Source organism: Furipterus horrens, unplaced genomic scaffold (assembly GCF_987537825.1).
Source record: "Furipterus horrens unplaced genomic scaffold, mFurHor1.1.pri manual_scaffold_3, whole genome shotgun sequence".
NCBI lineage: Eukaryota > Metazoa > Chordata > Mammalia > Chiroptera > Furipteridae > Furipterus > Furipterus horrens.
This window is the reverse complement of record NW_028327173.1, coordinates 121,555,223-121,669,207: the sequence shown is the minus strand read 5'-3', so window position 1 is coordinate 121,669,207 and position 113,985 is coordinate 121,555,223. Positions and strand designations below refer to the sequence as shown.

Genomic DNA, 113,985 nt, shown 5'->3' with positions numbered 1-113,985 from the left:
AGGCCTGGGTTGTGGGTCAGGTTCCTAGTTGGGTGCTTGCGGTAACCACTAGATGTTTCCCCCTAACACTTAAAGGTGATAACAACCGGGTTTTTTAAAGTCCTTATTTTAAGAATCTAAGTTTTGTTCATTCATTTTTATCTGGAAAATTTGAGCAATAATGGTTAAAGGAAACACTAGTTTTGGCATTAAGTGCAGTTCGTAGTGCTGGTGATGGTATAATGCATGGGGAGAAAAAGTCTTTGGAATATGGAGCTATTAAGTTTTGCTGATGTATATAGAAATAATTTAATTCTATTTAGTGATGTGCATTTATAAATTGGAAGGTTCCATTTTTTAATATTTCCAGTTAGTGCTTTATCTTCAAAATGAAATTTTATGAATTTCAGAGAACCATGTAATTGATGACTTGGAAAGATCAGATATAAGGAATGTTAGGATGTACAAGTAGGAACAGTTTCAGGGGGGACATTCTTGGGGTTACAACTTGGTGTTAGAAGCCAAAGAGGGACAGGTATAGTGACTAAGGACAAATTAGTTTATAGAGCTGTTAATTATCAAAGGCATCTGAAGGGGAGTTTAGAAAACATCTTATTTGCATATTCAAGGTTTGCACAACCACAGAAATTAGAACATTGGTCTTCAGTGGGCTGTATCCAGTCCAGGGCTCATCTGTGTACTATTCCCAGAACTGTTAACTACACATGTATACTCAAGTAATTTGGGCTAAGCAAACCCAACAAAATAAGTTGAACAAGTTTGTAAGTTAATTGACAAATTGAAAAGGAAAGGTACTATTGATAATATGATATAGTAATGGGCCAGTGCTGTCAGAATAAACCATTCAATGTTTTGGGGTTCAATCACTCAATATTTTTTTTTAAGTATTGAAATCATTGAAGGAAGTCGGTCCAGTTTCCCTCAAGATAATGCCATTAAAGTGCTTATCCCAGGAAAAAATGTCAGCTATTTCTAAACCTGGTTGAACTTTCCTGCTCTAATCTAATAAATCAATGAGGAGGATTGGTTAAAAGTCTTAAATTTCTTACACTTTCCTTTGTCACACCTAGCACAATCTTTTCCAAAATATGTATATGAGGTCTGTCCAGAAGGTAGCCAGCCATGTCATATGAAAAAGGCATTTATTGAAAATACAAATATTGCATATAAGACAGTGACACATCAGTCCCCTTCCAGGTAGGCACCTTGGGACCTCACGCAGCTCTCCCAATCGCCATCAGCTCCCCTGTCATAGTTTTCTGAATCTTGACGGTCTGAAACCTTCCCGTTTCAAAGAGAATTTTAGTTTGGGGAAAAGCTAGAAGTCCCACGGCGCCAAATCAGGGCTTTAGTGGGGCTGAGTCACCTGGGTGATGTGCTGTTTCACCAAAGAACTGTACAAGACGTAACACATGAGCAGGTTAGTTATAATGAAGCTGCCAATCACCAGTTGCTCATAGTGGGGGCCTTCTGAATCATCGGAATAGTTTCTGCTGAGAAATGTTCAAGCTTAATGCAAAATTTGATGCAGATTCATTGCACTACTCATTTTGAATGCAACAGCCACACAGTACACATGCTCACTTAGTGGCCTCTACTGCCCCCACTGACTACTAGTACAGTGAAGTCGTCATTGTTCATGTGCTTTCCAGTCCACTCTCCTTGGCTGCCAGGTTACATCAATGTCACACAAACTGTTCTCATATAAACCATGGCTGGAGTTTTTCCAGAGAGGCATCCTATATGTGATGTTCAAACACAATTTTGTTTGCCACAGCCATTTGAGTAACCTGTTTAAAAATTTTCTATTCTCACCTGAGGACATTCTTCTAGAAGGGAGGGGTTAGTGATGGGGAGAGGAACACTGATCAGTTGCCTCTCACATTCTCTGAGGCTGTTGGGGACAGGCCATGCAACCCAGGCACCTGCCTTGAGAATTAAACCTGTGACCTTTTGGTTTATGGGGTGACACTTATGAGTCATCAGTTTGTGTTAACCACTACTTGGCCTTCACTGTCCCCTTTTCTTGCTTTATTTTCATCCATAACATTTAGCATTATACCATAGTTAATCATACTTTTCTTTATTTTCTACTTCCCATTAGAATGCAAGCTCCAGAAGAGCAAGATTTTTTTTTAACACCATTGCTCTATTCCAGATACCTGGACTAGGGCCTTGTCAAATATAGGCAATACTATCATGAATGAATTATGACAGGCTTATGTGGTTCCATCTCTGCTTGTATTTAGTTGCCTTCCTTCCATTGTTTGAAACAAAGAATAGAGATACATCAAGGAAACAGCTGGAGCAAAGTAAGCACGTGAGAAAAATATAGCCCAGAGACATATTAGGGGGCATTTAAGACCTTTATCTTTTATCTATGGGAAGTTATTAAAGCGTTTGAACTGAGGGCTAAAGTGATAGAGTTTATGTAGTAACAATTACTCTGGTTGCTGTACCAAGGAAGACTAAAAGGGACCAAAGGCAGGAACAAAAATGGGATAGTGCAATAATTAACCAATATATAGTTAGCTTGAGCCAGGGTGGTAGCAGTGGAAGTGGCGATCAGATTCTGGATGTACTTGGAAGATAGTCCCCAAGCAATCTGCTGGTGGAATGTACATGATGTGAGAAGTCAAGATGCAAGATTTTACCTGAGCAACTAGAAATGAATTGCCATTAGCTGAGATGGGATTGCGGGGAGACTAGAATTAACAGTTTGGGGGATAGTGGACATCAGTGGGTCAGGAGCTTAGTTTGAAATTCCTGTTAGACATTCAAGTGAAGATGTGAAGTAAAGGAAGTTAGACATATCATTTGGGTTCAGGAGACAGTGCTGTACTAGAAATAACAAATTTGAGAGTTTTGAGCATGTCAGTGGCAAGATCACCAAGGACTGAGTGTAGATAGGGAAGAGGTCAAATGACAGCCCTGGGCACTCCAGCTTTAGAGAGAACAGGGAGGTGAAGAGGAACAGCAAAAGAGAAGGAGCATCTAGAGAAATAGAAAAACAGAAGACAGGTGGTTATGAAGGGAAGGGAAGTAGTAATCATGTACTCAAGTGGTGCTGGTAGGTTAATGAGACAACAAATAAGAACCATTGGCTTTAGCAACAGAGATCATTAGTGACCTTCAAAAGAGCGATTTTAGAGAGTGATGGGGGTGAGAGACTGATGAGTCCTCGAGATGGAGATAAGTATAACTTACAGTTATGGTAATTAAATCAGACCAATCATCCCACTGAGAAGAACTAGAAAAATTGGAGATGTATACATATACTTCAGGGGACCATTAAGGTACTAAAGAATTATAGAGCCAACATCTGAGAAGGAAACCCAGAGAGGTGCCTGGCTTTTTTCTTTTTTCTTTTGGCCAGTACTGCCTTTATCCCCAATTAAGTTCTTCCAAAAGGAAACATCTCAGAATTATTTTCCCCAAATTGCCCAGCAAACAATATTTCTTATTGTAGGTACTTATTAAATGAACACTGTTATCACCTCATTGGAAACTGATTCCATGATGTAACCATTAGAATCTTAGTTTTGATGAATATTATTGTTGTGGGAAAATTGTAAAAAATCCGTAGATGCTAAAACCACAATGCATTATGAACATTTGAATCTTGACTATTCTCTACAAAGCAGTGAGGTCTATGTGATCATTTGGAAGGTGTATAATTCAGTAGGGGGTAACCTTTTTTAGCTTAACATAGGAAATTATTTCATCTTTACCTCTGAAATATTAAAATTAATGGCTCTCTTTTAATCACCACATAATTTCCAGCTCCTATTTATGCACTTGGCATATTGTAGATGCTTGATAAATATTTGTAGGATGAAAGACTATGATCAATCCTTAAGAAAGTAAAAGAAATCAGCTTAATGTTTTTCAGTAGAACTTATTCAATCTCTTATGCCTAAAAGGTCTTCTGTTTACTTCGTAGATTGGCTTTCCATAAATGTTTTCTAAATTAATTCAAAAGATAAACCGGGATTGTTAACATTGTTTTAAAGACTAGTTTCTTTAGGTTGATTTAGAAATAATAATAATCTATAAGCATGGTTGAGATTGCCTTTAAGTATAGCAAAGTTACAGAAAAGTGCACAAGTCATAGGTATAAAACTTAGTGAATTTGCAGAGTAATTGTTACCCAGGTTGTTCAGCTGAGCCACACACAGAGTTATACACCTCATAGCTACTACTGACAATGTCATGGTCTTCTGTCATGTTGGTTCTAATAATGCACATGCTTAAAAGTTCAAGAAGACTAATCACAAGGTCCTTTAATGCTGAAAGGTGCAGTTTATGCACTAAGGTCTTTGATAATAGATATAAGAGGACCTAGGTATGAGAACTTGAAAACATATTAGAAATTATAATAGAGTCAAGTTTAGTCATAGCACCTAATGGCTACGATGTGACTTTTTACTTATGTGGTTATTTGCAGGAAACTTAAAATTCCAGCCAAATTTCTCTTGCCCCCAAGATTTACTTTCAAGATTTTTTAAAAAGTTTATTTTATTGATTATGATGTTACAGTAGTCCAAATTTTTTTCAAGATGGTTCTTTTTGCCATCAGTTCACATATATGCAGAGAAATATAACTTCATTTTAATATGTTTAACAAAAATGTTACTAGAAAAGTAATGAGAGGTGGCTCTCTCTATGGAGCCCAAGTCTTTCCCTACTCCCTCCCTTCCTCAGAACTCTCCCTCTCTCCCCTCTCCCTTCTTCTTCTCTGTCCTTCCTCTCCTGTCCCTCCTCTCTGCTCTCTCTCCTAAGCTTCAAGGGCCCTTCTTTTGCTGGAACATTTTTCCTGAGCCCATTTCTTCTATGGTGCACTTCCTCTACCTCTCTGACTTTCTAAATTAACTTCCTCTTATAATTTGAGTCTTGGCTCTGAATTCTTCTCTTAGCCAGAATTCAAGAACTAAGTTTGCTGAACTGAGGTTAACACCTGGTGCTGGTTTTCTGCTGCTAACAAATGGAGTCACAGATTATACTTTGGAACCAGAATGGGACAGTGGCTAGCTATGGAGGAGTCACTGAGAGGCTGCTTATCTCTCAGCCTTGTGTTGAAGTGTCCCGCCTAGAAAAACCTTGGCCCAGCCCCTGGAAATGGGCAAGAAGACACCTGATTGGTGGTGTTACTCTTATATCAGTCAAAGGGAAGGGAGAGGTTGGGAAATAACTAAATCCCAGTGTCTCAATGTGTTTCAAATCCAAATTACTACTCAATTATACTCATTGTTAATGAAATTAACTGAGAGTTGATATCATATGTTCCTCCATTTAGAGAAGATTGCTTACTGCTTAGTCCAGAGAGTAACAAGAAGTTGATGTAATAGTGGAGACCCTTTGGAGTGTCCATCAGAGGTATCACAATCTTCCTTGTTAAAGTGAACAGAAACATCATTAACATGCTTTTAAAATGTATTAATTGAAAGGGAATTTGTTCTTTCTAAGCCAACCTTAATAATCACAATGTTCAGATAAATATAGAAACTTCCAAAATAGTATGGCTGTGAAGATGAATAGCCCATATTTGTATCTCCTTCATCACATTGTAGGAGATAAAGAAATAAACAGAACAATCCCACAGGAAAAATCATAAGTTGTTAGCGTCTCAGACTGACTAGCCAGGATGACACCCTCCACATATTTCTGGGATCTCAATTAGCAACCTACAGCTTGCCGTATAAAAGCTTTATCAGTCAGTAAAAATTGCCCTGGATACTACTGATTTGATGTAAAGTAAAATATTACTTGATGTAGGAAGCACATACTTACAAAGGAGTTTCTGTGAAATCTTGTTGTAATGAAAAATGTAGACTCATATACATCATAAATGGTAAATAGTGTTTGAAGATACTTCCTTGAAGAAATTTAAATTGAACTCCTAAGGTGATAGAAATACAAAATGCTTGAGGCATTTGTTATATGATTGCCTTCTATGAAGCTTTGGTGAGCCCAAGTCAATAGTTACTCCTGAGGCTAAAATTATGGGTGTATTAGTAATATAATTTTAGTGAATTTAATGGATTAATTCATGTTGGTGGGCGAAGCCTTGGGAAGCACCTTCTCAAATGATTTCTTGTTGTCTTCATCAGCAACAGTACATTGTTAATAGATTTTGATGGACTATTTTTGAGGATAGTCAGACTATATTTTTTGGGGGGGTGTGTGTTTGTGTGTGTGTGTTTAAGCTAAATAGTAGACATGTGTGTGGTGAGTCATTTAGTGTCATCCTGTAGATAGAGGCTTAGGAGAAGAATAAACATGTGCTTGAGTTTCATCTTTAGTCCCTTCTGCTCCATGAGGCTGCCCAGGAAGGACAGGCCAGTGGCCAATATTCCTGGCCTAGAGCCAGGCTGCACTCACTTCACCTCATTCAGCTCTCACCTGAGGTTGCAGACTGAGGTTTCTGCTTTTCTCCCCTTCCTAACCTTCCAGTTGCTTCTCTCTTCCTTCCCACTGCCACCTTCTGCCACCATTTCATTAGGAGCCAAGCCTAGTTGAAGGACATTTATATAAAAGCAAGTCAAGTTTCCTGGCAGTGTATTGGGACCAGAATAGATCATGGAAATTAATTTCTGTGAGAAACAGCCCTTTCAAAATCAGTCACTTTGTTTCCAAATGTATTTTAATTAAATTTGATGAGTCTTATAATTTTTTCATTTCTTTTTTTCAAGCTTTATTTTTTAAAATTGTTGTTCTATTGCAGTTGTTCTAATCTTTCCCCCATTGCTCTCCACTGCCCCGCCCATGCCCCGTTTCCACAGTCAATTCCGCCCTGTTGTCCATGTCCATGGGTCGTTTATACTAGTTCCTTGACTAGGCCCTCCCCCTCCCCCCTCTCCTCTGGTCAATGTCAGTCAGTTCCTTGTTTCCTTGCCTCTGGTTCTATTTTGCTGGTTTGTTTGTTTTTTTCATTAGGTTCCTATTATAGGTGAGATCATATGGTATTTGTCTTTCACCGCCTGGCTTATTTTATTAAGCATAATACTCTCCAGTTCCATCCATGCTGTAGCAAAAAGATAGGAGCTACTTCTTTCTTTCTGCTGCATAGTATTCCATTGTGTAAATGTACCACACGTTTTTGAGTCACTCATTTACTGATGGGCACTCAGGCTGTTTCCAGCACTTGGATAATGTAAATAACACTGCTATGAACATAGGGGTGCATAGGTTCTTTTGAATTGGTGTTTCTTCGGGTATAATCCCAGCAGTGGAATTGCTTGATCAAAAGGCAGTTCCATTTTTAGTTTTTTTAAGGAAATTTCATACTGTTTTCCATAGTGGCTGTCTCAGTCTGCATTCCCACCAACAGTGCACTAGGGTTCCCTTTTCTCCACATCCTCGCCAGCACTTGTTGTTTGTTGATTCGTTAATGATGGCCATTCTGACTGGTGTAAAATGGTATCTCATTGTGGTTTTATTTGCATCTCTCTGATGGCTAGTGATGTTGAGCATCTTTTCATATGTCTATGGGCCCTCTGTATGTCCTCCTTGGAGAAGTGTCTGTTCAGGTCCTTTGCCCATTTTTTAATTGGATTGTTTGTCTTTTTGGTGTTGAGTCATATGAGTTCTTTAAGTATTTTGGAGATCAACCCCTTACCCAATGTATCATTGGCAAATACGTTTTCCCATATGGTTGGTTCCCTTCTCATTTTGTATTTTTTCATTTCCTTTTGTATACTCAATGTCAGATTTGTGTGCCTGATCTAATCCTTAAATAATCGGGGGTGGGGAGTCACAAGATATACATCTCTTTGTTTAAGCATTCTCAACTTTTGACTGGTAGAAGTCTCAAAGGTAACCATTATTGGAGTTTTGTCTTACAAAAGTTAAAAGATATATTAATTTTTCTTTCAATTATCTAATATATTATCTTTTTATCCACATGAATAGAACTGAAGAATTCCCTACATATTTCAGATAAAGTAAGCGTTGGTTTAAATGTTAACTTTAAAATGACTTTGTACCGTCCTATTTGGGACAGTGGTAGTGGATACACTACTATACATTTGTAGAACCCATAGAACTGTATGGCTTAAAGATTTAATATTATTGACTGCAAATTTTTAAAAATTAACTTGGATAGCAGGGGAGCCCAAGATGGAATGTGGGCTGTGGCAAGTCTAACTGTATTACAAATGTGTGACGTAGCGCACTGAAGGTGGGGAAGAAAGGAGCTGCACTCAATAACTTTGTAAAAAAGTGTTTTGATTAGATACTATAAAGCTATCAGCAAAAAGAGTTACACACAAACATTTAATTCTGACTGGTCAATTTGTTTATCACAGGGTATGGACTATCAATTTTGAAACTATAACACATGTGTACTGGGGTTGAGCAAATAAATAAATATATTGTAGATAACAAGCCAGGTTTCTAACTGTTGGAGAACTTACTGTTGAGTTCTTTACTACTCCTCCCTCCAGGTGGTGGAGCTAAATTCTCCTCTCTTGAAAGTGGGTGGATTTGATAACTTTCTTCAAAAGAATAGAGTATGGAAGAGAAAAATAGGTACTTGATATTAAAGAAACCTGGTAGACATCACCCTAACCATGTAACGAAGGTAACAATATCAGTAATTAGACATATTGATATCATGTGTATCCACTGATAGGCTTTGATGAGAAGGGCACACCATTCTTAAAATATACTTTCTCCCCAATCTACAACCTTGATCGCATTGTGAGAAAGTATCAGACAAACCCAAACTTAAGTACATTCAAAAGCATCAAGGTCATGAAAGACAAGGAAAGGATAAAAGATTGTCAGAGAAAAATGTAGGAGATTGAGGAGGTATGACAATGTAGTACACTGGATTTGATCCTTCAATCAGAAAAAGGACATTAGTTGGAAAACTAGAGAAATCACAATTGTTCTGATTGCAAAAATTAGTAAAATTTCAGAGAATCACAGAATATTTGAGCTGGAAGGACTTGTGCAGGTCATTTAGCGCAAGCCTCTCATTCTATGAACAAAGCCATTGAAGCTCCAAGGGCCTGAGTAGTTTGACAACTCCTAGCATGAGTTCATTGACTGAGGGGCCATTTATTTCTATGTCCTCCATAGGAAGAAAGGGGAGAAAGAAAATCAGGAAGTTAATAATAGCAGATCCATTATTCTATACATTTTTGAAAGAAGTGGATCAAATAAGTACTAATCATGAGGAATTTGTTCATTTTAATGCAGAAATTGTATTCTATAAACTTTAAAATTTTTTTGATTATTTGGGAGAGGCATAAACATTATGCTGGTTTTGTGTGTGTGTGTGTTAATACTTTTTCTTAAAGAAGCTTGGGGCATGAGGTACTTAGGGTCATGAACACCAAAAGAAGCTAGAGGAACAGATACATAAATAGGAAGAGGCCAGCAGTGGGGAGTGAAGGAAGAGGGTTTTGGAGAGGATTATGTAAGAGTATATAAAATTGACTAATATGGTGTCTTAAAAGACATTCAGGCTGTTGATGATTGAAGATTAGTGGGAATACTAAATACTTCTATACTTTTGCTCATTATCTTACTCATATATAGCAACTTTTCAAGCATCCCCTGTGGTATTTGGGAATCCAAAGGCTTTTTATAGTTTTGTTTGCTGGGTACATAAAGTTTTAACTTATTGCTGCTACTAATATCAACCCAATAACAAAGATAAATATGGGATCCAATTATTTTTGTCAGAATTTTTTACCGAAGAGAAAATTTAATCAAAACTATTTCTTTCTGAAATGAGAAAGCAGTTGAGCTACACAGCTGAATACAGAATTTCATTTAGTCATGAAGCATGAAGAGTCTTGCTCTTGAAAAGAAATCAGTTCATCTACTTATTCATTTATTCACGCATTCTTTTTCATTCAATAAAGTGATTGAATGATGCACTTATTAAGTGATTTAACCTAAGAGATTTGAAAAATAAGTAGGAGTTAGCAAGCAAAAAAAGTGAAGTTATATGATAAAAACTCAAATAATGTCATCCCCTTATTTAAAACTTTCTATGGTTTTCCATTGCACTTAGAATAAAACTTACATTTCATTTCCACAGCCAAAAGTCCCTGCATGATTGGACCTCTGTCTTCATCTTCTATTTTATGTCCTACAACTCTCCACCTGCCTCTATGTTTCTTGATTATATCTGCCAAGTTAGCTTCTCTTTAAAAAAAAATTTAATTTTTAAAAATTTAGGTGGGGGGGCATTAATTTGTTGTTCCACTTATTTATGCATTCATCGGTTGTTTTTTTAAATTGATTTTTGACACTATTACAGATGTTCCCTATTCCCACCCTCTCCCCTCTCCACCCCACCCTTGTCCCCTACCCCCAGCCTTCACCACATTGTTGTCTGTGTCCATGGGCTATGCATATGTTACTGGTTGTTTCTTTTCTTATATATGCCCTGACCTGGGATAGAACCCACAACCTTGGCATATCAAGACAACACTAACCAACTGAGCTACACAGCCAGGGCTCCCAAGTTAGTTTCTACCTTAAGCCCTTGTTTCTGACATCTTGGAATGCATCCAATATGCCTCCTTTGTTTTTTCTTTATATCTTTGTAAATCAAACTTCAGACAATGAAGCGTGACCTCATTATTCTTCTTTCTGTACAGAATGTTCTGCCTTTTTAATCCCTTATATTAAGTCTAATGTCATTCTCCAGAGATACCTTCCCTGACAAGTTTATCTAAATAGACACTTATCTCCATAATAATTTATGGCTATCTGTAGTTATTTTGTTCATTTATTTGTTTGCTTGTTCTTATCAGTCTCCCTTCATTAGCATGCATGGTCCATGAGAGCAAGGACTTTGTCCTGTTCATTCCTGTATCTTCAGTCCCTAGAATAGTGTCTGACACATCATGCATGGTCAGTCAATAAATAATACCTATCCTGAAAGATGAGATTTGTATGTGAAATACTAAGCTCACTGGTTCAAAATTGGTACTCAGCAAACATTAAATTCCTTTTCTTCCCATTGATGAGACTAATCTATTCAGTCCCTTGTTCAGCAAATACCATGTATGTGTCATCTTGGATGTAGAGAATGTTAGGTACTATTACTCAAAAACATTTAGTAAAGAAGTAATGACAGTGTGGGGGGTATTTTTGTTCCTCCTAATCAACTCTCCACCCTTTGCCACCCTGGTGTGTCCCCAGAACCCAGACTTTTAACATTGATTCAAAATATTCCCTATTCTCTGGCATCTGGGTTGATTTGATCAATGGGAGGTACCATCAGGACATCAGAAAGTAGAAGGGTGAAGTTCTCTTGACTGGGGTCCATTACTGAAGCCTTTTCTGTTCCTGTTGGGCAGCTCCCTCCTACAGTTCTGTGTAGGCAGTAGTCACCATTCGTTCTGTCATGCCTGTTGGTTTCCCTTAACACTGTCCACACCTTTGTGAATGAATGGTCCCTTCTTAAAATCTCAAGCAGTCCTGACCTGCGTGACTCAATTGGTTGTGTGTCGTCCTGCAAAGTGAAGGGTCACTGGTTCGATTCCCCATCAGGACACATGCCTAGGTTGTGGATTTGGTCTCCAGGTGGCGTGCAATCAAGTCAACCAATTGATATTTTTTTCCCTCCCTTACCCTCTTAAAAAAAACTCCTCAATCACTGAGAAGTGTCATCCCCCAAGATGGAATACCCAATTGTTTCCTGGTAGACCTCTGACTCATATAGACAGTATAAGAAAAAGTGGGCAAAATTAAAATGTGGCCTTTAGTAGCACAAAAACAACAAAGGAGAGAGGAACCATGCAGTGACCACAAATGATGGGCCAAACGGTCACATTTTGTCATCTCCTCTTTTTGCATCTTTGAATCACTAGCTTCTGAGGTTGGGTCCTCTAGAAGCAGATGCTGACCTGGAGTTAAGATTCAAGGGATTAATACCTATGAAAGGAAGGGGGAGAAACCAGGATTGGGCAGAAGGAAAGTTGAACTGCAATGTAGGTTCCGTAAAGCTGATTCAGTCAACCCAACAAGGAACTCCAGAGTGAGGAGTGCCTGTCAAGTGTCCCAAATTTGGCTGAAATGACTCTGCCTTTGTACTCCATTGTCATTTACTTACTCACTAGATTCACTAGATTACCCAGGAAGGGATGATCTTGGGTAAGGAGGCTTCCTGTAGCTGAGATAGACCTTCAAATAGTTGCCAGCTGGAGGTTGTCTGCTAATTGCATTTCCTGAAGCTGAACAGAAAGTCTTACCTTGAAGAGGGGATGTTGAGGGCCATTCTCTATGTCTTTCAAACCAGTTTGAATCTCACTCTCTCCTGGGCCTTATCTCTTACTATGCGCATGTCTGATGTCTACCATGGGAACTATTTCCAAGGGCTCTGTTCTAGTGCCCTCCCTAGCTTACAAAAAATAAAAAAACAAAAACAAAAAACAATCCTTGCTTAATCAGTTCAGTTTATCCCAAGTATTTTCTAATTAAATTTCTCTATTTGATAAGTTGCCAGCTGGTTGAAGGAAATATGTTTCCACTATAGGAGACCTGAGGTATTAAGAGAGAAGATAGTAATATATAGTAGTAATATACAGAATCAGAAATAACTTCACCAGGCAGAAGAGAAGTATTCATGATTATGGTCTTTATATTCTTGTGGAAAGCATTGCTCCGTGATATTATCTCTAAGGTACTGAATATGTCTGTGGCTCTGATGATTCCTTCTTTAGCTTTATGTAGTAGGTAGTCTTATCTCCTGTATAGTTTCTGAAGAATGCCATAGGCCTTCCAAACCAGTATTTCTGACTGTTACCATGAAATCTTCCTCAGCAGCAATATTACATTTTAACATTGACACAACACTTGATCTGCAAAATTCAGCAGCAGTTAGATAATATCTGGTTAAGTGGGTATGACTATTTTTATAGTGAAAATTGATGCTTTTATTTTTTTTTAAGTAAATGCTCTTATCCCTTTCAGGTACTACCTTTTCATCTGTGTCTGCTAGAGATAGTTAACATTGCATTACCACATTTTAAGATATGTTGCTAAATTATATTTAAATAGTGATCTGAACATAAAATGGGATTATCTGAGTGTATTGGTAGCAAGAAAATGGGAGCATTTCTACTAGGAGCAAATCTTTCCAGACTGATATCTCAGGCAACGATTTTTCTTTTCTTTTTCTTGACTCAAATCTTTAGGGCTGTCAACAGAGCAATTTAAATTTGTCTGTATTCTTTTCTCTCTTAAACTTAGACTATAATTATATTAATTAGTCCAGAATTTAGCTGTAACAGCTTTCATATTGAATACAGAAATGGTAAAATATATTATTAGATATTCCCAATTTGAGATTATAAATTGTGCAAATAATTCTGTGCCAAATTTTGTAGCTGAATTGCTAATCTTTTTGTAAATGTTGGTGACATAGTTTATAGATTTTCAAATGTAGTTTATAGATTTTCAAATGCTTTCAAGAAACCACCCTACACTTTTTAGAGTGTGCATGTGTACAGCTATGCAGTGCTCTGATTACAAGCCAAACAATCCTCACATTAATGCTCTATTAGAGTATTTCTAAGGACATAATATCTTTGATCTGAGAGAGCAGGTTTCCTTGTAATTACTGATTTTGGAAAACAAACAAACAAAACACATTCCTTTCTTTAGGACTTTGAAAGCAAAACTCCTTCACTTCAGCTTGCTCATTTGCTGGATATTTGTCTTAGATCAGGCACTAGAGGGGAGTGTGGTGTCATACAAATGCTGCATTCTGCAAACCACACACACCCTGGCATGCCCAAATGTAGGGGAAGGTACAGAAAAGACAGGCTTAGAAAAATTTTCTCAAGATTGAAGTAGGAAACTGTGGTTTCCGAAAACCTACTGAGATCTAGTGTTTTATGTGAAAAATTCTCAAAATAGGACTTTGAATCTTTTAAAGTAACAATAACAGTCAAATAACTTGATTTTCATAGCTTTATTGGTATTGTAAAAGGATCTATGCTTACTGATAGTTTTAAAAGTAAAAAACATATACAGAAAAATACAAAGAAGAAAGTGAATACAACCTGAATCACATTATATACTCCCATTGCATGAGGGCAGATTCTTTCAGACATCTCTCTCATTCTCTTTTCACAAGTATAAATATGCATACAGTTTTAAATGCATGGACTAACACTATACCTGTTGTTTCTGGAATAGTACTATTGCAGATGCAGTGGACATCTTTCTGTGGCAGATGACTTGATTCTTGCTAGGAAAGCCCAGTGGTTATGAGTAGGGGGAGTCATAGTTCCTAGGTTTAAATTTCTTCTCTATATGATATTGGGCAAGTGATTTAACCCTTCTTTATGTATCTAAGTTTCTTCATTACAAAAATGGAGATGATAATATTACCTTAGAGAGTTGGTGTGAGGGATAAATCAGATCATATGTTTAAGTGTTTAAGACAGTACCTGGAACATAATAAGTACTTACTAAATTTTAACTATTATTCTTAACTGAAAACAAATTTCAACTTCATGACAGCACTAACTTTTTAAAAAAATATGAGTGAAATAGTTTTTAAAAAACTTTCATCATGATTTTTCAAAACCATTTTTAACATCAATTATTACTGCTTTTACATGTAATGTATGCTTTTCTCCTTGATGCTGATATTAGCATGCAGCAAATACTGCTTGTACTTACTTATTGATTTACCTGAGACTTTAATAGAAAGAAGTTAATTATCTTTTTGTGGAGGTCTGTTTAAGAAATGGCGAATGCAAGGTGCCTTTAAGATAGACAGTTTGACATGGGCCACCTTTGTAAGACATGAGTCCAACAAAAAATCCCTGTTAATTATTAAACCCCTACGTATTATCTAGATAACTGACACTGCAGATTGAGAACAGAGAGTGACCATCTCTCAAGTTAAGCCTAAACATGGACAGGAAAATGTAGTTATTAACAGATCAACAAACCTAAACCTTTCTTCTCTGGTATTTAGTAAAGAGAGTGGGGTACCTCCTGTTTTGGCTGGCATATCAACAGCCTAAACAATCGGTTTAAACCTCATTTGAGATCCCTGCTTGTTTTAGCATGGCGGAGATTGGAGTTCACAGAATCTTCCTTTTGGTTATTTCTCTGACAAAGTTTTTGGAAGGCACAAAACTGCTGGCAGACTTTAAGAAATGTGCTGACTTGGAATGTGAAAGTAAGTTTGTTTTCTTTTTTTCCTTCTCTTCCTCTTAAACTGGGGCTCTGAAATGACATAAAATGTTATTGTGGAATGAATGATAAAAGTGAGCCTTAATACTACTGAAAAATATTTGCAGTTATATAGTCCAGTATCAAAAGGAAATGCTAAAGAAAAAGTATTTTGTGATAGCTTTTATTGTAAATATACAAAGGAGCAAAGATCAGCCTGATATATAAGTATTTCAGAAATTATAAAGATATTAATCTGGATCTCAAAAACAAACTCATCAGCCGATTTACTATTTTTAAGGTAAATGTAGTTGATTTTTATTTAAAAAGATATCAAGCCATTTGATGAATAGATAGTCTTGATTTAAGAAGTCCTTATTTTTTAAAATTTTTATTTATTTTAGATAGAGGAAGAGGGGGAGAAAGAGGGGGAATGAGGGAGAGAGAGAGAGAGATTGATTGATTGATTTATTGTTCCACTTATTTATGCATTCATTGGCTGATTTTTGTATGTGCCCTGACCAGGATTAAACCCACAACCTTGGCGTATTGGGATGAGGCTCTAGCCAACTGAGCTACCTGGCCAGGAAGCCCTTATGATTTTAGTTTCTACTTCACAATCAGAAGTTTCTGAGTCTTCTGAGTTTTACTTTTTTATTATATTTTACTGATTATGATATTACTCTTGTCCCATTTTTCTCCTTTGCCCCCCTGCACCCAACACTCCCATTTGCTCAGGCAATCACCACACTGTTGTTCATGTCCATGGGTCATGTTCTTTGGCTACTCCATTTCCTATACTGTACTTTATATCCCCATGGCTATTCTGTAACTACCTATTTGTACTTCTTAATCCCCTCACCTCCTCACCCATTCCCCTACACTCCCCTCCCACCTGGCAACCATCAAAACACTCTGTATCCATGATTCTGTCTCTGTTCTTCTTGTTTGCTTAGTTTGTTTTTTAGATTCAATTGTTGATACATATGTATTTATTAGCATTGAATTGTTCATAGTTTGATCTTATTCTTTTTCTTAAATAAACCCCTTTAACATTTCATATAATAGTGGTTTGGAAATGATGAACTATTTTAGTTTTTTCTTATTTGGAAAGTTCTTTATCTGCCCTTTGATTCTAAATGATAGCTTTGCTGGGTAGAGCAATCTTGGCTGTAGGTACCTGCTTTTCATGACTTTGAATATTTCCTGCCAATCCCTTCTAGCCTCAAAGTTTCATTTAAAAATCAGCTGACAGTATTATGGGAACTCCCCTGTAGGTAACTAACTGCTTTTCTCTTGCTGCTTTTAAGGTTCTCTCTTTATCTTTAACCTTCGGCATTTTAATTATGATGTGTCTTGGAGTGGGCCTCTCTGCATTCATATTGTTTGTGACTCTCTGTGCTTCCTGGACTTGTGTGTCTATTTCCTTCACCAAATTAGGGAAGTTTTCTTTTATTACTTTTTCAAATAGATTTCTTCTCTTTCTCTTCTCCTTTTGGCGCCCTCATGATGAGAATATTGGAATGCTTGACATTGTCTTAGAGGCTGCTTGCACTGTCCTCGTTTGTTTTGGATTCTTTTTCCTTCATGCTGTACTGAGGGGATGTCTTTTGCTTCCTTATGTTCCAAATCACTGATGATTCTCAGCTTTGTTCACGCTACTGTCATTTCCCTGTGAATTGTTATTTATTTCAATTAGTGTATCTTTCATTTCTGACTGGATCTTTTTTTATGCTGTTGAGGTCCTCACTAAGTTTCTTGAGCATCCTCATAACCAGTGTTTTCAACTTTGCATCTGATAAATTGCTTATCTCCATTTTGTTAAGTAATTTTTGGGAGTTTCTATCTGTTCTTTCATTTGGGCCATGTTTCTTTGTCTCTTCATTTAGGCAGCCTCCCTGTATCTGTTTCTATGTATTAGGTAAAACTGCTATGACTCCCTGTCTTGGTATCATGGTCTAATGAAGCAGGTGTCCTGTACGGTCCAGTGGCACAGCCTCCCCTATTACCCAAGCTGGGTACTCGAGGTGTGCTCTTCATGTGGTCTGAGTACTCCCTCCTGTAGTTGAGATGTGATTGCTATTCGCAGGTCAATGGAAGGGATTTCCCCAGGCTGTGACCACTGACCACCAACCTCCATCCTCAGAGGAGGATTAGGTGTGCAGGGGCAGGGTGGTGGTGCTATGATGTAGTCTGTAGCTGTCCATTGGGTGCGCAGGCTCTGGAGTTTCCTGAGTAGTGCAGGCCAAGGTCAGCCCTCACCAGTGTTTTGCCTGAGCTGTAAAGCAAGCTGTAGATGGCTGCTACTTGTGCTGGGCTTGGAAATTCCCAGGTGAACCCAAGTTGTGAATCTAGGCTGATTACTGCTAGTTCTGGGCCTGCAGCCATTTAGCAAGAGGTACTGGTACTGGGGACTCTCTAAGGCTGGCTGTTGCTTGTTTGAGAGGATTTAGGAAGTTGTGAAGCATGAACCAAGACCAATAATTCATATGGAAAAGCAGGTTGGGTGAGCCCATAAGTTGGGTGGAATGGAGTCTCTGGGGATCTCCAGGTGGCAAAAACAGTGTTACTCAGATATGGCACCAGTCTGCTTACTTTGTAGCTCTGTGGGGGGAGGGCTCAGAAAAGGGATAATGGCCTTTGCCTGCCTTTCTGTCCCTCTGGTCTTGCCTCAATTCCAGACACTTCAGTTTCTCCCTATATGCCACTGATGCCTTCTGAGCTGCTACTCCAGTGCTAGAGTTCAGAGGGAGTGAGTCTGAATAAGTGCAGTGGCACCTTATCTGAGTCTCCATCAACCTGGCTCACATGGTAAACCCCACCCTGATGATTACCTGAAGATCTGTCCCATTCAACTTATGGGCCCACCCAAGCTTTTCCATATGAAAGGCTGGGCTATGCACAGGCTTCAGACTTTCCTAAATCCACTCAAATAAGCAACAGAAGAGCCAAGCCCCTGTACCTGTCACTGAGTGGCTCTAGGCCTGGCACTAGCAACAGCCGTCTTCAGATCACTCTATAGCTTACACCAAGGTGTCCTGGATGGAATAGAGATAGAGGCTGACCTTGGCCTGCACCATCTGGGAGACCCTAGACCCTGTGCATCTAGTGTACAGTTATAGTCTACACTGGTGCACCACCACTTAACCACCTCCACAAGCTACAAAGGGAGGTGGTTGCTGCCAGTCCTATCAGCTGTCTGGACTGGGTAAATACCTCCCATACTACTTCTGACAGCAACCAAGACTCATTTACAAGAGGAGGAAGTATTAGCCCACACAAAGGGTGCACCTTGAGTACCCAGCTTGGGTGATAGGGGAGGCTGTGCCACTGGACTCTGCAGGACACCTACTACATTAGGCCTTGATACCAAGACACAGAGTCAAAGCAGCTCTACCTAATACATAGAAACAAACACAGGGAGACTGTCAAAATAAGGAGACAAAGAAACATAACCCAAAAGAAAGAGTGGAACAAAACTCCAGAAAAAGAACTAAACAAAACAGAGATAAGCAGTCTATCAGATACAGAGTTCAAAACACTGGTTATAAAGATGCTCAAGGAACTCAATGGGTACTTCAACAGCATAAAAATGATCCAATCAGAAATGAAGGATACACTAATAAGGACAATTTCCAGGGAAACGACAGTAAAGGGGATGAAGCCAAGAATCAAACCAATGATTTAGAACATAAGGAAGCAAAAGACACCCAATCAGTACAGCATGAAGAAAAAAGAACTTAAAAAATATAAGCAGCCTTTGGGACAACTTTAAGCATGCCAACTTTTGATCATAGGGGTGCCAGAAGGAGAAGAGAAAGAGCAAGAAATTAGAAACATATTTGAAAAAATAATAAAAGAAAACCCCCTAATTTGGTGAAGGAAATAAACATACAAATCCAGGAAGCACAGGGAGTTCGAAACAAGGTGAATGCAAAGAGGCGCAGTCCAAGACACATCATAATTAAAATGACAATGTTTAAAGATAAAGAGAGAATCTTAAAAGCAGCAAGGGAAAAGTAGAAAATTGCCTACAAAGGAGTTCCCATAAGACTGTCAGCTGATTTCTCAAAAGAAACTTTGCAGGCTAGAGGGGCTGACAAGAAGTATTCAAAGTGATGAAAAGCAAGGAATTAAAACCTAGATTACTCTATCCAGCAAAGCTATAATTTAGAATGGAAAGGGAGATAAAGTGCTTCCCAGACAAGGTAAAACTAAGGAAGTTCATCCTTATCAAACCATTATAATATGAAATGTTAAAGGGACTTACTTAAGAAAAAGAAGTAGATTGAAACTATAAACATTAAATTAACTTTAAAAAACAAACTAAGTAAACAAACAGAACAGAAACAGAGTCATAGATATTGAGATCATTGGGATGGTGACCAGTTGGGAGGGGGATTTGGGGGAATGGAGAAAAGGTGAAGGGATTAAGAAGTACAAATTGGTAGTTAAAGAATAGGCAGGGGTTGTTAAGAGCAAGTATAGGGAAATGGAGTAGCCAAAGAACTTACATGCATGATACAGGGACATGAACAAAGTAGGTGGGATTGCCAGAGGGAGTGGGGAATGCTTGGTGGAGGGGGACAGGGGAGGAAAAATTGGGACAACTGTAATAGCATAATAAAGAAAAAAAACAAGTTACTATTAAACAGTAAATACTGATACAACATAAGGATAATAGATTAATATTTAAGTTCAGAGAAGGGCCAGAGTAAGCGAGATCAATTAAGGATGTCTCATAGAGGAAGTAGTTATGAGTTTATCATGAAGGAAAACCTGAAGGGTTTTTAGGCATAGGAAATAGAAGAAAGTAAAGCTCAGAAAATGAAAGTGGATGTTACAGTGAATAGAACTTTCGTGCAAATCTAGCTCCACCATTTATCAGGTGTGTGACCAACTTTCTGAGACTTAAATAAAGTTTCATTTATTAGACTGAGATGAAATTATTTACCTCATAAGTCTGTTTGGAGGATTTAATAAAATAAAGAAATTCAAAAGCTTATTCAAAATGCCTGGAATATAATATATAGGTACCAAGAAAAACACTAATTATCTTTTTTTTCCATTCCCTATTCAGTGGAGAATGGCAATGACAAATTCCAGGCACAATGTACAGAGGAGACTGACAGTAAAGGAATAAAAGGAAGTCATTTTAAATAAGGAAGGAAGATCATGTTATGGACAGCCTTTGATACCAAACCAGAGAGTTTTTAATTGATTCTGCGTGCAATAGGAAATCTATCTTTGTTTTTGAGGCCATAAGTGATATGAGGAAATTAACATTTGGAAATACATAGGATGGATTAGAGGAGGGCAAGATGGGAGAGAAAGAAACAACATTTTAATTTAAATTGTGTTTTTCTTTTTTTTTTTTTAACATATCTGCATAGCTTTAATAAGCAGAGTCTTAGCCATGAGAGATTACAGAGGACCTGACTGCCTATACCTAAACTTCAATAAAGGAGAAGAAATATCTGTTTATGTTAAACTTGCAGGAGAAAGGGAAGATTTGTGGGGAGGAAGCGTAAGTATCTAATCTTAAAAACTAAATGCAGAATAAATGGCCAGCTTACACAAGGATGCCTGCTTTTCATGTCTAAAGGAATACACACACACACACACACACACACACATATTTATTTGAACCTTAATATATTTAAACAAACAAAAAATGGTCATGTTTATTGTTGGTCCCAGAATTTCATAAAGTAGCTTTGGGAAGTCAGTTTGGCTAGGATGGGAGTCTAAGAGTGCCTTGAAATTATTTTTACATAGTATGCATAGTTTTTAAATTTAAATTTAATATTTGCTTGGGGAAACTTCAGAGGTGTTAATGGAGATTATGGGATGACTAAATAACACCAGACATCCCTTGGTACTGCCAATGGCCATGTTTAAGAGAGACTGGGAAGTTATAGTCAATCAGATTAAAAGACACATCTTTCTGGGCAAATAAATGACTGAGTTTTGATCAAAATGACTCTCAGATAGCTCAGAGAAGACTTTTCATGGAAAAAAAGAACTGGGAGAGCCTTTTATTTGGCCCAAAGTGTTATTACACTGAAATTCCTAGAAGCCAGAATCATCTCTTTGAATATATAACATAAAAAAGTTAATGATTAATGTTTTCAGTTGAAAATAGGTTTGTATCTTTGATGATATTATTATGCTTTATAATGAAAGGGTGCTCGACCCTGGCTGGGTAGATCAGTTGATTAGAGTGCCGTCCTGGTATGCCAAGGTTGCAGGTTCAATCTCTGGTCAAGGCACATACAAGAATCAACCAATTAATGTATAACTAAGTGGAACAGCAAATCACTTTCTCAAGTTAAATAAATAAATAAATAAATAAATTCATTAATATGAAAGGATGCTATGATAAGCAATTTTACTCCCAAGCTGAACAGTCATGACCCACCTGGTACATACATCATTTCCATATTGTATATGCATTAGATCTCTCCCTTGTACGGTTTCTGTCATCACTACTTGAAGGAGCAAATTCTATTTGGATCTGCCCTGCTTTTTAGCATCAGGGGCTGTATGACTGAAACCCTAAATGTTGCTAGTCAGAATTATTTACCTAGAGTCTGCAGCTCCCAAGATTCCTTACTGTTTATGGTGCCTTAACATGCCAGTCTATGTTTGGAAAGTATTGGAGGCACCCAATACAGCTATAAGAAAAACAACACAATAAGATATCATAAGAACATAAGAAAGCAGTCTTTCTTATTTACCATATATGAAAATGATAGTTCCACACAAAAGCAGTGTGTGATGTGTGGAGCCAGAGTGAAGTTTCTAGTACACTTAAGTTTTGTGCATTTGGTGTTTAAGGAGCCACACTGTAGCATTCATCACAGGCCATCAGTTTCCAAATAGATGCAGTAACTGCCAAGTGGAAGGATCACAATGGAGGTGTGATGGTGCTGGATCAAATGACCAAAAAAATATGGTCTTTACACCTTGATAGGGATAGGAAATGGCTGTGTGATGCCTTCACTCTCAGAGGACATCCAACATGTACTTAAACTGGATTAAGAGGATCTCTGTTACCAAGGTAGCCCCAAAAGAGTTAAATGGAACCAAATCCTCCCTTGAGGACTCACGGATATTCACTATCTTGATGAATCTCTCTTGGCCCTTCAGAGTTTAAACCTTTTACCTGATTTCGAAATTTTGAAAATGCTGAATATGTCGTAGCTCTATTTACATTGGCTACTCCTACCATTCCCTTGCCTTTTGATATCCCCAGTTTGCTAGTGTAAATCCTGGGCACCTGGGCAGGGAAGGTCATTAAAGAAAACAAAAAAGAAGAAAATGAGTTTATGGGTTGGTTTTCCCTCTGAAGTTTGGAAAATATGGCATGTATGGCTTGGCTCTTTGTTCCCTCAATTTAATGCTGTTGTTTTGAATAACAAAAGGAATATGATTTCACTCACTTTTAGATGGCAAATGAAAGCCAATGAATATTTGTGATTTGAAATACATGAGAGCCAAAGACATGGAGCAAAATTAGGTTCAATAGTTATTATTGCTTTGATTGCTGTTTCTTGCTAACCTTTGCTCTTCATTTTGACAGAAAGGGAAGGATTTTGGATATTTTCCCAGAGATGCAGTCCAGATTGAAGAGGTGTTTATATCTGAGGAAATTCAAATACCAACTAAAGTGAGTACAATTCATTATGCTTAGTAATGAATTTAAAATTTCTTGGCTAAAATAGTTTTCTGTAGATTAAGTGCCCATTGGTTATGTATTTTGTGTAGTGAATACATAACATAGTTGGTCTGAGAACTTGCTTTAGAAATAGTTTGATTATGTGAATAAAATTAGGTAAAACAAAGTTGATGACAGGTAAAGGTTTTTCTTTCTGAAAAGTTAATAGGCAAGGATAAAAAATAAACAGAAGTATAAAACTTAACAGGCAAAGACAGCAGGGATAACAAGAGCGTAGCTATTATGACTATAGGACTAAAAATTAAACCCATTGTTTAGAATTAGCATCACTATGTTAGTTGATTTGTACCAATGAAATGTCTTCCTTGTATTGATGTAATTATTCCTTTTCCTTTTCTCATAAATGCACCTTGCCTTTTTTCTCCTAAATGGAACACTATTTGGGTTACTGCCTGAATAAGTGACTCCTGAATAGTTATTCTTTTTTTTTTTTTTATCTCAAATAAATGCTTTTTGCCTCATGCTTTGAAAGGCCTTTTATTTTTAGGTTAATACTCTCCTAGGTATCATATGTACAATCTTTTTTTCTGTTGGAGTTTTAAATAAGCTTGATAATATTGGGCTTGATAATAAGAAAGGGCATTGGAAAGTTACTTTTTAGTATGTGAATTTGATTAGCCCATTTAATTCAGATTCTAGGTTAAGTCAATTTACCTTTCATGAGATCAGTGTGAAATGAGCCTATCTAGTTAAGCAAACTGTCTATTATTTGGCTCTTTCTCAGAACAAATTCTGGGATTAACTGTCCATTTACTATATAATTACTGATCCTGTTAGTTCTAGCTACAAAATACATCTGGAGTATATTGTTTTCTCATCATTTTTACTCTCCCCATGCCCCTAATCCAAGGAGGCATCATCTTCTCTTAATTAGAATACAATTGCCTTCTAACTGACCTCCTTTCCTCTACTTTTGCTCCTTCTCAATCCATTCTTCAAACAGCAAAGGATATTATAAAAATAAAAAATAAAAAATCAGATTATATAATTGCTTTGGTTTAAAGCCCTTTCATGGCTTTTCGTTGAACCTGGTAATCAAGCCCTGACCCTTTATCCTGCTTTTACATGATCTCTCTTGCCCACCTTGCTAACCTAGTCTATGCCACTCTTCCCTCACTCACTATGCTCCTGGCCATACTGGCCTGTTGATTGTTACTACAATATGCCAAGCTTCTTCCCAGCTCAGAGACCCAAACAGGCTATTCCCTCTGTTTAGAATGCTTTCCTCAGGTTTTTCACTTTCTTAGTTCCTTCTTATCCCTTAGGTCACAGCCTAAACATCAGTGCCACAGAGAAGCCTTCCATGATGATTCTTATGGAATTAATGCTTCTTAATCACAGATTCCTTTTATTTCCTCCATAGTGCTTATCACAACTTATAATTGCTTCTATTCCTTTTGATTACTGTAAAATTCCAGTACCTAGCACAGTACAGAGCATATAGTAAACACACAGAATCCTCTAATTCTTAGGTCAAATTCCCTGAGAAATAGACTCTTAGATGGAATTTTGCATCCAAAAAGTTTACTGAGGAGTCTTCTTAGAAATAATAGAACCTGTGAGGGAACAAAAGAAAAGAGAAGATTGGGCAGACAGAGAAGATGAACTGTGATGCAGTTGTGACAAAGGTCTCAGCTGATTTGATAAGAAATTCTAAAGCTTGGGTGTCCTTTCAGAGTTGTTCTGAATAGAGGCAAGGGGTTGGGCCTTTATACACTTGCATTACTGGCTCATCTGGGATAGTATAACCTTGGTCTAGTTAGGCTAGTGTATACTAGAGATAGTTACTATTCTAAGCACCTGATTCATTCAATCCTCAAAATACTGTTCTACAGTAGGTAGTGCCATTATTTGCATTTTATAGATGAGAAGACTGAGTCATAGAAAGGTCATGTAATTCACTCAAGGTCACTGAGCTAGTAAATGACAGAGTCAGGATTCTGAAGTTTATTTTTTAAAATTCTGAACATTATTCTTACTTCATAATGGTGATATTCAAAGAGCAGTGCATATCACTGAAATAACTTCAGATTTTAAAAAAGTAGCTTTACCATTTTTCTTCTTGATGATTTGGTTGTTTTGTGAGATGACAAAGGTTATCCCTATCTCTGTTGGCTATATGTAATATCTCAATAAAAGAAGTCTAAATGTCTTAGTGCAACTTTTATCCAGGCCAGAGTCTCTGGTCTGTCTGAGCTGTGACCATGTGCTGTGAAATTCCCTTCCCTCAAACCACCACACAGCTGCATGTGTCCATTCAGTGCACTCATAGGAGGACCAAGATTTTATGGCCATGTATGCCTTTTCATCAGAGTTTATTTGCAGAATATACTCATACTTGTCTCTGCTTCTCAAATTCTTCAACTGTTTGATAACAAATAAATCCTAGTGTAAAATGATTTTTTTTTCTAATGCTCACCCAAGGATATGTTTTTTTAAAAAATTGATTTGAGAGAAACAGAGAGACTGAGAGAGACAGAGGAAGAGACAGAGACAAAGAGAGAGAGAGAGAGAGAGAGAGAGAGAGAGAGAGAGAAAGAGAGAGAGAGAGAAACATCAATCGGTTTCCTCCCATACACACCCCAACCGTGAACTGAACCTGCAACCTAGATATGTGCCCTAACTGGGGATCAAACCCACAACCCCTTGGTGCACTGAATGATGTTCTAACCAACTGAGCCAGGACCTGTAAAACGATTTCCATTTAAGAAGTTTATATCATTATTCTGAGAAGTCAGTTTTGATACAACCGACAGTGTCTGAGATAGGAGATCTGATTTTAGTTTTTGCTAGTTGTGGTTTTGGGAAAACCATGGTCATCCATTTTAAATTATTTAGGGAGAAGCAAAGAGTTTTAGTATATTTATGTCAATCATATATATTTCTTCCTTTTAGGAATCTGATTTTCTTTGTCTTCTTGGAGTAAGCTATACATTTGAAAATGAAGACAGTGAGTTAAACAGTGATGATGTTGAAAATATGTATCCATATAAAGAAGATAAAGACCAAAAATCTAGTGTATATGAAAGTGATTTTCAGATAGAACCTGAATTTTATTCAGCTTCTGAAAGTACTTGGAATGAATACCAATTTACATCATCAGAGGCTCCCGATGATATCAGAAAAACTAGTGACTCAGAAAATTGGGAAGGAGAAGAAGCTGGCAGTGTGAAACAGGATCCCATTCCAGGATTGCATCAAGTCCCACCATCCTCAACTGTGCCTGAAGTAAAAGGATGGTTTGGATTTGGAAGGGCACAAGCTGAAGAAATGACTTTTGAACCAGTTATCGAACCAGGAAGCTCATTTAAAAGTAGAAAAATAGCAGTAGAAAATGAGAATGACTTAGAGGAATTAAATAGTGGTGAGCCCCAAACAGAGCATAAACAGGAACCTGAATCAGAATTCAGTTCAGTGCCAACAAAACAGTCTGAAGCATCTGAGTCAGAGCACAGTCTCGATCCTCAAGCTACTGGTTGGTTTGGAGGTGGATTTACAAGTTATTTACGTTTTGGAGGTGAGGATACAGGGCTTGAATTATTGTCCAAAGAAAGCAATCCACCACTGCAAGATGTACCTGATTCCATGTCATCTGAGGAAGAACCCACATATCCATGTACGGAAATATCAGAAAAAGAAGACACAACCACTAATAATAGCTCAATCAAACCAAGTTGGTTTGATTTTGGTTTTAGTATGCTAGGCTTTACATATGCCAATGAAGATAAAATTATAACATATAATGGAAAAAATGAAGAAGTAGATAAAGGAGATAAACGTGAAAATCTTCCAACAAGTGAATTTGACCCTGATAAGGAACAAGAAATCAAAATAATAAAAATTATGGAAACTGAAGATCAGTTAGGCAAGGATGGAGTCTTAGAGGAAACAGATGATTCTGACACCTTACCATATTTTACAAAATTCTTCTATAATTTTGACAACTCTTGGAACTTTCAGAAGGAAACAGAATTGTCAGTTCCCAAAAAGATAATGGATGAAAATAATGTATTTGAAAATGATGAAACAGAAGAATTTTCAGTTGAACATTATCCCAGAGCTAATACAAAAGTAATGATGTTAAAAAGCAGATATAGTCAGTCAGGTAGGTATGACTTATTTTTAAATACAATGCAATATTTATTTATAAGTACAAATAAGATATGTATTTTTATAAGTACAAATGTTCAGGAAGTGTATTCTCAAAATACTTAATAATCAACAACATTACAAACACCCTTTTATCAATTTCTGATTTATTCTAGGACTTAGGTCTTAATATTATAAAGTAAAATCTCAAGGGAAAAAGAATAATTGGAAATATATGAGTGTTCTGGGGAAATATTGAAGTATTTTACAATGTTTTTATTTTTATTAAAGTAGTATATGTAAAAAGGTTTAAAAATGTAAATAGTGCTGAGGCTATTTTTTCTTAATCAAAAAAAGTTTTGTTTCTTCTGTTCATCACTGTTCCCACCTCTGTCCCAGGGACAATAATTTTTCTTTATTTTTTTTTAAAGCAAAAAAAATTTTTTTAGTACTTATTTTTGGGATAAAAGCTTAATCTTCATTGTACTCCTATTCTGAGAGATGAGGATTTTTGCTCATTGGCAATCACTCTTTAGCTCATTTATACCTTCCTAATATAACTATAGTTGAAAAAAAAATTTTTTTTTAACTTAAGCTATCCCTGGCTGGTGCGTCTCAGTGGATTGAGTGCTGGCCTGTGAAGTGAAAGGTTGCAGGTTCAGTTCCCAGTCAAGGCACGTATCTGGGTTGTGGGCCAGGTCCCCAGTTGGGGGCCTGCAAGAGACAGTGAGAGGCAACTGATCGATGTGTCCCTTGCAGATCAATGTTTCTCTCCCTCTTTTTTTCCCTTTGCTTTTCCTCTCTCTAAAAAATAAAATCTTAACAAATAATAATAAAGAAACTTAAGCTAAGGGAAATTTCAATTATTTAAAATAGTCTTGATTCCTAAATGATATCTTATTTTAGGTCTGTATTCCACACCATTTCTCGCCCCGTCACCCCTAATAAGAACTATGTTAACAAGGGTTTTAAGTGTACAACATAATAAGGAAACTCAAGTTTTTAACCTTCTTACTTAAGTCTTTCAATTCGGGGATCACAGAGGACAACAGAAGAGAGCAGAGTGTCATAGGATGCTCTAGATCTAGATGTCCAGGTATCTAACATTTCCTATGATTAAAAACATGTGGATTGTTTTTGTTTCTTTAAAAAAGTATTTTTTTTTTTTTTTAATTTTAATTTTAGAGAGAGGGGAAGGGAGGGAGAAAGAGAAGGAAAGAAACATCAATGTGTGGTTGCCTATCATATGGTCCCAACTGGGAATCTGGCCCACAATCCAGGCATGTGACCGACTGGGAATGAAATCAGCTACCCTTTGGTTCACAGGCCAGCACTCAATCCGCTGAGCCATACCAGCCAGGGCTGGATTGTTTTTCAAGTAAAGAATTATATAACATAACTTTCCCACATCTCTGTTCTGATGTCTCTGTGATTGACAGTTAGAAACTCTGCAAATATTTTCCAATAATACAGAAACAACAGAACCCTAGAATGACAGAAAACCTTTTACAAGAAGAGATCAACAATTGCAAACTCAGAAGGAAACACATTTCCATTTGAACTAGTTGATTTTCTTCAAGTTCCAGAACTGTCATTTCTAAATATTCTCCGAAATGTGAGTTCTTTCTTTCCTTTAGATTCTAACTTTTTTCTAAATGAGAAAGGTGTAGATGTGATATGTTTCATGACTAAAATATTAGAGAACTAAATTGTCAAAGGATAAAGAGGAAATTGTTTTGTTCTAAACTTGTTAGATCCTAAAGAAATTTTGTGAAAAATGTAGATAAAAGTAATTGGAAAGAACACTGAAACAAAGCAAAACAATATCAGGTCCAGAAATATAGAGAATTCAAAATATCAATATATAAAATATTTTAGAACATATTTATAGAAACTCCAATGCATCTGGAATATCATTTTAGTAGAATTTACTTATAATTTCATATAGTGATGCTGGAGAATTTCTGAATATGAAAAGCTTGGTGAGTAGTCAAATGACAATAGGACACTTATGCAATTGTAATTAGTTTTTAGAGACTTTCATTAAAATATTCAGGGAATCTTTAAATTTCAGGAAAAAGATATGTTATATTATTTAAACAAAGTAGATTATTCAAAATATTACAATATTACTTTAATGAAATCCAGCCTGGGGTCATGCAAAATTGGTATTAAAAAAGAAATACTAAAAGAAGGATTCAGATTAAGCCACAGGCCCTATTTACTGGATGTTGGAAAATTTGCTAAAACAGCCAGTGTTGTGGACCTCCGACCAGCAGGGTCCATAGCGTTGTGAATGAAATGAATAAATGCATACAGACTGCAAGAATCCTGTGGAGAAGAGGGGACAAAACTGGCCACTTTCTAGAGGAGAAAGTGCCGTTTGCCCCTGCCTTAACAAGCTTTTATTAATTCTTCGGGTGGATTACATCCAAGAAAGTTATGAATCATTGTGCCAATTATTGCCTTATATAATTATTACTTTTATATAACAGATAAAATAATGTTACATATGCATGGATGATAAGGATAACTCATCTAGCCACATCCTGTTCTTAAACATCAGCCCAGAATAGGTCCTAAGAAACTGCTTCAAGGTTACATGCTGAACATCTGTTGTTCTCAGCCCAGGATGAGGGAGTCCTTTAGCAGAAAGCAAGCTTTTAAGCTATTATAGAAACGCAGGCCTGGTTCTCCATGGGAGAACTGGTGTGCGGAGCAGGTCCTGTGTGCTGCCACACTCCCAGTGGTTTTTCTAATCTGGGGCAGAGCTACATTTGCCACCACCAAGCACCCCGGCTTCCCATAAGCCAATATTTTCAGATAATTTCAACAACTGTCTTAGGGAATAACAAATGAAAAATTGCCTTAATTAGAGTGCACAAGAAAAATGAATCACTGATCTTGAATCAATATCTGTGAAAGGCTTAGATTTCTGATAACCACATTTACAGAAAAACTAATATGCTGATGTAAAAATTTACAAAATAGATAAATTAGAGAACACAATTAGTAGCTATTTTACAAAAGGATTCCAATTGAGCATACTTAAATAGTGAGTTTACCAACTATGGTTAAATATGAAAAGTTATTTGACTTAATGGTTGGGTGTGCACTGCAAAGTCAAAGGTCTCTGGTTCAATTCTCAGGCAGGGCACATTCCTGGGTTGCAGGCTTGATCTCCAGCTGTGGTGAGTGCAAGAGGCAACCCAATGTTTCTCTCCCTCTCCTTCTCCCTCCCTTCCCCTGTCTCTAAAAATAAAAATAAATGGAAAGGTATATCTATAACTAAGATAAATCATAAAGCTTAGGTTTAAGTCGAGTGAAAATAATACTTTACTGTAATTAAATGTAAAAATATTATAGGAATATTCATTTTCCTTAACATATGTATTTATTTCAATGCAGTTTAAAACAAGATTTTAAACAATTAATACAGCCACATATAAATTTGAGTGTAATTAATTATTGAATAAAGGCTTTTATTTGCCTACTGCCATTAAACGACATAGCAGATCTCTATTTGAGTCCTGTATTTACAACAGTCCCATTGTATTCAGACTCCTAATTTGATGGCTCGTTTTTAACTTTAATGTCCACAGAGGTGTTTAAAGTACTGATAAATGTTTGCTTACTTGGGACTTTTATCTTTTAAACAATGCTAAATGACAGCATCAAAGTGCTGTGTTAAATTATAACTCAGAAAGCAAAATTAGACATTGAGTAATTAATTCACTTACAAAGGCTTTAATATTGTTTGTCAGGACTGCTTTGGTGCATTTCTTCCCTTGCATTAACAAGTAACTGAGAAGTAAATCCCAGAGTTTATTTCAATACCATACTTCGGGCTACAACTAGTTAGAACTTTTTTTCTTTAATTCTGTTTGATTAGTTAATTCAGCCAAGCAATCAGTTTAAACTATGTTTGAAAATTGAATTGTCTTAAAATGAATTGATGGCCCTTTGACATGGCATACACATAAATATATGATGCAACTTAGAAATATGGCAGATTTTGACGTTTCAAGTTTAAAAATTTCAAATTAATTTTTGGAAAAGATAATCCTTTTTAAATGAAGGTTCTCAAGAGATATGCATACATATTTTCATTTTAAATTTGAACTTAGTCATATTATCATTCAAAGATATAAATCATATCCCGTCGTCGTCGGCAGCCGTCCTTCTCGAGAGACGATGGTGTAGCTTCTTAAGAGTCTATCTGCACCGCCGAGAATGGCTGTGCAGTCCGACTCGGGAGTGACATGGTATCTGTCTCCTCCCGTGTTGAATCGACATCTTGCGATGACGCTGAAGCTACAGAGCCTGGGCAGGGTAATATGGAGGGTCTGCTGTTGCCCATGCAGCAAACCCCCCCTCTCTTTGCAGCTGAAGGGTCCAAGGGAAAGACGGAGTCAATACAGCTTGGGTTCAGGTGCGCCGCAGGAGTTGCCGGTGTTGACTACAACGTCAAACCGCCTTAGGGACTCCGGCTCCGGATTTTCTGTCGGGGTTTACTCCCTTAGCCTTTCCCCTGAAGAGGTATGCCGCAAGGCAGCGGAGGTTTTTTGGAGTCAGAGTTTTCCTTCTCTGATGTACCCTGACTGGAAGATGGAACCAGCGACACTTAGCTCGCAGGCCGACGCTCAATCCACTGAGCTAAACCAGCCAGGGGTCCTTAGAAGTGGCTCATGCTGAATTGTGTGTTTCTGGACTGTACATGACGGAAGAATATTCTTCTGCGAACTTGCTGCTTTCTGACAGTATCAGGCACCTGATAAACATCATTTTGGCTGTGGCTGTGCATCTCTCTGGTTTCCCTGTTGCATTGGAGATATTGATTCTGACAAACACTTAAAGTTGTTTTCAGGCAATATAGACAATAGATATATACAATTTTTAAAAACCTTCATTGGTCAAGGAATTAGGAAAAGTCTATATTCCAGGCTGAATAGTGGTCCTTGAAAGATGTCCTTTCTTAATCCCCAGATATTGTAAATATGCTACTTTACAAGGCAAAAGGCAGGTGTAAATAAAATAAGTATCTTGAAAGGGAAGATTACACTAATGGGCCCAATATAATCAGGTTTCCTATAGGAGAAATGCAGGAGGGTCAGATTGAGAAATTAGAAGATGCTGCACTGGTGGCTTTGAAGATGAAAGATGGGGTCATGAGACAAGGGATGATGCAGCCTCCATAAACTAGAAAAGACAAGAAAATGGATTCTCCTCTAGAGCCATCCAGAAGGAACACAATCCTCCCAACACCTTGATTTTAGGATTTCTGATTTCTAGAAGTTTAAGAGAATGTATTTGTACTGTTTAAGCCAGTAAGTGTGTGGTAGGGACTATTACAGGCTAAAATTTATGGTTTAGTAATTTCTTTCTATAATAAAGTATCATAATGATCACAAAGTTCATAGAAGAGAAAAGGGAAGCCCAAAATAAAGGAAGAATTTTTAAAAAAATTCTCATTTATTTGCAGAAATGATTTCTAAAATGGAGTTACCTATGAGAATTGATGAAGATTTACACTTCAAGACTCCATCTTCTAAAAATAATGATGAAAAATCAAAAACATCACTAGATACTGAAGGGCTTATTCAGGAGGAAATAGACACACCTGTGGAAAATACCCTGCCCAACAGTCAGATGTTCTCAACTGATTACTCCTTGTCTTCTCAAAATTACATTGCTCATAAAGGTGAGAAACAAGTTAGTTGTTTTTAACAGAACGATTAAGAAGAAATCAGATTCAAAAGTTACATCATATAACGTGTTAACTTATTTGTATTTGCAAATCCACAGAAGATGCTTCTGAGGGTCATTTTCTCAAGTTTTTATTTCAAATTGATGTTTATGGTTTCATGAAGTCTGCACTTTCATCAATAGTAATTCTTACAGAAGGGGTAAGTTGACCTTTTAAATCTTTTGCAATAATTTTACCTATTTTGCTAAACATAGGAGCAGTTGGAATTACGTTTGAGTGAGTCTTCCCTATGTAAACACTATAATATTTCTTTTCATAAAATGATACAAGTAAGATTTCTCCTTACATGAACATTATGTTGCATTGATATTATTAATATTTCTTCTTCTTTTTGCGGAGGACATGTTGATGGAGTTGTGCTGTTTTTTTTTTTTTTAATTGAATTAATCAGAGTGACATTGGTTAATAAAATTATATAGGTTTCAGGTGTACAATTCTGTAATACATCATCTGTGTGTTGTGTGTTCCCCACCCCAAGTCAAGTCTCCTTCCATCACCATTTATCCCCTCTATACCTTCTTCTATCTCCCCACCCTCCTTTCCCTCTGGTAATCACCAGACTGTTTCTGTGTCTGTAAGATTTTATTTTCCATGCTTAATCCTTTCACCTTTTTCACCCAGCCACCTAACCCCACTCCCCTCTGACAGATGTCAGCTGGTTCTCTGTCTCTATAAGTCTGTTTCCATTTTGTCTATGAGTTAATTTTGTTCATTAGATTCCACGAATGAGTGAAATCATATGGTAAGTACAAACTTATCTTTCTCTGATGGGCTTATTTCACTTAGCATAATGCTCTCTAGGTCCATCCGTGCTGTTGCAAAAGGTTAGATTTCCTTTTTCTTTTTTTAAGGCTGAGTAGTATTTCATTGTGTAAACATACTAACAACGACTTTTTTATCCACTTATCTACTGGTGGGTACTTGGGCTGTTTCCAGATGTTGGCTATTGTAAACAATGCTGCAATGAACATAGGGGTGCATATATCCTTTCTGATTGGTGTTTCAAGATTCTTAGTCTATATTCCCAGAAGTGGGATCACTGGGTAAAATGGCAGTTTCATTTTCTTTTTGAGGATATTCCATATTGTTTCCTGTTTTCCACAGTGGGTTCACCAGTCTGCATTCCTCCCAAGAGTGCATGGGGCTTCCCTTTTCTCCACATCCTCCCTAGCACTTGTTGTTTGTTGCTTTGTTAATGGTAGCCCATCTGGCAGGTGTGAGGTGATATCTCATTTTGGTTTTAATTTGCATCTCTCTGATGATTAGTGACATTGAGCATTTTTTCATGTCTATTGGACATCTGGATGTCCTCTTTGGAGAAGTGTCTACTCAGGTCCTTTGACTGATTTTTAATTGGATCATTTGTCTTCCTGGTGTTTAGTTGTATAGTTTTTTATATTTTAGAAATTAAACCCTTATTGGATGTATTATTGGCAAATATATTGTCCCATACAGTGAGTTTTCTTTTCATTTTGTTGATGGTTCTCTTGCTGTGCAGAAACTTTTCAGTTTGATATAGTCCTGTTTGTTTATATTTTCATTTGTTTCCCTTGCCCTAGGAGATAAATTGGCAAAAATATTGCTATGCAAAATGTCTGAGATTTTACTGCCCCTGTTCTCTTCTGGGACTTTAATGCTTTCATTACTTACATTTAAGTCTTTTATCATGTTGAGTTTATTCTTGTGTATGGTGTAAGTTAGTGGTCTGTTTTCATTTTTTTTTTTGCATATACAAATCCAATTTTCCCAATATTATTTATTGAAGAGACTGTTTTTACTTCATAGTATACAATTGCTTGCTTTGTCAAATATTAACTGACCATAAAGGAGTGGGTTGATTTCTGGAGTCTCTGTTTCGTTTCTTTGATCTGTTATTGTGCCAGTAGCAGGCTGTTTTGATTACAATGGCTTTGGGTTGTAGTATAGTTTGATATCCAGTATTGTGATCCCTCCAACAGTGTCCTTCTTTCTCAAGAGTGCTAAGGCTATTTGGGTTCTTTTATGGTTCCATATCAATTTTTGGAATATTGTTGTATATCTGTAAAATATGCCATTGCTGTTTTAATAAGAATTGTGTTTAATCTATAGGTTGCTTTGGGTAGTATGAACACTTTAATGATGTTAAGTCTTCCAATCCATGAACATGGTATGAGCTTCCACTTGTTTGTTGTCTTCTATTTCTTTCTTTAATTTCCTATAGATTTCTGAGTACAAGTGTTTTACCTCCTTGGTTAAGTTTATTCCTAGGTACCTTATTATTTTTGTTGCAATGGCAAATGGGATTGTTTTCTTAGTTTCTCTTTCTGAGAGTTCATTATTGGTGTATAAAAGTGTCACCAATTTCTGGATATTCATTTTGTATCCTGCTACTTTGCTGAATTCATTTATTAAATCTAGTAGTTTTTTTGGTGGAGTATTTATTGTTTTCTATGTACAATATTATGTCATCTGCAAATAATGACAGTTTTACTTGCTCCTTTCCAATTTGGATGCCCTTTATTTCATCATCTTCTCTGATTGCTGTGGCTAGGACTTCTAGTACTATGTTGAATATGAGTGGTAATAGCAGATATCCCTTTCTTGTTCCTGCTATTAAGGGGAACACTTTTAGTTTTTGCCATTTAAATATGATATTGGCTGTAGGTTTTTCATATATGGCCTTCATTGTGTTTAGGAATGATGTCTCTATTCTCATTTTGCTGAGAGTTTTTATAGTAAACAGGTGCTGGATTTCATTAAATGTTTTTTCTGCATCTATTGATAGGATCATGTGATTTTAATCCTTCAGTTTTTTTATATGATGTATCACATTTATTGATTTGTGAAAATTGTACCAACCTTGCATCCCAGGAATAAATTCCATTTAGTTATGATGTATGATCTTTTTAATGTATCATTGGATTCAATTTGTTTACTGGGGGTTTTAAATTACTGCTTTGATTTTATTATTTGTAATCTATTTCAACTTTCTGATTTTTCTGGATTCAGTTTTGGGAGATAGTATGAGTCTGGGAATTTATTCATCATCTGTACTATCCAGTTAGTTGGCATATAGTTGTTCAGTTTATTTATTTTTACCACCTTGTATTTTGTTGGTGTCAGTTGTTACTTCTCTTTCATTTCTGATTTTATTTATTTGGGTCCTCTCATTTTTTCTTGATGAGTCTGTTTAAAGGTTTGTCAATCTTGTTTGTCTTTTCAAAGGACCAGTTCTTGGTTTCATTTATCTTTTGTATTTTTTAGGACTCTATTTCATTTTTTTATGTTCTTATATTTTTTTATGTTCTTTCTTCTACTGACTTTGGGCTTTATTTATTTACTTATTCTAGGTTCCTTTAAGTTTAAATATAGATTGTTTATTTGAGATTTTTCTTGGATCTTGAGATAGGCCTGTAATGCTATAAATTTCCCTCTGAGCACTACTTTTGCTGTGTCCCATAGATTTTGGGTTCCTATGTTCTTATTTTCATTTGTTTCAAGGTATCTTTTGATATTTTCCTGATCTCGTTATATTTAGTGACATGTTACTTAGCCTTCATTCTTTGTGTGTTTTTCAGTTTTTTTCTTGTGATTGATTTCTTAGATCATAACATTATGGTTGTAGATGATGCTAGATATGATTTCAATATTCTTAAATTTATTGAGACTTGTTTTATGTCTTAAGATGTGGTCTATACTAGAAAATGTTTCATGGGCACTTGAAAAGAATGTATATTCTGCTGGTTTGGATTGAAATGCTATAAAGATATGAACTAAATTAATCTGATCTAGTGTGTCACTTAAGGCCTCTGTTTCCTTATTGATTTTCTATCTGGAAGATCTATCTATTAATGTCAGTGGAGTGCTGGAGTCCCCTGCTATGGCTGTATTACTGTTAACCTCTTCCTTTATGCCCATCAAGATGTGCTTTACAAAGTAGGTGCTCCTATGTTGGATGCATAAATGTTTATAAGGGTTATGTTCTCCTGTTGGATTGCTTCCTTTATCATCATGTAGTGTCCTTTCTTACTATACCCTTATTTCATAGGTTATAGTAAGAGAGATATAAGAAAGAAAGAAAAAATATATCAGATATAAGGATTGCTACCTCAAATTTTCTTTCTCATTGGTATGAAATAATTTTTTCCATCCCTCTACTTTTAGTCTGTGCGTGTCTTTCTTTCTGGGGTGGGTCTCTTGTAGACAACATATATATACGATCGTGTTTTCTTATCTATTCAGCTACCCTATGTCTTTTGATTGAAGTATTGAAGCCATTTACATTTAAGATGGTTATTTATAGGTATGTATTATTGACATTTCATTCTTTTAAGTATGTTTCTCTGTATTTTTTCCCCTTCTCCTTCTCATTCTCCTTCTTTTTAAAGAAAACCCTTTAACATTTCTTTTAATACTGATTTGGTGATAAAGAACTCCTTTAGCTTTCTCTTGTCTGGGAAGCTCTTTATTTCTCCTTCAGTTTAAATGATAGCCTTACTGGGTAAACTAGTCTTGATTGTAGGTCCTTCCTTTTGATCACTTTGAATGTTTTAGGCCACTGTATTCTAGCCTGAAATGTTTTCTGTTGAAAATCAACTAACAGTCTTTTTTTTTTTTTAAATATGTTTTATTGATTATGCTGTTACAGTTGCCCCAATTTCTTTTCCCTTTGTTCCCCTCCATCCAGTGACCCTCCTCCCTCCCGTTGTCCTCCTGCCCCTTAGTCCATGACCATTGGTTGTGTATATAGTTCTTCTCAAAATCTTCCTGTCTACTCCATTCCCTCCTACTATAATTCCTAATTCTTGTACCATCTCCCTCCTTTTTCCCCCTTACCTCTCCCTGTTGACCTCCCCCTATAATGTTCTCCATACCTATAATTCTTTTCCCACTCTCATTGTCTACTTAGTTTGCCTTTGTTTTGATTCCCTAGCTTCTGTTGTTGGTTGTTGTGATACAGTTTTCATTTTAATGTTCATAGTTTTGATCCTCTTTCTCCTAAACAAGTCCCTTTAACATTTCATATAACAGTGGTTTGGATCTGATGAACTCCTCCAGTTTTACTTTGTCCTGGAAGCACTTTCTCTTCCCTTCTATTCTGAATGACAGCTTCTCTGGATAGAGTAACCATGGTGGTAGGTTTTTGCTTTTTATTCCTTTCAATATTTCTTGCCAGTCCCTTCTTGCCTGCAGAGTTTCTTTTGAAAAATCAGCTGATAGTCTTATGGGGACCCCTTTGTATGTAATTCTCTTCTGTCTTGCTGCTTTTAAGATTCTCTTTTTACCCTTAATTTTTGACATTTTGATTATAATGTGTCTTGGTGTGGTTCTCCCTGGGTCCAGTTTACCTCGAACTCTCTGCGCTTCCTGGACCTGTAAGTCTATTTCCTTCCCTAAGTTAGGGAATTTCTTCTTCATTATTTTTTCACATAATTTTTCAATTTCTAGATCTTCTTCTTCACCTTCTGGCAACCCTATGATTCAGATGTTGACCCGCTTATGACTGTCCCATAGGTTTCTGAACCTCTCCTCGTTTTCCTCACTTTTCATTTCCTCTTTCTGCAGTGGTTGACTGTTTGTTCCTTCCCTATGTTCCAATTTGTTGATTTGATCCCTGGTTTTCTTTCCCTCACCACTAGTTTCGTATGTGTTTTTGTTTATTACAGTAGGACTAGACTTCACTCCTTCCCCATCTTGTTTAAGATTTGCTGTTATGTCTGTAAGCATTTTTAAAACCAAAGCTCTGAACTGTGCCTCAGAAAGATTTCCTATCTGCTGAACCATTAGATTAGATATTTTCTGTATGGTCAGCTGCATCACCAGGATATCTATCATGATCAGTGCTATCCTGACAGTTTTGTGTTTATCTTTGCTTCCTGGGCGGGGCTGTCACACCTCCTACACTATAGGATGCAGAGCCCAGGGCACTCGTCACAACCGGGCGACCCTCTCACCACGCTGTGGCATTTTATGTGGGGTTGGGGGTCCAAGATGAATTCCTGCTGTTTGCTCTCCGCTGAGAGACCGGGAGCCTCTTCCTCTGTTCCCACCTCCTCTGGGCCTCACAGCCCAAGGCAGTGGGGATCTGCCTTCTCCAGCATTGGAATCACAAGCTGATGGGTCTGGTTGCAGCAGAGGGTGCTCCCCAGGCGCTTCTCACCTCCCTTTAAATATGGGTGTCTGTGCTTACCCGCTGTCCCGCCGCCATCACTGCAGCTGCTGCTGTGGACAGCACGGCTTGACCTCTCTGCCCCGGCTTCACTCTCCCTACCTGTCTGGATGAGCACCATCTCTTTATTACTTCATACGCTGGACTTCTTCCATTTATTTTGTGGAACTTCTGATTATTTCTGGTTTTGTGGTAGTATTCCATTTTAGTTGTGGAGGGAGACAGAGCGTGTCAGTCTAGGCCTCCATCTTGACTGAAAGTTTCCTGTGTGTGTGTTTGCCTCTGTGTCTTAGGTAGAGCTGTTGCTCCTGTTATGTTGTAAGAGGTGAAGCCTTAGGGATTTGTCAGTACAGGGCGACCTGTTTCACCGCTTTGTGGCACTGTATGTGGGGGAGGGGTCTGAGAAGGAACAATGCTGCTTGCCCAGCAGTTGCCCCTTTTCCAGGCACTTCTTCCACTTCCGTATGGGACTGGAGCCTCTCTAGCTGTTGCCCTGGCTGGCGTTCCCAGAGTGGGTGGGTCTGTGGAAGTTCTAGGACTGTGGGGGCCCTTTAAACAGGCAGACTCTGCTGAGAGACCGGCAGTTTCTGACTCTGCCTCAAGCCCCACTGGGTTGCACAGTCAAAAGCAATGAGGCTTGATTTTCCCTGGTGCTGGGTCTGTGAGCTGTTCGGTCTGGTGAGGAGTTGGGAATGCTCCCCAAGTGTCCATCCTGACTTTTTAGAAGGTGTAACTGTGCTTTCCACCGGCCTGCTGCTGCAGCCACTGCTGCCACCACTACACCGTGTCCTCCCTACCCCTCCTACCTGTCTGGATGAGTATTTCTTCTCTATATCTTTGTTTGTTATACTTCCATGCAGTTTGATTTTCTGGAACTTTGGGTTGTTTCTAGTTTTGAGGTAGTTGTAGTCCTTCTTATTTGTGGAGGGAGATGCAGCATGTCTGTCTACGCCTCCATCTTGGCCGGAAGTCCCCCCTCCTGACAGTCTTATGGGAGCTTTTTTGTAGGTAACTAAACTGTCTTTGTTTTGCTGCTTTTAAGATTCTATCTTTGTCTTTAGTTTTGCCATTTTTATTTTGATGTGTCATGGTGTGGGCCTCTTTGGATCCATCTTGTTTGGAACACTCTGTACTTCCTGGGCTCGTGTGTCTTTTTCATTTGTCAGATTAGGGAAGTTTTTGGTCATTATTTCTTCAGATAGGTTCTTGATTCTTTGCTCTCTTCTCTGCTATACCTATGTGGCAAATATTGTTTCACTTCATATTATCTCAAAGGTCTCTTAAACTGACTGATTCTTTTGTATGGTTTCTATTTTCTTCTTCTTTTTCAATTATCACCCAAGGATATGTTTATTGATTTTAGAGAGTGAAGAAGAAGGGAGAGAGGGAGAGACAGAAACATGGATGTGAGGGAGAAACATGATTGTTTTCCTCCCCTATGCAACCAATGAGGAATCAAACCCACAACATATGTATATGACCTTTCTGGGAATTGAACCTGTAACCATTTGGTATATGAGACAATGCTCCAACTAACTAAGCCACCTGGCCAGGGTTCTATTTCCTCTTTTATACTTTCTATCTATTTGTTGAAGTTCTTAAAAAATATTTTGAGCATTCTTATAACCATATTTTGAATTCTGTGTCTGATAAATTGTTTGCCTCCATTTCATTTAGCTCTTTTTCTGGAGATTTGTCCTGATCTTTTATCTAACACATGTTTCTATGCCTTCCCATTTTGGCTGCCTCTTTGTGTTTGTTTCTATGTATCAGGTAGATATGCTATGACTCCAAGCCTACTACATAGTGGCCTTATGTAGTAGGTGTCCTGTAGGACCCAGTGGTGCAGTCTCCTTGATCACATGAACATGGTGTTCTAGGAATGTCCCTTGTGTGGGATATTTGGGCCCTCCTGTTATAATTGAGTCTTGATTGCCATTTTATGTTCATGTGTAGGGTCTGTTCTCAGGCTGCTGACTGTGAGGATCAACCCTGACCACAGCGTATGAATATATGTGCAGGTGCTGACCTCACGAAGTGTGGGTCAGGTCAGCAAAAGTCCCAAGGCATCCTAAGATCCCCTCCACCTGACTCCACCTGTTGGCTGCCTGGTAGGTTCAGTCACTGAAAGAACCTCTGGCAGTACTCGAATTGCATGAGGTGGTTCTCAGTGAGTCACCAGGTAGGGGTGAATGGTGTTCATCAGATTGATGCATGTTCAAACTTAGTGCCAATGCTGGGTCTGAGACCACTCAGCAAATGTTCCAGGGTATACTAGGTCTAGCTGCCCCTTGCAAGATGCCCACACACTTCGTGGTGGGGTTGGGTCTGAAGGAGACATCAGAGAGAGGCCAACAGAGTTTATGAGGCACAAACAGACCAAGATTTTGTTGCATGAAGGGAGGGCTTTTCACTGCTCAGGTGTGCGAGGGAAAAATGGCCACCATCCTAGAGTTACACAGCTTAGTCTTTCCAAGAATCTGCCAGGAGCTCAGATCAATAGGTCTGGACCTTTGGGAATTCAGAGGGTGGGCTCATGTATCTCCCATAAGTGGAGGGTGCCCGTCAGGCTTAGGGGAATGTGGAGGGAGTGGTCCCATCCTAGAGCCATATCATTCAGTCTTTTTTGAGGAGCCCTGGCCGGATACATTAGTTGATTGGCTTATCCTCCAATGTACCAGGGTTGTGGGTTCAGTTCCTGATTGGTGCGCGTACAAGAGCCAGACAATCAACCTGGCTGCTGTGGCTCAGTTAGTTGGAGCATCGTCCCATAAACCAAAAGTTTGTGGGCTTGATTCTCAGACAGTACACATGCCTAGGTTGTGGGTTTGGTCCTTGGTTGGGGCGAATGTGAGGGGCAACTGATCAATGTTTCATTCTCACATCGATGTTTCTCTCCCTCTCTCTCTCCCTCCCTTTCATTCTTTCTAAAATCAATGAGCATGTCCTTCCCTCCCTCTCTCTCTCTTTCTAAAAATCGATAAATAAAAATTAAAATATAAAAGAATGTGTTCCAGTGTGATATAGGTTTCAACTCAGTGTCGGTTCTGGGTCTGAGGTGACTCAGCCAATGTTCCAGGGTATACCAAGTCTAACTGCCACCTGTGGGGTTGCTTATACACCTTTGTGGTAGGCATGGGGTCTTATGAAGTCAAGATGTGGCCAGTAGAGTTTATCAGGCCCAAGCATACCAAGATCTGGCCATGTGAAGGGAGGGCTCTGCACTGGTTGGGTGTGTGAGGGAAAAATGTCACTTGTCTTAGAGCCACAGAAGGAGCATGATCTCAGCACGGAGGGTCTGCTGAGAGTTGGAAGGATGGGGCTAGTAGATCTGTGAGGGGCAGGGACCAGTCAGATTTACAGAAAAGTGAGGGAATGATCTCTATCCCAAAGCCTCACAACTCAGTCACTGACACCCCTTGAGTGTGCCCAGACTTCTTCACTCCAGCCCAGGCAGTTGACTCTTCAGTCGGGTGCAAACTCTGCAGGGTGGGGCGACAGGGAGTCCATAGGTTGGGACTGTTGCTTTTCCCAGGCTGATGCCTTGGAGAGGGGAGTGCTACACACAAGAAAGATGGCTTCAGTGGTGTGGGAGAGGAACTAGTTCAGGGATCCTGGTGGCTCTCTTTTCAGCTCTCTCCCCAGAGCCACAAACATCAGACTCTCCCTACCCAACTCTAGTACACTCTGCCCTCCTGCCAGAGCCCAGACTGAGTGGCTGTGAAAAAGATTTTGTGCATTGGCCTTTTAAGACAGTGTCTGTGTTTCTAGCAAACTCCTGTCTCTTTCTGGAGGACAGAATCCCCACTGATTTACTCAGTCAAATGTTATTTGTGTCTTTTCTGAGCTCTGATGTTTTGGACTGAGATATTTCTTTGGAATCATAGCCACTGCCTGTAAGAGTGGAGCCAGCCTTTTTTTTTTGAGTCTCTGCCCTTCTTGCCAATTTCTATGTGTCTTTTTCTGTAAATCCTTGGTTCTAAGACTTCTCTTCAGCTAGTCATAAGTTGGTTATTCAGGCTGATTGCTCTATATTCTAGTTTAATTCCAGTCTGGTCCTGGGAGGAGGTGAGTGTAACTTCTACCTACTCCACTGCCATCTTGGGTCTGAAGGATTTCTTTTTAAACTTTCAGTAAGCTTTGTTGATCTTGAGCATCAGGATTTTTTTTTTCTTTATTTTCCAAGTCAGGGAAAATTATACTAAATGAGTTAACTCAGAAATAATATAAACTAAAAATGAGTCTGAAGCCCTCTGCATCTGTGGGTTCTGCATTTTCAGATTCACTCAGTTGCTGATCAAAAATATTTGAAAAAAATGGTGAGCTGTTGCTGACGTATACTATGTAGTTAGGCCTATGAACGGGTCTGTACTGGAGAAGTACAGACTTTTTTTCTTGTCATTATTCAATAAACAATACAGTATAACAACTAATTACATAGCATTTACATTGTATTAGGTATTATAAGTAATCTAGAGATGATTTAAAGTATACAGAAGGATGTGAGTAGATTAAATGCAAATACTATGCCTTTTTATATAAGGAAATTGAACATCTTCAGATTTTGTTTTATTTTGGGATCCCGGAATTCATCTCCCACAGATGCTGAGGGAGGACTATATGTGAATGGCAACTTATAAAAGCAACTACTATCTCAAAATTTAACCAAGCCATATCTAAAATTTTAAGATCTTTATACTTTTTCATTTATTATAAATCCTATTAAATCCTACCTCACTTATTCTAAGTGATATATTGCCAAAGGACCTACCTATAGTACTTGGCACATAGGAGGCCTTTTACAAATGTCAGTTCTTTTTCTTATCTGCTATTACCATATAAATAAATAGTTGAAGGAACACTTTAATCTTCTCATTTACATTTTAAGATGAAATTTAACTGTGGCTACTTTCAAGGAGCTCATGTTACTTGGAGTACACAGGCAAGAAAAGCAATGATTATAATACAAGACTGAAATAGCCATAGGATGCTACTGATGTACAGGAGGAGAGGCCAGGTAGACTGATTGGAAATGGTAGGTAGAGAGGGAGGGGAGAAGCCACAAAAGTGTCATACAGGAGATCACATTTGAGCTAATTGTGTGTGTGTGTGTGTGTGTGTGTGTGACTTAAACAATAGTCATGTATTCTCTCACACTTCTGGAGGCCAGAAGTCTGAAATCAAGGTGTCAACTGGGTCAGGTTCCCTCCAGAGGCTCTTCCTTGCTTCTTTCTGCTTCTGGTGGCTCCAGACATTCTTTCACTTAAGGGCACCTGAGTTTAATCTCTACCTCCATTTTCACAGAGCCTTTTCTGTGTGTCTCATTTGAATCAATGCTGAGATTGAAGATGTATACATATGGGATTAAATCAAGAATGTTTTGCATGTTTTGATAGGAAGTTGAACTCATAGATAATGGGGCACTATTGAAGGATTTTAATCAGAGAATAAAATGAAAAAGTTTCATTTGTGAGTATTGTCAAATAAGAATTTAATGGGTTAAAAACAGAGGCTAAGAATTCAATCAAGAAGTTAGCACATTAGTTCAGGAAGTAAATGATGAAGGTCTAAATTGGGGTGTACGAACTCATGTAATGAATGAAACACAGGTAAAGGTGAGAACTGTAACCAACTGGAGAGTGTGTGCCTTCTCCCAAGCATGTGGCTGTTACTTATCTTTAGCCTGGTTTTTCCAGATCTCCTGATATTTCAAAAAGAGTTGGAAATTGTGTGTGTGTGTGTGTGTGTGTAATTTCCCAATTTTTAAAACTGCCGAATATTCAGATTAAAGAAAATACCATTCAGGTCAGACAAAGCCTTCTGTAGGTTAGGTTTGGCCCACTGGCCACATTTTAAAATCTTTGGTCTAATATCTGATGGCATTCATTAAAATGATGGGAAGGAAAGATAGCTCTTTTGTACATAGAATTCATAGGATTTAGTGATTGCTTGAATGTAGCAAGGAGAAGAAAATGGAAAAATGAGAATAACTTACTAGGTTTCTAGCGAGGGTGATCAGGTGGATGGTAGTACCACTGACTGTGATAAGAGTTTTGCTTTCAGAGGCTTCTTCCATACTTTATCTCTTTGCTAGATTCTGGAGAGCTGACATTACCCAATAAATAAGCCCAAAGAAGTGATTAATTTGCTCTGTATGATATTGCTGTGAAATTGATTAAAAACTTTATTTAGAAATCTACTCCAACATAGGAGAACTGACATGCACCTCACTCTCATCCCCCTCCCTCACAAATTATACAAGTTACTAAATTAATAAAATAATTTATTAAGCAGTACATGATGTTCACCCTTCATATAAAGTGCTTATTTATGAAGTCTATGCTAAGTATGCTTGTTTTTATAGATTCAACAAATATAGTCAAATATTTTACTTAAACTATTTTGGTTGAAATTATTTAGACATGAAAATATTGAGTTTAAAATTATGTTATTTATCTTGTGACCTTGGAAAGTCACTAATTCTCTAGGGGAGTCTCAGGTTTAAAACTCCACTATCAGAAGCTAAGATTAGATGACAGGCTGTTTGTCCAAATTAGCTTGCACATTGTTTAGAAATATGAACCTGTTGCCAACATTTAAAAGGTGAATTTACAAAAAGCGTAAGAGTATAGTACATCATTTCCCACTCTCATATGGCAATAAGAAGCTCAAGCTGAATAGTGCTTGTATTGAATAGACTTGCATTCTTCATTTCCCTACATTTATTTCAACTATTCAATCTCCATGGGGCTTTAAGTTCATAACATATGGACTAAATGTTCTGAAGAGTTCCTGCTAGATCTAGAGTTCTACCGATCTTAGTGTATTGAGTAAGTATCCATATTATAGTTTTGAATAGCTGTAGTAAATGGAAAATTTGAGGAATTCTCCAGTTAAATGTAGGTGAAAGGTTTTCCTTTTTTTTCCTAAATATTTCAGGTAATTGTTTCTATTTGCTGGTAAAATCAGATTTTGTACACAACGTACTTTTTAAAGAATTATTTAATAGGAATCAACACCACTTTTTATCTACTTTATTTTATAATTGAGGAAGCTCTTTGAGTTCCAACATTGACATATGCTTAACTAGAATGCCTCATTACATGTGGAATAAACAATGGAAGTTACCTAGCTCTTGCTCAACAGGTAGTTCCTGATTCAGTATGTTCTGAGAGCAACTATTATATCACAGTTCAGGGAAGGGAAATGTTTGATTTTCTTCCAAAGGGCTAGATCTTATAGACTGTGACATTGCCTGTTTAATTAAATGGGAGTAATTATTGTAGAACTTAAACCTTTGTAACCTGGCCCTTCATAAGGAAAATCAATTTCTAGGTTGTGGATAAATTTTACTGGCTAGCATGTTTCCAATGTTCTTGGATGCTTTGTAGTAGTTGTCACAAATACTAACAGCATTTATTCTTCATTTCCTTTAACGCAGACATATTAAAGACTGTCTACTTAAGAACTATCTGTGAATATCTTTTACATGGTAAAAATTATGTAATCTATGTGAACAGACTATAAAATAAAATTTTGTAATTTAATTTTTATTAGTTACCAAATTCAAGATTTCTCTTTGCAGTTGTAGATTTTAAGAGGGTGGTAATATTTATGATATTTAGTATGTATGATATTTGATCAGGAGTGATGTCCATGAAATTGAATTATGGATTGGTAGTCACAATTCCACCTATAGCACCCCTTTACCCTCAAGTGTCACAACAGGATCACCGTCAGTGTTGAAACAAGAGTGCAGGGTGTATTAAAATCTGAAATCTTTCTCAAGGATAGGAGACGCCTAGCAAAACTTTATTTACGTGTTAGGACATTTTAACATGAATTTAAAAAATGGACTTGAAAGACCTAGAGGAAGAGGTAAGTTTCTATATGACTATTAATTATATAGAAATTAGGTTTGAATCTGGCACTGAGTTTGAGTTTTACTGTGTTTTGGCTATGGGTGAGGTGAAGCACTTAGATTTTTTTTTAAAAAAAATTCATTTATTCTTTTGTCCCTAATCTGTTTTTAATATTTGTAATGGTAATTATTGAAAAATTTGGAAAGTGCACAGACTGCCTTAAGGGAGATGCAAAGGGATTTAAAAAAATGTTTTAGGTATATGTAAGTCCTGAAAGCTGAAAATGATTCAGTAGTTCCTTGAAAAAGTTCTTATTAAATAATTTTTATCAAGTAACACAGTGTTCTAATAGAGGTATACATTGTTCTAAGATTCTTTGAAATTATAAAGATAAAATTTTGTTTATGCTTCTGTTTTGAATTTAATAAGCTAGTCACATAATTTCAACACACACTGTCCAAAACCTATGAAGGCTGTATAATACCTTAAACATGGAGGATTATTAAGTAATTTCTGCTACTCTCTGATAATGATAGTTTCTGAAACTCCTTAGGCTGATGTGGCAAACAAGAGAGAACACGCTGAATTCCAAAACTAGGCCGCATTTTAGCACTGACAATCACTTGTGAACTTGGGCCACTTTTTTATTCTTTTTGGCACAACAGTTCTGTTGCTGCCACAGTTTACATTAAGAAAATTTCCTACGGATTTTATATTTTAACAATTGCGTCCCTTTGGGTAATTTGTTTAAGGAAGAAGTACCTGTTCCTCTTTGAGTTGCTTCACTGAGGACTTGAGTTGGAAGGCTGAATTTGGTGAGATTATGCTGGCAAGGGAGTTTTAGAGATGGGTTATTCTTTACCTCTGTCAGCTAAAAACACCTCCCACGAGCAAATCCAGCCCCCCTTACTTTATTCAACAGACCTAAAAATAGGTTCCTAAATTTAGAGGGCAAGGTGCTACTTTTAGCTTCCCTTCTCAGAGGAGAACAGCACTAGCCAAGGCAAGGTCCATTACGGGTTTGCTGATTCAGCATTTGGGTAAGTAGGCGCTCAGGAAGTTTAGGACAATTCTGTACCAAGTACCCAGGTAACTCAGGTAAAAGTGAGACCCCCTTACGAACCCTACCCTGAGCAGAGGAGATGCAATCGATGCTCTCTTGCACGAGAGAGGTTAAACTTTGTCCAGACAACAGGTGACTCAGATGCTTTCCTGTCCAAAGTCCAAAGTCCGGACACTGTTGGCAGGACACACAGGCGCAGGCCCTGCAGGTCCTTTTCTAACTGGAATGGAGGCGGCTGGTTTTCCTAAACTGGCGGGGTCCCCCAGGGTATGACAACGCAGTCAGGGTTTCTGTGGGGTGGGTAGAAAGCTCTGGAGGGGCTGAGAGAGGAAAGCACTGCGGATTGGGGCTGGGGCTGGCGCCGGCCCCTGGCCCTAGGGGGCGCGCCTCGTTCAGCCCGCTGGGCGGTGCTGAGGGGGCCTCCAGTGGAAGCCTCACTGCCGCTGCGGTCTCGATGTGGGATAAGGGTGGGAGGGGTCCTGGGCCAAAGCCCTAGTCATCCCGGTTGAGTAGCGCACACAGCACCGAGCCCAAGGGCGAATCCTATTTTCTCAACCCCAAGTCCTTGGAATTCCAAAGGTATGACGTCTCGCCAGGTAGAGCGCAGGCCCCTTTAAGAGCGAGCGCCCAGGACACGTCTCCGAACCTCGCGGGAAGAAGGAGGGGAACTTTACCGAGTCCCGCCTCCCTACCGCGTAGCCTTCCGATAGAGGTCTGGCCGAAACCAAGCCGAGGGGTGGGGCGACTAGCAGAGGGTAAGCCACAGGCTGTTGCGGGACGGGCTTGGACTTTCGCAGGACCTGACGCAAAGCGTAACAAAAGGGCTTAGGCTTCCCGCGGGTAGTGTGGACACTTGAGGCCTGTGGCGCCGTTCCCCCTCCACACCCCCCTGCAGCCGGCTCCGCAGTGGTATGGTCCAGTCGCTGGTGCGGGTTTGGGTTTTGGACTGAAAGCTGCGTGTTCTATGTGCTGATTGTTGCTCAGTCAGGCCCTGGCTGCGGTGGCTGTATCCAAGGCAACCCTGGCGCCATGGGGGAGCCCAGGACTGCCCCTCAGCCGTACCTGGGGCTGGTCCTGGAAAAGCTGCGCTGGGTAAGGCCAGGCGCGATCAGGGTTACTCGGCCCAGGGGTTGCGGAAGCCACGAGGGGGAGGAAGCAGCAGACTTTGGGGTCTGAGCGGCGGTGGTGGGAGGTCCCAAAGCCAGTTTTCATCGGCCACCGGGCCTGGCGTGTGTCCAAGGCAGTAGACAGGTTCCTGCGATGCTTCGACCGTTTTTTGTGTGGTGGAAAGGGACCTGGAGATGAGGGCGAAGAGAGCATTTGCTTAGTAGGACTTTACGAAGGTGTGTTAAATGTTTCCCGATTCCTAAAACGAATGATCCTTTTCCTCATTTTATTTGTTTTGAACAGGGGTTAGTGACACGTAGTTCCCCCTCCTGTAAGACACTTAAGGACTGCTTCTCTGAGATGAGTTCCTTTTAGTGATGAAACTTCTCCTTGTCTTCAAAGGACACCTAAGCCTGGACAGGGAGTAGAGATGCTAAATCTACATATTATTTTAAGATGCTCTTTTGAGATGCTTTCCATAAGTGAGATTGTTCTTCCCTTCTTTCTGTTGTGTTGTTAATATAAAACCTGGAGATATTAAACTCCAAGTGTTCAAAATTATTAGGTTCAGTTTATAGTCATGTTGCAGGGATTTTTCTGAGTATAGGCGTCTTTGTTGACATGTTTAGAGGCATTTATGCTGCTGTGTTTAAAAAAACTTCATTAAAAACTTAAAAAGCTTTTAAATATTGAGGCAAAGGGAAAATAAACATTGGGGCAGTTATCATTATTTGTAAACTAGGAAGTATAACTGCCATGGTATTCATATATACTCATATGTGACAGTTCTATGAGGATTCTAAATGGACTGTGACATAATTTGGGTCACTGGTATCATGCTGCCCATTAAGGAAGGCAAGAGAAAAAAAAAGTACAAAGTAGAAACTGGTGCAGTGCTTAGTGCAACATATACAAAAAGTGCTAGGGAAATTGAGGGGTGGGAGAGATTACACTTTCTGGAGTCTTTAGGAAAGCTTTTCCAGGCTCAGGGAATAGTTTACACAGAGCAGGCATGGACCAGCAGGTGTCTGCAGTGAACTAGGAGCTATATGCCTACAAGTGTCAAGTCGGCTCAGGGAGTGATGTGCAGTGATACTTGCTGGAGACATAAATAGTTTTCACGTAATAATGTAGGTGCTGGAGAACCATTGTGCTTTTGCTTAGCACTTTATAAGCTAAGCCTAATTCCTCATTATGTAGCTGAGGCAAGACTGAAACATTTTAAGTAAACCTTTACTAAATGTTCGTGTGTGTGTGTGTGTGTGTGTGTGTGTATATATATATATATATATATTTTAAAGGAAACCACAGAGAATAAGATACAGACAATTCAACCTATACAGTATACCTTCCTGTTGGCTCCTAGGCTCTGTCTCATTTTAGGACCTGGAATATTTTTAGGTGCTAGGTACCATTTTAGCACCCATCTCTACATTTAGCAAAGTCTGTGTCCCAGGAGAGAATGACTGAAATAGAAATAAGGGTTTTAAGATCAAATAACAGTGTCTTCTTTATCTGTATGATTGATTAGCTTTGGGAAAGACCACCTTCCTTTCTACATCAAGGGTGATAGCCCATAGCCATTTGCAGGAAGTTTCCCATTCCAATTAACACAGACTAGCAGATTGTCCTTCTCTGCAGTGACCCCTCTAAGATGTCCAAGTAGATTTGTCCAGTAAACTGGTACTGTATTATAAAACTCAAAGTTGGATCATAGATTTTGTGAGTTATCATCATAGTGATAGTTAATTTTTTTGTTTTAAAGGTTGTGGCAGCATTGCCTGAAGATATGAGAAAAGATTCTAATCCCTATGGTTTTCCTTGGGAATTGCTGATATGTGCAGCTATTGTTGGATTTTTTGCTGTTTTCTTATTTTTGTGGAGAAGTTTTCGATCGGTAAGTAACCAGTGCTATATACTAAGAGAATGTCTATTTTGTCTTCAGAGTGAACAAATAATATGAGAAACATATTTTATTTTAAGAAAACAAGTTAGGTTGTTATGTGGGTTACTCATGTTAATGTGTGGCTACTAGAAACTGAATATGGGTTTAGAGGAATTTTTGAAGTTAAAAATTTTAAAGACTTTTTTTGTAGAACTAATACTAAAACCCTACCTTTATTATTTATTTATGGTCTTTGTTTTTAATAGTATACTAGACATCTGTGAATATACCACTCAACCTGGAAACAAAAACATTGACTATCACTTATATTTTAAGTGACCCCTCCACCCCAACCCCCTCCTCTCTTTACTAGGGGAAACCCTGACCTGGATCCTGTGTTGATTATTCCCATGGCTTAAATTTTTTTTTTGGTCCTGTCTACATACATTTCTCAGAAGTATAATATGTAATTTTGCTTGGTATCATGCTGTATGTCATGTTTCAGAACTTTTTTATTCCATCCTATATTGCTGGGCGTCATCCATATTTTTCCATAAGGCCCTAATTTTTTCCCATTTTGATTGCTCTAGAATTTACATCATAAGAATAGACTAAAGTTTATAGACTTATGGCCTTGGACATTTAGGTATTTTGAGTTTTTTTTCTATTACTGTAGTGCTGCTGTATGTATTGCATTTTTAATTAAAAGTTTTTTTTCAATTATAGTTTATGATCAATAGTATTTTCTATTAATTTCAGGTGTACAACATAGTGGTTAGACAATCATATACTTTATGAAATGTACCTTCTGATATTTTCAGTACCCACCTGTTATGTATATTCTTATACATATTTCCTAATGTATATTTTAAAGTTTCTCTTGGGAATATATTTAGGGGTGAGATTATAGAGTATATGGAGGCTCTGCGTTTAAAAGGTAATGCCAAATTGTTTCCCAAATTGTATCAGTTTACATCCTTACTAGCAATATATAAGAAGAGGTCTAGGAATCCATTTGATTTCTGGCCTTTCCAACAGTTCTTTTGTCATTTGAATTGGTATAAAATTGTATCTTATCATGGTCTTGACTTGAATTCCTTGATCACTAATGAGATTGAAATCTCTTACTGTATTTACCACCCAAATGTATTTGTTATTTTGGGAAATAATTGTTTATGTCTTTTGCCCATGTTTTTATTAAGTAGTTTGCTGGGTTTTTTTCTTTTTTTTTAATTTGTAGGAATTCTTTATGTATTCTTGATGCTCCCTTATTGCTTGTGTGTATGGAAATGTCCCTAAGGTGTTTTCTGATGAGCAGATACTCTTAATTTAAAAATTTTGCTTTTAACATGTAAGTCCTTGATTCATCTTGAATCCAGTTTTTTGTCTGCTGTTGGATAGGGATTCAGTGTACTTTTTCCTCCCCAGGATAAAACCTTCATGCATTGAACAGTTCCCTCCTTTCCCTACTCATCTGCTATGCCATATATTAGAGTTCCACACAAACGGAGACCTTTTCTGCATTCTCATTTCTATTCTTTTAACGTGAGATCTTCTGTCATTTTTTAATTTTGGGAAATTACTTCTGCATTTTACATTTCTGTTTCTCTTTTTGGGGACTGCTATGTTTTAGATATTAGGCCTTACACTGAAGACTTCTATATATTCTAACTTAAAAAAATACTTTTCATAGTTTTCTGTTACCTTTTGAGGTAGTTTCTCAATCTGATCAGTTCACTAATTTTTCTTCATCTTTACCCATTCTACTTTAACTTGGCTTTTAAACTTTGTTTCTTTTAATTTTATCCTTGTACATCTTCTCTAGATAATTTAAGTCCCCATTGTTTTTTATACTTGCTTATATTTCCTCAACGCTAAATCAGATCTCTACAAATGGAATTTTTTCTTCATTATTTAAGAGAGAGAGGTTAAAGAATAAAAAGGTTGTGTTTACTGTTTCTTTATGGTCAGTTTCAATCCATGACCTAGTGGTAACATTTCTCAAATTGTGTTATTTTGTATATTAGCACTAGGAGAGATGATAATAGAGACTTCTTGAAATAGTTTGGGGGTCAAATCTGTTTGAGGAACAATGGTCTAAATGAAATTGAACAGGTATTTTTAAGATACAGTTATTTCAAAGCCTTTATTAAAAGTTCACATTGTGTATTAGCCTATTAGATACTATACTAATATGTAGCATTTTTCTCATTGCACATAGAACACTTTTGGCTAACTTAAATTCATACTAAGGCAATACAAAAAGTGTTATTTTTAAGTTGGCAGTATAAGTTAATTAAATAAATCTAGACTTACTTGAATGTGTATTTGTTTTAATGTAATTTTGTTTAAAATTTGTTTCAGATTAGGAGCCGGCTTTATGTGGGTAAGCTCTATTTTCTACTTTATACCCCACCATTGTTTGTAATTTTAAAACGTAAATCAATTTACACATGATAATATTAACTTTAAAAAATTTATTAGGGTAACAATGGTTAATAATATTATATAATTTTTAGGTATACAAGATAAAAATCCCACATATGTGTACTCTGTTGAGTGCTACCACCTGAAGTCCAGTCTCCTTCCATCACCATATATCTGTCCCCCTTTACCCACTGTGCCCTCTCCCCACCAGCTTTCCCCACTGGTACCACCATTCTGTTGTCTGTATCTATGAGTGTATTTGTTTGTTTGCTACTTTTTGAGTGAAATTGTATGGCTTTTGTTCTTTTCCATTTGATTTATTTCACCTAGCATAATACTTTGAGTTATCCATATTGTCACCAATGACAATATTTCATCCTTAAAAAAAAATTTTCATCCAAGGATATGTTTATTGATTTTAGAAGAGAGGAAGTAAGGAGTGGGAAGAGGGAGAAGGAGAGAAAGAAAGGAAGGGATAAAGAGAAACATCGATTGGTTTGCCTGCTGTACATGCCCTAATGGGGAGATTGAACCAGCAACTTAGGTATCAAACCTGCATCTTTTTGGTGTACAGGACAATGCTCCAGCTGAGTCACCTAGCCAGGGCAATATTTCATCTTTTTTATGGCTGGGTAGTATTCTATTATATATATTTTATGCTATATAGGTACACATCACATATTCTTTAACCAGTTATCTGTTAGTGGATACTTAGGTTGGCTATTGTAAACAATGTTGCATTGAATTTAGGGGTACATATATTTCTGCAAATAAATGTTTTCATGTTTTAACTTTTTGTTTAGAAAGAGAGAAAAAGCTTGCTGTAGAACTTTCTACACTAATTGAAGAAAAATGTAAACTTCTTGAAAAAGTCAGCCTCGTAGAAAAAGAGGTAAGACGTTTTTGAAGATATTAACTTTCATGTTAGAGGACTTGATATCAATACTTCTCAATACAGGTACTTCTATCTATGTAAGTTTAAGTTTACTAATGCTTTGTTTGCAAAGTATAAGAGTTCAGTTTCTCTTCATATTTCTAGGTTTCAGTTTGTCTTTTCCTGACTAATTAGTTTACTAAGTACCTTATATATATTTATTGGCCATTTAGATATGCTTTTTGTGGTTGCCTTTTATTCTTTCTTTCTTTAAAAAAAATTTTTTTAACGGTATACTTAACTTATTTTTTCTTTTTGATATGTAGGATTTGTTTCCCTATATTTTGGGTACCATTCCATTGCCTAATATATGTATTGCAAATATCTTCTTCCACTTTGTTTGCATTTTTATTTCAAATGGTGTCCTGATAAGCAGAAGTTCTTAATTTTCACATAGTCTTAATTTGTGAATCTTTTCCTTATGATGATGGCTTTCTTTTTTAAAAATATTTTATTTTCTTTCAGAGAGAGGGGAAGGGAAGGAGAAAGAGAGGGAGAGAAACATTGATTGTTTGCTTCTTGTACACCCCCAACTGGTGACATGGGCCGCAATCTAGGCATGTGCCCTGACTGGGAATCAAACTGGTGACCTTTAGGTTGCAGACCAGCATTTAGTCTATTGAGCCACACCAGCCATGGCATCCTTTCTGTATTCCACTCAATAATTTTTTGTATACCCAAGGATATGAAGATATCTTTTAGAAACTTTATTGTTTTACTTTTCTCATTTAGTCTTTATGTTAGTTTGCTAGTTCTGTCATAACATACCATAGACTGGGTGGCTTACACAACTGGAATTAATTTTCTTCACAATTTTGTAGGCTAGAAGTCCAGGATCAAGGTGTTGGTAGGTTTGGGTTCTTCTGAGTTCTCCCTCCGTGGCTTGCAGATGGCATTCTTCTCCCTCTATGTTCATATAGTCTTTCCTCTGTACTGGTGCCTGTATCTGGTATTTCTCTGTGTGTCCAAGTTTTCTCTTCTTTTAAGGATCAGATTGGATTAGGGCACACCTTAAAGACCCCGTTTTAAGTTAATCACCTCTATAAAGGGCCTATCTCTAAATACAGTCAAACTCATACTAGGGATTCGGGCTTTAACATATGAATTTGGGGGTGGGGGGAACAATATAGCCCAAATTTAATCAGTCATTTATCTGGAATTGAATTTGTGATGGTGTGATTTGGAGGTCAAGATTTAATGTTCATGTGGATATTGAATTAATCAGTACTATTTATTGAAAAGACCATCTTTTCCTTTTTTAAAGTATATTTTATTGATTATGTTATTACAGTTGTCCCAGTTTTTCCCTTTGCCCCCCTTTGCCCAGTACCCCTCTTCCCTCCAGCAGTCACCCCTTAGTTCATGTCCATGGGTTGTGCATATGAATTCTTCGGCTTCTCCATTTCCTATACTATTCTTAACATTCCCCTGTCTATTTTGTATGAACCAGTATGCTTCTTAATCCCTGCACCATATCCCCCCATTTTCCCCTTTCTCCTCACAGCTGAATATCTTCCAAATTATCTCCATACATATGATTCTGTTCCTGTTCTGATTGTTTGCTTAGTTCTTTCTTTTTTTTAAGATTCAGTTGTCCATAGTTGTGAATTTGTTGCCTTTTTAATGTTCATAGTTTTGATATTCTTCTTTTTATTAAATAAGTCCCTTCAACATTTCATGTAAATAATGGCTTTGTGATGAAGAACTTCTTTAGCTTTACCTTGTCTGGGAAGCCCTTTATGTGCCCTTCCATTCTAAATGATAGCTTTGCTGGATAGAGTAATCTAGGTTGTAGGGCCTTGCTTTTCTTCACTTTGAATACTTCTTGCCAGTCCCGTCTTGCCTGCAATTTTTATTTTGAGAAGTCAGTTGACAGTCTTACAGGAACTTCGTAGGTGACTCTGCTTTTTTTCTTGCTGCTTTTAACATGTTGCGTACCGGGGAATTTAAATGCCTTTTAGAAATGACGAGAATTCTCGCCACCCATACGCAATGTGTTAAGATTCTCTCTTTATCTTTAATATTTGGCATTTTCATTTTTGGGACTCTGTGCTTCCTGGACTTGTATATCTATTTTCTTCACCAAATTAGGGAAGTTTTCATTCATTATTTTTTCAAATAAGTTTTGAATTTCTTGCTCTTTCTCTTCTCCTTCCGGTACCTCTGTGATTCGAATGTTGGTACTTTTGAAGTTGTCCCTGAGGCTCCTTACTCTCTCCTTGTTTTGGGGAGTTCTTTTTTCTTCTTGCTCTTCTGATTGAATATTTTTCTTTCTTATGTTCCAAATCATTGATTTGATTCTTGGCTTCATTCATTCCACCATTGATGCCTTGTAAATTTTCCTTTATTTCACTTAATGTAACCTTTATTTCTTCCTGGGTCTTTTTTATGTTGTTGAAGTACCCCAATGAGTTCCTTGAGCATCCTAATAACCACTGTTTTGAATTCTGCATCTGATAGATTGCTCATCTCCATTTTGTTTAGGGTTTTTTTTGAATTTGGTTCTGTTCAATCATTTGGGCCATGTTTCTTTGTTTCTTCATTTTAGCGCAGTCCCTGTGTTTGTTTCTGTGTATTAGGTAGAGCTGCTTTGACTCCCTGTCTTAGTAGCGTGACCTAATGTAGAAAAACACACCAGTAAGTTGGATGAGGCAGGTAACCTGTGTGAGCCAGGTTTTACGGAGTCTCTGATATGGTGCCTCTGCTCTGTAACTTGTGTGCGGGAGGGCTCAGAAAAGGGACAATGGCTGTAGCCTGGCCTCTGGAGTTTTGTCTGGGAAGAAGTTGTCCCCTATCCCTTGCCCTGATGTCAGACACTTCAGTTTCTCCTCTTATGCCACTGGTACCCTTCAAACTGCTGCCACGGCGGGAGCTCAGAGGGAGTGAGTTTCCGTAAATCTTAAGTCCTTTGTGAACCTGATGGTCACTGGTTCAATTCCCAGTCAGGGCACATGCCTGGGTTGTGGTCCAGGTCCCCAGTTGGGGGCATGCGTGAGGCAACTGATAGATGTTTCTCTCACACACCAGTTTCTCTCCCTCTATTTCTCCTTTCTCCTCTCTCTAAAAAGAAAAAAAGAAAGAAAGAAAAGAAAAAGAAAACAAACAATAAAAAATTAAGCAAAATGTTTTCAGGGTTCATCTATGTTGTGTATAGATTTGCCTATTTTGGACATTTCATACAAAAGGAATCATAATATGTGGTCCTTTGTGCCTTGCTTTTTTTCACTTACATGATGTTTGGAAGGGTTCATCTGTGTTATAGTATGTATCAATATATTTTTTGCCAAATAATATTTTGTATTACAATTTATATATTCATTTGTTTGTTGACGGATGTTTGGGTTATTCTCCTTTTTGGCCATTATAAATGATGCTGCTGTGGACATTTATATATACATTCTTGTGTGGATATACATTTTCAGTTCTTTTGGGTATATGTAATGCCTGGAAGTGGAATTGCTATATCTATATTTTACTTTTGAAAGAAGTACCAAAGTGTTTCTCACCGTAACTATGCCAGTTTATAGTTCCACCAGCAGTTGTGAGTGTTACAGCTTCACTACATTCTTCCCGACAGTTGTTAAATATGTCTTTTTGATTACAGCCAATGTCTGACTGAAAACTACATTATTTGTCCTCCCAGAGTCTGTACCTTTTGCTCACTTTTTCTCTTGGTTCTCAGTCAGATTTTATGTTCTTGAATATCAGGTTATTTTATGCTGAGTATCAGTGATAGTATAACAAAAATCATACAAAAAATTTTGAAGAGGGTAATATTATCTTTCTCCAGTGAGGATTTACTATTGCTTCTCCTAGGCAGGTGTCTAGAGACATTTGAAATATTCGATTACTCTAATCACAGATTGAGATGTTTGGAAACTTGGCCTGAGTTCAAAGGATTAGCCTTTCTGCTTTAGACTTGTTTATAAGGTAGCCTACGTGGGTTGGTATTTTTTCCTGCTGCTGTAAAAAATTACTACAAACTTAGTGGCATAAGGCAACACAAATTTATTCAACTATAGTTCTGGAGGTCAGAAATCTAAAATCAATTTTATAGAGCTAAAATGAAGGTATCAGCAAGTCTGTGTCCTTACGGAGGTTCCAGGAGAGAATGTTTCTTGCCTCTTCCACCTTCTAGAGGCTGCCCATATTACCTGGCTCATAGCTGCACCACTCCTTTCTATGCTTCTATCTTCACATCATCTTCTCTCTTAATTTTGATCCTCTTGCCTTTATTTTATAAGGCCTTTTGGGATTATATTGGGCTCCCCAATGTAATCTCTTATATTCACTCTAGCTCATTAACTTAATAACCTCTGGAAAATTGACAGATGAGGGTGATATTTGGAGAGGTCATTATTTAGCCTGCCACAAGATCCCTGCCTAAAATCTGAGCTTCATGGCTTTTCCTACTCATCAGGTCCTCAACTTCAAATTTTGCCTTTTTAGCTTCCATTTCTCCTAAAATCTTGGCTCAGTTTCTTAGCCTATTCTCTACTTTTGTGTGTGTGTGTGGGGGGGGAGTAGGGTGGCCATGTCAAATGCTGGACTTGCCTTTCTGATTATTTTGTTTTCTGTCACACACTTTTTTTTTTTTTAATGTTTTGTTTATTTATTTTTAGAGAGACTGGAAGGGAGGGAGGAAGAGAGGGAGAGAAGCATAGATGTGTGAGAGGAACATCCATCAGTTGCCTCTCACATGCCCCCAAATGGGGACCTGGCCCACAACCCAGGCATGCGCCCTCACTGAGAATCACACTGGTGACCTTTTAGTTTGCAGGATGATGCCCAACCCACTGAGCCATACCAGTCAGGGCAACATTCTTACTTCTCATAACTCTCTGATGCCTTCAGGCATATCCTGTCTTTTGGTATTTTTTTCCAGCTCTTTTTCTTGTTCCTAGTGAGAAGGTTGATCCTAAACAACCTGGTCTTCCATTTAATCAGTTTTTAAAAAAGCATTGAAATATCAGTGCAATTTGCTAAATCCTATAGCATTGTATGTCTTGTTGTCTTTATTTTACATTTTTCTTGGTGGTTCTTTTTATTTTTTAAATATTTTATATTCCCTCATTGCTTTATTTGTTGTTTAATTTGAATGAGAAGTGAAAATATCTGATGGCCACTTAGTATACATTTCTCTTTAATGAGTAGGTAGACTTTGGATGGCTCTATTAGTCTCAAGTGTGCTGTTCTGCCATTTGTTGCCCAAACTAGTTGGCTGTGATGTGTTAGCTGCCTTGGCTTGGTTTGTTATAGTGGCCAAATTTGAAGAATTTAAAGCTAAGTATATCCAAATAAATTTAACTTCTTAGACACCTATCGAGATACAATTTGGAATAGAATTTGTGGTTTTTACTTACAGTATTGCTTTCTTTCAGTATGAAGGCTTAGAGTCATTAAAGGATTCCAGCTTTGAAAAGGAGTCAACAAAAGGTCAAAATTTGGAGGTAAAAATAAGTAGTATAATTATAAAAGCTGGGGGAATATTCTTATTAGATAGCATAAACTTTAAAAAGTACTGTATCTTCTCAAAACTATTTAAAAGGAAATGTAAAAGAACATCTCTGGATGTTAAGCTTTAAAAAAAGTTAATTATAGGAAATAGAACATTAGTAGCATAAAATATTTTAAATATTTGAGCTATTGTTAACTTGTTTTGAGTGAGCTGTTCAGTTTATTGAAATCTAGGGAAATATATATTTTTATTATTTATTCCTGGGAAATGTATTAAGGTGACTTTTTTCTTTTTTTGACTTACTCTGCTCCAGAAATAAAAAACAGGATAAATTTTCATAAGTTTAGGAATAATTGGTAACATTAAATTATGTAAATTGTGGCAGTACTTGCCTTTACTTCATCGCCAGTATATTAGACCAGAGATTTGTAATATTAGCAGTGATGTTCTGGTAAATATTGGGTTGGCCAAAAAGTTTGGTTTCTTTTTGTACAGTGGCTGTAGTAGTGCTTAGTTGTCTTTAACTTCATTTGAAACAATTTTGTTAGATTGTATTGTGACAGCTGTCATATCAGCATGCATTTAAAAAAAGCTTATCAAAATTGGTGAATTTTTGTGCAGCCATTTTAATATTGAAAATGGAAGAAAATACGCAACATTTCAGCATATTATGCTTTATTATCTCAAGAAAGGTTAAAACAAAACAAATGTAAAAAAGAATTTGTGCAGTGTATGGAGAACGTGCTATGACTGAGTGATCGTGTTAGAAGTGGTTTGCGAAGTTTCTTGACATTTTGGCCAAATAATTCTTTGCGGTGGAGCTGTCTTATGCATTGGAAGATGTTTAGCAGCACCCCTGTCCTCTTACCCACTAGAAGGCAATAGTAGGAGATAGCTGACATACTCAGAATATCCAAATCAATCAAGTTATTGGTGAAAATGAAAAATGTGTCTTCTATTTTACGGAAAAAACTAAATGGACTTTTTGGCCAACCCAATATTTAACAACTGGCTACCTGAAAAACAGAGGTCCTTATTTGTAACATTTGCTGAGTCCTGTTGTGTAAACACTGACCATAACCAATTTCAAGATGCCAATACAATATGAGTGCATGTGGAGCCAAACTCTACATGCATTGTAGAGCTCTCTGGAGCCAGGTATGATTTGGTTAATAGGAAGGAAGGAATGTATCATTTGTTGCTTGGCTAAATTCTGGCGGATTACCCTAGGTAATAGGAGTGCCTTACTACTGTTTTGAGATGGAAGTGTTATAAAAAGCTTACTAATATTAAAAGTAGAAAACAATAGACTTTCTGCCTGTGGCATATGTATTTAGTCAGTCCAGCTTGGCAGTTCTCAATCTCTGATGTCTGTAATCATCAGAAATTTTACGTAGCGTGGTTCGGAATTTCCTCCTAGAGTCTAAAGTAAGTTAGAAATTGAATTCCCAATAAATTCTCAGTCTTGTCTTTCCTCTCAATTTGTTGCCTATTAATATTCTTCAGAACTTGTTGAAATTGTTATTGTCAGGTGGCCTTGCTCTGAGAAATCACCCAGAGAACAGTCTAGGATTTTACACCAGGTTTATTGAAGGAAGGGAGGGAAAGGAGTTAGAGGTAAGAGGAAACTTGCAGACCAACTCGAGGGTCCATAAAAGCAAGGGAAGAGGGAAGGGGGAAAGGGGAGTGGAAACTCCCCATCACCCACGAGGTCCCATAGGAATTGCCTGCCTATGCATGTGCAGGTGGTGACTCCACACTTTTCCGAACATATTTCGTTATGGTGACTACCCATCGTCACATTCGATAGGTTATTTACATCTCCCCACTTTTCCCCAGTCAATATGTCGTGCTAGGTCCATCAACATTTCTTCTGGGAACGAGCAAAGTCCATTTTTATTTCTTGTGAGAGAAGCTGGGCCCAGGTTAATTTGCATCTGGTTAATTTGCTTATGTCAAAAATCCAGCCAGCAGTCCGGCCACCACCATGTTCTGCCATGTGCTGACAGTTACATTTTATTTGTTGATCCTTTCAACTGTTGTTCTAGTGGTAATTTATTAGTTTAATTAAAAAAGTTTTAAAGGCATTCAGCATGCTGAAAGAAGAGCAAAAACTGGATGGTAAAGGCATTTTACTCATGGTTGGTGAAATTGTGGATAAAATAAAACACCAATTTATTCTCATGATACTGAATTTATTTAAGCTAGTATTAAGTTCAGCTCAATGTTTATTTTAAAATGAAAAATTTAGAGGTTTCCCTCTATCTTTAGTAATTTTAAAAAATATTTATTTTCAATATTGGTAAGCACAATTGAATATGAACTAATATGATGCAATTTAAAAACTGATGGCTGAACTTATAGATAAAATCAAAATGATATGGTAATTTTGATGCAAGTAAGAGAATCATGTATGAAATAGTCAAATTTGGTGAAATATATATAAATAAGTTTTTTAACCACTATAATATACTGTGTACTTGTTCTGCTTTTATTTTGTCCTACATTAAATTCTTTGAATTTTTGATTTGTTTATTTTTTTAACAAGTTTGTTGAAGGATCACAAATATCAGAGGTATGTTTATTATAGTATTCAATATTCAATTGGAATAATCCAGTAGCTAATCATTTGAAATTCAAATGGTCACAGAAGATGTGTCTTGATTCGATGTAGATTATTATTAAACAATTTTGATTGGCTTTTGAATTTATTTTTATTTCATCTTCAATTTTATTAAATTGGCTTTACTTCTCATTTTTGCTTTTATATTGCTTTAAAGCAGAGGTTGGTGAACTAGACTCTGGGCTTTCCACCTGTTTTTGTAAATAAATTTTATTGGAACACAGCCATGATCATTCATTTACGTATTGTTGTTACATACACAGTGTTGAGTAGTTGGGACAGAAACTGCATGGCCTGCAAGCCTAGAATACTTATTCTCTGGCTCTTTATAGAAAAAGTTTGCTGACCCCTGCTGGATTTGCAATTATTTCAATGTTATAAAATGAACAAATATGTAAACTAAACTTACTTAACTTACAGTATATGTGTTTTATTATACTTAACTGATTTACCCTCAGCAAAATTTTCTTGGTCTGTCATAAACATGGCTTCCTCTTTTAGGAAATTTGTGAAAAGCTAAACAGTTCCAAATCTGAATTTGAGGATGAAATGCTCTTTCTAGAAAAAGAGTTAAAGGAAGAGAAATCTAAACATTCTGAACAGGATGAATTGGTAAGGCTTCTGTATTTGAGGATACTGTAGGTAAAAGAAAGTTATTGTGTTTTTAAAAATTATGATATGATTTAAAGCAGCAGTTTTCAATCTTTTTCATCTTATGGCACACATAAACTAATTACTAAAATTCTGTGGCACACTAAAAAAGAATGTATTTTGCTGATCTGACAAAAATATATATATAATTTTGATTCATTCACACCAGATTTCTATTGTTGTGTTGGCTGTTGTTATTTTTTTATTTAACAATCTTAGGAAAAACTGGTCAGTGCCCCTGACTAAATAGTCAGATATTGCATGTTTTAAAAATCTTTGTGGCACACCAGTTGAAAATGGCTGGTTTAAAGTATTGTGAACACTGTAAAAAGTTTAAAGGATACAGAAGTCTATGAAGTGGAGTAAAAATTTTTGAACCCACTAGTTCTTTTATTTGCTAGAGCTTACCATTATTATGTTGTTTCTTACATATTCTTGAAGCTTTCTATATGCACTATGGAAGTAGCTCACCTAAATAATTTAATTTGAATAATCACATACATAGTGGATTTTATTTTATCACTCCAAAAGTATGTGAACAACATTTTAACTTTATTTGTCATCCTATTTTAAAATCTCTCTTAAGGAATATCTTGGTGTGTGAGAGATTATTTAGTAAGATATGATGTTAGTGGACTTTTCTGGAGCCTATATAACTTAAATATTAGGAAATGTTAATGATAAGAAATACTATTATGTAACTTTTGTGTAAAATCCCTTTAAGCAAATGACTGAGACGGTTTATTAATATGAGCCCTTAGCTTTCTGAGGAAAACTTTTTAGGTTAACAATATTTCTAATGTATGTGGCATCTTAGAAACTAGAGAGTTAAGTAAATATTTATTGATCAATGCTGTCTTTTCAGATGGTGGATGTTTCAAAAAGAATACAGTCCTTAGAAGATGAATCAAAATCACTCAAATCACAAGTAGCTGAAGTAAGTTGTATTAGTCTAATAGGTTTGTTGCTTTTGAAGATCATTTTACTTTTACTTTTACTATTACTTTTATGGTTCAAGAATAAGATATAATATTAAAATTTGAGATATAGGGGTCTTAGGTATATATAAAATCAATCAATTAATTATTTATACAATATACCCCAGAAAAGTTTCATTTTTTTATTGGACAAGTATTTATTGAGCTTTTGCTATGCACTGGTCACTATTGAAAGTGATTGACACTTAATATCAGTAGACAAGATAGACAGAAAAGCTCTCTTGGAGTTTAAATTCTGGTAAGAGAAAGACAGATTTAAAATTTAACTAAACTTGCTGCATAGTACATAGAAAGTACAAGAGGTTAAATCAAGGTCCAAAGTCACACTAGCATGTTAGTGTTGGAGCCATGACTAGATCCTGATTCTAGGCCAGCCTTTTTTCTGCTACACTACGCTGCCTCTTCTATTAATAGTGGCATGTTTTTTTACTTTTAATTCCATGTTTTAGGGGAGATGTGTAAAAAAGAACTCTTGTGTTAACCTTAATTGTTATAAACTTGGTATGCTCTATTTTACTTAGGCCAAAACAACCTTCAAAATATTTCAAATGAACGAAGAACGTCTTAAGATAGCTATAAAAGATGCTTTGAGTGAAAATTCCCTACTTCAGGAAAGCCAGAAACAGGTTTGTATTGTATAGGGGCTCTTCAACTTGTATTTATAAATCTTCTGGGCATACCGATGATGGACCTATGCTAGGGGCAAGAAAGGGTTTTTCTGGAGAGCACAAGAGCATATCCTTTAAAAAAAATTAATTATTTTGTGGGGACCCCTGCTTTGTAACAGTTTCCCCCTCTCAGACTTAAGACCCTTTACAATCTTATAAAGGACAATGGACGAAGGTCTCGAGCTCCTCTAGTTGCGTCAAGCTGGACACGGTTGTCGTCCTACCTACTCTTGGGTCTAGAAATCCCTAATAAGAGTGGGGTGTGTGGGGAGGGTGGCCTTCCCACATGGGGAAGGATCGTGCACGCTCCAGGTCAGTTGGCTGTCCCCAGACAAAGGCAAGAGCATATCCTTTTGTGTCTCTTGTGTAGGATAAATTTAAATACATAAATAAGCATGATAAGATAATATGAGTTTTTATTTTTTGTGGTGTTTGAATTTTAGCTTTTACAGGAAGCTGAAGAATGGAAAGAACAAGTGAATGAACTTAATAAACAGAAAATAACATTTGAAGACTCCAAAGAATGTGCAAAACAAGTTCTGTATGATAAAGAAAAGCAGATCAAGGTAAATAGCCCTGCTGGTTTTAGTGATTGAATCAGCTAGTTTATACTAATTCTGATATTTGAGAATATTTGTTTTCACAGCTTTTATTTTTATCACTTGGCCAATTTGAGAATGTGTACTTTTTTTGGAATGCATTCCAGTTTGTACCAGTATTACCATCCTTGCTGCGCTGCCAAATGCTCCTTTTTGGCAGCAAGGATGACACAATATATCTCTCTCAATGTTTTGTTTGTCTCTTTTTCCCTCTCCTGATTTTAGCGTGGGTACTTAAGAAGAAAGAAAAAGAATAGTGGATTTTACCTTTGTCTTTAGACTGCCACCTGTTTCTGTTGATAAGAGGCTGGAAAGAATTTTAGAATTTGGACAGATGAAGTTATATGTATTGGTTGACTATCTTTAATACTTAGATTAGCTGGCATAGGTACTTTCAAAGAGAAGAATACTTTTGAAAATAAATCTAATTGAAACTTGTCTCACTTTCTTACTCCCTTTTCCTGCCTTCTTGTTTAAATCTTATGCATTCAAGCTGCAAACAGATACTCAGGTGTGAGTATCAAATAATAGGAAATAAAACATTGTGTCATCTACACAGTGAAGTGCATGCTATCGACTTGAAACTTATACATTTACGCTGTTTATGTTGCTACCAAGAATGTTTTCAAGATTCCATCTTTAGGAGTTATAGTCATAATTTGGCATATTATTTTTTCCCCTAAATTTAATAAAGTACTTGGAATTCTTCCTAAACAAAACAAGAATGAGATGCTAATCTCACACTCAGAGCTATAAACCATGTTATTTGTGCTTGGAACTCTCAAGAGGGAGCTGATTGAAAATTGGAAATTGCGGGGAAGAATGGGTTGTTAGATTGGTCCTTCCACAGAAATACATGGCACAGTCATTTTATTATCTGTAATGCTAGAAAAATTTTCTTTATTCAAGAAAATGCAAAAAGTACTGTTAAAAAACCTTTGATGCTCTAATTCAGATTCTCTCTTATAATTTATTTTTCTTTATGTCAGTTGAACTCCCAGCTAGTTGATTACTTTAATAAATTTTACCTGTGAAATCTGATCTTTTCATATATCATGTACCTAACTTGCAGATTTGTTTGACTTCACACAAAAATTTACTTTCATATTAATGGACACTCTTATGTGTGGCATGTGAGAAATTATAAAAAAGTGTTTTGTTACTTTATAGTCATATGATGGTTAGCAAAAGTGGACCATTATCAAGAATTGTATTTGATTTAGCAATAACAAGTCTTTATTTCTAATGTTCAGAATTAATAATCAATAAATGTTAGGTTTTTCAGAGTATTTATATATCTAATACCAGTGGAGAATATAAGCTCATGTACTGTTACTTATGTGCATTGATTTTTAAACTGTAAGTACACATTCAGAAGTTGTAAACTATTAGCATGAAGCATCACCCTCTCTTTTTTCCCTCTCCTTGCTAAATGTCAAGTCTCTTACCGAACGCTTGTTAAAGATGCAAAATTGGGCTGCTGTGCTTGGAGAAGACTTAACGGATGATAACTTGGAATTGAAAATGAAGAGTGATTCAGAAAATGTTGCACTCTTAGGTATTAAATGATATATCCTCTTTCTAGAAATGATGAGTGGCTCTTGTCTTTCCTTAGAGTTCCCCCTGTGCACCATGTTCTTTATACACTTGGGGTTTGGTCCATCTTGTCCATCACTCTCCAGTACTCTGTCCCTTTCTCACCATTCCTTAGAGTTAACCTTCAGCTAGAATACTGCCTTTTCACTAAATCTCCAACTCCTCTGACAGACTTACAGCCTCCTTCCTCTCTGTTTTTTCTTACATACTGTATTATACATATTGTACTGTACTGTAAGCTAATCAGGTGTTTGGGTGAGTAGTTTGAAAAATGAGTGCTATATAAATGAATACCTCAGGATACATTTTTTGTACTTTATTTAGATAATTCAGATGGTTATAGTATGATACTTTAATCTTGACTATCCCAAATTTTATTGCTGTTGCTGGTTGCAGTCTGTAAATGCAGAAAAAAGTTAGGTTCACTATAGCTACCCACTGTTTTCTCAACTAATTCTTTTGACTTAATTTTTTTTGTATTTTGACATAATTATAGATTCATAGAAAGTTGCAAAAGAGTATAGAAAGACCTTGTGTATCTTTCACTTAGTTCCCCTAATGATAGTTCTTCTGACTTTTGTGTCCTTTCTCTTTTCTCTCCCTTTACCCCTGCCTAATGAACATATTTTTTAAGGAGAATGTATGATTTTTTAAAAAACATTTTGATGATAGCATTAATGCATTGGAGGAAAATTACATTTCCAAAGTAAATGCATACAGTTTTGTTTGTACTTTTACATTTCTGCTTCATTTTGTAAGAGATAATTCTTTTTCTAATGAGAAAACTCATGCTTGTTTAATGTTATTTTAATTTGGAGTATAATTTCATTCATATTTTGTATGGTGAAGGAATTCAAGAATAGTTAAGACTGTGGGACTGTACTTAAGGGAATATAAAATACTTGTTATAACTCTGTTCTTGGAATTAATGGTGAAAAACCTTGTTAATTAACATGGTTCTAACAGCACTTTTATTGTTTAACTTTCTGGGAACAGGTTCAAGGCCATTCAAATTCATTATTGTGGTATGAAGAGGGATTATAAGGCTCTATCTTGTTTAGTGAATTAATAAAATCATTTAGATGTCTCTTGTGGTGTAGTTTCTTTCCTAATTTATTGTTATGTTTTTGTTTTTTACAATAGATAATCAGCCAAAAGGAGCTTTGAAGAAGCTGATTCATGCTACTAAGGTTTGTATTACTATATAAATTTTAAAAAAGAAAGAAATAAAACATAAACCCATGTATCTTTAGTAACTATTTAAAAGTCCATTTTATAGTTACCATATAAGTGATCAGAATTTTTAGTGGTGATCAGAATTATCTTCATCAGTTACTTTTTTCTAATAACTTTAGAAATTCATATTGCTAATTTGTAGAATTTATCATAATACAAATTTTCAAGGCATGTACTCATTTCTTTTGGATAAGAAATATATTAAACATTTTTACTCTATTTTTCTTTCATAATTCTCTCTTTGAGCATTTTTCTTTCTCTGGTCTCAGTATTTTGCTATCTCTATTGCCCAATATTCTATTTTGAGAAGTAAATACTAGGTTCATTTTCATCTGGTTTATCTCTTCTCTTTTCCATCCTAGTAGTGGTACCCTAATCTTTACTCATCTGTGAGAAAATTTGGTAATGTAACTTGAAGATTACTTTAATCAAAACTTATGTGTTGAAAGTAGACAATGAAAATAACCACAGTTTAAGCATCTATCACTGATCTCCAACCCTGTTCTGAAACTTAACAACTATTGATGACTTTGCTAACTTTCTAAGATGAAAGCTATATTGTTGATTTGTACATTCTAGACAATGATTTCATCAGAGTGATAACAGCTTCAAAAGTTGGGATGGTAAATTGATATTTTTTTTCATGTAACCGATTAATGTTACTTTTTTCCTTCTCTCATTCTTTGAAGTTAAAGGCTTCTTTAAAAACCCTAGAAGGAGAAAGAAACCAAATATACACTCAATTAACTGAAGCAGATAAAACAAAGGAAGAGCTTACAGGTAGGTAATCTACATACTTTTAAAGTTTTTCTAGTCCTGGCTGGATGGTTCAGTTGGTTGGAGCATTGTCCCATAAACCAAATCATGGGTTCAATTCCCTGTCAGGGTACATACTTAGATTCGCGTTCAATCACTGGTTGGGGTGGGTATGGGAGTCCATGGATTGATGTTTCTCTGTCACATTGATGTTTCTTTCTCTCTCTCTTCCTTCCCCTTTTTCTAAATATCAATAAACATATCCACTGATGAAGATTAAGTTTTTCTAAATAAACGTATCTCCTGATAGAGAATGGTACCATGAATTGAACCAATTATGGGACGGTCCAATTTAATAATTTTTTAATTTTCGTTTCTTATTTGTAAAAAGTTAGTCCTGAGTTTTTTGTTGTTGTTGGTAAAAACTTGTCAGTTTTCTCCATATTTATATGAAATTATTTAAAAAAACATGTTAAGACAATCCACTTATTTCAATGTGGTATGGTTTGTAATATTAAACAGTAGCAAATTAAAATTGCTAAGTTTTCAAAATCTTTGTTAATTGCAAAATTGACCTGCAGTAGTGGTATATTTTACTGATCTGTTTACCATATAGTTTTCTTTTTTAATATACATGCATAGTATAATAGCACATGCAGGAGTGATATTAGACTTATAGAATAGAATTTTTTTCATTGAAACATTTTAATTTATTTTTTTGATATAGTTGATATAAGTGACATTCGATTTTGTTAAAAAAAAAAAAAAAAAGAAAAAAAGAGCCCCGGCTAGTGTGGCTCAGTGGATTGAGCGCTGGCCTGTGAACCGAAAAGTTGCTGGTTCAATTCCCAGTCAGGACACATGCCTGGGTTGCTAGTCAGGTCCCTAGTCAGGGCCGTGCAATTGATGCTTTTTTTCTCTCTCTCTCTCTTTTTCCCTCCTTTCACGTCTCCCTGAAAATAAAATCTTAAAAAAAAAATTAAAAAAGAATTTTACCATAACCTTTTGCATAGAAAAAGAATGAAAAGATATACTCAAATGTCAACAACGATTAACTTTCAATATGGGATTATGGATAGATTTTTCTTTTTACTTATATGTATTTAAAAAAATTTCTACAATAAGTGACCTGTATTTATAGTGAAGCATTTTTTTGAAAAGGTTGAACAACCAAAGATACAGTTTATTAAAGAAAAGATCATAGCCTTATTTACATAGTATTGGTAATTGGATTATTTTTAGATTTTTGAAAAATAATATCAACTTAAAAATGAAGTTTGCTATATGTAATGCATAATACTAAAAGCCATGGGAAAGTCACTGGGGGAAAAGATAGGGAATGGAGTTTGCTTTCAAGGAAGCTGCATTTTAGTATATTGACTAAATATTCAGTAAGTACCAGAATACCAAGGAATTTGGTCACCAGTTACCCTATCCCTTTAATACAATTGCTTGGAAAATCTTTATTATATTCTAAAACTAATATTTGGGGACTCTGTGTCTGCCTATACCCTCCTTCCAAATATAACATTCTCTTTTTAATGGATGATGAAAGAGAAATCCTTTAATTGTTTTTTTTCTATTCTTAACATGAAAGTTTTCTTCTAAACTGCTTTCCCTCTTTGGTGATTATTTACAGTGCTATTTTAAGATAGAAGATTTGAAACAAAATAGTCACAATAGAATTACAAAGTATAATGAAGATTTCAGTGTTGGTTTATTGTGGGGTTTTTTTTTTTTATAAATAGGGATGACCCAATTTTAATAAAGATAATATCCAACATTAATGTCTGTAAAGTGACTGTTACTGGCATTGGCTTAAAGCTTAAGTCAACAGGTTAAATTTTAAAATACCTTACAGATTTTCTGTTGTTATTGGAAAGAATTTAGTTTATTAATAATTTATTATTTTTAATTATATTTTATTGATTATATTATTACAATTGTCCCAATTTTTCCCCTTTGCCCCCCTCCACCCAGCACCCCCCTGCCACTCTCTCAGGAAATCCCCATACCATCGTTTAATAATTTCTTATTTTTAGTAATTTTTATCTCTTTGAAATGTTAGTATGTAACTCAAAATATTACTCCTTTAATTGTGACTTTTAAAATTTTTCTACAGAATGTATTAAAAATCTCCACACTGAACAAGCATCTTTGCAGCCAGAAAATGAACATCTTGAAAATGAGAATCAAAAGCTTCAGCACAAACTTAAAGTCATGACTGAACTGTATCAAGAAAATGAAATGATACTTCATAGGTATTAAAATTTATGCCGATACCTCTACTGAATAGCAAGTAAAATAGCTTAAAATTTTGCACATAAAGTTTATGCGATTATCCAAAGATCTCAGTTTATGATTGAGTTATATTTTATCAATTAATTTGTTTGAAATTTTTTTATTTTAGAGAGAGGGGAAAGGAGGGAGAAAGAGAGGGTAAGAAACATTGATGTGAGAGAGAGACATTCAATTGTTTGCTTTCTGTATGCGCCCCAGGGGACTAAACCTGCAACCCAGGCATGTGCCCTGACTGGGAATCACCCAGCAACCTTTTGATTTACAGGACGATGCCCAACCAACTAAGCCACATCACCTGGGACTCATCAATTCATTTTTAAAGAAAGTTACAGTGTTTGATCTTGAAACACTTTTTCTTCAAGGAAGAAAGTGCTGTAAATGATAGTGGACCTTGCAAACTAGTTTACAAAATCCTTTTTAATTTCTTACAGATCATCAGCAAATTATTGCTAATTAAACTTCCTAATATTGCAAAATAGACCAGGGAATCTTGGTGGACATCCTAATAATTGCATTCAACCCATTAATTCCATCTCTGATATATATAAAACTGATTCCTTTCCCCTGTGTAAATTTTTCCTGCCAAACTGTTTCTTGTCTCAGTAAATGATAATGTTATTTGCTGAGTTGCTCATGGCATCTGATCAAGCTGTCCTTGCCTTCACTCTCTTACATCCCATATTCATTCTCTTCAGATTCTACCAGCTTTCCTGAATCCTGAATCTGACTACTTTTCACCACCTCTTGTACTACTACTCTGATCCAAATCATCATATGTTGGGATCTGGTTTATTGCAGTAGCATCATGAGTGGTATCTCTTTTCATAATCTTAACGTGCTGCTCTGATTTCAGCAGCATGACCCTTCTAAAACAAATAAGTATTCTCACTCTCTTGCTTAGAACCTCCAGGGGCCTCCATATTACACTCAGAATTTAATCCAAATCATTTTATAGATGCTGGATTGATGCTCTTTTTAATACTGATATATTACTAGTACTTTGCCTAATTTAATATTGAAGAGAACTGAAAGAGTATAGAAGCTTGATATATTTCTCTAAAAATATAAGATGTAATTGTTTTTCAGTTATATCCTTGGGTTTCCTTTCCCAGTGTGATTTTCATTATTAATAAGCTCACTCCAATTCAAGGGTAAGGTTCGTAGACTACCTCTTAGTGGGAGGGGTGTCAGAGAATTTCTGGCCATTTTTAATCTGCACAGTCTATAAAAACACTTCTCTTCCATCTTTAAACTAATTATAATTTTATGCTTTTCCTAAGGCAATGGCTTTTATTTTCTTATAACAACTATGAAACAATTGACCTGGAGGTTGCTTCTTAATAAGCAAAAATATTGACAGCTGCCTTGTATAATTTTCTCAGTTGTTTATCATGTTTATTCCCAAAGTTCATGAAGAAGGGGAGACATCCAAAGTTAGGACTCCAAATGTGTTTTCCTGTGATGTTCTGTATTTCTCAAGGACCAGTGTTACTAATGATATTAGGTGAAACTACTTGAGGAATATAGTATAATGTAGCCATGGCTTGTTAGCTCTCTGCCTTGGTTCAGTTATTTAGTTTCTTTGTGCTTCATTTTCTTAAAAAAAATAGTAACCTTCTTGTAGAGTTGTTGTGGTAATTAAATAAGAATATATGTAAAGGTCTAAGGACAATTTCTGACACATACTGATGGCATAATGTTAGATATTATTATTAAAAGAACTGAAAATAGTAAGCAGAACTACTACTACTTTTATTTATTTTGGGTTCTTTGTTTTTGTGAGCTGGTCTGGAAGACTAATCACTGTTTTACAACTTAATGATCAACTTAAAAATTATTGAAACAGTTCAATAGTTTGTGACTTCTTGTCTAATAAATCAATGCTTTATATAAGAAGTCTTGATAGAAGTCATAATTTTTATTAATGTTTGCCATGATAATCTTATTTTAAGATGAATTCTTACAGAAAACTCTTGAAGTTTTTTATTAGTAGCACTGTTATTAGAGAAGATGCTTTATAATTTGAGTTTGTAATAAATTCCATGCTAGGAATATTTACACTAGTACTTGGTTTCTCTTGCATGTGATATTTTTAGTAAGATTATACAAATTGCTTTATGGGAAGCACCAGTTGTAATATAATTAAAGAGATATAATTAATTATTTTATGACATATAATGAAAGAAACAAAACTTTTTTGTGTTAAGGAAATTAACAGTAGAAGAAAATTATCGGCTAGAGAAAGAGGAAAAACTTTCTAAAGCAGATGAAAAGATCAGCCATGCAGCTGAAGAACTGGACACCTATAGGTAGGTATTAGTTTATTTTTCCCCTTTCTTTTTGAGGTGGGGAAGGTATGTAAGAACCTAATACCAGAAAAAGTAATATAGCAATAACAACAACAAAAATAAAACAATGTATTTTTGTTTCATTATTTTCATTTAGATGTCTTGCTGTTACGCAACTGTACAGAAATTATAAAAAGGAAAAATGATTTTTTCTTTCATTATATGAGATTTTATCTTTTAAGTTTTTTTTTTTTCTTTTAAATCCTCACCTGAGGATGTTTATTGATTTTAGAGAGAGGAAGGGTGAGAGAGAGAGAAACATCCATTGGTTGCCTTCTGTACATGCACTGACCTGGGATTAAACCCGCAACTTAGGTAGGTGCCCTGATCAGGAATTGAACCCGCAACATTTTTGGTGTAGGGTATGACGCTCCAACCAGCTGAGCCACCTGGCCAGGGCAGTATTTAAATCTCTCACATTAATTTTATCTGAACATGGATAATCCTACTTTATTTTAAGTCAAGAAAATTATGAATAGCCATTAATTTCATTCTTTTCTCTGTGGTACAAATGGGGAAGAATGTACAGTATTAATGAATTCAAGAATTATGCCACAGAAAGAAGAGTGAACCATAAGTTCAGAAGAAGTGTTAGTAAGATGATAAGTCTATCAGCAATATACCAAATGGTTGTGACACTTCATTTTACATTAGGAAGTGTATACTTGAGTTTTATCAAAAAGAAGAAATTATCTTCTTAGTTTTATAAAGGTAACAAATAACATTTTATTTCGCCCAGGTCATTGATTTCCTAGAATTCTATTAAGATTACAAACACTTGAGTAAGTCTTCTAAGATCATACTACTTAATAATAAAAATGAACCAATGTACCTTATAAACCTTTGCATGACCTTTGGTTTGGGTAAACCCAAGTAGTAGTACTTTTAAAACTTTATTTTAGAATTGTATCAGAAAAAATTATTCTAAAATCACCTTTAGAATTTCTTAAAGGTGATTATCATATGGAGTTCTGAACTTTTTATTTTTACATAAAACAAAGCATTTTAGGTGCTTTGATTAATGTTTTCAGCTGAGAGAATGTGTTCTATCATTTCTTAGTATATGTTAATAGTAGAATGATTATTTCTTCCCTGTAGAAAACGAGCCAAAGATCTTGAAGAAGAATTGGAGAGAACCATTCATTCTTATCAAGGGCAGGTATGTGTGTATTTGTGCATGTATATGTAACTTAAAACAATTCTGATTTGTTTGAATTGATATCTGTTTTGATGCAGGAATATAGTTACCTGACTAGTTGTACACCTTTCTGGAGGTTTTACATGTGGCTATGGGACATTTCTAGGGAACCAGAGATTCTGGGATAAGAGATCTTATTTAAAGTTGCCATGTCTTTTACATACAGGGTGGGGCAAAAGTAGGTTTTCAGTTGTTCATATGGAAAAAACATTAAGGTTATGATTATTACAACAGTTTTATTCTGTGTTTTTTTTAAATTTATTTTTATTTTTTATTTTTTTTTAGAGGGGAAGGGAGGGAGAAGGAGAGGGAGAGAAACATTAATGTGAGAGAGAAACATCAGTTGGCCACCTTCTGTATGTACCCTGACTGGGGACTGATTCTGCAACCCAGGCATGTGCCCTGCCTGGAAATCGAACTGGTGGCCTTTCAGTTTGCGGGACAATGCCCAACCAACTGAGCCATACCGGCTGGGGCTTAACTTTGTGTTCTGTGTACTCACAACTGTAAACCTACTTTTGCTTCACCTTGTATATCAGCATTGAGGTCTTATATTCAGTCTAGGTAGTATCTCTTAATTAGCAACTCATATTATAGTTGATTATTGCATAAAATAGAAATTTGCTAGACAAAAAGTTTAGATGTCTTTACATTCAGTTTTGTTTTAAAAGTATAATAGAGTAGATCATATTGTGTATATGAAAATTTGCTTTAAAATATTACTTTTCAGAGTTCCTTGAGTTATTTTTGAGTTTATGAGTTGTGTACTAAGTCATAGTGGTAGATGTGAATGTTTTTTATGGAAGCAAACTAGTTATAAGAAATATTATAATTTTCTTTTTCAGATTATTTCTCATGAGAAAAAAGCACATGATAATTGGGTAAGTTAAATTCTCTTAGGCTCTTTTATCAAAATTTTTTTTTCTAATTTAAAAGAGAAGTGTGAAAGGTACTGAAAAATAAAAGTAGTATTTTAAAAAATCATTTTCTTTTACTCTGTTCCTTATGAACTAAATACTTTGTTATGGCCCAGTTAGTTACAAAATCTGATTTTTCCTTCTCTACTTTGAACACACTACTTCTTTGCAAGGAGTTTATACTGTCCCTGTGGGAGGTGATATAATCTTCATGCTTCCTTGCTTCAGGACACTGGATTGCGGCTAACTACTGCGGACAAATGACTTAACATTCTCTAGGTCTGTTTATTCATCTATAAAACAATGGGATCCGACTTAGTGATATCTAAAGCCTTTTCTAGTTCTAAAAATTCTAAAAATCTAAAAATTCCACTATCTGATTCTCAGTGTTGAATTATCTGAGACACATTAAGAAAAAAACCATCATGAGAAATGTCATGTCAGTCCTCCAGAGGAATTGTGTGAGGAAATCATAAGGATGCAGATTTTGATTAAATATAAGAATGATCTCTCTAACATGTAGAATGGGTGTAAGAGCCAGCCTTTGGAGGACTTGTCCCTGGGAGTCTTCAAGCAGGGGCAGTTTGCACAGGGTGTCAATATGTGGGGTGTGAACTCATCTTATCTTGGGTGGTATCCTGGTTTCCTACCTACTGCCTTTTCCTTACCTATAAAATACAGGTATCGTTAGTACCTATTTCAGAGTTATTCTAATATTCAAATAAGATAATTCATGTAAGGCTGTTAGCCATGTGCCTGACACATAGTCGTCGTCGTCGGCAGCCGTCCGTCTCGAGAGACGATGGTGTAGCTTCTTAAGAGTCTATCTGCGCCGAGAATGGCTGTGCAGTCCGACTCGGGAGTGACATGGTAGTATCTGTCTCCTCCCGTGTTGAATCGACATCTTGCGATGACGCTGAAGCTACAGAGCCTGGGCAGGGTAATATGGAGGGTCTGCTGTTGCCCATGCAGCAGACCCCCCCTCTCTTCGCAGCTGAAGGATCCAAGGGAAAGACGGAGTCAATACAGCTTGGGTTCAGGTGCGCCGCAGGAGTTGCCGGTGTTGACTACAACGTCAAACCGCCTTAGGGACTCCGGCTCCGGATTTTCTGTCGGGGTTTACTCCCTTAGCCTTTCCCCTGAAGAGGTATGCCGCAAGGCAGCGGAGGTTTTTTGGAGTCAGAGTTTTCCTTCTCTGATGTGCCCTGACTGGAAGATCGAACCAGCGACACTTAGCTCGCAGGCCGACGCTCAATCCACTGAGCTAAACCAGTAAGCACTTAGTAAATAGCAACAAAGTGTTATTATCACTGTTGTTACACTGAAGGTTGGGAGATACTTCTTAGGCATGGATGTTTCTTGGAGTGGAGATTCCAGCTTAATGAGTAGGAAGTTAGATATGTTGAATGTTAAGGTCCTTCCCAATCCTAAGATTTTGTATACTCTGCATTGAGAGTTTAAGTGAAGATCTGTTGTTGAGTTAAGCTGAACTTCAGTTTTTACCGCTCCTCACCACTTTCTAAAAACTCAGATGCTAATTATCTCTTAAAGATGCATGAGAATTGATGTTTATTATTACCTCTCATGTCCTAGACACTGTACTTACAGACATTTTTACATGTATTATTATTTAATCCACACAATAGTTCTGTAAATAGGTATTATAATTCAAGTTTTACAAATGAGGGAACAGCCTAAAATAGAGTGAAGAGCAGAGTGTGAAATTTTGACCTTTTAAATTCAAAATCGTGTGCTTTTTGTTACTTTACATTGAATTACTAAGTAAATAATTACATTGACTTAACCTAAATATGCAGAAATATGTCCTTTGTCTCAAAATGAAGATGTATTTCAGACTTTATAAAATATATACTCAAAAGTTCAGACCATATAGAAGAGTAAAAAGATTACTTTCATTTATTCCATACTTTTAAAAATACATTTAGACATAAAAGCACATATGTGTGTTTTTTAAAAATGAAATCATAGGGCTAAATATGTTCCACTGTGTAGAAAACATTTAGAAATAATTTTGTTTCTGCATTGTTAAAAGTTAAATGAATTGGTATTTTATTAACTAAAATTGTTATGGTATACAGTATTTCCTCACTTACTGCGGGTATTACATTCTAGACACTCCCACGAATTAGGAACCTTACATTTATTCTACACTCTTAAACCTATGTAACTTTAACAACATACATCTACAGTACTGCAAAATCCCACGATATAGCGAAAAATCTGCGATAAATAATTAAATATAATATTTTTTAAAATCCCACGATACACTGAGGCTGCGTTAAGTGAACCGCAATATAGAGAGGGTCTACTGTAATCTTTTTTGTTAGTAAAAAATGATTATATGATTATATATTGGAGAAAGATTTACTCATAGAATCTTTTTGATAGTGCTAAACTATGATTAAGCTATGTTTTCTGTGAATATTCACATAATTTATTCTTTGACCAGTTAAGTCAATTCTCATGTGTAGTTCACAATTTTAAGTGAACACATTGATAGTGAAGTTCTTTTACTTGTAAAAAATTATGGTTATAAACTGAGTTAAGTTACCTACCTTTGTATGATAGATACATTTGCCCTAGGATTGGATTAGTTCGGTAGGTGTGGTGTTCCACACACTGCTGCCTCTCATCTGGAGAATCCACAGAATAACTGGGGAACATGCAGTAATACATTCAGGTTTAACCTTTGACCACAACTGTTTGGGAATAGTACATGTTCTTCTCTTTATTAATAGTATAGCTTTGTTTTTTACAATATAAATTCTGATTTTCTAGCCTTTTATTAAGTAAATGTGTCACTAAACAAATGTAAAAAACAATAAGAATATTATGTGTACAGTGCCGTATACTTAATATATATTCAGTTTGCTGTGATTGTATTCAGCAATGGCCTATGCCAGTATGCTGTGAAACTTTTAGACCTTTATGGTTTCGCATAATTATAGTGATTTCTTTCCAGTGCTGCCCTGCTTAATGATCACAAATCTCCATTCCCATCACCCTACGCTTGGGGCCCGTTGCATTACTCTAGTCATGTTTTTGGATATTTGTAGCACCAAATAATGCTAATCCTTAACTTTATATCTAGATAACAGCATTTATTAGCAAGTACATGATTGAACTCCAGCCTTAGGCTCATGCCTTCTGGTTACATGAAACTCATTTCCTTTTAAAATTGTTCCCTAAATTAAAACTTCTAATATTGAATTTACTGAAATGCCTAAGTGATTGTGATATTTGTATGCCACCGCTGAGATATTTATATAATGTATCTTTCATGTTAGGTTTGTATAAACATATTTTTTAAATGTATTATTTTCTTTAAGTTGGCAGCTCGGACTGCTGAAAGAAACCTCAATGATTTAAAGAAAGACAATTCTTACCTCAGACAGAAGTAAGTATCTCAGGAAGAGCACTTTAAAAACTTTATTCTTAGTTGTTATTTTATTGATTAGTTAATACTTTTATAAGGATAAACAGAAAAACTTGCAGTGAATTCAGTATATCTAACGGTGAAATTTATTAGTGTTACTAGGAGGTATAGATTTTTGTTTGAAACGTTTGTCTTAGCTTACTAACAGAGAAAGAAATTGTTCAGATTCTTTATAAAAAGGTGTAACAAAACTTGAGAAAAAACAGGGCAGGTAAAGAGAGATTACATGGGATGGAAAGAGAAAGGATGACTCTATAAGATGGTAATTCTGAGTATCAGCATCTTTTAATAGATATTTGTATGGAATAAATGTTTATTATTTCTCTTATCCCCTGCTTTTAATGTATTGGGTGGCATTACTTGACAATAAAAAAATGAAAAGGAGTATAAACATGTACATTGTACAAAATTAAGACTAAATGTTTTTCTATGAGGATTTAACAGTCTTCCCAGAATGTTATAATTTCTTGCCAGAACGTACTGTTAAAATTTTCTAATATTAGTTTTAGTCTTCTTGCTTACATTTTCTACTCAAAAATTAAAACCAAATGGATAAATGTTTTATTTCAGATCTGGGTCAAGAAGTAGAAATACGATTCTTTTAAAATGTGACATTTCTAAGAACTTAGGAGTAAAAGAATAGGATGAGTTAGTTGGATTCCAATTTTATGTTAGGGTTGGAATCCTATGGGTAACCTTATAATAGAAACATTCATAACTCAAAGCCTGGAGCCCTGTGTTTGAATCCTGGCAATTTCATTTTGAATAAATCATTCAAACTCCTAACCTCAGTTTCATTAGTTTAAAAAAATTTTTTTAAAACAATTTTAAATAGTTCATTTTTTATTGTACTTTTTTTATTACCATTTGAAAAACGATAGTCTTGAACTGGTTAACCTTGGAGGACCCTTCTATTTCTAATATTTTGGTTTGTGATATTGTACTCTTTATAGTCTGATGTTGAAGAAAAAGCAAAACAATTTCAAACTGTAGCAAAACATCACTATCACTTGGCAAAAAAATCCCATTACCCCAAAATAGTAGTGGGGGATATAGAAAGGTATTTTGGCCTGAATAATTTTAAAGGTTCTTTTTCTTTTATGCATATATTGATAAAGTGAAGAGTAGCTTATATTCGATAGTGGCATTCTTGAAATGTGGGTGCTTCTCTTGGATAAGTAACTTAGAAATGTTTGTTTTTTATTTGCAGATTAACTGAAACAGAGCTTAAATTTGAACTTTTAGAAAAAGATCCTTATGCACTTGATGCTCCAAATACAGCATTTGGCAGAGGTAGTTTTTTTAACCCCTTATTTAAAAATACATACGTATTTATATATATATTGTACATACAATTTATATTAGTGTAATTTGAGCATTATTATTTATAAATATTTTAGATTTTGGAGCTAGGGTACTAATCTAGGTTCTCTCACAATTTCCCAAGTTTCTGATGTTTGTTTTACTTGCTGCCTCTCTTTCTCAGTGGAATTTTATACAATGATGTATATTTAGCTGTTTGTAAAGCAAAGTGCGTGGCACTACAGGTACTCATTAATTATTTTTGGGAGAATCAATAGGTAAGGATTGCTCAAGTAGAATAGCATTGCGATTGTTTACATATTAACTAGTTTTTGGTATTTGTGTGAATTATAAAAATGAGAATTAAAACAGTTTTTAATTACTTAAAATATTAATGAAAAGGTGGGAGAACCTTAGTAATCTGAATTTTAATTGCTTTAACACCCTCAAGAGTGGACCGGTTCTTTGGAAAATGCATTTAATATTTCTGTCCATTAATGAGTTAGTATCTTTAATGATCTCATGCTATTGGAAATAGTTTAACATTTTCAAAATAATTTTGGTTGAATTGGAGTTAAGCTTCTGAGGCAGTGAAATTAAGCCTATCTTTGTATAGATAGAATCCTGTTATAACCTTTGAAAAGTTATAAAATCATTTTGAGAGTCCAGTTTCATTAAAAATGAGAGTCTATTTCTATGTTTTAAGGGTAGATTATTATGAATTTCAAATAGTAACAAAGTTGGGAGTGGGAGGGTAAATAAATGCTTTGCTCTTTTGTTGTAACTACATTTGTATATTATGTGAACTATGTAATAAAATTTAACATGTTTAACAAGCATTATTTTGGTGGTATTTAAGTTTGTTTTTTGCTGTTGATTTTTTTGATGTTTTGGAGCATAACCATTATTTGGAAATGGTAATGTTTGTAAAATGATAGGGCTCTTGGTTTATAGATAGTGACAAATTTTTTAATGAATTAGTGCATATAAATTGGCTTTTCACTGGTTATGAATCAAAAGTAATTTCTCACGCTATAGAGTATTTTATGCCTCTTTTTTTCCACTTTTCAAAATTTGAAACTACTCAAATAATTCACAGCCCAACACAGGCTATCTGGCCCTGATTTAAACTGAGCCCTTCCATATTACAACCCTCATCAGCTGAAATATCTAGAAGCATCCTGCCATTAAAAACAAAAACAAAACAAACTTCATGCTCCCCAAATCTTCTGTAACTCCAAAATATCACCAGTATTCTTTGCTTAATATTGTATGGTTATTTTTTATGTGTATTAATTATCAAGAGGATAATGTTTTTATTGACTAAAATGTACATTTGGTAAACAGATTTTATAGAATACAGAGTTCCATATTAGATAATTCTAACACATGTTAGCAAAACCCAAGGCATAGTTAGTGTTCAGGACATGGATTATTAAACTTAAATTGGCAAGAGGATGACCTGATAATAATTGTTGAAATAGGATTCTAATCTGTAGTGTAGCTAACTGAAACTATGAATTTAAACATGCTGTTTTAATTATTCCAGAGCATTCCCCATATGGTCCCTCACCATTGGGTCGACCTTCATCTGAAACGAGAGCTTTTCTCTCCCCTCCAACTTTGTTGGAGGGTCCACTCAGATTCTCACCTTTGCTTCCAGGGGGAGGAGGAAGAGGTATATTGTTTAAACATCTTTATTACTCTAGATTCTTCCTTACTTTATATTTTCATCTCAACTTTTCTTTAAAAACAATCTTTAAAATAATTCTTTGGAAAACACAGGCTATCCTTGCACTTATTGTGAGTTATTTTGTTTGGAAAAGGAGCTCTATGACATCTAATTTTAATGTATTTTTCTCACTTAGAAACTATGTTATAGTACATTACATTTTGATCAAGCAATTGATGCATATTTTTAAAAATCATTTTTTACTTTTAAACTTTTATATTATGTAGTATAAAACTTTAAAAGAATACATAAAATAATATAACCTAGTATAAATTGTATTTTGATGAAACATTATTAGAATGTAGAATTAAAAAAATTTATTTTTTACTACATTATCATGATCTTTTTATTGTAGAAAATCAAAGTGAAAGAATATTTTAGTGTTGAGGAATTCAGAATTACTCTTTTGTATGCGGAGTTTTGATGGGAACCTTAAAGGAGACCTGAGTCATTTGTTAATACTTTGAAAAATTAACCTAAGATTCTCTGCTTGTTACTCTTTTATGTGTTTTTGAGAATTTCTGGAGCTACTTAAAGCCCCTAAGTATTAGTTGCTGGTCTTTTTGCATTTACCTCATCAGCACTACTCTGGTGTTACGTATGTACCTGGAGAAAGAGATGGAGAGGAACATCGATGTGAGAAACATTGATAGGTTGTCTCTTATACACTTCCTGACCTAGGACTGAACCTGCAACTCAGGCATGTGCTCTGACCCAGAATCAAACTGGCAACCTTTCGTTTTCTGGGACAGAGCCCAACCCACTGAGCCACACTGGTCAGGGCTGGAGTATTCCTCTCTGGATCTCTGATTATACTTTGTTCTCTTTGTCAAGTTGCTTTAAAACTTTCCCTTGAATTTTGGCAAATTTGAAAGATACAGAGAGCCCTTTCTTCCAAAATCAGAACTCTTAGGTTTTTAGACCCAAGTCTGTGTTTTATTAGAGCTGATAGCATTTGTCACCAGTGTTGTGTCCCCAGTTCCCACTTTTTGTCAGTGATTTTAGCATATTGAATCTGAGATAGGACCAGAAAATAATGAGACCAAATAAAAACAAACTAAATCCAATGTAGGAAAGCTCTAATATTCAGATGGATACTACTCATCAAAGTAGCATCTCAGAGAGTCTGTGTACTTCTTGCTGAAGCTTTTAAATATTTTTGGATTGCTTTTTTGAAATTGCCTTCAAGAATATGAAAAGATTATTTCTTATGTTCATGAGATATTTCCTTTTTGCCCACTTCTTTTTTATATCCTCTTTCCCCATCCTCAGTTTGCTACACTTTAGCACTGGTCCTTCCTGCTTCCTAATCCCACAGCAGATTGGGCCCACAGCCTTTACTTGCATTGGCTTTGCATTGAGAGCTCCTAGGGAAAGAGATTGAGTTCCAGATTGACACTTGGAGCCCTAAGAGCGCTTTGCTGAGGCAGGGACTAATTTTCAAATTCACATGTGTGCCCTAAGTGCCACCCCCCCCCCCAATTTTTTGCCTTGACCTAAAGTAAGAAATACATTTTAAATCGTGTTATATTACACACCAATATAAATGCAATTGAAACCAATTCCATGAAATAGTAGTTATTACTATTTTCAGTGCTTTTTGATATTTTCTCTTCAGGTCTATTCCATTTCATTAAGAAAAGAATGATGATTAAGACTAAGTTAATTTCATGCACCAAAATGGGTAGCAGCCAGCAGTGAAAAACAGTGCCCTAGAAATGAGGGTAGATGCAAATGTGAATCACTGGAAGTTGAATGATACAAGTCAAGGATTGCTTGTAGTCAACTGGATATTTGGAATAAGAGTAAAATCTACCTTTGATTTCTCCTCTCCTATTTAAATTACTTTCCTCTCCTTTTTAATTACTTTCAAGATACAATGTGTTTGCATTATTTGCAAGGGTGTTTTACTATTTGTTAGAAAAGCTACAGAAGAATTGAAAGTATAATGTTACAACATATATCCTGGTTACCTGCATAAATAAACAACAGTTTATTTAAAATAAACAAATAAATGGAAAGAGAAGCTGCGAAGGTTTTAGGTAAGTAATCAACTGGTCTTAAAAGAGTTGCTCTGGATTGAAAGTTTCTATGACCCACCAAAGGAGGTTAACCAGTGCCCTTCCTTTTTCCTTCCTTTTATTACCTTTTAAAATTTGAAAGTTTGGATGAGATATATGTTTGAATAAGATTGAGTATAAAGAAAATAATTTTTTTTTAGAGTAATTTGTATATAACATTGGGTCTGAATGAAAAAAATTTAACCTTTAGCAGTTTAAGTTTGTAATTTTCACCTGATAGTAAGTCAGTGGGCCTGTACTTGGCCCTCTGGAAGTACACAATCAGAAGAAGGCCTTTGAGTGTCTCTTTTAAAAAAAGATCTATGCTTCACTCTAGATGAATTTAGCGCAACTGACTCTTGCACATTTCTTACCTATATAGCTTTCTTCTTTTCCAGCCTTTTCCTTCTAATGAACTAATGATTAGAAGGATGAACAAACAGAAGGAAAGATTTGGGGAATTTAATAGAATGTACAACTATAAGGAAAAGGGAGTTAATTTTCTAACATGAAAGTCAGTTGACCTCTTCACTCTATAGGAGAGTAGACAACAATTTTTTACAAGGTTACTATACATTTGAAAAAAAGAGAAAGCTTATACTGATTTGCACAAGTTATCAAGAGAAGGTCAAATTAATTTTTGCTTCCTCTTAACGGAGGTTCTGAAATGTGGGACACATTTTAGAAAGACTTCTATTTAGAAATATTTTTATTTTTTGAAATTGTTCCTTGAAAAGGAGTAAGGTTCTATTTTCAGGGCATTATAATTTTGAGAAGACCACATTTATCCCCTCAATGATAGGCAAATGAGGTATTAATATATTTTGTTATTTAGTGTTTAAAATAATTTTTACTTTTGTTTTTTCTATTTTAATTGAATATGGGTTATTAATTGAAGTACCCATCCTTTATGAATGTAGGCACGACTGATTTTCTTATCCAGATGAGTATTATTTTGCTCAAAGTTCCAACAAGAGCTGTTGTTTCCAAAACTCTTCTTTTAGACTTTCCTTCAGGGCTGTGAACTCTTTTTGAAGGTGAATTTGGCATTTATTGTGGAAATTGCTACAAGCCATTTGCAGCCAAATTTATCTGATGATATGAAGCTTGTAATCAGACTGGTAAAAATCATTTTGGGGAGAAATAGAGTCATTGTTCCAACACTGAGATACAATTTCTTGAGTGGCTTTAAAGCTAATGTGAATATATTTCCAAAAAGTTTTTCTAAGAAATACTTTGAGTAGTTGCAGGATTATTTAAACACAGGTATTGGCGCTAAGATGACTGTTTTAAAGAAATCATGCTCTTCGACCATAGTTAAATTAGTTTTAGCAATAACAACTTTATTTTATAATTATTCTATTGCCTCTGGTATAGAAATCTTTACTTTGAAATTTACTTTCTACTTTTATTTTCAGACATTTATAATTTAAAATTTAACCACCTACTTTATATGTTAAAATATTATGATGTTAACAGTTAAAAACAAATTTTATAAGCAAGTGCTTGTTTATGCACATGGCAAAATTGTCCTAGAAATGGCTTTGGTAGGATAGAGTTGTAGTCTAATGTGTCCTAGGGAAACTTTGTTGGAATCTGATTGTTTTCAATTTAAAAAAAAAAAATCTGGAATTTCATGATAGGTCTTATAATACGTTTTTAGATAAAACAATTGTACTTTTTTCTTTAATTAGGCTCAGGAGGCCCAGGAATTCCTCAGGACCATCCAATTACTAATGAGAGAAGAAAATCAAGCTGTGATAAGTTAACTGATCCTCACAGGGAACCTTCTGACACTGGGTCCCTTTCACCTCCATGGGATCAGGATCGTAGGATGATGATTCCTCCATCAGGTATGGAAAGGGTACTGTACATAGGACAGTGACATCTTCGTGCCCTTCAAAGTAGGCTTCTTAGGACCTCACACAGTTTTCCCAGTCACCATCAGCTGTCCTGTTGTGTTTTCCTGAATGTCACTGATGGTCTGAAATCTCTTCCCTTTCAAAGGTGATTTTAGCTTTGGGAAAAACCAGAAGCCGCAGAGCACCAAATCTGGGCTGAAGGGGGGCTGAGTCACCTGGGTGATTTGATGTTTCACCAAAAAACTGCATCAGAGATGTGATGCATTAGTGGGTTCATTTTCATGATGAAGTTGCCAATCACCAGTTGCCCATGGCTGCGGCCTTCTGAATCATCTGAATAGTTTCTGCAGAGGAATGTTCAAGCTGAATGCAAAATTTGATGCAGATTCGTTGCTCTACTTGCTCATTCATTTTGAATGCGACAGCCACATAGTACACACACTCACTCAACGACTTCTACTGCCCCCACTGACTAGTACAGTGAAGTCATCATTGTTCACACATGCGCATTCCAGTCCACTCTCCTTGGCTGCCAGGTTACACTGATATACAAACTGTTCTCATTATATTAACAATGGTTGAACTTTTTCCAGACAGACTTCATTTATCTTTTAGGGATTTTTTTGGAGCATGGTATGCATTCATAAACATAGGTATACACATTGCTTCATCACTTATGTTGAACTTATAGTATCCACCCTCTTGTAATTGTGTTTTATTGATTGAGTGATTGATTTTAGAGAAAAGGGGAGAGAGAGACATTGATTTGTTGTTTCATTTGTTTATGCCTTCCTTGGTTGCTTCTTGTATTTGCCTTGATCAGAGATTGAATCTGTAACCTTGGCATATTGGGAGAGGCTCTAACCAAAGGGGCTACCTGGCCAGGGTATAATGTCTTTATTTATTTATTTATTTTTATCCTCACCCAAGGGCAGTTTTTAATTGCTTTTAGAGAGAGAGGAACATAGATGTGAGAGAGAAACATTAATTGTTTGCTTTTTTGTTGGTACCCTAATTGGGGATCAAACTTGCAACCTGAGTATGTACCCTAACCAAGAATCGAACCCGTGATCTTCTGGTTTACAGGACAACACTCCAACCAACTGAGCCATACGAGCTGGAGCTAATTGTCTTTTTTAAACTGAATAATGTGTCTTAGATATCTTGCTAAAATAAATATATTTACCATAAGACTCATAGCAAAATATCCTGAAAAAAAGGCAATCACTGTTGTTCTTATAGTCCCTAATTTGAATGTATTACAAATTATTTAGTTTGCTGAACTTTTACTTACGCCCTGTATTTCAGGGACATTGTTATGTAAAGTTAGCTATGCCTGTATTGTATAAATTAATTACATTTAAAATGATATACTATTTCATATTTCTTCCTGAGAAGTTGAAGAGGGAAGAGTATTGTGGTTAAAAAGCTTTAATTTCAGGAATTAACCTTTATTGTAGTATGTGTATGTTCTATGAAGTGATAGTTTTTATACTGTGGCTCCTGCTTTGTTTGATCACTAAAAATAATAGCTTCATAAAGATAGAGATTTGTGTTACTTTTTTTCACAACACCTAGAACAATGCTAAGTATGTAGTATTTTCTCAGGAAATATTGTTAAATGAATGAATACCTAAGTAATTCTGAGGAAGCTGAGTATTTTTCTTACTGTTTATATATTTAGAAATATATATGCTGTTACTTATTTACAAACTTAAGAAGTTAGAAAGGGGTGGCATAGAATATCTTTGAAAGATTTCTTCTTGACATTTAATTTAACGTTCATTTAAAAGTGTTTAGCTATGATAAAAATAAAGATTAATAAATTACCACCTCTGTCCCAAGGGACATGATTATAAGATTTTGGTAGATATCATATCTCTACATCTGTGTAGACCTTCCTTCAGAGAATTCTCAAGTTATCGGTCCCAAGAGTCTCTGCATATGTTCTGCCTGTTTCTGTAAAGTATCATCTGTTTGTCCTTGGTGCTCTCTGTCCCATCTAGTCACTGAACAGGTTTTTGAGTTGGTTCTTTTATTTTGTATTATAAATTGCTACTTGGTAATTAGAGCATGAAACAAGGAATGAGGAGACCTAAGTTTTTATCTTGCCATTGCTGTTAACTTCTTGTGCAACCTTGAGCATTTCATTGTGCCTGTCACTGTTTTCTCAGCTCTAAAATATGGACTTCCGTGAAACAGAGGAGTGGTGATAATCTTAAGTAATTCTCTCACTGCCTTTTTTGTTTTACTTTCAAAATAGCATTTTATTACACTTATAAATTGCATATTCAAAATTATCTTACAATTTACAACTATACAGGAACTTCAAAAATAGGAAAATTAGCAATGACATTAAAGAAACAAATACCACAGTTGAACTGTGGTGTCTTCCCTGGCCCCTTCTTGGCATATGTAACAGTGCTTTTAGAAGTTGATTTTGTAAGCACAGATTTACCAGAAAAATATCCCAGTTTTGTTTTGCATAGGTCATGGCTTTTTTTCAGTTTGCTTTAGGGTTCAATGATTTCCTCGATACAATTTCATGGCAGGTGCAAAAGCTGTTTTGTCCTAGGAAATAACCATAATTCAGAATTTATATGCCATGGTAAATCTGTAGAAGTTAATAAAAACTTTTTTATGGAGTAATTGGGATCCAGAAAACACACATGTGTCAAAAGAGTTGTCAAATGATTTATCTTTGCAATGTTTTATGTTTTCCTTTTGCTAGTTATAGTGTACTAACTTCTTTCCTGATATTCGTACTTAACTTCTACACTCCCAGGCCTATGACCCATACTGACATTTGACTTTTGGTTTGTTTGATGCCCTTAAAGCATGTAGTCACTCTTCTCTAAATCCAGCGAAGGAACACACCTTTTTCAATTTTAAAAACTTCTTTTTTAAATATATTTTATTGATTATCCTTTTACAGTTGTCCCTATTTCTTTTCCCTTTGCTCCTCTCTGCCCAGTATCCTCCTTCCCTCTAGCAATCTCACCCTCCTTAGTTCATGTCCATGTATTGTGCATATAAGTTCTTTGGCTTCATCCTTTCCTATATTATTCTTAACTCTCCCCTGTCTATTGATCTACCAACCAATTTTATGCTTCTTAGTCATGACACCATTTCCGCATTTCTCCCCCTTCCTCTTCCCAGCTGATAACCCTCCAAATGATCCCCATACCTATGATTCTGTTCCTATTCTGGTTGTTTGTTTAGTTTGTTTTAGTATAGGTATATATGTTGAAAAATTTGAATGACAGAACAAGATATACTGTGCACACATTAATCCAACAAAAGCTGCATTGGCTGTTATTAATATCAGATAAAGTAGATTTCAGAATGAAGAAAATGACCAGGAATGGAGAAAGACATTACATAATGAAAAAAAGGATCAAGGAAACATAGCAAATTCTAAATGTGTATATGCCAAACAATAGAGCTACAAAGTATGTAAAGCAAAACGTGATCCAACTGAAGGGAGAAATAGGCATTAGCATGATTACAGTTGGAGACTTCAGCACCGTTCTCAGTTCAGTAGAATGGCGGGACAGACAGTTCAGCAAGGATATAAATCAAACTGAATAATACCATCAACGAAAGGGACCTAATCTACATTTATAGAATATATCACCCAGTAGTGGCAGAATACACATGCTTTTCAAGCTCCATCTGAACATTTCTAAAGATAGATCATATACTGGGCCTGAAACAAACCTCAATAAATTTATAAAAATTGAAATCATATAGTGTGTTCTGTGACCACAGTGGAATCAAAGTGGAAATAGTGAACTGTTGATCCCAGCAACAATTTTGTTAGATCCCAAAGGCATTACGTTGAGTGGGAAAAAAAAAAAATGCCAAAAGGTCAGATACTGTATGATCGATGTATATAACATTCTCAAAATGATAAAATGAAAACAGATTACTGGTTGTCATGGATTAGGTTTCGTAGGGAGAGGAGAGTGGATGTGACTAGCAAGGATAGTGTGACAGAGATCTTAGTGGAAAGGGAGTACATTTGTTTTTTGTTTTTTGTTTTTTTTTTTTGGAACATCTGTATCTTGAGTGGTGGTGGTTACACAAATACACACGTGGTAAAATGGCTGGAACTATACATGTGCATTGTACCAACATTACTTTCCTGGTTATTATATTGTACTGTAGTTCATGGAAAATGTAAACATTGGGGAAAACTGTAGAAAGGTCTTGCAGGATTTCTCTAGTATTTTTGCTGTTCTGTGAGTCTTTATTTTAAAATATAAATTAAAAAATATTCTTATTTGGTACAATACACATATAGGAAAATGTAAGTACTCCTAAGCACCTTGGTGATATTTTTCATAATTTGAGTACACCCATACAAGTAGCATTCAGAGCAATAGACAGTTTTCATCTTATGAATTTAGTAAGAAATCTACAATTTTAGCATGAAAAATGTTTTTGATGAACGAGTTGTTAATCACATATATAGTAATCAGAGTTTGAATTTTAATAGGAATTTGTTCTAGAAATATACAGCCCATTATAAATTCTTAGTAAAAACTCAGCTGCAACAAAAATAGACTTACCTTGCTCAATGCTCATTCCATCAGAAATGGAACTTGATTTTGCGAGTCTCTCATCCTTGTTGCTGAAGGTTCAGTAGAAAAGCCTCTCTGTGAATCACAACAGCTAACATTTGATTGAGCAAAGCAAGTCATATGACGGAACTTAGAATTAGTGGGCAGGAAATATATTCCATCTCTTGAAGACAAGGATACAGGAGGGGTAAAGAATTGAGGTCATGAATGCAATTTACCATACAGATTTTACTTTTTTTTTTTTTTTTGCTTTCATTTTTTTAATTGTTGTTCTATTAGACTTGTCCCATACCCCCCCCCCAGGATTTTACTTTCATTGTATGTTTTTACTTATGCTATAATTATGTTTAAGAAGTATATTTATGACTATATTTTTTTCAGTTTTTAGAGTTACTCTTTGGAAGAAAGGAATATGTAATATTTTTCTTTAACTTTTCTAATAAATAGCTCCTAATTGCCTTGCTTTCTTTGCACTTACTCTTGTTTACAAAGCTGTGCGTATTAAGCAATCTTGAAGAGTAATAATTTAAGCAAATTTTTAGAAAAATTTAAAATAGACCTCTTAACTCCCATGTTTACTGTTACTAATACATTTTAAGAGACATGGGTATTAAAATATTTTATGCTTTTGTCCTGCACAGCAAGAAGTTGCAGATTCGATCCCCAGTCAAGGCACATGCCTAGGTTGTGGACTGGATCCCTGGTCCAGGCACATACTAGAGGCCAACTGATTAATGCTTCTCTCTCTCTGTCTCCCACCTCTCTAAAATCAATAAACATATATACTCTGCGGTGAGGATTTAAAAAAGTGGGGACATCTGCAATAGTGTCAAGAATAAAAATAAAGGAAAAATAAAATATTTTATGCTTTATATAAACTATATTAACATGTTCTAATAATATCAGTAACAATTGAAGTAAGAAAATACTAGAATTTAAATGGTACCTTTTTGACTATAAGGGAATGAATCTGCTGAAGTTTTGGCTTTTAGCCTTTTAATTGATTTTTGAGAATTACATCCACAGGGCAGATATATAGTACAAGCATTAATCATATAATGATTCATCATATACAAATGATTATATTTATGAATCTCACAAGAAAGATAGTAATTGTGTCTAAGTTGAAGCAAATGCTTTATTTTGGTAGTATCTTAACCTAAAAAAACTAAGAAAACCACAGATTCTTGAATGAAACAAAGTTTCCGTTTTTATTATTTTTTCACCGTTTTGTGTTCTTGATCTCCCAATGCTTCAGCTTCAGTTTCCTTCTAGTCCTGTGCCTGGCCGCGCGGCCTCCTTTTCCGACAGGGAGAAGTACTTGATAGAGAAGAATAAAGGATCTTAGTTTTCAGCAAATCTCATGCTACATAAAATAGATAAGAATTAAAGGGAAATTATGTTATCCCCTCCTTGTGCTTTTTAGAACTTTAATATAATTAGTTATATTATATATAACTAATATAAGAGAGCAGGGAGCATATATGTGGCTCCTGTTATTTTTGTCAGTGCTTATCTGGATAATTATATAAGGGGTAGCAAAGAAACTTAGCAACTATGCCTTAATGGTACAATGTTATCATGAATGAAATCTGGTCTTCAGTTGTGCATGTTCAGAAACTTACTTTTATCTCTTTTTCTTGAAGAGCTGAACAAATAAGAAATGTATACAACCAAATTGATAAGAACAGTTTTAAATTTTACTTTGAGAAACAAAAGGAGGCTAAGCAGGTGAAAATATTTTAGATAGCTTTAGAAGTATAGACATAGATTTTATGTTACTGGCTCTGATTTGTAGACATTTATAGAGATCATTTTTTTGCAATGTGAACATTCTTTCTAGACAAGATTCATTTGATAGAATTATAGTGTGTTTTAAGTCAGGCTCAATTTTTATTGCCTTGTTGAGATTTGGATTCTTCGTAAACTTAATAAGGTGTCCTAAAAACTTCAGCATTGCTTTTTTATCTTCTTAAAGGATAACAATTTACTCTAATGTTTATTCCACAATTTTGAGCTCCTGCTTTTTGGGGGAGTGTATAGTTCTTGTATCACTTGTATCTTTTTGTATAAGTTCTAATTAGTAACATTTGGTTGATAATTTACTGCTATGTATATTTACATGAACTTAAAAAAAATCTGTGTTTCAGTTTTCAGTCTTTCTGATGAGAGTAAATTGAGGAGAGAGTAGGATGTGGGGACAAATGTAAACAGATTTTTGAAAAATTTTGCTTTCAAGAAAAGCTAGAGATGGTAGCTGGAGGGAGAGGTGTTTTTGTTTTAAAAGGTGGGAAATATTACAACATGTTTATTTGCTGATGAGAATAATCCAAGATAGGAGACATTGATGATGTATTGGAGAGGTTATTATAAAAGTGAAACTTTGAGTAGTAGACAAAACACATGGTATCCAGAGTATAATTGAGAATTAGAGCTGAATCTTTTTATGCTTTGTAAAAAGAAGCAAGTGGGTATAGCTCTAAAGATGGGTGACGGTGATGGAGGTGTCTCATTGCATCCATTTTATTGATGTGGCAAGTTTATTAATTTGAGGTGGGAGAAGAAGGGGATTGTCAGAGCTTTGAAGAGAGAGAGAAAAAGGCAATAGCCATTTTGGAGAGTGAAGGGACTCAAACATTAGTGAAGCGTATTATGGTTAGGGTAGTGTTGGGTATCCACTTGAAATTTATGTTCATAAATTTGAACGAGACCAGTCAATATTATACTTTTAATATAGTTTGTACTAAAAAATTTTATCATTACTGTTACTTTGGAGTGCTTACTTTGTGCCAGATCATGCGTTAAGTGCTTTTTATTAATCATTCCAACACACTTGAGAGTGTTATTCACATTCTGTAGATTAAGAAACAAAAACTCAGATAATGTAACAAAGCCCTGTATATTATCTCCCAGATTTAAATGTTAATATTTGCTTCAGATGTGTGTGCACATGTGTGTTGTGCATGCATCTGTGATTGTGTAAATAAAACATAAAAAGAGGGAGGGGAAGGGAAGGAAAGAAACATCAATGTGAGAGAGAAACTTTGATCAGTTGCCTCTTGCACATGTGCCAATCGGGAATGAACCTAAGCATGTGCCTGACTGGGAATTGAACCCGTGACGTCTCAGTTTATGGGACAATGAACCAACCAGGCCACACTGTCCAGGGCTGCACATATTTCTTTATAGATGATTCCAGGAAATGAAATTGTTGGATAACAGGATATGCGTATTTTTGGTTTTAATAGATTGCCTCATTGTCCTCAGGAGTGGCTGTATATGAAGTATTTGAGAGTAGCTGTTTCTCCAAAACTTGTTGTGAAACTTTTTTCAATATCTCTGGTCATTTGAGTTAAAATTTTTATCTCATTATTCTTTGTAGTTCTTTGATTATTAGTGAGCTTGAGAACATTTTAATTTTATTAATCATATGTTTCCTTAAATTGTCCAATCCACCTTATCTCTTGCTTACTAGGGATTTTTAGTATATTTTAGATACTAACCTTTTGTAGTTTGCAAATATTTTCTCAATTCATTATTAATGGATGCTATTATTATACGTGTTTCAAATTTTGTTATAAATTAACCCATCTTTTTTTTTTAATAGAATTTTTGTTTTGTTTGAGACCTATTCCTAGATCAAAAATATATTTTGTTTTAATCTAAAATTTTAAAATTTGGCTTTGATTTTTAAGCACTCAATCAGGATTTTATTTTTGTTTTAGTGTTTAGTGTGAGGAGGTATTTTTTCCCATTATATGTTATTTCAATACTATATTGGTTTGTCAATTTGACATATTACTTTTATCTTAAATTAAATCTCCACGTTTGCATAGGTCTGACTCTTAGACACTTTTTCTATACCATTGGTCTCTATTTCTGAATCATAACCTATCCATATCATGGCTTTTAGCAACTACTTCTGGAAATTTTTCATTTCATTTAAATTCCTTAATTACTAGATTTTTTTCATTTTTTCTTTTAGGTGAAGATGCTTATTGTATGGACTTGCTGAGTGATCAGTATTGAATTAAAAAAGAATTCTAACCCTTTATCTATCTTTATAATTCTCTTTTCAACTATGTTGATGTTTCTGTTACATGATACAACTCTAGATTATTAAAGTAGGTACTCAGGGAACAATTGCAGTACCAGATTTGTTATGGAATGAAAAGAGATCAACAGCATTTTTGTTGAAATGAGACATATTGAATTTTATTCTTATTCTTGGTTTATGAAACTGCTACAGAAAGCCCTGTACACTTATTTCCAGCCGTTTTTTCATTTTTTAACCTGATCTTTTTCCTCTTCCCATTTTTTCTGACCATCTCTTTTTTTTATAAGTATATTTCATTGATTATATTGTTACAATAGTTCCAGTTTTTTCCCCTTTACTCCCCTCTGCCCAGCACCTCCCCAACAATCCCCCGTCCCCAAGTTCATCCCCATGGGTCATACATACAAGCTCTCCTGCCTCACCGTTTCATATATTCTTCTTCTTTTTTAAAAAATAAATAAATAAATAAATAAATAAATATTTTAACAATAAAAAATAATAATCCCTCCCTCTCAGACTTAAGACCCCTTATAATCTTATAAAGGACAATGGGCGAAGGTCTTGAGCTCCTCTAGCTGCTTCAAGCTGGATATGGTCGTCGTCCTACCTACCCTTGGTTCCAGAAATCCCTAATAAGAGTGGGGGTGTGGAGGCGGTGGTGGCCTTCCCACATGGGGAAGGATCATGCAGACTCCAGGTTTGTTGGCTATCCCCGGACAATGGCATGCTTGATTTAACAGGCTGGCATCCTTGTTGTATTCTGGAGGCAACAGATTTGGCAACAGGGTTAAAAGACATCATTCAATCCATAACCATTAGATGACAAAAGGCAGGTATTAACTTTTCAAAGTTTCACATTAGGGAAAAGAAGGGCTTCTTTGGAGGAAGGTGTGCCAGGTACATCTCACCTGTCCAAAACCCTTTTGCCCATTATACTTAGTTTGGGCTGAGGGAAATAGTTTAGGTTTCCCCCCTCTCAGACCTCTGGACTCTTTCTGTCCAAGCCATTAGAACAGAAAAGAGAAACCAGTTTTAAAGTGAAGCCCACAGACCACCCTATTCTTCACCAACCCAGCCACTTAGTTCAGCCAAACCACTGAGTCTCAGGAGGCAGCGATGCAGACAGGATTAAGTCAGGCCTACATACAGACAATCACTCAGGTAATGAGATCATAGGCTTATGCCCTTTGAAAACAGAAAACACATGTTAATTTATGTAACATAACCCACATACAAGTCTCTAAATCTGTAGGACTGTCATATCAGAAAGACATCCAGTTGCAAGGCATTTGACATTTTCTTGCCTGTAAATTAAACATCTTTGATAATACCACAGACATAGTTTAATTTTCAAATCAAAACAAACTTTAAATGAAGATAAACTTTAAGACGGTTAGCTGTATTACTTTATAGTCTACCACTGAGCATTGTGATTTTCCTTGAATCACGATTTTTCTCCCTAAGATTATCCTCATCATTAAAGGGACTGCATTAAGTCCATTTTTAATTTATCCTGTTCATTTGCATAAACAGAGCAAGAGAAGAAAATGATCACTCATGATCTTTAGTTCTGCTTTGCTGGAACTTACGCAAGGAACATTTAGGGTGACCTTCAGTCTGCCCTTCAGGGCACAGAAGCAGAACCACATACCTGGCATTCAGCCTTGCCTGTAAACACCTGTCTTCTCCAAGTCCTTCTGGTTTTCCATTGTGCCTTAAGGTCTCTTCTAGCCATCTTTCAGGAAAACAACCTTCATTCCTTCCCTGGAAAGAGTGCTATGGACCACACATCCAACCAAGGTACCAGGCCTTTTATCTTGTGGGCTTTTATTACCTTTGAAAGTCGATCCCAGTTCCTCAGTGCTTTCTGGTAATAACCAGAGCCCAAGCACGTCTCCTTTAGGCATGACATTCTAGTCAAAGTCTTAGTCAAAAAAACCTCTATTAACAACTGATCTTATTAGTTTTATGCAAAGAAACTTAAGTCATTACTTCTTTAGAATGCCAAACTCTGGAGGTATCAGATAGGGAGAAAAATATACAGTGTGAAGGAAAATCCTTGTCCTTCTAATATTCACTGAACTTGCTTTTCCATTCTTTATATTTTTATTTTTTCCCCCACTAGAAGTTTTTTTTGTTTGCTTCTCCATTACAGTTGTCCCACTTTTTTCCCTCTCTTGCTTCCCTGCACCCTGCCCTCCCTTCTCCCACATTCAGTCCCCACCCAGTTGTCCATGCCCATGGGTCATTTATACATGTTCTTTGACTAGACCCTTTCTCTTCTTACCCCTTTCTCTGCCTCCCATCTCCCCCTTTGTTCTGTTAGTTTATTCCTTGTTTACATACCTCTGGTTCAATTTTGCTCATTTGTTTGTACTGTTCATTAGTTTCCCATAATAAGTGATAGCATAAGGTATTTTTCTTTCGTTGCCTGGCTTATTTCACTAAGTATAATTCTCTCTAGTCCATCCATGTTGTTGCAAATGGTAGAAGTTCCTTCTTTCTTTCAGTACTTATTCATTGTCATTTTCCCCCTTTGTACTCGTGTTCCTCTCTGTCTCTCTGTTTCTTCATCTTCTTAAAGCAGACCCTTTAGTATCTCTTGCAATGCTGGTTTGGTGGAGATGTATTCTTTTAACCTTCTTTTGTCTTGGAAACTCCTTATTTCACCTTCTATTTTGAATGAGAGCCTTGCTGGGTAGAGTATTCTTGGTTGTAGGCCTTTGTTTTTCATTGCTTGGAATATTTTTTGCCATTCCCTTCTGGCTTGTAGTGTTTCTGCTGAGAAATCTGATGATAGCCTTATTGGAGCTCCCTTGTATGTTATTAGTTGTTTCTCTCTTGCTGCTTTTAGGATTCTCTCTTTGTCTTTGAATGTGGCCATTTTTATTATGATGTGTCTTGAAGTGGGCCTGTTGGGGTTCATCTTCATTGGGACCCTTTGTGCTTCCTGGACTTGCGTGACTCTTTCTCTCCTCATGTTAGAGAAGTTTTCTGTCATTAGTTTTTCAAAGAGGTTTTCTATCCCTTGCTCTTCTTCTCCTTCTGGAATTCCTATGATAAGGATATTATTACATTTCATGTTGTCCTGCAGCTGTCTTAGAGCCTCTTCAGTCTTGTTCAGTCTTTTTTCATTTTGTTGCACTGTCTGGGAGTTTTTGTCTACATTGTCCTCCAGCTTGCTGATCCGATCTTCTGTTTCCTCTAGCCTGATTTTAATTCCTTTTACTGTGTTCTTCAATTCAGAGATCGTATTCTTCATTTCCTCCTGTCTCTTATTGATAGCTTCTATGTCTTTTTTTATGCTGGTGTAATTCTCAGTAAGTTCCTTGTAGTTCTTCTGGAGTTCCTTGTAGTTTCCCTGGAGTTCTTTGTAGTTTCCGCTGAGCTCATTGAGCTTCTCCACAGTCCATGCTTTCAATTCCATATCTGATAGTTGGCTCCCCTCTATTTCATTTGGCACTCTCTGGGGATTCTACCTTTCCTTTCGATGAGGGGTTGTTTCTCTGTCTCCCCATTTTTGTGACTCCTATTGTTTGTTGGTGCCTCTTAGAATGATCTGCACTTCCTGGATCTGCCCCTGGTGGCGTCAGATCCTGTACTAGTCTGGGCCTAGGCAGCCTGTTGGAGACTTCCAGGGATCTACTGCCTTTGTCTGACTTCTTTAGTTGTTAATCTATTCAATCTGTGATTAGCTGTCAGGCTTAAGGACCGTGGGCATGGCAGCTTAATTCCTGTAGGCTGGGCTTTTGCTTCCCTTCAGTCTGGCGCCACTTGTAGCGGGGGGAATGGTCTGCCTGCTGTACTGTGGATGAGTCAGCACTGGGACCCGGTCGGCTGCTCCCCTAATTCTCCCCTCAAAGCCACCACACCAAACTCTCTCCAAGCGTCTCTAGTCCTCTCTGCCTTCCCTCCACTTGAGCCCAGAGGTGGGGCCCAAATATTTTTGTATGTGATCCACATAAGAGCTCTTTTTCTCCAGCTGTTCCTCTGCAGCTAGCAAGAAACCCTGTGGCTTTTCATTTTTCACAGCTGGATACTATTTTACTTTCCACTCTGTTACTGTATGCTGGAAAGCTCAGCTGGGGGTTTAGACCCTGCCCTTCTCAGGGGGAACCCCGGGCTGCTGAGCTGTTTCTCAGTCCCTTCAGCTGCCACTTGTGTGAGCCCAGCCAGCCCTTCTGCATCTCCTCACCCGCTACAGGTCATGTTGTGATGTAGCGGCCTTTTCTGCCTGTGGTTATAAGACTTCTCTCCAGCTGGTGTTCGGTTGGCTATTCCAGATGATTTCTCCAAAATTAAGTTGTAAATCCAGACTAGTTCTGGGAGGAGGTTAGTGTAGCTTCCACTTACTCTTCTGCCATCTTGTTTCTCTGACCATCTCTTAAGGGTGGTAGAAAACAGGTAAGAAAGCCAAAAAGAAAGGAATCATTTATGTCTTATTTTCTGTATTTAAGCCTTTCATTGGTCATATGCCTCCCACAGAACTCACTTTACTACATTGTGTATGTGTATATTTGAGTTTGACCAGAATATCCTTGTTTATTTGTTTCTTCTTCCTAACTTTTGGGACAAGCTTTACCTCCTCTTTGGCAACATTCTGATTCTTTCAGTCAGAAGTAGATAGACCACCTCTCATATTATTTATATGCCCCTTTATTAGGCATTGATCCCATTGTATGTGTTTGTTTCTGTCATTAGACTAAGAGCATGGCCTGTCTCAAAATCAGTGTTGTGTCACTACTGCCTGGCACATACAGGCCCTGGTATTTTAAGGAGTGGATTACTTTTGCAAGTAGAGGGCTACAAGGGTATATGATTTATAAAGTAGTAATCTTGTAGCAAAATTTTGTATTTCTAAAGTTGCTGATACTGTGGGGATGCATTTTAGACGCAGAATAATGCTATGGTATCTGAGACATGATTAAGAAAGAGTTGTGAGGTTTTCAGATTTTCCCATTTTATCCCCTTGCCCAACTGTCATTTAATTAATCCTCTGTTTGTAGTAGAAAGGGAAAACTCAGTTTAGTTCTTGGTGCTTGGTATCGGTCTTTTCTTCCCTTGGGCTAATTCAGATCCATTGAGACAGTTCTTTGTTAAGATTTTGAAAGGGGAAGGAAATGAGCCTTCAAACTTGTGTAGACCTGTCCTAAATTACATCCGTTGACTCTTGGGAGCTCATTAAATATAATTCTTTCTGTTGATTCTGGTTGATGTCAGATGATTTCTTGGTCTTGTATGGGAGAGGTGTATCAGTAGGTCCCATGTGACTGAGTCAGGTGAGGACTGACATATCGTATCCAACACTGTATGGAGTTCATATTATGAACCACTGCCTCGGACAGTTATGGAAGGCAGTTCAGGGCCGTTTCTCTGTATCTATAAGGATAGGAGAGGGTCACACAATTCACCCCCTTTAACCTACTTCATACTTTTGGACTTGGGCATATGCGAACCTAATTTATAAAAAGTTTGCCATCACCTGTCAAAGATGAGAGACTACCTATATGTTTTTTAAAGAATAATGAGTTCTATAGGGATCCAGGAATGACCACTTTGTCATCTTAACCCCTGGGAACAAAGGAGGGTGGCCTTAGAAGCAGCTGAGTCAGAGCCTGTTTCCAATTGTGCGTCTATCCACATGTCCTTAATCTGAGCATTGTGAACCTTCCATTCATCTATTGCATCAGAGTCTTCCTCTTCAGTTTTGGAGGAATGCTAAGTTCCAAAATAATGATGTTACTGAAAACTTGATCACCAATGACCTGTGAATAATACTCTTCCTGCTTTGGTGACCATTTCTCTTATCATTGTCTGTTCTGCTAAATTTCTTGCCATGCTGACAACATATTCTCTTTTTTTCTTCCTTTTCAAAGTCTTTTTTTTGACATAAGGATGTATCTGCTTCCTTCTACTGTTACTAAAATTGAATGTTAAATGAATATATTGCTAAATTCTATTAATATATTTTAATTTACACGTTATAATTGAAACTTTTCAAAATCCTGGGTAGAATATTATACTTGTGTTTACTACAAAAGCAAATAAAGGTATTGCTCTTAGTGAAATATGTAATTTTCTGAAAATTCTTTACTATTATCTATCAAGAATGTGGATTAAAACTCTTTTAGAAAGCAAGATAAATGTCTATATTCAATATATTAAACTTAAGTCAACTTGATTTATTTTTATACTAGTGAAAATGTTTTAAAAATTGTTTTTTTAGGTCAACCTTATCCTGATCCAGCTCTTCCTCCACAAAGGCAAGAAAGATTCTATTCTAATACTGGTAGACTATCTGGACCAGCAGAACTCAGAAGTTTTAATATGCCATCACAGGATAAAACTGGTAATAAATACTTTGTATATTTATATGTGTTTTATTAAATAATAGTGGCAAACTAAAGAACTAGAAGCTGAATAAAGGACCATATAATTGCTATATGTGGTAGCTATTAAGGCCATAATTCATTTTCTCAAATTTCCTGGTTTTGTGTTTCTTGTAATGTTGCCCACATCCATGACTGTAGTCATTGGTGATTGGCGTGGGCACCATGGAAATGAGTTTACTCTATGAATCTATGATGGAAAATTTTACTCTGTTCTATGATTAATTTTCTAATTTTCTTAGTAAACTTACGTGTATCCTGTTTTATAATGAGGGAAATTAGGCTCATGTGAATGGGTCTGTGAACATTCACCAGAAAAATAATTTGGGTGCATGCTCTGTTGATGGTTTAATCAATTATCTTATTTAAACATTTCATTGTTAGACTTAACTAACACATGCTGAAGACCCTACTTATTTGTCAGGCACTCTATTCCTTAAATCACAACTAAGTGACCTATTGATTCTGTTCCTATTCTGGTTTGCTTAGTTGGATTTTGTTTTTTAGATTCAGGTGTTGATAGTTGTGAGTTTGTTGTCATTTAGTGTTCATAGTTTTGATGTTCTTTTTCTTAAATAAGTCCCTTTGACACTTCATATAATAGCTTGGTGATGATGAACTCCTATTCTTGCTTCCTCATTCTGTACTGCTTGACTGTTTTTTTCTTCCTTATGTTCCAAATCATTGATTTGAACCCTGGTTTCAGTTCCTTCACTATTGGTTTTGTGTGGATTTTCTTTTGTTTCATTTAGCGTAGCCTTCACTTCTTCCCTTATGTGTTTGCTGTACTCAAGCCTATCTGTCAAGCCTGTGAGCATCTTTATCACCAGTGTTTTGAACTCTACATCTGTTAGGTTGACTATCTCCTCATCCGTTAGGTTGGCTATCTCCTCATCACTTAGTTCTCCCACTGGAACCTTGATCTGTTCCCCCTTTTGGGCCATACTTCCCTGTCCCCTCATCTTGACAGGTTCCTGTGTTTGTTTGCCTCTGTGTCTTAGGTAGATCTGTTGCTCCTGTTACGTTGTAAGGGATGGAGCCTTAGGGCTTCATCAGTAAGGATGACCCATTTCACCACGTTGTGGCACTGTACATGGGGGAGAGGTCTGAGAAGGAACAATGCTGCTTGCCCAGCACTCGCCTCTTTTTCAGGCACTTCTCCCACTTTCATATGGGACTGGCACCCCTCTAGCTGTTGCTCTGTTTTCAGAGTGGATGGGTCTGTGGATGTCCTAGGACTGTGGGGTCCCTTTAAATAAGCAGACTCTGCTGAGAGACTGGCAGTTTCTTCCTCCCCCCAACCTCCACTGGCTTGCACTGTCAGAAGCAATGAGGCTTGATTTTCCCTGGTGCTGGGACTGTGAGCTGTGTGGTCTGGCTATCTCCTCATCTGTTAGATTGGCTATCTCCTCATTGCTTAATTCTCCCACTGGAACCTTGATCCATTCCCCTTTTTGGGCCATACTTCTCTGTCTCCTCATTCTGACAGGTGCCTGTATTTGTTTGCCTCCGCATCCCAGGTAGAGCTGTCGCTCCTGTTACATTGTAAGGGGCAAAGCTTAGGGATTCGTCAGTACAAGGCAACTTGTTTCACCACGTTGTGGTACTGTATGTGGGGGAGGTGTCTGAGAGGAAACAATGCGGCCTGCCCAGCACTCACCCCTTTTCCAGGCACCTCTCCCACTTCCACTCCAGAATGGCACTTCTCTAGCTGCTGCCCTGGACATCGTTCCCAAAGTTGGTGGGTCTGCAGACATTCTAGGACTATGGGGGTCCTTTAAACAAGCAGACTTTGCTGTGAGACTGGCAGTTTCTGCCTCCACCACAACCCCCACTGTTCTGCACAGTCAGAAGAAATGAAGCTTGATTTTTCCCAGTCCTGGGACTGTGAGCTTCGAGGTCCAGCGAGGAACTGGGAACGCACCCCAGGTGTCCCTCCCAACTTTTTAAAACATGTGACTGCGCTTTCCGCCGACCCGCCACTGCTGCCACCACAGCGAGTCCTCTCTGCCCCAGCTCCACCCCTCCTACCTGTCTGGATGATAGCAAAGGTCAGGAATATTTGTTTAGAAACAGTGGCTAAATTTAAATGCTAGTCTGTACTATCTGGAGGAAGAAGGAAAGAAAGGTGAGAGGGAGGAAAAGAAGGAGCAAAGGAGGAAGGAGAGAGAAAAGAAAGGAAGTGAGGTGGGAGAAAAATGGAAGGAGGAAAGAAGAAAGGAAGGAAGGGGAGGAATGCTACTGCCTAGAAGTCTCACCGTGCTTCTTGGAGCAGGACTGCCTAGGAACAAGCTGCCACATGCCTTTGCAGGACTTTGGTTTGAGTCTGCCAAGATTCTCAGGGACCTCTAGCTGCTCTTGTGGCTCTAACACAGGTTGCTGGTGTCAAGCTGGTTTATATGCCGACAAAGGAGTGGTGGGAAAGTATCAACGTCCTTTGTGATCTGGAGCTATTCTAGGAATGGGGTAGAAGTCATGTATTTTTCATGGTTTAACTTTTATGTCTAGATGGGCCAAAGTCTTTGGAAGTGGAATCCAGTAGAAATGACAGCAAAGATGATCTTGGTGTAAGTACTGAAAGTGGAATTTTATTCATTATTCAGGGGTCTTATAATCTCTTGGTTTACTAGAACAGAAATGTAGCTAGCAGTCTCATTTTTGATATAAACCTGTTTCTTTTATTTTGACCAATATACTTTCTACTTAGCGTTATAGGTCTTTCTTTTCTGGAATGTACTTGATGGTGATAAAATACAACTTATAGACTGTAACGTGTCTACAAATTACCGGCTTGAGGTGTTTTAGTACTACAGTTAAACAATATTTTGGGTTTTTTTCCTTTGGATTTTTAGTTGAATATTTTAAAGTATATTTTTGTTACTGTGTTTACAGTTTCGGTTTTGGTTACCTTATTTTATGTTGAAATTATAAATATCTCTTTTTTTTCAGTATAGGCTTGACAAAAGAATGTGTGTTTTTGTAGTTTGGGGCTATTCTTTTGCTATGTCTTTAGTCAGAATATTACTTAGTTGGTCAAAGCTGTTTTGAGTTAATAAAATTTTTATGATGGCAAAAATCCATCTGATGTAGAAATCTGTTTGAATCTTTCTCTGGAGCCCTTTAAGACTATCGTGGACTGCTTTCTGCTAGCCGCATAGGAAATGATTACAAATTTTGCTCTTTTAGTGACTGTCATATGTCAATTTGTTATAGAATTTAAATGTGCCTGATGCATCTCTCCCCACCAAAAATGAAGCAACTGGCCCTGGCTTTGGTCCTCCGGTCAGAGGTCCATTGTTTCCAATGGACGCAAGGGGCCCCTACATGAGAAGAGGTCCTCCTTTTCCTCCGCCTCCAGGAAGCATGTATGGAGCTTCCCGTGATTATTTTCCTCCAAGGGACTTTCCTGGTCCACCACCTCCTCCATTTGCAAGTATGCTTTTTTTAAAAAAGTTTTTTAAAATATGTGTTTTATAGAGTAAATCATATATGTAAAGTCTACTTCCTGTTCATGTAGTAATACAGTGGTGTAAAACTTTTCTCGTATGCCGGGAGTGTACCATCACTTTGGTACACTGCCTTTGGGAAGGCAGCCAACCATCAGCAGAATGTAGTGAGGTTTCAACTTGATTCATCTCAATAATGTGCAATTATTTATGTATTTCAGTTGTCAAGAAGATCATTGATTTTTGCAGCAATCTTATGTTAAGACTGAAATTATTTGTATCTTATTTGATAGAAACTGACTACTCTGACAATTAGTAAAAATAATTACAATTATATTTTAGCATTAAGATGACTGGGTAAGGTATTTTTAAAAGCCCTTTTCTTAAGTAGTTCTCATATAGTCCTAGTTATTGAAAACCTGAAATGTGTTTGGACTAATTGTTGAATTTATTGAGATTCTTTCATAGCCTCATATCAGAAAAATGAAATAATTTATTGCTTTTATATCTGTACATTGCCATTTAGAACTGTAGTTTTCTACAGGATAAATACATGATTAGCAAACACTAGGCAGAAGCCTGTTATTTTCCTGACGTCGTCATTCCTTCCCTCATTCCTCCTCTCTTATTCTAAGGTGTGAATTAAAATGAATTTTGTTCGGGGAATTTTAAGACAGTGTTTGATATAACTATAAATGTTTTAGGATAATATCAAATTGGAATTGGGAATTACTAGTCTGAATTTTAAGTCTGGTGCAAATTATATTACATGGAAACTTTTTAAAAGTAAGTTTGTTAGTTTGAAATAATTCTTTTTAAAAAGCATTAAGGTGTTAGATTTTCATAAGACAAAAATGGGGTCTAAGATTTATGATATTTCCTTTAATCATGTGTAGTTGAAGAAGTATGTTTTTCTCAATGTTGTAAAATTCCATTTGTTAGATCAAGTAATTATTCTGGTGTTATTTTTTGAATTTAAAGATAGGTACTGGAAGTTATAAGCTAATGATTTATTAGGGCTGCAGTATAGGTGCTTAAAGTTAAAATATGTTTTTCATTAATCTCTTTGAACAGTGAGAAATGTCTACCCACCAAGAGCTTTTCCTCATTATCTGCCCCCAAGAGCTGAATTTTTCTCCCCACCTCCAGCCCCACCCCCACATCCTGAAAGCAGAAGTGAGGTCCCATCAGCGTTGATCCCGCCTTCAAATGAGCCGGCTACTGAATGAACATCCAGAGCCACAAGAAACTTCACAATATTTTTGGTCTCTCTTAAAAAGTAATTCATCTTCTTTTCTTTTCTTTTATCTTTCTAGTTAAAACAATTGGGGTGACATTAAGATTATGTAGTTTACAAGTGTACATTTCTATGATACATGATCTATATATATCAAAAGTAATTTTGCCTTCTCATGTTCAGTTTAAGTAACGGCTGTTACTTAAGTGGTTATACTTATGCTCGAATGGAGCTTAATGGAATTACATTCTCAGGATACTATTTTGTAAATAAAGATGATTTAAATATGAATTTTATGAGTAAATTATTTCCATTTTATTTTATTCTACATAATGTAATTATTTTAATTTGATTAATGAATCCGCGATTACATAAACAATAATGGGAGTTTCCTGTATATAATCTTGCAGTTAGGGATGTTTTAAACTCCAAAGGCTGTGTCTTTATGCCAAGAACTGTATTTACTATGGTTGTAGACAAATGTGAAAGTAACTTTATGCTTAATTAAATAAATTTTAATTGATTTAAAGTCTTGTTTGACATTGATAATAATAAAATGAGGTAGATTTTTCATAACTATGTTACATTAGTTAGTTTTTTAAATTTCTCCAAATAGCTTTGAGGCTTAGAACTAATGCTTTATGTGGGCCTTTCCCATTCAATTTTCTTACCAAAAATGTGCCCTATTTCTTTTTTTCAATTGTTTATTCTATTACAATTGTCCCAATTAATTTTTCCCTTTTGCCTCTCTCCACCTAGCCCACCCCTCTGGTCCATAGTCAGTTTCCTCTCTGTTATACCATGTCCATGAATCATTCATACATGTTCTTTGACTAGTCCCTTCTCTTTATTTCCATCATTATCCCCCTCCCACCTCCCGTCCTATAGCTATCAGTCTGTTCCATGTTTCCATGTCTCTGGTTCTGTTTTTCTCGTTCGTTTATTTTGTTCATTAGATTCCAGGTATAAGTGATGTCATGGTATTTATCTTTTGCCAAATGGCTTATTTCACTTAGCGTAATAGTCTCCAGATTCATCCATGCTGTGGCAAAAGGTAGGAATCCCTTCTTTCTACTGCATAGTATTCCATTGAGTAAATGTATTACAAGTTTTTAAATTCATTGATCTACTGATGGACACTTGGGCTGTTTCTAGCACTTGGCTATTGTAAATAGAGCTGCTATGAGCATAGGGGTGCATAAGCTCTTTTGAATTGGTGTTTCAGTATTATTAGGGTATATTCCCAGCAATGGAAATGCTGAATCAGAGGCAGTTTCATCTTTAGTTTTTTGAGGAAACTCTACACTGTTTTCTACAGTGGCTGCACCAGTCTGCATTCCCACCAACAATGCACTAGGGTTCCCTTTTCTCCACATCCTCACCAGTACTTGTTGTTTGTTGATATATTATTTATTTATTTATTTATTTATTTATTTAATTTTTAGAGAGAGGGGACAGGAGAAAGAGAGGGAGAGAAACATCACTGTGTGGTTGCCTCTCACTTGTACCCCCGACTGGGGACCTGATGTGCAACCTAGTTATGTGCCCTGACTGGGAATCGAACCAGCGACACTTGGCTTGCAGGCTGACACTCAGTCCAATGAGCCACAGCAGCCAGGGCTTGATTTATTAATGATAGTTTTTTTGACAGGTGATATCTCATTGTGGTTCTAATTTGCATTTCTCTGATGATTAGTGATGTTCAGCATCCTTTCATATGTCTGTGGGCCCTCTGTATGTCCCCTTTGGAGAAGTGTCTATTCAGGTCCTTTCCCCATTTTTTAATTGGATTGTTTGTCTTTCTGGTGTTGAATTGTATGAGTTCTTTATATATCTTGGAGGATTAAACCCTTGTCCAATGTATCGTGGCAAATATGTTCTTTCATACTGTCAGTTTCTATTTCATTTTGATGGTGGTTTATTTAGCTGTGCAGAAACTTTTTAATTTGATGTAGTCCCATTTTTAAATTTTTTAGTCCTTTATCCATTTTGAGTTTATTCTGGTGTATGGTGTAAGTTGGTGCTCTAGTTTCATTTTTTTGCATGTCCCTGTCCAGTTCTTCCAACACCATTTACTGAAGAAAGTGTTTTTAATCCATTGTATGTTTGTGCCCCCTTTGTCGTACATTTCTTGACCTTGGAGACATGGATTTATTTCTGGGCTCTCTGTTCTGTTCCATTGATCTATGTGTCTGTTCTTATGCCAATTTCAGACTGTCTTGATTACAGTGGCCTTGTAGCATAATTTAATATCAGGTATTGTGAAAAAAGGGTGAAGGGACTTCCAGCCAAGATGGAGGCGTAGACAGATATGCTGCGTCTCCCTCCACAACTAAGAAGGCCTACAACTACCTCAAAACTAGAAACAACCAGAAGTTCCAGAAAATCAAACTGCATGGAAGTCCAGCAAACAAAGATATAAAGACGAAATACCCATCCAGACAGCCATCGAGCTGATCAAGGACCTGGTCAGCTACAATGTGTGCGCGGTGCTGCTCAAGTGCCTCATGGACCTGCTGCTACCATCATTCAAGGAGACCAGCCAACTGCAGCCCAAGATCCTCAATGACTCTGAGGTCCTCCAACTCACCGCCCACATGCCAGTTTTTCTGCAGCAGGCTGCCGCTGCCACAGCCTTTGGAGCAACGCGGGGGACTTGTACAGGAAAGTGGATAGCATTCAGGTGGACTTCTTGGCAACCAACAAAGTCAACATTACCAGAGCATTATACTTCAGTGACCAGTTCTATCGCAACAGGAGCTTTTCCTATGGCCTTCACGACCAGGGGCGGCTGGGTGACCTCACTCACTTGCAGGAGGATCCGGAAGGAAAGGAGTGACAGAGCCTTTGGGGCAAGCCAGGAAGGACGAGGCTGTGCGGCAGAAAGTCCAGCAGGGGAGCCTGAGGTCCATCTCAGGGGTACACTGCGTGGCCCTCGGTGGGAGGCTGTGGGTCAGGCACTCCTTGGGGGAACGGGAGAGCCGCTGGCTGGGAAGAATTCAATAAATAGTCTTGCTATGTCAAAAAAAAAAATCAGGTATTGTGATTCCCTCCAACTTTGTTCTTCAACCTCAGGATTGCTGAGGCTATTTGGAATCTTCTTTGGTTCTATACAAATGTTTGGAATATTTGTCCTAGGTCTGTGAGATATGCCATTGGTATTTTAAGAGGAATTGCAATGAACCTATAGATTGTTTTGGGTAGTCTGGACATTATAATGATATTAATTCTTCCAATCCATGGACATGGTATATATTTCCACTTATTTGTATCTTCTTCAGTTTCTTTCTTCAGTGTTCTAGAGTTTTCTGAGTACAAGTTTTTTACATCTTTGGTTAAATTTATTCCTAGGTACTTTATATTTCTTTTTGCTATAGTGAATGGTATTTTTTTCTTAGTTTTTATTTCTGATAATTCATTGTTGGACTGTAAGAATGCCATTGACTTCTGAATATTGTTTGTGCCCTGTTTCTTGCAAATAGATGTGACTGACCCAATGCAACAAATTAATATACTTTAAAAGGTCAAAATTAATTATATTTTAAAGAAAACCAGGATATTGTCTAATGGTAACTTTTAGAATTTGGATTTTCTTAGTTCATCCATTGGTTTCCTTATTTCGTTTCTTATTTTTCTCTTTTATTTGTAAGATATTTACTCTTTTTAGTCAGGAATGTTGAGATTTAATACAGGATAACGATGATATATTGAGGCATTGTATCATCATTTTGAGCTTTTGACTCAATATCTTGAGAATGTTTCCCTAAGGCTTGTATTCTGTTAGTCTTCTTGCACATTAATATTATTATGAAAGGCTAATATTACAATACTTATGTTGGGAGGTTGGTTGTTTCTAGTTGTTTACTTGGATTTTTTTCTTCAGTGCCAAAAGACAGATATTAATATTCTTGACCAAAGCAATGATGCATTTGTAATAGACAGCCTTTCCCCCGATGTTCTCAGAATAATGTTCTTGTGAGGTATGTCCACTTCCTCTCCATTCCCTCCCTTCCTTAGGAAAAGAAAAAAAAAAGGTAAAAAGAAAGACTCCCTGTGAAATGCTTGAATAAAATATTAAGTAGAATTAGGATTGTAAAAGCATCTTTACACTTGGTGTTTAAAGCTAGATTTCAGGGGAAAATAAAGCCTACTTTTGTAAAGTGGGAAAGTAAAAGGAAGAAGAGAAACAGAAGAAGAATATTGCAGACCATTCCAATCAAGTGAGATGTTTTTGTTTGCCCTGGGATAGGGGAGACCTGTTCTGGCCTAAGACAGAAAAGGAGCGAGGAGAAGGCAAAGCAGACGTAGAAGAAGCAGGGAGAGTGTTGGAAGAAAGCAGGGTAGCACACAAGAAGACTTGATACTGGCTGAATAGTTTAAAATACTTTGGGATTCCAAAATAAGTGACCATAGTTAGCTTTAAAACATATTTTTATTAAAGTAACGTAACCAAATGGAAATATGTCAAATAATAGTATTTTAGGATAAATGGCAAGTTTTCCCCATTTACTCTTTATTCCCAGTTATGCTTTCACATTAGTTTCTCTCTTACCTTTTCCCTATTTAATCCTGGTGATTTTAGAGTTTTAGAAAATGTGCTTATATTTCTAATCTTTGATTTATCAACTTGATTTGTTAAATTTATCAGATTGGGTATTGATTACTTAAGATGAAATATTAAGACTTAACACACCTATACTATTTCATCCCCATTTTCCTTTCCTGTTCATGTTTGATATTTACCTAAATAAAGGTTTCTATTTTTATCTTTGTAATTTAAACCTCTATTAATAGCTTTCTCTTTATTCCAACTCCCTCTTTCCTCACCAAGGCCAAAATCCTATTTTCTCTTAGCTATGCATTTATATTTTCAAGGTGGTTAATAATTATATTATGCCTAAAAGCATAACCTATCTTCTATACTGGGTCCAGAGTTAACCTAAAATTTGAAAATCACTGGATAACATTTACATCATTATTATTTAAATATTATTCACTATCAGACCAAATCATATATTCCAGTATATACCTTTTTCTATGCAAGAAGGACAGTGTTCTTGTTAGATCTCTTTCTGGAGTGAGGATTCAGACTGGGAAATCTTTGTGTGTGGGTAGTTGGGGTTAGGGTTGGAGACAGGTCTGTGACTGACAGGCTTTGCCTTAGGATGAGCCCATAGGGAGCTGGCTGACTGGCTATAAGCCCTACAGATACTAGAATGAAAAGGGCTTCATCTAGGACACCACCATTCACACTAGAAGCTTTTACTTTTTCCAAAATCAAGCTTCTGCTTGATTTCTTTACAGAACATTTATTCTTTAGAGAACATTTATTCAGTATTTTAGCTAGAGGCAAATCCTGACTCACTGATGTGTGCTTGGGGCTGTGGCAGGGGAAGGCGAATGGTGGTACCAACTATTACTTATTCTGTATGCAGAGCTTCAAGTAAGCTCCCTGTTTTGACCTCTTACATCAGTCCTGCACACAGTGGACCTGAGCCCAGCTTCAGGTTCTCTCTGGCAGACTGACTCTCAGCCCCTGACAACAGGTTCAGGCTGCAGCTTTCTCCCTATTTTTTCCTTCAGCCTAATCCCATCTGTTTCTTCTGTCCCTTATAAAACTTGGAAACCTCATTTGTTGGTGACCTCTTTTATTCTTTTCAGTGTTAGAAGTTTATTTTTCTGGGCTCTTCTTTGTATTTATTTCAATGGGGCCTCGAGGGGCAGGTGGTAAGTGCATATGTTTACTCTGCCATCTGGAAGCTTATGTTTTCTATTATTGCTGTTGTTACCGCCATCTGAAGGGACAGCTAAAGGGATATGTCAAAATTCAGGATTTGGAATTGAGCATCATTTTGGACTGATATGCAACAGGCTCGGACATTTCAAGAAAGTACTGCTTGTCTTGGTTGACAGTTTACTCTCCATTTTGATCTTACGATTTTTTAAATAGAAAAGTAATACATGGTCTTATAAGAAAAATGGTCAAAAGCAGGAGAAAAAACAATTATCCAGGGTCATCAAACAAAATCACTTTTTGCATTTTATGTTGTACTTCCTTACAGCCTTTTCTCTTCCAGCTATCTTTTGTATTGTAATTATGTGTCTGTAATTTCATAGTCTTAAACTTAATCTCCTAACAAAAATAATTTTTATGTAGTGTTTATAAACTTGTTTTTTAATTTTAATTTTTTGAAATTACTTAGTTAAAACATTTACAATTTTCACTCTAAATGCAAAATAGATGATAAAAAGAAAAATATAACTGACCCTTTGCACCATATACAGACTTCAACCTTTGGTATTTGCTTTTAGGTAACTAGGTGAAATAAATAAAACAAACTTAAAACTATTATTTCTCTCCAAAAGAAACAAAGTTGAGGTATTCTATTTAACAGCTGTGTGATCCCATCCAAAAATGGTTTCTCTATTAATAGCCTTGCTACAAAGTAGATCTTTGTTTGAGCATATATTCATAAAGCTGACAATGTTCCATTTTTTTTTATCCTCACCTGAGGCTATATTTTTATTGATTTTAGAATGAGAGAGACAGTGATGTGAGAGAGAAACATTGATCAGTTACCTCCCGTACGTGCCCTGACTGGGGATTGAACCCTCCACCTTTTGGTTTATGGGCGACGCTTCAAAAAACTGAGCCACCCAGCCAGGGCACAATGTCCCTTAGTAATCATTAAGGATGCAAAATAAGATTGAATGTCAACTATAATTGAAAAAAAAATTAGCAAATAAAAGTTAAGTTGCCATAGAAACACACTAGGGCCAGCACCAAACCCTGCAGAGGATGCGGTGCAGGAAGGACCCTTGGGGGACATTCAGGAGCATCTGGCGCAGAATCCGAGGTAGCCAGACTTCATATTTGATGGTTGTATAATTTTCCCTTTCGTGATTATGGTTTACTTGACTCTTCTTTTCTTGCTGAACACTTAAGCATTTTTCATTTTTAATAATAATTTTTAAGGAATTATATATTACAGTATATATGCATATACTACCCCCTCCATCCTGGGTTTAGGATGATTTTTTAGTGATATATACCTTAAATATATTCTGGGTCCAGAATTTGGGGCAAAGGAGAGAAGGTTGTTAAGAGGAAAGGAGGTCACATTCTTTGGAACCTGGTTGGGTGAAAAAATACATTTCTTTTAAGCCAGACAGTCCAGACAATTTGTACACATGCTTAGATGCTATGAAATTATTTTGTGAGTGTGGTTGGTGATTTTTAGTCTGCTTCTGCAGGTGTGGTTCAGGTTTCACCATGAGTCTACTTAGAAAGCATCTAGCCTTGTTACCTTTGCAAACTAAGCCTCCTTTTTCTTTCAGAGTAGCAGCTACTTGGACATAATTTGATATGAGTACCACAAAAGAGATGGTGGGTTTTTTGGTGGTAAATGAGAGCTCTCTGATAATTGCACATGAAGAGCAATTAAGTTTATTATATTTATATTGTATTAGGTTTCTTGCTTAAAGACAAAAATGCAGCTCAAATCAGTCTGAGAAAAATAAATGGAATAATATTGATTTGTGTAACTAGGAATTTCAGGGTTTCACAGAGTCATAGTTATGGTTTAAATTATATAATCAAAACATGGCCTTTCTCTTCTAGTCTCTTAGCTCTGCTTTTCTCTGTTGGTTTCATTCTTAGGTATATTATCTCCCTATGTAGTTATAGCGTTTCCAGACTTACATGGTATTTGGTGTTTACAATCTCAGGAGGGGAAAGAGCCATTATTTTGAAAATTCCAGAATAATTCCTGGGATGGCTCTTACTCTTCTGGTTTCAGGTAAGGTTCCATTTCTAAACCAGTCTCTTTCCTTCATTAATTTAATTTCTTTCATTGATTTCTTACAATTTTCAGCATACAAATCTTTCACCTTCTTGGTTAAATTTATTTCTAAGTATTTTATACTGTTTGATACCATGATAAATGGGATTGCTTTCTTAATTTCCCTTTGGAGAGATTGTTGGTAGTGTTTAGAAATGCAGCTGTACCTGCAACGCTGCTGAATTCATTTTTCTAACAGTTTATTTCTATCACCTAGTGATATTGTAGCCGTCCTGACACCATAGTGATGCATTACTTCCATGTTGGTAGCGATGCTGCTGTAAACGACCAACTGCACTGCCAGTTATATAAGCCATCTAGGTTTGTGTAACTGCATTCTACAATGTTTGCACAATGACGAAATTCCTAACAATGCATTTTTCAGAGTGTATCCCTGTGGTTAAGCTACGAATGACTGTATGTACACAGTCCCCAACTTAAGATTTTTTGACTTTGCGAAGGTATAAAAGTGCTGTACATGCAAT

General features: G+C 36.3%; 1 protein-coding gene across 2 annotated transcripts; it reads left to right on the top strand.

The window, feature by feature from the left end:
• Positions 1-14,888: 14,888 nt before the first annotated feature.
• On the top strand, positions 14,889-105,950 carry MIA2 (MIA SH3 domain ER export factor 2). 2 transcript variants are annotated; one of them, XM_090270112.1, is made up of 30 exons: positions 14,889-15,166; positions 20,553-20,686; positions 22,745-22,831; positions 25,796-27,005; positions 32,472-32,690; positions 32,795-32,895; positions 50,702-50,833; positions 53,186-53,207; positions 54,052-54,140; positions 59,564-59,632; positions 62,189-62,215; positions 62,765-62,875; positions 63,780-63,851; positions 64,434-64,538; positions 65,024-65,146; positions 66,620-66,737; positions 67,919-67,965; positions 68,701-68,791; positions 70,890-71,028; positions 73,276-73,377; positions 74,515-74,575; positions 75,460-75,495; positions 78,882-78,949; positions 80,199-80,281; positions 81,840-81,968; positions 85,777-85,935; positions 100,814-100,936; positions 103,485-103,543; positions 104,190-104,409; positions 105,497-105,950. In XM_090270112.1, the coding sequence occupies exons 1-30, from the start codon at positions 15,052-15,054 to the stop codon at positions 105,649-105,651; spliced, it is 4,206 nt and encodes a 1,401-aa protein (XP_090126238.1). In that variant the 5' UTR covers positions 14,889-15,051; the 3' UTR covers positions 105,652-105,950. The 2 variants fall into 2 exon arrangements, with proteins under 2 accessions (XP_090126238.1, XP_090126239.1); XM_090270113.1 differs by lacking the exon at positions 62,189-62,215.
• The last annotated feature ends 8,035 nt before the right edge of the window (positions 105,951-113,985 follow it).

Excerpts from the sequence above, each read along its gene's own strand:
- MIA2 (XM_090270112.1), top strand. The coding sequence starts at position 15,052 with ATGGCGGAGATTGGAGTTCACAGAATCTTCCTTTTGGTTATTTCTCTG. Across the intron at positions 68,792-70,889 it reads AACAAAGGAAGAGCTTACAG|AATGTATTAAAAATCTCCAC; the intron begins GTAGGTAATCTA and ends ATTTTTCTACAG. Across the intron at positions 71,029-73,275 it reads AATGAAATGATACTTCATAG|GAAATTAACAGTAGAAGAAA; the intron begins GTATTAAAATTT and ends TTTTGTGTTAAG.